At 33.7% G+C, this 108,399-nt stretch overlaps 6 protein-coding genes across 10 annotated transcripts; 3 read left to right on the forward strand and 3 right to left on the reverse strand.

Annotated features, from left to right (window-relative positions):
• Positions 1–904: 904 nt before the first annotated feature.
• On the reverse strand, positions 905–15,633 carry LOC123670964 (heterogeneous nuclear ribonucleoprotein 87F-like). 4 transcript variants are annotated; one of them, XM_045604570.1, is made up of 7 exons: positions 15,473–15,633; positions 14,867–15,131; positions 11,204–11,413; positions 10,724–10,915; positions 10,282–10,488; positions 7,856–7,938; positions 905–1,079 (listed from the first exon to the last, which is right to left on the reverse strand). In XM_045604570.1, the coding sequence occupies exons 1-6, from the start codon at positions 15,500–15,502 to the stop codon at positions 7,859–7,861; spliced, it is 984 nt and encodes a 327-aa protein (XP_045460526.1). In that variant the 5' UTR covers positions 15,503–15,633; the 3' UTR covers positions 905–1,079; positions 7,856–7,858. The 4 variants fall into 4 exon arrangements, with proteins under 4 accessions (XP_045460526.1, XP_045460524.1, XP_045460525.1 ...); XM_045604568.1 differs by having other exon boundaries at positions 10,703–10,915; XM_045604569.1 differs by lacking the exon at positions 905–1,079 and adding an exon at positions 4,244–4,556 and having other exon boundaries at positions 10,703–10,915.
• Positions 15,634–15,811: 178 nt separating this feature from the next.
• On the forward strand, positions 15,812–22,232 carry LOC123670963 (disks large-associated protein 5-like). Its single transcript, XM_045604566.1, has 9 exons — positions 15,812–16,009; positions 16,076–16,519; positions 16,696–17,050; positions 17,246–17,912; positions 18,068–18,195; positions 20,088–20,445; positions 20,502–20,596; positions 21,907–22,042; positions 22,096–22,232. Exons 2-9 carry the CDS (start codon positions 16,077–16,079, stop codon positions 22,161–22,163), a joined length of 2,250 nt encoding a protein of 749 aa, XP_045460522.1. The 5' UTR covers positions 15,812–16,009; position 16,076; the 3' UTR covers positions 22,164–22,232.
• A 530-nt stretch (positions 22,233–22,762) lies between these two features.
• Positions 22,763–46,038, reverse strand: LOC123670961 (protein toll). Of its 2 annotated transcripts, none has more exons than XM_045604563.1 (5): positions 45,733–46,038; positions 34,663–36,158; positions 30,456–31,088; positions 27,491–27,652; positions 22,763–24,163 (listed from the first exon to the last, which is right to left on the reverse strand). In XM_045604563.1, the coding sequence occupies exons 2-5, from the start codon at positions 36,148–36,150 to the stop codon at positions 23,315–23,317; spliced, it is 3,132 nt and encodes a 1,043-aa protein (XP_045460519.1). In that variant the 5' UTR covers positions 36,151–36,158; positions 45,733–46,038; the 3' UTR covers positions 22,763–23,314. The 2 variants fall into 2 exon arrangements, with proteins under 2 accessions (XP_045460519.1, XP_045460520.1); XM_045604564.1 differs by lacking the exon at positions 45,733–46,038 and adding an exon at positions 39,597–39,729.
• Positions 46,039–53,913: 7,875 nt separating this feature from the next.
• Positions 53,914–84,555, reverse strand: LOC123670962 (protein toll-like). The gene is made up of 5 exons (XM_045604565.1): positions 84,139–84,555; positions 62,317–63,824; positions 60,595–61,173; positions 58,241–58,402; positions 53,914–55,259 (listed from the first exon to the last, which is right to left on the reverse strand). The coding sequence occupies exons 2-5, from the start codon at positions 63,805–63,807 to the stop codon at positions 54,441–54,443; spliced, it is 3,051 nt and encodes a 1,016-aa protein (XP_045460521.1). The 5' UTR covers positions 63,808–63,824; positions 84,139–84,555; the 3' UTR covers positions 53,914–54,440.
• A 9,700-nt stretch (positions 84,556–94,255) lies between these two features.
• Positions 94,256–97,283, forward strand: LOC123673758 (zinc finger protein 596-like). The gene is made up of 3 exons (XM_045608414.1): positions 94,256–94,541; positions 95,572–95,982; positions 97,175–97,283. The coding sequence occupies exons 1-3, from the start codon at positions 94,321–94,323 to the stop codon at positions 97,281–97,283; spliced, it is 741 nt and encodes a 246-aa protein (XP_045464370.1). The 5' UTR covers positions 94,256–94,320.
• Positions 97,284–101,229: 3,946 nt separating this feature from the next.
• On the forward strand, positions 101,230–105,540 carry LOC123673762 (zinc finger protein 64-like). The gene is made up of 3 exons (XM_045608429.1): positions 101,230–101,636; positions 104,043–104,329; positions 105,473–105,540. The coding sequence occupies exons 1-3, from the start codon at positions 101,527–101,529 to the stop codon at positions 105,538–105,540; spliced, it is 465 nt and encodes a 154-aa protein (XP_045464385.1). The 5' UTR covers positions 101,230–101,526.
• Positions 105,541–108,399: the final 2,859 nt, after the last annotated feature.

Here is a 108,399-nt window from a genome sequence, read left to right on the forward strand (position 1 = left end):
GCAATGATGCGGATTTTAAAAAGCGAATGAATAGAATCAACCACTGGCAAACCAAGAGTATTAAGTAATCTAATATTTGTGGTTATCAGAGCAATTTTTTTAAAACTTTTATTGTTGAAAGCTGTCTTGAGATGTTATAGTCTCTGAACTGAACTGTAGTCATCGACTACACTTTTGATTGACTTGAAATGATAATATTGCCTAAAATAAGTACGACTCCATCGAAAATATAGCATTTTGGTTACCATTTCAATATTTGGAACATCCTATTCCCAGATGATGATCATAAAAAAAGAATGTTTGATGGTTGGCTTCTTTTAAAGAAAAGAAAATTTCATAAATGTTCTGGTCAGACGAATTGTTTCTATTTTAAAGTGTTTTTTTTTCACAAATAAATAAATAAATTTATTCGCATGTGAAAACACCAGCCCTTAAATTAAATATTACAAACCGTGAACTGAAAATTTCAAGGATGTTAAATTTTTTTTTTAGTAAATTTGAAATTTCAAGATAGGATTATGAAACTAGACACTGCTCCAACCATAACAGAAGAATTAAATATTTCTTAATGTAATTATGGGCAGAGTCAAATCTGAAAATGAAATATGAATAGGTCTCAAACAATTTTAAAGTATAAGTATTTGATTAGATCAATTAATTATAAAATCAAAGAGATGAATTAGCTATTGGGACAATAAAACACAAATTGTGATTTGAGAAATTTAATTTATTAAATAAAAAAAATAGCAAAAAACATGTGATCATGTAATATATGAAAGGTGGACAAAAAATTCAAAAAAAGGATTGAAGATATGAAGAATTCTGAAATAAAATGAAATTTTGAAACTCAAGGATTTCTATAGAATCTCAAATTCCAGGCAAATATAAGAATAAAATTAACTTCTAAACAATACAATAACAATATATTATATAAAAAATTTGAGTATATAAAAGTATAAAAATAGGTACAACAATAATACTGACTAGTCCACTTTCCATAAAATAGTATAAAAATCCAATCGTTCTTACTTACACGTTCCCAGCTCTTCTATACTCACCAGAGAAGAGTAGTTGAGGCTCTGGACCAATAAAACAGAAAAAGAATATTAGTATGGAACGATTTGTACAATACTTTACATAGACAAAAATATTTATACAGTTAAATGAATTTGCATTCAGAAAGATAATGGTCAATTTATTTTCTTAAATGGATAATTTCGAATTTGTGTAACATAAATATATTTGAAGGGAATGAGCAAGAACGTTCACAGGAAGTATTCAAACCAGTGCATTACACGATAACACAGAAAGTTGCAAAAGTGTACATTTACAGATTCGAAATTTTCCTCTTAATTTTATACAATACACTGAAATAATTTCAAAAATTGGTGAGTTGATATGTCCTTCAAAATTAAGTATTTTGGAATTTTGCATTTCAATATATGTATAAACCAATCAACCAAAAACAGAATAAAAGCATTAATTACACCATTCGCATCTGGACTGACAAAGCATAGATATCATAGTCGTAGAATGTCGATGGAGCTCTGAATGCAAATCCTTCACCAAACGCCCAACACACTACCTAACCCAGGTTATTTTCGATATTTCATTATAAATAACCCGTTCGAAAGGCCTATCTAACCTCAAATAACTAGCGTTGTTTCGGTATTAAATAAACCTGAGCTAAATAGACTGTTTCAGTGTTTCATGTGTTGTGTTATTTTATGTGAACCTACATCAGTATAAAAACTATACATACCTAAAAACCTGTCTGTCATAGAATAACTGCAAATCAGCCTATCACTTAATTAACCTCTCCTCGACTGATAAAAGAAACACTATTCTTTTTCTGTTCAAACTAACAACACCTAACACTTCCTTCAATTTTAAGCCTGTTCAAGAAAATCTGACATCTATCTACTCTGAAGTATTCTGGAGCTAGTCAAAACATCTTCTTGATAGAATCATATAAACATCTTATCAATACCTCCTTTTAGGCTTCTTCAATAATTCAAATTGATATATTTATATTATATATCTGTTTTTTTTATGATATAATTGATAATAAAATAGTGTTCACTCATAATATATTAATCAATAGATACCACCTCACCTAAATTTAAATTGTATGTTTGTAACAAACATTTCAATATTGATACAATTCATTTCGAACAAAATTGTAATAATATTCCAGAGAATATGTTCAAAAAGAAACATGTAGAATATTCAACAGATAATGCAACATCTTGAGATAATTACGTACCTATTTTTGGGAGAATTTTTGGAAAGCTTCGTATGATCACTATCTGAATATTTGGAAACTTTGAATGTTCTTTTTTTTTTAATTTTTGTTCGAGTTCAGTGAAACCAATCAGCGTTGCCCAAGCTGAGCTTAATCTAGCTGTAAAAGGGTTTTGACGTGTTCAGAAAAAAAAGCTATATTGTGTAATAATACTCTTTTTATCGCCCTCTGAAATTATTTAACATACAGACATACGGATGTTTTTCTTTACTATAAGGATTTATCAATAAATAACTTTTTTCAAATAAAATATTAAATTAAGAGGACTAAATAAACCATGTAAAATTCATGTACTTGTTGCAAATTTCATAGTCTCATGTTTTGTATTAGATTTTATACAAAACAAATAAGTAAAGTTATTTTTCTTTGAACAATTCCAAAATAATGTCATTCATTGTTGAAAATGAAACAATAAGGATAAATAGTAAAATTACCTCAACTAGTTGACCTCAACTATTGAATTATAGTAATGTTTAGCGTATATTCTATATTCATCATCCAATAACTATAATTCTTAAAATTCTTTATGAATTGAACTAATAAAGACTACTCCTTAGTAAATGTTCAAGTTTCATTTTATTTCGAACTAATAGATTCTCAAGTAACTTCAAATGTACTTCCATTTATTTTTATTAAGGTCACTGAGTAAATAACTATTTAGATTTAAATATCAAAACTAAAAATTATAAACTATGTGAACTCTACACAATGCGAAATATTATTTCTCAACTTCAGTTCTGAGACGGTCCTGCAGACAATCCTTCAAGTATACCAAATAATAATACTGAAAAATCCTTGGATAAGAGTTAGTCGAATTAGAATGTACTTCACGAACCAATAATAGTGACACAATCAGAAATTAAACATACAAGTAAAAGAAAACTATTAGAAGAATGCAATAAAGTTGACAAGACAAAAAAAAAAAAACAATGGTGATTGACGAAAAAGATATAATTGTGGATAGAGAATACAGAAGAAATTTGCTGAAATATGATGGTTCAAACTAACTCACATAGAAAAGTGAAAGAATTAATCATTAACTTTTCTAAAAGAACAAGACTCAAAGTCCCTAAACAAACTGAAATTAACACATCTGGCAAGAATATCAGGATAACCTTTCAGATGAAAGTTATACCAAACCTAGAATCTCGTCAAAAGAAATACCAATAGCCATTATACAATCAAAAAATAGAATAGCGCTTAGCTTGTACCATTTCACTAACATTTGTTGGAATACTTTGAATCTGAGAAGAATATGGTATAAGCTAAGCGCTACTCACACTCACAGAAAATAAACTCTAATTTCTCCACAGCACTTTTGAACACGAATTTTAATGAACGCTCGTTATTTGATAAGATAGCAAAAGATAGTAAACACATAAAAAGTGTAATGAGCCCCATGAGCTATCTCTTAAAACTATTTCGCTTTTGTTAAAGCAAAAAACAATGCCGATTTGTAAGATTCAAATAAAGTGAGGAATCAGACAGTACTGTCTCTCAACTTCAATATGTACATCTTGAAGGAAACTCTGAAAAACATGTTATAAATAGACTACTACTAGTCAGATAATACCAGATATGCCAATGACACCAAAGTGTTTTTTTCAATAATGACATGTCATCAGTGTAAAGAAAACCAAACTGATAATTATCAACAAAGAGAAACTAACAGAGCCTTCTATCAAGAGTATTGATCACTGCAAATGATAAGTATCATCATTGATATAGACTGGAATAATGTACAAAAATAAAATGAAAAAATTGGAAGAGCCACAGCATCATCCTTGACATCAAAGGCACTATGATCTTTTTTTTATAGTTTCTGCTTCTCAAGGAGACCACTATCAAAAGATTCAATCCTCTGAGATACGGGAATGAAAAATACCTCGAACTTATCCACACAATTTAAACATATAGGCGAAAATCATCATAATGATCTTGGGAGGTAATCAACTATATTCCATTGGCAATGTGATTCTACCACAATCATAATTAAAATAGTCTACAGTATTATTGAAATCGAGTCTACAAATATCGAAATCATACCAATTTTTCTATAATCATACCTTATTCACACTACCTACTCCACTAAGATTGGGAATGCAGAGGTAACTAACAAAAGCCTATCTTCCTAATGGGATTGTGCGGGGCTGCCAAAACATTAAATTATGTTTATTCCTGAAAAATGCTGTTTGATCTGAATAATGCATCTTCAAATCATATATGGTTTCATTCCTTGAAACCTGTTGTCCTAGAACCGAGAAAACCATTTGAATGTTATGGAATAGTTATTTTACATAAATGGATGTTAAAAATAGATTCGTAAGTTAATTCTACTGAATTATAGAAGAAATGACCGAAATTGATATCTGATTATGAGAATAGAGAAGAAGAGCTTGATCCCATTGGAAAATTCCACATCTCAAACAATTATTTTGCTAAATTATTTTATTACAATAGACCATATTAGGGAACTCGGATCAGGATTTCTGAAGTATGATCCATCCTACCTTTAATTACACATGTATTTTTATGAGTTATTATTTTATTAAAACACATTTTCAAAGTTTGACAAGACTTTTTGTATAATATTTTAAGGTGAAAATTCATAAAAAAATAAATCTTTGTTAGAAAACTATTCATATACAGGGTGAGCGTAGATGGTACCCTAGACTTCTATGGGGAACAGACGGTACCATTTCAATGAAAATTTAATTTCTTAGGTAGCAACCACTGCTCTATCGATTTAATATGTTTTCAGCGATGCAGTGTTGCCGCTTATATCAAAGTACTAACAATTTCGATATTTCAAATAGAATACCCTGTATATTATTACTTTTCTCGGTTTTCCGTAGCCTCTTGATTATTTATGTATTAACTTCCTTGTTCATATCTCTAGCGGTTTTCGATTATTTCTTTTTTGTGCAAAACATAGCTTCAATAAAAATCCATGACTTAGGTATTTGGAATCCTAGAAAGCTGAAATTTCGTGTATGGATTACCAATATTCCATGCATCATTTAGGTGTAATAAATTACGTCCCTACCTAATCATACAGGGTTGTTCGAAATCACAGGCTTCAACAGGACATATTAAAATGAGAAAAAGTTCGTTTTTTCAAATGCAATGACCTGCATATCATAAGATGTAATGAAAAAAATGAAACTTCCTTTCAAATGATATGTAACATGTTCCTATACCTTAATAATTGTAACGTTTCCCAATTAAAAGCAAGTTTTCATTCCAACAGCAATATTGAGCTACATTTGTTTTAGATATCGATGAATTGACATAGAACTTTTGAATTATGATGATTTGTCCAATGCCGATAGTCAAATTATCATAATTCACAAGTTCACGGATATCTGAAACAAATGTAGCTTACTTAATATTGCCATTGGAATGAAAACTTGCTTAAAAAAGCTTACAATTTAGGTATAGGAGCATGTTATATTGTCTAAAAGGAAATTTCATTTTCTTTCAATACATTTTATATTATAGAGGTGTCATTTCATTTGAAAAAATGCACTTTTTATCAATTTAATATGTCTTGTTGAAGCCTGTGATTTTGAACAACCCTGTATGATTAGGGACGTATTTTATTACACTTAAATGAAACAGGGGATATTGGTAATCCATACCCGAAATTTCAGTACCAAAGTGATGAACGTTTAATCGACAGAAAATTCAATGGAAGTTTGTATTAGCTTTATCACAAATGACTCTCAAATAGGAAGCTAACTTCCATTAGCCATGTAATTATAAAGGACAATTGAAATAATGACTTTTGAACAATATTAATTCCCAATATTTGATATCTCTCTGTGCAATATTAACTTTTCAATGGCGTCATCCCATCTTTACAAGACTACCATTTATAAAATTGGAATATTCGACAAGTGACTGACTCTAACCTAACCTAACTAATATGGTCTACAGCAATTTTTTCTAACTACACAATCGCATTTGCTTTTTGAAATGTTTCAAATAGTTTGAGATGGAAAATTTTGTTGTAGGTATGGGTAGTGCAGCTTACAACAATTGAGTCTTTTCTGACAACTGAAATGAATATTTCCATGGTTCACTTGTGCTGGCAAAAAAAGAAAAAATCTAAAAACCTATCGTCCCTAAATAAGATAGAAAGTGTTACTACCTCAGAGGAAAGAAAAGATAGAGGTGTCTTATAGCATTTGTTGACATCGCTATAACATTTTTGTTTACAAACACTTATAATGTACTGCGTTGCCATTCTGAGGAAGAAGTAATCTTTTCTCCGTTCTGTGGCATAGATGTTTTGCGAATATTCTGAGGATTTGGCAACACGGTTCTGTTGTTGTTATTGCACGTGTCAACTAGAGGTGCGTTAAGGGTTAACTGTTCATTTTAATTTCACGTTTGTAATCGGCGTTATTTCATACAAGTTTGTGAATTTTAAGTTACACATTGTTAATTTTAATCATGGTAAATACTCGAAAAACATGTATAGTGTGTAAAACATCGGAAATGAAAACCTAACCTATCATAGGTAAGTTCACGTTTTGAGTCCATAGGCGTAGAATATATCTCGTCTATGGCGTAGTATTTGTGAGATATCGAAAACTTAATTCAATGCTAACATTTGTAGGTTTCCTTGAAATAGAGAATTTAGCAAAATATGGTGCCACGTATTAATATTGCAAATGAACAATTTGCCGAAATATGCATATGTTTGTTCCGCACCGAAAACTTAATAAGAGGCAGTAAGAGAACCATTGACTACGCCACTGAAATGTTTACCGCCCCTCTAGTTGTCAATTTTGCAGATTTGTTGTTGTCCTATCTCACTTTATCATCATATTGTTGCAATTGATTACAATACAACGCTATTTACTTCTAAGGGCACCTCTATATTTTCTTTCCTCTGAGGTTACAACTCTTTGAAAACTCAGATGCCACAACATGAGACAATACGATATTTTAAAGTTATCGAAGCAGAGATGTATTTGATGAAAACAGTTCACCAATCTAGCATTGAAAAACATTTCAATTAATGACATTCACATTAATTTTTATTATACCTATAAAAAAAAATGCCGAAATTCCTAGAGAAACCATATAAAGCCCTACAACTATTTACGCTATGAAGTGTTTCCAATTCAAAGATGAAGTTTCGTGAAATCTATCTATTTCTGCAGAATATCTTATGCGACTTGTGTTTATTTGACCAACTCCAGAGTAACTTCGTTAACCTAACCTAAAATAAACATTATTTCTCCTTTAAAATTTAAATTTCTTTATTCATCATTCAATAAATTAAATACAAACTGTGTGATAATAAACCTAGATCTAGCACAATTACGATTCGGTGACAAAAAACATCCATCTAACACATTAAGTGTAACTCAAATCTTGATGAGTGAACCTGAATAGACGATTCTTGGAGATACTTAATTGTAGACATTCAGTGATAATATCAGCTCATAAATACATGGAAGTTATGAGTTGCCCCGGGGCAATTGTAATATTTGAATTATATTAATTTAAAATTCGCATCAGAAGTCTAAAACTTACGTTTTAGAATCTCCTGTTAGCTCCCATGTTGGCACTGTTCATATTACTGCCTTGATTGTAACCGCCACCATAGCCAGGATTACCTGAAAAAAAAATAATTGTTTTCTTTTTTTGCTTGACCTCATTCATTAATTTTTTTGGTTATGTTACTTCAAACAGAAGGCAGTCCACGTGACTTTGTAATGGTGGTTGGCACTGAAACTTTTCATCGTAATAAGGTCTATATGCTGTGACAGCTTGTAAGTTTACAGCGGAATATTGAATTTTTCTGTTGGTTTTGAGCTGTTTAAATCCCATAAAAGTGGGGAGTGAACAAGATAAAACCCGACATTACCACTGCCATGAAAACATTTAAGTAATAGGCACTTTTGTTTAGTTTAAGCTCAAATTTTATTGTCCTTGATTAAACATACAACCCGAATATGCAGATAATAATAATAATAATAATAATAATAATATTTATTTGCCAAAAATTTGAAATTAAGTATACAATATATATAATATACAATCAGAATACAAACAATAATACCACCATGTACTTTTAAGCAAAGAACAACATGCCAACTGCGCCTATATTAAATTTTATTTTTGCCTAATTCGAATAATTTTGATGAACCTGACATTTCACTTAGAAATCTTTGTCTAAGGTAGTAAAAACCAAACTATTATACATAGATTATTTATTTATGTTCAAAGTCAGAAACTAATCAGAGTAACCTTTAGTTTTCGATGATGACATCATAGTTTAAATGGCGTTAAATGTAAATAAAGTTTGTGTTGAAAATAGTTAGTTCAACCTTAACGTACTGAATCCACTGTAAACTCTGAATATTTTATAAAGAAAACCTTAAAAATTACATATACAGACTTCTTCATCGCACATTTATGGAAAACTAATCATAATTTTGTGCTGAAAACTTGCATATTGGGGTTTGAGACAATGATCTTTCTCCCTAAAATATTTTCAGATCTTTACAACTTCCAACTTCCGGTTATACCGGAAACAGACAACTACTTCATTATTTCAAATTCTACACCCAGTATATTTTTTCGTCTTTAGATAGCTTTTTTGATGACAATTTCCTCAATATTCCATACCTTGGGTATAAACTCAAAGGTTAATGGGATTCTTCAAATGGTTGTGATGAGGACTCACATTTTTTTGAATATTTCTGCAGAAAAAGTTTTTTTTCGGAAAAACCTTTTTCATTTTCGATTCTGCTAATATGTAGTTCAAAAGACTGTTTGCGGTTTGGACCAAAAATGTACAAGGTGTTTATCAGAAGATCATGAACTTGGACAACACGAACAATTTGAATGTTTCGATAACCGAATTTGACATTTCTTGAATTTTAATCATGTATTCATAATCGAAAATTTTTTTGTTTTATGGATTTCTCAACAATCCCAACGGACAATTAATTTAATTATCGAAACATCGAATTTTAGTTTCTTTCTGTATTTTCCGGAAGTCACAGACTACTCCACACAGAATTTGCGGGATTTCCTCATTTACTTTCAAAGTATTCATTTTAGGTATAGGGTTTGTTTAAGTAATCCCCTCTTTTTATACATAGAACTGACTGAAATAATAAAAAATATAGGTTCTGATTTTCATTTTTGATGAATTTGAATTGTCCAAGTTCAAGATCTTCTGATGAACACCCTGTACATTTTTGGTAGAAACTGCAAACAGTCTTATAATTCTACGTATTTTCCGAATCGAAAATGAAAAAGGGTTTTTTCGAAAAAAACTTTTTCTGCAGAAAAAAATGAGAGTCCTCATCACCACCATTTTTTTTAATAAGAATCCCATTAACTCAGCCATACCCAAGGTGTGGCATATTGCTGCAATTACCATCAAAGAAGCTATCTAATGATGCAATAATATACTGGGTGTGTCATTTGAAATTATTAGTAAGTAGTAGTAGTAAGAAATAAGTAGTGTTTTCTGTATAACCGGAAGTTGTAGAGATTTTTAGAAAGAAAGATCAAGCCCCAACCTAAAAATTTTCAGCCCAAAATTATGCTTTTTTTTCCATAAACGTCTAATAGGCTATCGCGGTGAATCACCCTGTATATAATAACATGACTTCATGAGTCAGAGCCTACCACCCACCTCCAACCCATTATAATAATAATAATCTTCATTTTGAAAGAAAAGCCACATACATAGATCTGTAAGCAGAATAACGTCAGAAGTTCCTATCAAATGTTAATATCATTTAGTGATTCAATCAATCATCTATTTTGTATAGTTCTATTCTCAGTTTTTTTTTAGTTCTTCAACATTATTAGGTCTCTTGTGGATCTGCTTCAAAATTTCCTCCTCGATCATTTAAAAATTTTTAATTTTTTTCGAAATCGAAAGTATTTAAATTTACTTCGCTTTCATCATACTGATAATATTAATCCAATGTACTCACCATATGGTGCAGATCTGTTTTGGTGGTAATTGTTTCTAACAGCCCCGCCAGTATAACCTTGTTGGTAGTTTCCAAATCCACCCCCTCCCTGATTCCAATCTTGGGGTCCTGTGCTGTAACCACCGGCAGGGGCACCGGAACCCCCCCAACTGTTTTGTTGTTGGCTATCCCATGGACTGCTGCTCCATGTTGCCCCATTGTATCCTCCTGCAATAATGTTAAGTCGTTCCATGAATGAACCGAGACAAAAAAAAAAAAAAAGAATTGAAAAGCCTCTAACGATGTTGGTATTGCCAAAGCGAAATTAACGAAATTGTTTTGGAACAAGCAGTGTTGATATATTTTTAAATACACACATATTGCTATTATGAAAAAGGAAAAGTAAGAAAAAAAAGCAAAGCAAACAAAAAGTAGCTCCTACCTTGCGATTGTTGTCTACTACCTGACCAATCTCCACCGGGGCCTCTGTTCCAGTTTCCGCCTCCTCCTTGGTTCCCCCTGGGGCCGCCCCTACCGACTCTAGGGCCACCAGCACCCCCACCTGGTCCACCAGAAGTAGCTCTGTCCATTTCAGCTTTACTGAGAGCTTTCTTGACATCAATGTGTTTTCCCTTTATGGCATGGTGCCGTTGCACTAAAATAAACAATATGAAATTCTAGTTCAAATGAAAAGATATACAATGATATAAAGAATGAAGTAATAAATATCTATAAAATATTAATATTATCAGTGTCTTCATTCATACGGGGTAAGGCATATAGCTCAAAATTTCACATGAAAGAACAAAGTTTGTTTGAACAGTAATGAAATATAAGAATCTCCATTCCGTACCAAGATGAATGAATCACCTTTTGACTAAAAGCCTAATGTGATTGACAATTATAAATTATGAAGATTCAGGAAGTATATAGCAGTACTTACAACAAATTTTATCCACCGAATCATAATCTTCAAATTCGATAAATCCAAACCCTCTTTTCTTGCCAGTATCTTTATCAGTTACAATTGTTACAGACAAAATAGTACCAAATGTTTTGAAGTGTTCCCTCAAGTCTTCATCTTCAACATCATCCTTCAAGCCACCAACAAAAAGTTTTTTCACTGTTGCACCAGCTTCAGGACGTCCGATATCTAAGTAGAATTTAAACAATAAAATCAAGATAAAAAGATGATTCTATTTATAAATTCGAACACATATGACTGACAGATAGTCATTGACTTATGTGTCGGTGTATAACATACGGTCGACCATCCACCAAAAAATAGATGAATAATGCACATGCTCTTCTCTGAATTATTATCTGCATATATGTGTATCTTTGATACACATTCATGCTTCAAATGTCACCAGATTTTTAGTAAATAAAAAAAAAACAACACATATTGTGAATGTTTTTTTTTAATGATTAGCTGCACTTATGCATACTTTATTGTATTTTTAATTTTAATTCCTAAAACAATTTTCTGAACAATGTTGACTTTCCCTAGTTATGGGGAAAAATTCCCAAACCGACATCGTTGTATCAACAGGATACAGTGGTGCCAGAAATTTTTCCCCAGACCTAGGGAAAGTCAACATTATTTGAAAAATTTGTTATAGGTGTGTCGATCGTGTGCTCTGCAAAAAGCAAACTCTACCTATCCATTAGTCTACGGACTTTTACAGGCATATTTTGCATTTCAACCTACAAATCAGTTGTTTGCTGTCAGCCATGTTCATTCGACCTAAACATCTTCATCTAAAATGATTATTTTACATTTTCAGTAATGAGCTATTTATGCAGTTCATCATCTCCACCATGTAGTGCAAAATATTTTCGCGGTACGTGTTCTCGACCATTCTACCCTTCCAAGATAGTTTCCATAGTAGGGGTATAGGTCAAAGTTTTCGCGCTAAAAATTAGTTTATAATCGTCTATCATAGAAAAGGGTTCTTTCTCGTCCTCTCTTAGAAAAGTGCTTTGTGATATATGAGCAGAAAATAGTAATTATTTCTTATTTTGAATGAATTATGTGTGTATATTTTGTTCCATATCAACTATAAGATATATTTTTGAGTGTATTTCAATCAAGAATCAAAAAAATGTATATTTTTTTGTTCAATATTCGGCGGTCGCGAACTGGTATTGGAAAATTTGTATCTTTTATTTCTTGACCAAAGTGGTCGAGAACCAATATGTTACTTGAATAATTATTTATTTCAACCGGTATAGGGTAAATGCACTGGTTAGCCGACCGGCACTGGTTCTCGACCATTCCGTGATTTGAGATGAAATAATAATAAAAATATATCATGTAGTGCAAAATATTTTCGCGGTACGTGTTCTCGACCATTCTACCTTTCCAAGATAGTTTGCATAGTAGTGGTATAGGTCAGAGTTTTCGCGCTAAAAATTAGTTTATAATCGTCTATCATAGAAAAGGGTTCTTTCTCGTCCTCTCTTAGAAAAGTGCTTTGTGATATATGACCAGAAAATAGTAATTATTTCTTATTTCAAATGAATTATGTGTGTATATTTTGTTCCATATCAACTATAAGATATATTTTCGAGTGTATTTCAATCAAAAAGCAAATAAATGTATATTTTTTTGTTTAATATTCGGCGGTCGCGAACTGGTATTGGAAAATTTGTATCTTTTATTTCTCGACCAAAGTGGTCGAGAACCAATATGTTTCTTCAATAATTGTTCATTTCAACTGATATATTTCTGTTGGATCATTTTTGTTTTTTTTCGATACCTTGATTCATTCATATATCTACTTTGTGAATATTAGTTTGCGACCACCGAATTAACGTTGAAACACTTATTTCTACCCTTTATTTATTCGCGGTCGAGAACCAATTTGATTGTACTTAATTCTCGACCACTGGTGGTCGGTGTTTTATATTTTATTTACTCATTAGTTTCTAAATAGATATTAGGAGCAAAATAACCAAATAATGTTGTATGAGTTGTTATTTTGAAATATTTATAGAAAGTGGAAACTTTTGCAAAATAATTTTTTTTACGTTCCGAGTGTTTCTTACTTGATTACCTCATCTGAGTGATAGGTAGTGATGTCGATGGTACGGTACGTAAGTAAGAACTAATCACTCATCTCGCTCTAAAGTTTTTTATAAAATTTTTAAGTGGAGCGGCCACTATTCTTAGTGGTCGAAAACTAACACAAAAATGGTCGAGAACTCTGCGGCGTGGTCGAGAACCGAGGTTATTGAGATTTTCTATATGTTTTCACATTTCAAAGGTTAAATGCGGAAAGAACGCTTAAAATTAGATGACAAATCATTTAAAACTCGCCAAAGAATCGATGAACACCAACACCATTAAAATTTGATAAGTTTATGTGTGAAAAAATCGTGCTCGAAATCGATGTTTCTGTTAACTGGTCGAGAACCAGTGCATCTACCCTATTTCTGTTGGATCAATTTCGTTTTTTTTTCGATACCCTGATTCATTTATATATCTACTTTCTGAATATTAGTTTGCGACCACCGAATTAACGTTGAAACACTTATTTCTACCCTTTATTTATTCGCGATCGAGAACCAATTTGATTGTACTTAATTCTCGACCACTGGTGGTCGGTGTTTTATATTTTATTTACTCATTAGTTTTTAAATAGATAATAAGAGCAAAATAACCAAATAATGTTGTATGAGTTGCTATTTTGAAATGTTTATAGAAAGTGGAAACTTTTGCAAATAATTTTTTTTACGTTCCGAGTGTTTCTTACTTGATTACATCATCTGAAACCCATCTGAGTGATAGGTAGTGATGTCGATGGTACGGTACGAAAGTAAGTACTAATCACTCATCTTGCTCTAAAGTTTTTTATAAAATTTTTAAGTGGAGCGGCCACTATTATTAGTGGTCAAAAACTAACACAAAAATGGTCGAGAACCGAAGGTTATTGAGATTTTCTATATGTTTTCACATTTCAAAGGTTTAATGCGGAAAGAACGCTTAAAATGATATGACAAATCATTTAAAACTCGCCAAAGAATCGATGAACACCAACACCATTAAAATTTGATAAGTTTATGTGTGAAAAAATCGTGCTCGAAATCGATGTTTCTGTTAACTGGTCGAGAACCAGTGCATTTACCCTAGTATAGTCAATTTTGCTCAACTTGTTGGATCTCAGAGTTTTTAACAGTGTCATTGTTAAATTTTGTCACATTCAAAATATCATTCATTCATGGTACAAGTCCTGGAGAAGAATGATTTGAAACATTGGCATTCTGTCAAATTGAGTTCGTCTTCAATTATTGAAATTTTTTTATTGAACATAATAAAGAAATTGATGTTCAATTAAAAAATTTTAGTAATTTTTCCCATACACCGAAAGGTAACAAATGGGATACAGAGTATATATATATATATATATATAAAGTATATATATATATATATATATATATAATATATAAGTAATTTTTCATTTGTACTTTAGTCTGCAGTACAAATATGTTAATGAGATTCACATTATAAAGTTTATAAAAGGTCTTTGTTATTTTCAAATACGAATAAATTCTTATTCGTCTGAAATTTTTTAATTCACTTATATAAGGAAATCATTCCAACCTTGTCTTGGTACTGCTCTTTTAGGTTCAACAACTCTTCCATCAACTCTGTGGGGGCGGGCATTTTGAGCATCATCAACCATATGAGCTCTAGAATATGTAATGAATCCAAAACCCCTTGATCTTTTAGTCGTAGGGTCTTTCATAACCACAACATCTACAATATCTCCCCATTGTTCAAAATGTTTTTTGAGAGAATCGTCAGTAGTGCGGTAATCTAAGCCTCCAATGAAAAGTTTTCTGTATTGTTCTGGCTCTTTTCCATCCTGAAATGAATACATTGTTCCAAATTAATAGATTCAAAATAATTTATTACTTTTATGTGTCATAATTGTTTGGTATTTGAAATGGCGACGCCGATGCATGTTTTGAAAAATTTATTATATTAGTATGAGACCTCATAGACATAGTAATCCACAACAAATTTGAGGAATGGTTAGGAGAGTACTTTATTAAATTACCAACCAGAAAAATATGTAAGACTCTAAATATTTGTCATTTCAATTCAGTATCAAGATGTCGATGAGCATTCAAAATGACAATTTCTGATAAGAAAATGAACGTCTGATAACACTGGAAAGTATATTATGCGAAAATTTATACTTACGTCTTCTCCTTGTTCTCTTTTCATTTTCATTTAAAAGAAAATCAAATGATGAATAATTTGAAAAATTATGCTCTTAATAAATTACTCTACTAAATCTTTAATCGAAATGGACAGAAACGAATGATCGGATATGGTTTGTTTAAAAGAAATGGCGCACGCCTACTCGACTACGTCATAACATAGGTAATGCTACCAACTTAAGGACAATAATGTTTTGTTTCACAATTCTATGTATAACACGGAATAATAAATATTATCTGGATTCGAAACATAGATGAAAAATCGAAATATATTAGTGTTCTGTGTTCAAAGCTATTTGAAACTAAAATGTTCTATGTTATTTTTGACCGTTTTATTTTTTCTGAACGGATGTGCAATCACACATTATTTTTTCGTTATATTTTGACGGTTTTTGTTCTTTAACTGTACATATCTGAAATAAAATTGAAATATATTTGAAAGTTCCTCATTCATCTTTTGAGTTTTCGTTTTGAATTTACATTCTCTTTAGTGAAGTTGATTTTTAAATTCATCAAGGTATGATTTGAATTCAAAAAATTCATTATTTCAATTGTAATCATTCGTTTATATTGTCAATATCAGCATGGACCAATGGATTCGTGAACAACAGTACAAAAATAAAGGTATATGCGGAATGAAGTTGTTAGAAACAAGGAGAAGTGCTTCTCAAATCAACAGAAAACAACAACGAAATATTTTATTGGAAAAATTTCGAAATATACCCGAAAATATGTCTCCAATAAACTCTCCTTTAGTATCTAAAACTAAAGAAGTACAAGAGGAAAAGCCAAATACTAAAAAAACAGTTGGTAATAGTAAACGATTAGAAATGTTGAAGAAGTGGAAGGAAGAAAGGGAGAAAAAAAAAATAGAAGCCAAAAGACAAACTAAACCGGTTTTCAAAGTTTATCATGTTGAACACAAAGATACTTTGGATAAAAATTATGAAAATATTAAAGGAAAAAAATCAATTAAAACAAAAGAAAACGCCCCGATCAAATCGTTCGTCAAAAATGAAATTTCAGAGTAAGTTAAAATATTATATTGAAAATTTCATTGTTAGATTGACTTGTTACTTGGTGGAAATTCATTCTAATTTCCACTATTTTGTTTTGTAAACAACAATTGTTTCACTATACAGTAGTTTTTTCAGATTTCATACATTTGAATAACAATTCTTAAAAAAAATTTACTTTTTTAAGGAATGGTACTGGTAGAAAAGTTCCCTCTGGTCGTTCTGAGAATACTAAAATATCAAGAAGTACTTCAAAAAAGCCAAATGCTGAAAGTTTTAGTAGTTCTACAAACCAAAAAAGTAAAACTAATCTAGGAAAGAAACAAGAAAATAAGACTAAGGTTCAAATTGGACAAAAATCACTTAATAATAAAATAATCTCTAACAATCAACAAAAAAGCCCCAAAAAAAAATCTGATTCTAAATTACCAGATCAAGTAAGTGTTGATGATAAAAAATTAATCAAGAGAGAACAATTGAGTGCTCTGAAAAAATCTAAAATAAAGAATAAGAAACTGAACAGTCCACAAAGTAAACCAATGGTAAGTTTCTTTGTTGAATTTGTATTTTTCAAATTATGCAATAAAAATTATTTAATAACTATTATTTTTCTTTTGATAATAAATTGGCAGATTCTACAGCTTTTTCTTGTCAGATATTTCAATAGTATTAATTGAATTATATAGGACATTTTATAATAGAAGGTGATTCTAACATAACTAAAAATGTAATTGTAGGTTGAGAATAAAGATCAAGTCAGTGATGACTTGAACTCTTCATCATCTGAGCAAAAAAAATTATACCAAGAGAATTCTTCAGATATGAATGGCCAAGAAGAAAAAGACAAGTCAATAATAAAAAGAAGATCTTGCAGAAAAAGTAAAGTTGAACCCCTTCAAGATGAGGAAACTAATATTCCTGAGGGTAATTATGATTTAACCACTGTAGGCCAAGTTAAAACTAATTGTGAAAGTTGGAAAGTGGAAACCGATTCTGAAGGAGAAGAAAAAACTATGAAGGTTCAAGAATTGAAAAAGAATATTAATAAGACTGAGTTAATACAGGAAGACTCGAGTGAATTATCCTTCTCAATTGACAGATCAACTAGGCAACAAGATGAAAAGAAAACACCACGTAAAAGTACAAGATTTGCAAATAACGATGATAATCAAAAAGAATTAATGTCTTCAAATACATCACAGAGAAAAAAAAAGCATCCTGAAACACCTTTTCGAAAATCTTCAAAAAAATCCATGGGCGATAATAGTGCTGACACAAATGTTGATGCTTTTTCAACGCCGCAAAAGGAGCCTGAGGAAATCTGTTATATCAGTCCATTTGTTACAGTAAGTCGGGGAAAAACCGCTGCCCGAAAAGAGTTTCAACAGAGGAAATCTCTCAATGGTAATAATGCACTTTATTAGAATTTTCATTTTTATTTAACATGGATTGAAATTTGATATCATAACCCAAAATCCAGATCCACTTATGGTTAAGAGTAGATTGAAAAGTGAAAAAACTTCATACGAATCAAAATCTATTGTTTGTTTTTTTTTTAGGCTCAATGTTTAATACATCTGTATCAGAACTAAGAAGCCCAAAAGCGGCAGCCGGTTATTTCACACATAAGCTAAACAAAGAAATTGCAAGAATTCAGGATTTATGCAATACATGGCAGAAATATAAGGTACATGTACATTTTTGATCTATATTTTTTTGAATAGATTTCTTACACGATACTTCGTGAAACATCATTATTAACAAGGAAAATTAAACCCTATGCACTTGACAATTCTCACAATTTTTGATATAAAAACGAATATCTAGTTTACATCTATATTTCTGGGACTAACCCATTAACTGAAAATAAATTTACAAGATAGTACAAATACAGGGTGATTCATCGGAATGGCCTATTTGACGTTTTTGGAAAACTAATCATAATTTTGAGCTGAAAATTTGCATATTGGGGTTTGAGACAATGATCTTTCTTCCTAAAATATTTTCATATCTCTACAATTTCCGGTTATACCGGAAACAGACTACTACTCCCTTATTTCAAATGGCATACCCAGTATATTATTGCCTCATTAGATAGCTTTTTTGTTGACAATTTCAGCAATATGCCATACCTAACGATTCATGAGTTAATGAGATTCTGATAAAAAAAATGGTGGCGACAAGGATTCACACTTTTTGAATATTTCTGGTGAAAAAATTTTTTCGAAAAAACCTTTTTTATTTTCGATTCATCAAATACGTAGTAATATAAGACCGTTTGCTGTTTGGAACAAAAATGTACAGGGTGTTTACCAGAAGATCATGAACTTGGACAACTCAAATTCATCAAAACTCAAGATTTTCAAATTAGAACATATATTTTTTATTATTTCTATCGATTCTACTCACAAAAAAGTGGGGGTTACTTAAGCAAACCCTTTATGTACAATGAAAACTTCAAGAGTTATCGAGGAAGAACTTTAAATGAGGAAAAACCCCAATTCCTTACTGTGTGAAGTAGTCTGTGACTTCTTGACAACACAGAAAAAGACTAAAATTCGATTTTTGGATAACTAAATCTAACATTTCATGGATAACCTTTTTTAAAAGAATCTCATTAACTCATGAACTGTTGAGTTTTTACCAAGGTATGGCATATTGCTGAAATTGTCATCAAAAAATCTATATATATAATGATGCAATAATATACTGAGTGTGCCATTTGAAATAAGGAAGTAGTACTCTGTTTCCGGTATAACTGGAAGTTGTAGACATCTGAAAAAATTTTAGGGAAAAAGATCAAACCCCAATATTCGAATTTTCAGCTCAAAATTAGTTTTCCATAAACGAATCACCCTGTATGCATCAAATAACAGATTTTAAAACTGGAGATAAGCAGAATTTCAAAAGATCGTTAACAGTTGGAAGTTTTTCTTTCTGTGCTGAAGATATTTCTAAACAATCTGAATGTTCTGATCGTTTACTTTTCTCACCTTCAAGAAAAATTTTAGTTTCATTAAAATCTATAAAATGATCACAAGAGGCTGAAGGACCTTAGGTCGATGGACATTTGTTTGTTTACGGGCAATAAAGAACTGTTACTATTACTACTGATATAGAATGGACAGAGAAGCCAGTTGTGCATTTGTTTAGAAGAATGGATTTTTTATTTTCATCACGAAATTCATGGCACGAAATTGTGGAGGAAAAACTACTCTTATCAATTAATCTTCAAATTAATTTGAATGAGATAGGATTACTTCAAACTTAATAAATCAATCCTAACTTTAGGAGAATGGCCAGTCTGCATATACAAAAGGCAGGGTATTTATCACCGTATAGTTTATAGACATCACAACTATTAGAGAAAATATGAACGGCCACAGTGGTGTTAAAATAATTTACATAGACTGTTGGACACGAAAACATGTATTTTGCTAACGCTTTTTTCTGCCTTCGGTAGACTCAAATTTAAAAATTCACTAGCCTTGATCCTTGTCATCATACACTTACTAGGTACCTTTATCCAGATTATGTTTACTCTAAAGACTTTTCAATAATTCGTTTATTTTCTTCAAGGATGATGGTAATCTATCTGAAGATGCCTGCGGTGTTATTGATATGACCATTGGCCAGTCCAACTTACTGATCTCGAAAAAGTTCAATCAATTTCGTAGTTTGATTGAGAGATGCCTAGCAAATGATGAACTGGATATGAAGATTGAATGCGAGGACCTCCATGGATTTTGGGATATGATGTATAAACAAGTATCTGATGTGGACAAAAGATTTGAAAATTTAGAATATATGAAACAAAATAACTGGCTGGAAGAGGCACCTAAAATAAAAACACCCAAAGTAGCTGTCAAGGGAAAAAAGAAGGGTAAAGCTAAAACGAATTCTAAGGCCTCTTCAATGTTGAAGGAGACAATATTAGGTGAGTATTATACATTATTTCGAGTGATTAAATCTTATGATATCATTTATCATCAGCTGCAAGAAGAAATCGGGAAAAACAAGCAAAATCGGAAGGTGACATAGAAATATTAATCGTTGGAAAAGAGAGAACTCCTAGGAGAAAGTCCACGGTAAGTATTGATTGAAAATGATATATACAAAAATTAGAGAAACTTGAATACTAATGAGTTCAAATTCTATGTTTAATGACACCAGTTAGGGAAAAGCGGGTATGGATATGAATGAACCCTGGAATTTTTGGATTGGATAGTTTGATGAAAATGGAAAAATCCCATTTTCGTTCATATCTCGAAAATGATAGGAAATATCAATGTGCTATCCTTTTTTCTCTAACTGCTGCAGTTCCAGAGATTGCATCATTAAACATCGAAAAATTCTTAGAAATGATTTTCAGCCTATTTGATGCTATTATTTTCGGAATTTGGCCATAACCCTTGTTCAATCTGTTCTACACTATACACAATATATTTCTATCAGGAATCAATTATTACTTCTTTCTTCTCTTGTCGGTTAACCAACTTCGTCAAAAGACGTAGAAGTAGAATATCCTAAGCATTAGTTGCGGTGTCTTTCCTTCTGATTGTTAGTTCTCTATGACAATCATCTGGTCTAGACTGCTACAATAAAGCACAGCCTGTTTCAATGACGTATGTCAATAAGAACTGTCTTACAAAGCGTCAGATGTTCAGTTGAAGTTTAACCATTTAAAAATAAGGATCATTTATCTACTGTTGAACGTGTGAAAATTGTGAAAACATACTACAAATATAATGATTCTGTAGTAAATACGTTTTGTGGATTGTGTTCAACATAATCATTCATCTGAGTGTACAATCGACAAGGCAGTGAAAAAATTCGAAAAGACTGGATCCTTCACTGATGTCTTAAAGTCCATCGAATAACACGCTCAACCGAAATTATTGTTGCTGTAAGTATTGAAGAAGATCCAAATTTACCCATTCCTTGGCGCGCATATATTTGGGCCTCTTCTACGGCGCGCTATGACATATTTTGGATCTGGACTTGAATCTCAATCCTCATAAGGTTCAGTGGACACAATATTCAAAGCCTATTGACTATGGAATGTGTAGAACATATGCCAACTGAGTGTTTGAACAACAACGATTGGATGACGATTTTTCGCATCGAATTTTCTTCAGCGACGAAGCACATTTTTCACTCGTTTGCTCGGTCAGTAAGAAAGATATGGAAGACCGCCTTGAAATGGCATAACGCTTTTCCTTACGTGACGATTTCCGCATGTTTATTCATACCGAAAGCCGCGTTAAAGAACAAAAATATCTGTCTTGATAAGTTTGAGTGCTGTGCAATATTCGTTTTGTTTAAAAAGTTTAAAAAAATATCATCTTTTACTATTTAATTTCATTTACAACTTCTCAAGTACTAACTTTTATTTCAGGTATCATCCACCCCAGGTAAAGGAATTTTGAAATCAAGTAATGTCAAATCAGAAAAGAGAAAAACCGTTGTTTTCCATAATCTAAGAGAAAGTTTAGGCAGTGCTACAAAATCTCCTGTTTCACCTCAAATAAATAGTAAGGTATTCAATTTTCTTATGCTTTTTTTTACTAATTAATATTTTTTCCAGGAACTCCAGTTCAAACAAGAAGATCTGCAAGGTTATCTTTAAATAGGAGCAAGTTAGTTTTTGAATAATTTATTATGTTTATTGTGTATATTTGATCTTTAATCAGTTTTTGAATAGATTTTAATTCACAAAATATACTTATTTTTTTCAATAATGACTAGAATTAGAATCATAAAATTTCAACCATCCTCCAAATTTTCGCGACTCATATTTAGAAATGTGCAAAATTCGAAAATCAAAATAAGCGACATTCAAGATTCGAACCTACCCTGAAAATGTCGAATTTCTAAGTTTTTCAGTTATAGAGTTGTATAGAGGTAAAGTATTGTTTTGATAAATTCCACCGCTCAACTTTTTGGAAATCACTGAAGAACTTGAAATCTTTGGACTCATCCTGATTATCTTCTGTGCGTGGAGGAATCATTCTTCTCTACAGTTGATTTTAATCAGCTGTATGAAAAATGAAAAAGTTTCTTCACAATGGCCATTTGAAATTTTATAAAAGTTATTTTTAGTACTATATGTATAATAATATAACGGTGCTGCAATAAAGACATTTGATCAGCTTAACCTTTTTCGATAACTCTTTTTATTGATGTTCTGGAAACAAAATTTCGGGTAAACAGTTTGGGTCTTGTTTGGTTGGTTATTTTTAGAAAAAAAAGTATTTTCCATAAAATATATAATATAATAAAATATAATATAATCTGATGGACAGTAAGACTTGCCAGAATACAAGACAAAAACTCTGTACTTATAAATGAAATTTCGAAACGTATCTTTCTGTAGGAAACATTCCTCCTACTGCCAGATTAATAAAGAATATCTCTTTACATCATAGAACATGCTTTCGTTAAGCTTTGTTTTATTTATCTGCTGAATTCGGATCCCTTTTCTTATCCTATAACAAAACTTGTGAATGTCGCCTTGATCTTATATGAATTCAGTTATATTGTCTGGAAATATGTTACAAGTTTTCTAAATTCTTTCTTGAATATAATTTTGATATTGGGTGTAGCAGGAACGTTCTGATATCACAATGTTTCTGGAGTAGTGTTCTGCAACTAGCTTTCCATTTAGCAGTGTATGGGCAGTCTGAATGCTCAATTTTTTCGTTTTCCAGAGATCCTCGATCAAATCGAAAAACAACTGCAAGAATTATCACAGTTCAGCATTATTCAAAAATAAAAAAATCGAATACCACAATTTTAAGACCAGCTCAAGCGATTTCATTCCTCAGGATGACATTCTCTTCGTCTATTTTTTTTACGTTCTCTCTGGATAGAGATAAAGTGCCATCACTTTCATCAGTCTTTGAAGCACTCCTGTCGTCAACTAGAACGAATTTATCTTCGATATACTTCATCATGTTAGCATGCTTTTGTGATTTGTTGTTGAATCCTTTGATCCTGGAGTGGGGAAGGGCGTACTTGAGCTTATCCCAGAACCAAGGGTCTCCCCACTTTATGTAGGTGTTGGTCTTCATATAGGCCTTCAGTTCGTCATCGAGGGAATCCATGTTTACGTCACCATAAAGGACGATAATGACTCTAGCTCGACCTTCTCTCATTGCTTCGGTGTGGGCAGTTCTGAACTCCATCTTGCCCCAAACGCTTTCGAGAAAGTTCGGTGATAGGACAACCAGAGTCCTCCTTGAATCATGGACGGAGGACGTTACTTGCTTCGCTATAAATTCTCCAGGAACCCAGTTCCTGAAGTGCAAGCAGAGTTTGTATGGTTTCGGACCACCCTCTAGTATTGAGATCAAGTTTTCTATCACGAAGTCCTCGTCCTTGTGGGAGTAACTGACGAAGGCGTCGTATATTTTATCCTTGTCCAATTCTTCTTCTTCTATGAGGAAAAGGCATATGTTGTGGGCGTACATCCAGACTTTGATCTCTCGTTGGAATCTGTAATAGATAGCTGCCATTGAACTGAGGACACACAGACAGAGGATGAGAACAACCGCTGAGGCCAGAAGGAGGGGATTGGTGGGACATAAGTCCTTTTCGTTGAGATTTATCAGCTGATTGGAGGTTCCTACGCAGTATATGTGGTTGGTATCGATCTGAAAAAGGAAAAAGTAATTTTTATGATTTTTTATTGAATTATTAATAAAAAAAAATTAGAGGAACAATTAAGCTTTACTCGTTCAGTGAATTAATTCATTATCACAAGTATTGAACAAGAGTTACAGGCAATGACGACTCGTTAGAGCACAGAAGTCTGGATAGAGGTGAAGGGACGCTACATTTATTGTTGTTTGAATGATGGATGAAAACGACTTTAGTGATAAAGTACTGTTTTTTGATGAGAAAAAAAAAACTGTGCAAGTAAAGCAATGGCTCAATGGATAAGTCTTATTCAGACTCGGCTCCATCGACAATGAAGGCTTAAAGTTTAAAAATGCTCCAGGGAAAGGAATTTGGCTCTAATGACGAGGTTGAAGCCTATTTGGAGAGCAAACACGAATATCTTTCAATAGAAAAGATATTGAAAATTTAGAGGAACGTTGGAATACATGCATCTCTTTTTAAGGAGACTGTTGACGAATAAAGTAGAATTTAAAAGAAAAAATGTATCATCAGGAGCACGGTCGATGATACCCTAGACTTTCACGGAGAACGGAAGGTACGCATTTATTGAAAATTTATTTTCTTGGGTAAGAATCAGAGGGAACTCAAAAATGAAATTTTCGAGGTCAAATTTGATTTTGTCCAACCTCAAACAGAATGTGTTAAATAATTCAAAATTTAAATAATTGGTGAAATTCATTAATAAGCATAATCCGTTACAAGCAGAATTTTGTGAGGATCGTATATTTGTGGGATAAAAAGAGAAATTTTGAGTAAATTTTGTTATCTCAGAATTTACCTGTAAAATTTTACTGAAACAATGAAAGGTGATTCAAAATACTAAGACAAACTCCAAATGAAAATATGTCCGGAAACGCTTCGTTTCCAAGATACAGAAGGTGTTTGATTTTTATTTTCTGAACCATAGAGTTTTTTCGGGAATACCGAAATGCCAGAAGATACAATATAAATTTGAAATTGTCCGAGCGAGGAAAAAAAATTACACCTAGTGAAATTGAACGCTGATGAAAATTTCCATTGAACACTTATGTTAATTGCATGCAATTCGTGATGTAGTGATTATCGGTAAATGTTAGATTGAAACCGCTTGTTGATTGATATACTCTACTGACCACAATCATCCTGTGATTAACCACAAAACTAACGACCGTTTTTCATTATGTTTCAACATTTATCCATCAATTCCTATATCGTTGTCGAGTTGTCCTTTCACCTTTCTAGTTCCCTAGATTTCACTGACAAAGTGAACTCAGTTACCAGCTGCGCGATTATTTGAAAACATGCTTCAAGAAGAGAACTGGTAATTATAGAGCCTTTTCAAAGACAAACAATTTGTTGTCTTGTGATATGCAATGCAAAATAAGTATACTATTTATTTGATATAGCATGATTCAACGCGATGGCCTATGAGACATTTATGGAACGTAATCATAATTTTGTGCTGAAAATTTGCATACTCTACTAGTCTACTGGGTTTGAGAAAATGATCTTTCTCCCTGAAATATTTTCAGACCTCAACAATTATACCGGAAACATCAAATTTTAGTTTTCAGTTTCATTCTGTTTTCCGGAAGTCACAGGCTACTCCACACAGTTAAAAATTGCGGTTTTTCTTCATTTAAAGTTCTTCCTCGATAACTCTTGAAGTATTCATTTTAGGTATAGGGTTCGCTTGAAAAACCCTCCTCTTTTTGTACGTAGAATTGACTGAAATAATAAAAAATATAGGTTCAAATTTGAAAATCTTCAGTTCTGATGAATTTGAGTTGTTCAAGTTCACGATCTCCTGATAAATACCCTGTTCATTTTTGGTCCAAATCGCAAACAGTTTTATTATACTACATATTTGCAGAATCGAAAATGAAAAACGTTTTAAAAAAAATTTTTTCTGCAGAATTATTGAAAAAAATTCCTCGTCGCCTCCATTTTTTTTGCATAAAAATTCCATTAACTCATGAGCCATTGAGTTTTTACTCAAGGTATGGTATATTGCTGCAATTGCCATCAAAAGAGCTATCTAATGATGAATGATATTCTGGGTGTGCCATTTGAAATAAGTAATCACTTATTTCAAAGTACTTACTTATTTCAAGACGCTCTATTAGTGATGACGTCACACTCCGCCATTTTTGGTTCTCCTGTCAGTGTTCGGAATCCAAACAAACAAATTGTCATTCAAATTAGTACGTTGTCGTTGAAGAAATTGGCTTATTTTGGTAAATAAGATTATTTAAGCAAAGATTTTACTATTAATTGATAGACAGAATGCACGAGATTAATGCCAGTAAGTTCGAATTTGAAGTTCAACTAATAAACACGGCTTTATACAAAATCTGGGGAATAATACAGGATTCAAACTTACTGGTATTAACCTCGTTTCTTCTGTCTATCAATTAATACTGAAATCGTTCCTTAAATACTCCTATTTATGAAAATAAGCCAATTCCTTCAACGACACCGTACTAATTTGAATGACAATTTATTTGTTTGGATTCCGAACATTGATAGGAGAACCAAAAATGGCGGTGTGTGACGTCGCACTAATAGAGCGTAGTGACACACCCAAAATATCATTGCAGAATCATCCAGAATATCATCTCTACAATTTCCGGTAAACAGACTACTATTAAGTAGTCTGTTTCCGGTAAAACCGGAAGTTGTAGAGATCTGAAAATATTTAAGGGAGAAAGATCATCGCCTCGAACCCCAACATGCAAGATTTCAGCACAAAATTATGATTAGTTTTCCATAATCGTCTAATAGGCCATCGCGGTGAATCACTCTGTATACTACACCAGGGTATCTGTTGACCAATGGGACAACGCTCAGGTGAAATTATAAAGGACATTTGTGATTTGAATTATATTTAAAGTCACCTCAGGACTATCGTCATTGAGATACAGGGGGTTTTCGAGAGTTTGGAGAAACTTCAAACGGCTCTAACTCTAGACGCAGTTAACCGATTTTGAGGATTTCTTGTAAGAATGGAGACATTTCTGACAAATTTATTTCCGAAATTCCACATCCTCAATCAGGAATAGTTTCAATACCTGTTATTTTCGTATTTGTAGGTGAAAATGTTCTCACAATTGGGTAAGAATTAGGTACTGTTGAAGAATTTTGGTTCAAATTCAATGCTGTTCGTACGGTGAGAAGACAACGGAGTCTCGAGAACATGGTTTCGAATTATACATCCTAGTTCTTTAATCGCAAACACATGAGTAAAGCTTATTAAATTGAAAACACGCATATAAGGAGAAAGAAGCGGCCAATAATTTTACACGAATAATTTTTGTTACCTGATGTACATGCTGCCTCAAGAAGCTTGTCAGATTAGCTGCCGAACAATCACATATCCATGGATTTCCACGGAGGAATATTTTTTTCAAAGATGTTTTGTTCATGAGATCCAAAATTGCATAATCGATATTTTCTATTCGATTATTATGTAAATCCAGAATCTGAAATGAAAAAAAACAGGTTTTAGTGAGATTTTTTCAACCATCAACCAATTTAAACTTTAGTGGGACATAAATGGTCCTTTTCATTCCTAGGAATTAAAAATTATTGACATCCCGTTACTAGGGTAACAATAACCCCCCCTCCCCTAGTGACGCCACTATTCTGGAGGAAAAAAGGATATAAAAATATAAATATATGCTCAAAAGTTTTGACTTCCCCTCTTTCGAAATAAGTATGTCTTTCATAATACAGGGTGTTCTACAAGCTCTATGAAGGTCGGAAATAAGTTTAAACTTGACGTTAATGGTACCTTCCTCTTTAAAATTAACATCCATTGCTTCCCCATAAAATAGGTACTATTTTTTTTCCAATTTCGAAATGAAACCTATTATTGAAAAACCCCAAAACCCGGTATTAATTTTGTTGACGTAGGATCAGTTTTACCAATTTTATTGATGCCTGTATAGCAATATTGAATTGAATACATAATTGAACAATAAAATAGTGTTCGACGCGGTGATCGTTCCAATGTCTAATGAGTCATTAATGATGATTCAGAGTTAATCAAGAAATAAATCACTGTAATAATTTTACTTCAATCGACATTCGCATAAATTGAAATATATTGCTTTTTTTTAAAGAGTTTTGTGCTAATATTTGATATACGAAAAAATATTTAATTTTTTATAATCACCCCAGGCTCAATTCGACAAAGAATTTGCTATATCTAACAGTGGCGTAGCTAGATAACAAGGGGCCTCAATGCGTGTTAATAAAATTGGCCCCTATCTCAACTTCTAGTTGGTCTTTTCAGTTATATAATTTCTAAGAAAAGCCCCAGACGGCAGAATGAATGGAAGGATTATACCGCTGAAAATTTCACAGTTTAAGTTCTTAAATGTGTAGAAGCCAAAAATACAATGAAAAATCCTTCCAACCTTCATCTGAAAATAAAGGGTTTTCCAATAAGAGGTTTTATTTCGAATAGCCCGCTATGTGACAGCTGTCACTTTTGATGCTGTCATCTTTTGAAATGTGATAAGTAAAAACTACGTCATTACTGAAAAGGGAACGATACATGATTCAATAAAACGCGTTGAAATTGTTAAAATTCACTACAAAAATGATGAAAATTTTACAGTCACTGTTCGAAATATTAAAACACTTTTGGGATGACGTAAAGCACCTTCCCGGTCGGTAATATCGAAACAGGTGAAATAGAGGTGATAACAATTGGCCATCGAGATCTTGTGATTAAACTCCTTTAGACTTTTTCTTTGGGGCCACGGGAAATATAAGGTCTATGCCAATGTTCCACAATCGATTCAAGACCATAAAGATGGAATTCGTGAAGTTGTCGAGGACATAAAGCCACAAATGTGCGAATTGGTCATGAAGAGGATATGGTATAGTGCTGCAACCGTAGCCGTGGTGGCCATTTGGCTGATATCGTTTTCCATGAAATTAAAATCCATTGATTTCTCTCAAAGTAATTAATTTCGAACCCTTTATAACTTAGGGATCACTATGTTGACGAATAAAGTCGAATGTTTGAAAAAATGGGTTTTCACTGTTTAAGCCCGGAACTTATTAAGTGAGGTGTTATATTAGGTGCAGTAAAAATAAATCTATTATTTTTGCAATAGGTGACTTTAGTTATTTGTATCTCTCATTGTATAAGCCCGATGGGATTCCATAAGATGACGTTGGAATGATGAGATTTCGTACTACAATTTTTTTTTGACAGTTTTGTGATTGGTTCACTTTGTTTTGTTCGATCGTGCGTCAAAGATGGATACTAGCAACTAGAAAATATGCTATATTTTGCAGGTTTTCTTCGATAAATGCAAGCATGGCAGCTTAAAATGTAAATAGTGTTTATGGTCATGATAATGTAATAGCCAATCACGCACAATTTTGGTTTTATCGATTCTGTTCCCGCAATTTCGATGTCAAAGGTGCACCACGCACTGAAAGACCAATTGTCGAAAACGTCGATGAAATCATGGACACTATCGAGTCCAATCGTCATATAAACACTGTTTCGATTGCCCAAAAGCTAAAGATTGCATAAACCTCATGGACCGAATTTCCATCTTTGAATCGCTGCTGAATCGCAACAAAATCGACCCATTTTTTATAGTCCGGACCTGGCATCAACTTGATGCCAGGTCCGGACTATAAAATGGATGTATAAGAGCTCCCAACCAAGCTCCCGGAACTTCTGGCGAGTCACTAACGATATGTGGGGCCTGGCGTTGCCTTAATGGAACACAATTCCCCGCCCATTGGCCAAAACTGGATAATTAACAGTTGTGCCATTGGGGAGCAGCTCATAGTAGATAATTCCCTGTGCCAATCCCACCAAACACACAGCAAAACCTTCCTGGCCGTCAATCCTAGCTTGGCCACCGTTTCCGCCGGCTTGATGCCATCAAGTGATTACCATCTGTTCCTGTCCATGGCGAAAAATTTTGCTGGTGAAAATTTCGCTTCAACTGAGGCTTCTGACAATCGATTGTCTCAATTTTTTGCCAATAGGGACGAAGGCTTCTGTGAGAGAGGTATAATAATATTTTCTTCAAAATGGCAAAAAGTTATCGAACAAAACGGCGCATATTTGACCTAAATCGTATCATTCCGACTATGGCAATTAAAGACTTGTTTTTCATGCGAAAATAATGGATTTCTTTTTGCTTCACCTTATATGTTGGCACATGAATGACGAGTGCTCAAAAGTGCTTTCCTCATTTTTGATTTAAGACCTGTAAATTTCCAAATACCAGTAAAAAATCAACTCACCTCTAGTCTTGGGGGAACCCATCCTATGGATTTTATACTGTTATTTCCCAAGAATAACCTGGAAACATTCCAGAAACCGATGTCGTCTGCAGTAGGTCCATTCATCAACAAATTGTTCTCCATGTGCACTTCTGTTTGTTTGAAATACAGCTCACTAGGATGCATTATTTCGGGCAATGACGTCAAGTTTTTTCCTTGACAATTTATCACTAAGGCATAATCGAAGGGCCTCCAGATGCAGCCGCATTCCTCAACATTTGTACAATTGAAATCTCCAACAACGTCTTCTATCGGACAGCTCAACATATCCGGAGTGATATTTTCTACAGAAATTCCTTTGAACACTTCTGGAGATTCGCATACGAGTTCGTCGTACACAAAATATATGGAAGCTTTGACGCCTGGATACAGCTCATTCCGTAAGTACTTCACGAAATCGATGGAAAAACAATCACAAACTATAGGATTTCTGGATATTCTTATCGTAGACGGCGAGTCGGTGTTGTGATATGCGTCTAGATCGGGCTGTTTGTAGGCTGTTATTTCGACATGGTCGAATTTCAAATATGATATCTGATTGGATTCCAAGTCGATGGTGAGGTCGTTGGGGCTTATTTTCCAAAGGGCATTGACCTGCAACAAAAATAAACTTGGATAATCGAACAACAAACAAAATGGAAAAACCTACAACTACCCACTCAAAATACTAACTGAAAACTCAAATAGAATAACGAAAAAAAAAGACTAATATAGGAACTAACTGATAAAGAAACTGCAACACCCAGAAGGTGCTGTTTAAATTTTAATTTTTTTTTGGTAAAACATAGATAATATAGCAAGGAGTAAATGATTGAATTTGGATAAAAATTCGTGAAGGTTTCTTCATGTAAACAATTTTTGTTACTTAAATATTGTAGTCGGTTTTTGCAAATTTTTTGAATTTTACAACAACCCAGCTGTTCGAGGAGATCCAAAGTCGATGTTTAGTTGTTATTAAAATGCCTAGAGTAAGTGTACTTGTACGCCAGCTAATTGAATTTGAAAGAGGTCGAATTATTTCCCTACGGGAGGCGGGGTTGTCATTTCGAGAAATCGCTAACCTTACAAACAGAAATCCAGCTACTGTTATGCGATGTTGTCGAGCGTTGTTTCGATAATGCCGAAATCGAAGAAGAGTAGGCACCGGACGTCGAAGGGACACAAATGAAGTTCAACATCGTCGTCTAAGACTTATGGCCATATGGAGATCGATTTGCGACAACATGATCTTTGGATGATGAGTGGGGAGAACAAGGCCAACCTGTAATTGTGCGAACGGTTTACCGCCGGATAAGGCCTTTTGGATTGCAGAATTATAAACCCCATCTTGTGTTACCTCTGACGGTTGAGCATCGCCGGCAATGATTATAGTGTTGCAGAGAACGTCAACATTGGAATGTGGAATGGCATCAGGTCGTCTTTTCCGACGAATCTCGATTCTCCTTAGGTGCACATGATGGTCGAAGAAGGGTTAGGCGACGTCGGGGAGAAAGGCGTGAACCTCAGTTTGATGTTGACCTTCATGTACACCGGGCAGTAGGCGTTATGGTATGGGGTGCTATTGCACATGCACATGCAAGTAGATCACCTTTAGTCTTTATTTGAGGTAACACGACAGCACTGCGTTACCTTCAAGAAATAGTGGAGCCATACGCTCTCCCTTACCTTAACCGGCTCGAGAATCCAAATTTCAGCAAGATGATGCCCAACCTCATGTTGCCAGAGTTAGTTTAAACTTTTTCGAAGCGACCCAGCGAATCTTTTGCCATGGCCGCCCAGATCCCCCGATCTTTCGCCCATAGAGCATGTTTGGGTCATCATGGGTAGAACCCTTGGAAATTTACCCCAGCCCCCACAGACTTTGGCGGCTCTGAGAAATGAAGTACAAGTAGCTTGGGATAGTATCCCTCAAGAAGAAATAGACCATCTTATTGCATCAATGCCGAGACGTGTTGAGGAGTGCATAGATAGTCGCGATGGATAAACACATTATTAACAAATTTATTAAAAGAAAATTGTAAAGAATATTCGTTTTTTCTCCAAATTTCAATCATTTACTTCTTGCTATACTATCTATAGTTTACCAAAAAAAAAATTAAATTTAAACAGCTCCTTCTGGGTGTTTCAGTTTCTTATATATATTTGTATATTTGTCTTTTTTTCGATATTTTGTTTGAATTTTCAATGCTTCCAATGAAGTGATCTGCCTAGAATTTCGCACGGAGCATGGAATTGTTATTTTATACACCATATAATGTTTTTTCGATATTTTCCTTGAATTTTCTCTGCTTCTGGTGACGCGATCTAAGATGGTATTGGAGAAAACTCAATGAAATAGTGAAGAATAACAAGGTCTTTTTAGTCTGGGTTCCTGGTCACTCGGGTATTGAAAATGAAGAGGCCAGCATACTTGCGAGAATAGGAGCACAAACCTTTGTCATTGGCCTGGAACATTTCTGTGGTATATGAGCAAACGCATCTGCAAGAAAGAGTTTCAGGAGAAGGAAGAAACCGAAAGAGAAACACTCTGACGTAATCTTCCTGGATTGGATCATTCTAAAAAGTTTCTTCGAAAATTTAACCCTTCGAGATCCAAGGGAGTATCTGGATCTTAGCAAGAATATACTACACCTCCTCACTGGATTCCTCACAGGGCATTGTAGCCTTAGGAAAAACCAAGAGAATGTGTCTAGCAGAAAATGATGAGTGCAGATTCTATGGATAGAAGGAAGAATCTCCGGGTCACCTGGTGACGGAATGCCTCGCCATCACTAGTGCACACAAAATCGGCTTCGTACATGAAACTTGAAGAAGTCAGAAAGTAGCTCCCTTGAAGCGATCCCAGATACTAGAGTTCATTAGAACTCTAGAACTGGAACGCGAGCTGTAGATCACGCTATGATGAGAATAGCTCTGATGGGGGCACAATAGACCATTAGGTCACAGTGCAAAGAAATCCCCTTAATTGAATTTTAAATCTGGTGACGCCATCAACATAAAATTTTTCCTGGAGGTTGAATAATTGAAGATCCTATTTCACATCTGAATGCAACATATTTTTCCTCATTCGAATTGTATTTCGCCATTCAATGGATTTAATCGTGACATTTGAGATCCGAAACTATACTGAAAATTTCAAAAACTATAAGTCTTTTCGTTCAAGAGATATCATAAAGGACCCCGCACGTTTAGTATGGGAAATGGCTTTCCGTGAATTTGGCTGAATTTGAATTTGATATGTTGTAGTTCTTGATAAACTGATCAGAAAAGACCTTAGCCACAAAGCTCAAAAATGGACAGTTTTCGAGATATGGAGCTTTGAAAATGGATTTTTTGCAATTTTCGGGGTTTTTGCTCATCAATCGGGGAGCTCTCATTTCTGGTTTTGATGGAATTTGGATGTTAGACGGCCAGAACCCGACTGAGAAATGATCTTCCTTGGTTATATTAGGCACCGCCATCGATAATTTTTCATACACTGCTCCACATTGGCTATGAAATGAGATACAAAATCCAAGATCTTCCATCAATCTTTTCATGCCACAAGATGACGCCAGAATAACTCACATGACCTAGAAACGACATATTGTGAGATTTTTTTAAGAGAGACCATAATAACTGAATCCTCATATATCTGATGTCCAATAATATCAAATATGTTAGCCGAAATGTTCATAACCAGGCATCGCGAGCTGTAATGGGGAAAAATGAGAAAATCATAATCATATATCCTCAGGGATAACAATTGTGATCACTATTGATGTCATTTACATATGATATGTGATTTTTTGCTCACAAATCTCGATAATCTGACAATGGGATGCCGAGACATTTTCCTCAGAATGTCTCGAAATTGATGATAGCATCTCACAGACAAACGAATCCGTGAAAATGTCTGCAGTTTTGATGCAATATATACAGTACTATACGGGTAGAATATAGAAGTCCAAGTGTTGGCAGCTAACTATGAATGGAACTTTCGATATTAACCCACGAATTCTTGAAAATAATTTTTTTTTCTATGAACTTTTTGAACTTCACACATACGAATGAATACAATCTAATAATATGATCGTTGGCAAAATGAATGAGTAGATCAATCAAAAACAATATAATAATGAGAGTAACATTCATAATAATAATAACAATAATGATTCAAAGTACTCACCCTCAAAGAACTTATATTGTTGTGACTGATATTAACCGATTTCACAGATACCAACAGCATCAAATCTTCAGGAAAATCTATCACCTCATTATAACTCAAATCGATTTCCTCCAAATCTCCACATTTATTGAAAGGACTGATAGGATAAATACCCATTCTTTCGTATCTGTACAGGTTATGTTGCAAGTAAATTTTTCTGAGTTTATTCCTTCCAAAGGCATCTAGGTGTATGTTTCTGATTTTGTTGTAACTCAAATCTAATTCTTTCAGTTTCGTTAATGACTTTAAAAGTTCTGCATTCATTTCTTTGAGTTCATTTCCTTGAATAAACAGAGTTTCCAATTTAGTCAGAGATTTAAATGTGTTATCATCCAAACTTTTGATTTTGTTATTTGCTAAAGAGAGCGTCTTCAAATTAATCAAATTCTTGAAGAGATTTTTCGGGATCAATTCGATGTTATTATTACCCAAGGAAATATGTGCTAGAGAAGTACAGTTCTCGAATAAATCTTCAGGTATAATGTCCAATTTTGACCCTTCCAAATCTACGCTGTTCAAAAATGTTAAATCGGCAAAAACTCCATTTTCTAAGTGTAATCCAGAATTTCCACTGACTATCACCTGTTCTAACAAATTATTCGATTTGAAAGCACTTCTGGAAAGAGTCTTGAGCGAATTGTATCTGAAACTTATATTCACCAAACTGGGTGTGAAGTCCAAGGCTCCTTCTTCTATTTCTTCTATCTTGTTGAAAGCCAGTTCCAGTACTTTTAGGTTATGAAGACCTTCGAACGTGTGACGCTCGATGACTTTCAAATCATTTTTCCAAACGTTGAGCTTTTCCAAGTTATTTAAGTTTTGGAAAATCTTACTTGGAAGTTTCTCAAGATGATTGTCCGATATGCTCAAAAACTTTAGTTTTGATAGAGCCGAGAAAGAATTTTCCTTCAATTCAAGATGGTTTCTATCCAACTCGAGGGAGACCAATTCTGGGAAATTCTCGAAAAAACCATCTTCCAAAGAGTTCAAGTCATTGGCACGCAGTTTGAGGACAGTAACGTTGTTAATGCCTTGGACTTTTTCTTTTGGTAGAGTAAAATTATCGAAGATGCCATACTCGAAGCTCAAAACGTCCAAATTCTGCAGACCAAAATGGTCCACTATTTCCCTCAAACCATTATCTGGCAAGGGGCAGTAATTTATCTTGAGCTTATCGATATTCTTGAAAACTACTTGGGGTAGTTTTTGAGAGTTGAGACTAATGACATTGTTGCAATCGATTTGAATTGAAGAGTTCGGGTAGATGTGGAGGATTATTTCTTCGTTATTCTTGAAGTCGAAACATTGGTATTCATAGTGGTCGGAGTTGTTGAGGCAGTGACAATTTCCTGTCCTTTTGCAGAGATCGTTACTTGAATATGTTTTCGTAAGAGAAAGGATCAGGATTAATGATATTATCCATTGGCCTTTCGAATATCTGCAGAACATCTAGGTTTCTGCAAAAAAAAGTTCAATTAGTTCCGTTCATATCACATTAATAAATTTTTGATTTTCATGGTTTATTTTTTCACTGATATATCAGAAATATTCAACTTTTATAAAAGCGCAAAATATATCAGAACTCATTAGAATTCATTCATATACCAAATCGAATACCTACACGAATTTTCATTAAAATCTGACTAGTAGAATGCAAAAAATTGAGATTCTGGGAACTCTATATTTGCGAATACGGAATATACATATACCCGGAAGAGCTGAAATTCCCTATATGAATATCCATTAGAAATGTCATTAAAATCGAATAAGAAAATTTTAGGGTATGGCAAAAATTTGCCGAAAGGCATACCGACAGTCCAAAAGTACATAGAACGATCTGAAATGCATTTCGCGAGCAGAAATTTTCAAATAATAATCCAAAATCATAATATTTTGAACTATTTTGAAATGGATTTTGAAAAACAATTCGAGAAAAGTACTAACTGTATATAAATACTTCCTTCGAAGTGTCAAATTATACTCTATGATTGTTCGCTCGGTCGGAGGAAAAAGGAAAGTAAGGATAAAATAATTTGGAGATAATATGAATAAAAAAAATAACAAGAACCTAAAGAACCATATTGGTTAAATAATTCGAAGTATCAAATTTCATCATGAAGATCACAGACCAGAAAGAACGTTTTAGAGAGAGAGGTAGGTAGAGAGAAAGGTAATATATTGGTAATATGTAATTAGTAATTATACATGGTGTCTCGTAAACCGACACCAACCTGGCGCATACCTACTGATAGCCAAGGCATGCCCAACCAGAATACCCAAATTTGATCTTACTGAAAGTGTCTTAGTTTTCGAGATATCGACAATTTTATGAAAATTTACACCTTAATCATTTTTCTGAGTACCACAGCTACAAATGTTGGTGTTTTGTGATTCTCCTTTCGATCGATAATTGAAGACCGATCAGCTTACCCAATATGACCAAAGATTTTCCCAAGATTCCTATGGTATGCTCAAAAAAATGGTTACCCCATTTTTATTTTTTCAAATTTCGTAATCCAACTTTGATCGTTTATGTCATAAAACAAATATATCTGACTAACTTGGCATGTTACGCCAAAAGTTAGCCTTTTACTTAAGTAAAATTTTCGATAAAATATGCTTTTCATCTTGACACAATGAAAAAAAAAAGATATTGACGTTTTAATGAAAAGTGAGCTCATTCTGGGATTTTCATTTCTAGTCTTTTATTCGAAGAATTTATTGTAATTGTGTTAATATTGTTAAATTAAATGTTAAAATTGCTTGCCACTGGCTTGAGTAGAAGGACGACATCTTTTCAAAAATGATGGCTTCATTAGTCTTGCGCATCCGGTGGCATTCAATTCTTCAACAGCAGCATTAATTCTTTCTGTGATGTCCATTTGAGTATTAACTGGTTTGTTATACACCTTTCCTTTATGCAACTCCCAAAGAAAAAATCTAATGGATTCAAATCTGGCGATCTAGAAGAGCATAAAATGGGTATAAGGCGTCTAATTCATCCTTGGGGTTAATGTTAGTCCAAATAACTTCTAACTTGACGTGCCTAGATTTAAACGGCAGCACTTATCTGAATTTTGTAGAAAATCAACTACTGTATTTCGTAGAAGAAATACCTTTGGCTACACGTGGTTGTGACTGAAAAATGATGTCCAAAAATCGATTAGACACCTTGGTCCCATTTTATGGCCTCCTAGTTCGCCAGATTGGATTCCATTAGTTTTTTTTTCTTCTGGAGTTGCATAAAGGAGAAGGTGTATTACAAACCAATTAATACTGAAATGGAACTCTGAGAAAGAATTCATGATGATTGTCAATATTTTTTTTTCATTGTGTCAAGCCGGAAATGATATTTTTCCGGAAATTTTACTTGAAATGCTAACTTTCGGCGTAGCATACCGAGTAAGTCTGATATAATTTTTTTGAAGCAGAAACGATCAAAATAGAATGAAGAAATTTGGGAAAATAAAAAAGTGGGACCCATTCCATTTTTCTGATCTTACCATTAGGTACCTTGGGAAAATCTTTGGTCATATTGAGTAGGCTGATCGGTCTTTAATTTTCGATCGACAGGAGAATCACAAAACATTTGTAGCTGTGGCACACAAAACTATGACTAAGGTGTAGATTTTTACGATTTTCATATAAATGTCGATACCTCGAAAACTAATACACTTTTAATAAAATCAAATTTGGATATTCAGGTCGCTCATGATAAGCCATCAGCATACACCCTGTATATGTAGTTCTAGAAGATGAGACGAATATATGTCAACGAATAATTCCAACTAAAATTTATAGATTATTGACACTGGACTTCCCGATGTAGAAATAATTATGCGACAATGATAAAATAATGTGTATAGCTGGAAAGTGAAGAAATTAGCAGAAATGGAATTTTATCAGTGGCGTCACAAAGGCGATTCAACCTATTTGAGATTTCATTCATATAACAGAATGTCGATAAAAACATTATAAAAGTTTACTATCACCTCTATTTTATTCTAGAGATCATCAAGATAAAATAACCGATAACAATTAAATTTAAATAAATCACATTTCATATATTACAATAGTTCTGAGGTCTTGAATAGTAGCTTGAATGATCGAACGCTCAAAATTTAAGCTCATTTTTAAGCAGTCGTTCCCCTAATAGATTTTTTTATCATTTCTTACACAAACTCTAGAACTGCACAACTTAGCACCTTGAAATTTTCAGAGTAGATTCGATACAAGAATGTCGTGGTTAAGTTTATAAATGGGTGAAATTTTAAAAATTTTAAGACTATGAATTCGATTCGTTAGAGATTTTGTTTATAAATGTAAAAATGTGATATAAAGCCTGGTGCAAAATTTCATGTTGAAAGCATAACCAGAAGTCAGAACCATAGAAAGTTGAAGACAAATATAAAAAAAAAATACCCAATATTCTTGTGATTGCCCAACCGACGGAGTTTAGATTATGGGTGATTATAAGAAATAAAAAATTCAAGAAGAATATTGAAAAAAATATTCAATATTTCTGTAACAAGAGATTGGATAGGTATTAGATTCTAGAATTAGAGAGAATTCAAGCAAAATATAGAATTAAAATACGAATATTTTCATAATAAGTAGGTTGAAAGTCAATTTGCGCATATGTATGTAAAATTATCAATCATGATTAATTAACCGACAATAATGTGGTATCTAAGGTTGTAATACGCGCTTGAATGAGCGCTCAGAAGCTCCCGAACGCCAAGTCAGTGATTTTCTTGAATTTTTTTTTACCAAACTGCTTAAATTCTCTTGGCAACACCATAGTGTTGTAGATTCTTAGTAATGCACCTTGATGAGTTTGTCGAAAACAATCAAGAAATAGTTCATGAGAAAGTTAATAATAATTGGGTACTCACATTTCAAAAGTATCTTCTCTATCCCTATCTATAACTAGGTTAATACGTGTTATGAGTACGACAACTAGAAAAGAAATGATACCTTTCGCATAATATCTGCAAGAAACTAATTATTGACGAATATTGGTTTCAGATGAGTCTCCAAGTATATTTATGTTAATCATCACTGCTCTATATAAATGTCACAATATTCCTGATTATGAACACTGTCACAACAAAACTTTACATCGATTTTTTCCAATAACCATTCTTAGAATTCATCCGGCAAATCCACCAGTTGAAAGAAAATAATATAAAAGTTCTTCGAAATTAAACTAATATTGAATTCGATAGTACCTTCAATAAATTCAAAAACATTGATTTGGGTTTACTGATGATTCCAACATCAAGTTCAAATTATAGTCGACTCTTTCCATGAAACGAATGTTAACAATAGAACTCTTGATAATTTATATTGATGTCGTAAGAATCGGAAAAAAATATTTTTTTATCGCTAGTTTGTTAAGTTACAATGACGATGTTTGATACGGTTGTCCGTAAACACGTTAAATCTTGAACGGAAAACCAAAGAGTAATAAACATAGATAGAGGAAGTATATGCAATTTTTACATGTCCCCAACATGGTTAGATTACGTTGTCGGATTGTGACATATTTTCAAATCCACAGTTTACTATATCATTATGAATGTATATTATATTGAATGAAATATATTTATTTGAGTGATTCTCAATCAAATATGCAAATTTGAATATTTGGAATCCGATATTTTTGCTAATTGTCGAATTCATAGTATGCGGAATATTTATTATTTTCTGTATCTTGCTGAAATCCAAGATTTGGCAAGTATTGCTCTCTTAGTGTCATCTGTTGTTTCATGTCGTTTGGCGCGCTTGAAATTTGTTTTCTGAATTTCTGATATATTTAGGTATTCATCTTGCTCTCAAAACTATTGAAAATTGGTGCGGGGAAGAGGGGCTTACTGTCAACCCCTCGAAAACATCAATAATCCCGTTCACTAGAAGAAGGAATCTCGACCTCAGAGCTCTGGTCTTAAATGGTCAGACTCTGCACTTCTCTAGTGAGTGTAAATATCTAGGTGTTACCCTGGACAGTAAACTGAACTGGGGGAAACATATAGATAAGACTCTTTCCAGAGCCACGGCGGCTATGTGGGCATGCAAAAGACTCTTTGGAAAGACATGGGGAGTGAAACCGAAAATGGTACTGTGGTTATACACAGCGGTGGTACGCCCTATTGTCACCTATGCATCTCTAGCATGGTGGACAAAAACCGAGGAGGTCACCACACGCATCAGGTTGCAGAAAATGCAAAGGTTGGCGTGCATTGGTGTCACAGGAGCTATGCGCACAGCTCCTACGGCAGCGCTGGAGGTCATACTAGACTTGCCTCCCTTACACCTACATGTAAGGAAATGTAGCCTGCTCGAAGCAATAAGGATTTCCCATAATGGAAAGCTCCTTCCTGGGAACTGGGTTGGACATATGAGGATACTGAATCAACTAGATTCAAACCTCCTCGCAAAACCATCAGATATTATGCCAACCACCTACGATTTTGAAACGCCCTTTGAAACGGTTATAAATGACCGTCATAGTGCAATAAGTTTCATAAATCGTCTAGACAAAAAGTCATCCATATGGTTTACAGATGGATCAAAAACAGAGAAGGGCACCGGCATTGGGATATATGGACCTAGACTGAGGATCTCTAAAGCCCTGGGAAGTGAGCCCTCGATTCTACAAGCCGAGATAATGGCTGTTTATGTATGCGCCCAGGAGTGTCTCAAAATGAACCTCAAAGGGGCGCATATCTACATCACCACGGACAACCAAGCCACGCTGAGATCCCTGGAATCGTGTTGTCAGGGGTCTCTGCTGACTTGGGAGTGCCGTAACACCATAAAGCAACTGGCCAGAGGAAACAAGGTGACTCTACTATGGGTACCAGGGCACTGTGGTGTTGAAGGAAATGAGAGAGCGGACGAGCTTGCAAAAAGTGCATCTAGGCTAAGACCTGCTGGACCTGAGCCTTTCTGTGGGATAGGAAAAGACCAATACAAAGCTGCGGTCCAGCTATGGGAGTTGAACAGTAGGACAATCCACTGGACTAACACTCCTAGACTTGCTCAGGCAAAGAAATTCGTGAAGATTTCACCTACTTACACCAGAAAACTCCTGAAGCTGTCACGAGCGGAGCTTCGGGTGATGGTGGGACTGCTGACGGGGCACTGTCGGTACAAACATCATTTGTACCGTATGGGTAAGTCAGCAGACGAGATTTGCAGGCTCTGTGGATCGGAAGTAGAAACTTCTGAACACTTGATATGCAAGTGTCCAGATCTGGCTGGCCTAAGAACCATTCACATGGGCAAGCCGGTCCTGGATACCAGAGAGGTAATGGCCAAGGCCCCTAGGGAGGTTGTCAATTTTATTAACGTCGTTGACGACCTCCCTGGGTTTCTATGAATGAGTAGGGTAGTGAACAAAAGATCTGCATGGTCGCAGTTCCCGGAAGGCTCACCGAAGCAAAACGACCCCAGTTCAAATAATAATAATAATAATAGGTATTCATCTCAATATATTTTGAGTTGATATGAAACGTTGATTCACTATGGGACATGAGAAATGCGTTCTTTGTGGAAAAACTCATGCTTTATGTCAAATTTGATAGTTCATGTTGGGGACAAAATTTGCTTACTGAAAATGACATATGCTCCCTCTTCCTATGTTTATTACTCTGAGGGAAAAACCTACAAACTTGAATTTTCCAGGGTAAGTTTAGATTTCGAATGTCACAGTTCGTTATTGTTCGAAATCTGACTAAGGGTTCCGTAAATAAAGAGTTTTCATTTAGATATTAAAAAGAAGAGAATTTTAAGAGAAATCAATGGATGTTTATTTCATTGTTATGAGGAAGGTATATCATTAACAATGGAAGACGATATCAGCTAAAAGGCCGCTATGGCTACGGTGGTAGCACCATCCTTTTCATTAAATTTTTCATGACCAATTTGGCTGTATGTCCTCGATAACTCCACGAAATACATCTTTAAGGTCTTGAACCGGCTGTGGAGAATTGGCATAGACCTTATCTTTCACGTGACTCCAAAAAAGTGTTAAAATACAAGATCTCTGTGATCACCACCAGGAGGTTCAGAGGTGAAAATGGCCTTATCACTGAAGATGTTTTTCGATGAATTTGATGCATTTCAAGGACTCAATAAGCGAAGCCTTGCTGGTGATCGATCGGCTTTGAGTTCTTGTGTTAACTGAACTTTAGGATCCTTAAGACCTAAGTATTTATGCAACATACGGTGTAATGTCGTTTGTAGATTACCTAATTCTCAAGATCGACGCTGAATGGTCAAATCTGGGTTTTCGTTAACAATTCAATTACATTTTCAGTTGTTCTTCTCAAAATTTTCCACCAGATTTACTATTGCCAACCGAGGAGGTGCTTCAGGACGACCCAAAAGTACTTTATTTTGCACAAAAATATAATTTCAATGAACCACACTTGAAAGCGAATTCCATTCGTCAGGACTGATAATGATGAACAAAAGATAATGTCATTATAAGTTGTATAGTTTTCCTCGAATAAGCAGTTTCAGAGAAAACTAGTACATTTCTCCTAATGGAAATTTGTAGAATCTTTGTGTGTACATTTCATGATTCGATAATATACATATGAATTTGAAATGAAGAAATTTCTACAACTTTTCATTTACAAAATTTGACAAGTTCTTGTTATACTCTGTACATCTATTCCAGATATACCGTTCAAGAGAGTCTTGTATAATATTTGACAAGAAATAAATTCTAACAGGAGCAACTTAACTTTGTATATAATATCATATATTCCTATAACTATTATTGAAAAAAGCTGTTATGCTGAATATCTCGAAATCAATATTATTGGTATGAAGAATCTTTTATTTTTCATGTGGAAACCGAAAAAAAAAGTTTCTCATTGAAAAACAAAATTGAGACCTGTCTAGGAAAAACTTATACCTTATGTGACAGAAAATATTTTCATTATATAGTAAAGCAACAAGGTAACTCTATGCTGGCGCGGATCCAGGCCCCACTTTTGGGGGGGGGGAACTTTCAGATACTCAAAATACTGAAAATGTGGACCCCAGACACCTCCGCCATGGTTCATGGTTTTCCACAAAATGTATTGGAAGTGAAATTTTTGCTGATCTTGTAATTATTCGAGCCTTAGTATGTCAAATTCTAAGAGGGCCGGAAAAATTCAAGAGGTGCCCGGGCCATTTGGGGGGGGAAAATCAACGGACGGACGGATTTAAAAAATTCAGACATTTTGACAAAATTATAGAGCAATCTGTTCTGGGAATGATTGGTCCCTCTACTCTACTTATTTATTGGATCAGTTCAGGGCTGTCGCTAGGGGAAAGTAGGGTAAGGGGTCACCTAGGACCCCAATAATCTCATGTGTAGAAATTCAAAGTACCGAATGAGAATTTAATTCAGTCAGAATCAACAGGAAGAAATATTATACAGACAAATTTAACATAAAAAACCATAAAACCATCATTATGCATTAAACTCATAAATATTTCAGATGTTTAGTACTTTTTTACGAGTTATTGGTTCTAAACCTCATGCACTCATCAGACTTGTCGGCGTTCTCTTTGATATAAACTTTTCCGACTTTCATTCAGTTTTTCAGGCAGCTCATCCTTGATGTTTTAGGAATTATTTTCATTTTCAATTCTCCAATCAGAGTATTGATTCCTAAGAGGAATGCAAAATATTCCCATATTTATTTCCATCTCTTCATTCTAAAGAAATATAAGAAGTGTTTTCATTTTAGAACACAGTCATTATAATATTTTTCAATCGTTTTATGTTTTATGAATATGCAAAGTGAGGGTTATCATATTGTTACTTTTTCATTCACTTTTGGATTTGAGGAATTCAAATTGAGTATGTAGATAAATGAAAGTAAGCTCTAAATTTTTGATTTTTCAAGCATTTTCTGGGAACTGAGTAATACCTACTATGTAAAGATGAGAATCAGGAGTATTGTTAGGATTTGTATTTTTGGAAAAAACGGCTGGAGGTGATTTTGAAGAAGTTATAGTCAACGAACTAGAAAAAAATTCTCTACCATTCAAAATATGGGAGTACAGGGACACGATAAGTGTAATATAAAGGGAAAGGACGAAGGTTTAGTTTTTTTTAGCAATCCTAAAATGAATTTAATTTTTTGTACAGGTTTCAAATTTTAATGATTATTTCACCCTTGTCATTATCAAAATTTTTCAGAGAGATGCCTTGAATTTTTTCTCTTGGTAGAAGACCCCGATTTCTCAATAATAATATTTTGCACTCTTCAGAGTTGACTTCTGTTAGTGATGTAAATTAGGTCTCTGCCTAGGGCGCCAGATAGGCTAGCGACGTCTCAACTCAGTAAACGACTTCGTCTACTTTTGATATTAACCAAGCTCTTGAGTGATAAGTTTTTTCATCATACTCAATTAATCACATTTTCAAACTAATTCACATGTTTCAGTCTTTCTTTTAGGAAAATTCATATTGCTTAGATGTCGAATTCAGAGAAAAGTTTGAGTTTCGGGAAACAATAATAACTGTTTAGAACTAAGATCCAGGATGACGTCATTCTTATTTAAAAGACAATTGTACGATCTGCTAAATGTTTTATTGCATCTTTCATGAGAAGTTATAGCCCGAAGTTTCAGGATGTAGGTATATCGTAACGTTTAACACACGATATTCAAGTTATACAACAATATCTGCCTGTATAGCTTTCACTTTCGCTATCAACAAATGATATTTTATGTATCAATAAAGATACCCAGATAAGGGAACAGTCCTACTATACATTTCTACATTGATATTTGAATCAATAAAAAATATGACGATATGATGATCAGATTGGGGTTACCAAATCTATAAACTTCCACAAAATTAATGACTTATTGGTTTTTTTGTTAAGAAAATGTCAAATTTGCTTACAAGTTCCTGATTTTTTAAGTCCTATAATTTCAGATATCGTCAAATTCGATCTGACCAATGCCTCAAGAATTTATTGTCGAAACAGGCGACAAGAACTGAGAAGAACTCACCTTGAATTACAAGTGCCCGAAAGTCAATCCTTGAGGTAGCTACCAATCTGATGATGTTGATGATGATTTTTCACATTCTCATACTTTCACACGGGACAAATCACTAGAAATGTTATAAACATCCATTTTACTAAACTTGACGTGAATTTGCGCACTTTTACGAGAAAACATAAACATGAAAATCTGGATACAAAGCTAAGTCGCGTATGCCTAAGTAAACACTTGTTAGCATTACATCTGCGCAATGAACGGGCGAACGAATAGGTTTAGTCAATAATTACATTATAGAGACCTCGAATTCAGTGGCGGACATGTGAAGGTATCGGTGTATTGGGAAATTTTGACAATCGAAAACTGGGTAAATCCGATAATACCTATACACTGGTAGTGGTACCTCGAGTGGTACCTGTTATACAGGGTGATTCCGGAGGAGATCGCTTGATTTTAGGAGAAGTTTACAGTAGTCAAGAAAGTTTCGAAATGATATTTGGTTTGTGGTTGAGGGCCTCAATTTATAATCTACAGAGAGATTTCTCCGATTCGACCAATTATCTACTTTAATTAACAACTACGGTATGGTTCATTCAATTTTGATGAAATTTTCAGTGTAGTACAAGGTGTCCTGAACTCGAAGCTCCCTGAAAGCATCTCGAGAACTAATAAGATATCAGAAAAAAAAATCGTTTTCGTTCTCGAGTTACAGGGCGTTTCTGAAACATTACTGTTTCAAATATTTCGCGATATCTTGGTTTCTGTTCGAGATCTTCAGAAAATTCTAAAATGTTTTTTCAGTAATTTTTATGGTTTATATGATACTCATAACAGATCATAGAAATCTTTACAGTTTTGGAGATATAGAAGAGAGTTGGGGCTTTTCAAATAGGACACCTATATTTAACAGGCCAATTGAAAAGTCCCCGGTCTACCATAGTAAAGCACATTTTTTGGCAAAATTCGATTTTATTATTCAACATAGTTGCCTTCTAGGACGATACAGCGATTATAGCGATCTTGCAACTTTTCGATACCATTTCTGTAGTACGATTTGTCTTTCGCTTCAAAATAGGCCTCAGTTTCGGCGATTGCTTCTTCATTGGCGCTAAATTTCTTTCCAGCGAGCATTCTTTTGAGATCTGAGAACAGGAAAAAGTCGCTGGGGGCCAGATCTGGCGAATACGGTGGATGCAGAAGAAATTCGAAGCCTATTTCATGCAATATTGCCATTGTTTTTATTGATTTGTGACACAGCGCATTGTCTTGATGAAACAGCACCCTTTTTTCTTCAAATGGGACCGTTTTTTAAAGATTCCATCCTTTAAACGATCCAATAACGCTATATAATAATCGCTGTTAATGCTGTGGCCCCTTTGGGGCCAATGAATATTATACCTTGCGCATCCCAGAATACTGATGCCAGAACCTTGTCAGCTGACTGTTGTCTTTGTCCTCGCTTTGGATTCGGTTCATCGTCTGCAGTCCACTCAGCTGACTGTCGAATGGACTCCGGAGTGAAATGACGTAACCATGTTTCATCCATTGTCACATATCGACGGGGCTTTTCTTAGAAATTATAAAACTGAAAAGACAAAGATCAACCAAAATGATTTTCTTCACAATATCTGTTAATTTTATAATTTTTAGATCCAACCAATGGAGTTTGACTCACTGATGCCGAATCCTTTCTCATATTCAATTCTGTTCGGTGGCAAATACGATATTTCTTGAACATAATTGAATTTTTCAGATTTAGATTTGGGAATAGAACACCGCGGCTAAGTTCGTTGAATTTAACGAATTAATTGTGCAGATTTTATAGAATATCGAGTTCTATAAATTCTAATAGGTAAACTCTGAAAATAGAGTTAAAAAAAATCCCCTCGTCCATTTTCTTTAGAATTAATAACCAAAAAAAGAGACGTTTTTCAATTTATTCTTCCAAGTGTTTTTGGTTTTTTGGTTCCAGAAAGAGAAAAATGTTACATTTTCATTTGGTAGAAATGGTAAAACATATTCACATATATCTATATTCTATTTTCTACTTCGGAACCATCCTGCAATTGATGCTAAACGTGGATTGGATCTCTAGTTTGGTCATGTCATCTGACCTGAAAACGTGTTAGGAATAAAATGAGTATTTCTTAGAATATACTTCATGTGGCGAGTTCTCCTTACATATTTTGTGTTGGACTGATTTCCTGGGTGGCACTATTGAGCTCTTTTTCTCCGAATACATCGTTCTATCATTTCGTCACGATGTTATTTCTCCTTAACAAAAAGACCTAGAAACTTGAAATTTCAGGGTAGGTTCGAATCTCGATGCCGCGAGTAAATTCGGCAAAATCCGAATAGGAGTTACGTGAATATTGTTTTCCTGTTTATTTCAAAACTCCTGTTTCGATTTACTTGAAAATTTGCATTTGGATGTTGAATGACAATTTCAAGCGACTGGAATGACTCAATATTGCTGTGACCACAAAACCGACGGAGTTTAGATTTTGAGAGTCCAGATGAAATGATAATTTGAAGCACTGTGATTTTCAAGGTGATCATATCATCGGAACCATATAAAATTCAAGAACGTTTTTTTTTTTAAATACCCAATATTTCTGTGATCTTATCAGGTTGAAATAAAATAAAAGTAAATCTTGAAGGATCGAGATGTAAGTCGATTGAGCCATATTTATTGATAACCGAAAATCAACAGTTTCCGAAATATTTGAGTTTTTTAAAAAATTTCTCACTCTACTTTATTTTTCGTCAATTTTTTCTACGTTAACCAAGTTATTTAGGTATATTTTGGATTATTTTAAACAGAAAAGGATATGATATATTTAAAAGAGCAAAACTATGCTGTAATAGATGTTGAATAAGAATTAGTATGATTTGAAAGTTGGTATATGAAGAAAATAAAATTCAATTTCAAATATAAATTTGCCTACAACTTTGGAATTCCATAATTTATGTTTGACGAAATTATTTTATAAACTTCCAAATATCTTCTTCAGTTCCTAAAAAAGTTTTCATTAGAATGCAGGCACAATTTTTTTTCGAGCAGATTTTGATTTGAAAGGGGAAAGAAGCAAATAAAGGAAAATAATGAATTAAATATGTATATTTTACTGCAATTAAACTCAATATTTCAGTGGAAAGTGTATTCATAAATTATGTTTGAAATGACCTCCAACATTCCTTATACAAGCAAGTGCCCTCTTTCTTATTTTTGTTTTTCAGTTGTTACTTTCCGCCTGAAATTTACTCTCAATCTTCTCACTGCTTCGTCTATTCTAACGGTGTTAGATCCGGACTTCTCGCTGACCACGAATATAATCCGAAATTATAATCAAATTTGATCAACAATTCGACGAAAAATGAATTAAGGTGATAAAACTTTCAAAAATCACAAGAACTCAAATATCTCGTAAACTGTTGATTTTTGGTAATCATTAAATATGGCTCAAACGACAGCATATGAGTCATTAGCACTCACGTCTGATTTGTAAACACCCTGTATATGTAATAATTTCAAGCTTCTTCCAAGATTTCGTGTCTATAGCGTTATCAGAACTTTTGAGATTCAGGCTGTTGAAGTTTCCAGAAAAAAAGTCTTTTTTTTTTATTATCACAATTATGCTATTGCAGATATTTCTATGAAATTCGGTACGCGTTTTCACTGCTTCAATATACATTTTCTAATGTACAAACAATTTTATTATTTTTACCAGTGGCGTCTGTATATGGGTTTTGCATGGAATATTTTTAGAGAAAAGTGGTACGACACTGCTTTTGATCAAAATGAAAAAATTATTTTTGAAATTCCTATTCATTTCTTTACCCGGCGCATGATTTCCGATTAAAAATTGTTTCAATTCAGGGGCAAATTTCTAAAAGTGTCATAGGGCGACCATGACACGAGAATGAGAATTCTAAAAATACATTTTCGTCGTTAGATTTTTCAATTGAAAAAAATGAAACTGCTACCACAAAAAATCATATCATAATACGTAATTTATCCCTGAAGTAAAGCGATTTTTATTTTTTCAAGCGGCCATGCGTCGAACAAAGCAAAATCAAGATATCAAATTTGTTCAGAAGTGAATGAGAATTTGAAAAATAATTTTTAATTTGAGATAAAGCAGTGTCGCACAATTTTTTTCTCCAAAAATATTCAATGCGAAACTAATAGAGACGGCACTGGTAAAAATAATAAAATTGTTCGAACATCAGATAATAATTTATATTAATGCAGTGCAAACGCGTACCAAATTTCATAGAAATATCTGCAATAGCATAATTGTGATTAAGAAAAAAAAAATACTGGAAACTTCTTCTTTATAAAATCTGGAATAGAATCATAGTGGTTATAAAAAAAAACACACTGTACCTCAAAAAATAGCACGTTTACGACATACGTTCTTATGAAGTTTTTTTTTAAATGGCTCCAATAATCGTCCCCTTAAATGTTAGCATATCTTCAAGGAACACTCTGCATTATTATGCAGAGTGTTCCTTGAAGATATGAACGTTTAGAATTCTAAACTTCAAGCAAAATTTCGTGTTGATACTTAGAGGCATCAAAGCCATGGGAAATTCAACAGAAATATCGAAAAATAATGAGGAAAGCTCTTTAGCTCCTGATTTCACGTGCTTTCTTCATTTTTTACCCATATTTTAAGATTCTCTACCTATATACGCATATTCAGTATCACGAAAGAAAATGTATCAAGTCGATTTCAACAAGTTATCGAGTGTAACAACATCAATAATAAAATTCTTGATCGATCAAGAATGATGAGAATGATGATTTTTGATGCGATTCGTATCTGGATATAAAGTAAACGCATTTTATATTATAATGACAGGTTTCCCAAAAATATAAATGAATGCCATTCCGAAAATACTACTAAATGTACACCCACTACATTATTTGTCGATTGATACCACATTCCGTTCACCGATCAACATGGTCACTAACATTTCCCACTCTGTTTCTCCGATACTGTTATGTGAACACAGTGTTGGCTCGTCAATAAGGGACTTTAATACTGATTTAAATCATCCGTTCACGTCACGTGCTTTTCTAATTTTTTTTTTATATTCTGCTTGAATTTTCTATGACGCTATCCAGAGGAAATGTTGTACAAATATTGGTTATTGTCCTACATTCATTCCTTAAGATTTTCATGAAAACCTATGAAAACGTTCATGAGTTATGCCGGTTAAAAGTTTCTGGTAATACATAAAACTCTGCATCTCATAAAAAAGAATGAGAAAAGACCTGGAAATCATTTATACAGTTAAGAGAGGAAAGCTCGAATACCTGGGGGGAAATAAAGAGAGATACTCACTACTGAAGAATATTCTAGGGGAAGTAATAGGTAAAAGAGGACCCTGAAGAAGAATATTATGGCTGCGAAACCTGAGGACCTGGTTTGGGAAAACCAGCAGAATTAATTCGAGCTGCTACCAACAAATGTGATTGTGATTTCGCTATGTCAGGTTGGTCACCAGCCATATTAATTGGTGGATAAATATGGCTGGTGACCAGCCTGGCATAGCAAAATCACAATCCAAATAGAATTTACCGGTCTGTTGACAGGTGAACCTGTGACCTTGGTAGAGTTGTAGAGTGAGGTCGCATTTTGGCACCCAACGTGGGGCCTTATTATTGTTCTCAACTCATGAGATGTGGGGTCAATAACCTCAACTAATCCTCGTAAAAGTGCGATTTGGGGTTCAGATCCAAAACCTTCTCAACAAAGACACAATACCGCCGTCTTCCAAGTTTGGAACTACAAAGCGTATTTACAACGTAACAGAATGCTGAACGATGCGATTGCGAACAATAGTCAAGAAATCTTTATAGACGCACCCAGTAAGCCAACTCACTAAGGACTGTAGGTCGTGTTGGACATTGCTATGATGACAAATATTCTGCTATTTCATCAGATAACATACCTATCTGTGCATAGTTCTGGCCACATTCCCTATTTCATTAATCTTGACGACGAATATGAAGACGATATAAAAAAGGCAAAGTCATGAACCAATTGGCCGGTTTTTAAGAACTATCTGACGACTACTATGGGTCTGATCACGATTAGATCTAACTCCAGACAACTGGACTCGGCCTTTGGGTTGCTATAAGGTTAAAACATCATTAGAAGTTTTGACGCGAGTTTCTTCTTCCCCATTTGATCGCAGAAAACATCGAGAAGCCTATAAGGGAGAAGCACAGAGCAAGGCGTAAAACTCAGAACAAACTCAGCCCTAAGGACCACTGTATGTCCAATCAGCTCAGCGCAAGCGTCAATGAGGTTCTCAATGAAGACAACAGTGTTTGTCCGAATGCAAAAGCACAGCGCTCAGATAGGAAACCAACCCCATCGATTCACGGTCCACAAGGAATGGAAAATAGTCGAAATGAAAAGAGGAAGCTTTCGTAAATAATCTCGAAAGTAAATTCAGCCAGAATTATAACAATACAGATTTGGACCATATCGAGAGCAAAGTTGAAAGAAACTTGTAAAAGGACATGACTGAATCTATAGGTTTTGTAACCATTAAGAACACCCTAAAAACATGTGGATGATGTCATCCAACAGACGGCAACATTGAAATGGACTTGGCTAGGACACATAGCCAGACAAGATGAGATAAAATGGACATATGGCGCATATTAAAAACATAGCAGAAGTTAACCTTGAGGAGGTTTCTGTCAAGGAGTGGAAAGCGGATGGCGGATGAAGAAGAAGAGAGAAACAGGTAAAGTGAAGACGGTACCAGAACCGAGAGGCATAATGAACTTGACGTTGCAAAACCTCTCACGGAATGCCTTAGGAGAATTGAATGCTATGATATGACTAAGGCACTTCTCTGAGGAATAGAAGGCAAGCCACGTGGTTTCCAATGCATAAGGTCTTTATGGACGCCAAATTACCACCCAATTATACTTATCTCGTGTATGATAACTGCAGAGGTGTTTCTGAAAATATTGAGGGCAATAACGGAAGAATAGAAGAGCATACAGTAAAACATTTCCGTTTTCAAAGTCAACACTTTCCACTTTGTAACAAGTTTTCCTAGTAGTGGAACAAATCATGGATTCAACCGCAAACAAGTCATAGAGTCTGTAGGTAGGTATTCTTGGACGTGACCAAAGCATTTGTTGAAGTATAACACAAAAGATTGCTTGTCTGCGTCTGTTCAACTTATAGCCTCTTACCTGTGTTTTAATCTAGCGAGGATCCCTGCTGTCACCTGTTTCACGTTATCTGTATTCAAAATGCCAAAACGGAGAAAACCTCAATGACCCCTTAAGCTGATGACATCGCCATTCTTTCCAATTCGTGTTGTTCCTAAAATAAAACGAAGTACCTGCAAGATGCCATCTCAAGCATCGAAGTTAACCCTGAGAAAAGCAAGCCTCACTTCCAGATGAGTGTGATACTCGACAAGAAGTTTACCTTTACATGAGCTGTGTCGAACGAAAAGGTAAGATCAGTGTAGTTTTAAGAGCTGATCTGCAGAAGCAGCAAAATTCCTCTTTCTCAAAAGCTTCTTCTCTACAAATCTACCATTCGGCTGGTCATAGTATATGTCTGCTCGGCCTGGGGATGCACCACTGCCATCAGTGGTGCAGAACACAACCCTGAGACCAGCTGTAAATGCACATTGCTTGTCCAATTTTGATGAAATTTATTGAGTATTGAACGTACTCATCAAATTTCATCGAAATTGGGCAAGCAGAACATGAGGTATGAAAATACCACGAATTTGACGTTTGCGCATGCTCAACGAGTACGATATAACTGGAAAGGCTGAAATCTTACAGACCATCTACATATAACCGAAACTGAATGCCCACAACAAATTTCATCAAAATTGGATAAGAATTGTAAAAGTTGAGGCAGTTATAAGGGTTGCGGTCACACGAACCGACAGGCAGATACTTGACCACTTAATTAGAATTGTCTGAAATGTAAGTGAAACTTTTGAAATCGGAGACCAAACATTTTTTTTATCTCGAAAGTGATTGCAAATTTTCCTCGGAAACGAATCATCCACCATTTACCTTTACTAAATATGAATTTAAAAAGAAAAAAGTTCAGGGGTTTAGATTTCCAGCCAGGAGTTGTGCTAGAGATTAGAAAGGGAAATGAATATGAAATTGTAAGCAATATGATTGGACAGATTAACGAATCTATTTAATGTTGATAATTAATATAAAATACAGGTATATAAAATATACAAAATACATTTTTACAACATATTTATAAGGATCTATTTGATATCACAGCTTCTTCATACAATTTTTTTACGATTTGTTTTAAATCATATTACTCAATTGAATTCTATACAAAGGATTCCTTGATGTGGAAAATAGAAAGATAGATACATTGTTCCATTCAAGTTTTGATTACAATCATCCAATATCATGGTCTAGACGAGGAAATATACCATAACGATCAATCAATAAAATAACAATTGAAGATTATATTCATATTATGCAATACTTGTCCATAGGAGTGAACAAATCAATATTTCTCAATATTGTTTTTCAGCTCCACTGTCGAAGTACTGGAAAATTTTCTTTTTATCTTTCCAATATCCTTGGCTTTGAAAAAATCATAAGTAACCAAGTGTAAGTAAGTTTTCAATCGATGCGATGTGTACAAGCCCAACAAGGATTCTATGTTCGACGAAATTGACTAGGCGATACATGTCAAAGATTTTCCTTCCAGTTCTTTAGGACTTAATATAACAGGCGTCGAAACACTATGTGTCGGTTGCTTATCTACGAGAATGAACTTATCATCGATAAACTGCATCATATTGGAATGTTTCTTCGACAAAACTTGTCTACCAGTCCTTTTCGGCAAGGCATACTTGAGTTTATCCCAAAACCATGGATCGCCCCATTTTATGTAAGTATTGGTCTTCAAATACGCCTTTAAATCGTCATCAAGCGCCTCTATATCAATGTCACCACAGATGATTATGACAACTCTTGCTCTTCCTTCTCTCATAGCCTCATTGTGGGCCGTTTTGAATTCTACAATACCCCAAACACTCTCCAAGAAATTAGCAGATAGGACGACAATAGTCCTCCGAGAGTCTCTCACCGAATTAATTATTTGGGTTTGGATCAGTTCCCCAGGTATCCAGTCCCTGAAATGGATATTCAATCTGTAGGGTTCCTGGCCAGATTCCAACACCGAGACCAGATTGTCTATGACGAAATCCTCGTCTTTGTTGGAGAAACTGATGAAGGCGTCGTAAATTTTATCTTTGTCCAATTCTTCTTCTTTAACAAGCCATAAGCAATATCCGCGCCCATAGAGCCAAATGAGTATTTCTTTCTGGTAGAAGAAATAAAGCGAGATGGCGGATGTAATGATGAATAAACAGAATAAAACGACAACTGTGATGTTGAGAATGATGGCTGCTTCTTCAGGGCAGATGTCTTTGTCGTTTAGGTCCCCAAGGCGCCTGCTTGTGCTGTAGCATCGTATGTTTGACAAATCGATCTGAAAAGAATTGAATATGAATAATTTTGGAAAATAATCACGAGAAGTTAATGCAAAAGTAGATTTTAAGAGTAGGTATGTCTTACATAATAAAAGCCATGGGCAACGCAAAAGCCAAAAGTATTCATTGTATTTTAATGAGAACCTACAATGTATATGACGGATAGCTCTTACATATTTGAAAAAATCAAAGGGAGCGATCTCAAAGTGCTGGGCATTCGTATCATTCGGGGGAGTGAATAGTTTTTAGACTTGTCATACCGTGATTGGGAGAACAACGTGCTGTTGTGACTTTTTACCCTATTACTATTCTAGGTGAGAACAAAATAACGCATTTTATGTTGCAGAAGATGCCCAGGAATGGAATAACCCATATGGCTAATGAAGTGATGAGAACATAGCACTATCCAAAACGATAGAAAACTGCAAAAGTTATTGTTCTCAATAAGCCTGGAAAATATTCCCACAAAACAACAGGTCAATAAGTCTACTGTAGGGGGGGAGCCTTCGACTGAGTTTGGCACGAAGGACTAGCCAACAAAATGGGAATGGCAGGTTAAAGTATCAAAACCTCCAAAATAATGAGAAACCTGAAAGATGAAAATTTCTACTTCAAAAGAGATGACGCAGTATCTACTAGTGTAAGAACCTCTACTCTACAACATATTTACATATCATCTCTAAAAACCCAACATGGTAGAGTAGTTCAGGGAGCTACCCTTGGAGTTGCTCATCTGGACTCCGCCATTTTTGCATCTTGCATGATGATTCTTTTTGTATTTTTTTTTTGTTGTAATACTTTCAACCTTTGGTGTAAAATAAAGACATTATTATTATTATTAAATCCCTTATCCCTATATCATATACAGAAGACTGCAAAAACCACTAGAATGTATAGATGAATAATGCTTTCAATGGGAAATTCAAATCAGTGGCAAACAGAGCCAACCCATTCTCCTGCATAAAAGAAGACAAGAAATCAATTCAAATCTAAGAATAGACGAAGAACAGATAAAATGAGAAAATGACGTCATGTGTTCAAGTCAAAGTGTAACACTAGATAATGGACTTGCATGGAAAAACTTTATAAAATACGCAGTGATTAAAAAAACTCAGCTAAGAGCAGACTATACACACTTATGGAAAGAAAGATTCAAACGAACCACAATATGAAACTGAGAATGATCATGTCAATTTCTAGACCTTAACTAACATTTGGATCGGCAGCATGGTGATTGCAGCCAAAAGCCATATCAAGAAGATACAATTCACAGGAAATATTGTCAATGCTTTGGTTCGTAAGAAACCAACAACTCCACAGAGACTTAAAATGGGAAATTCGCAAATTTCTTGAAGAGAAAGATATAGAAGATTTTTGAAAAAGAAAGTCAACATCAAAGGAGAAGCTAAAAGACTAGTTGACTACAACCTATCACGAAAGTTCCAAAGATCAACTACGAAGGAAAAGATATTGAGTAGAACTCAATTTCAACAATAAGAGACTCTCCTATGAAAGATATAGGTGAACAAGAAAACCTCATGACAATGATAGAGATACAAACAATAAGTGTCAGAAGGTAAATAGACAAATTATATGCCCGAAACCTTAAAAATAGCAGGTTAGATTTAGCGAGGTAGGTTGTGTTCTTCAAACCCGAAGTATCACACTCTAGGACCTTTTATAAGGTAGTTCGTCCATGGGTATTTCCCCTTCTTAACCAAAAAAAGATAGGAGAGTGTGTCAATAAATGAAATTGCCACTACTGGGTGACTGACTATTCTCGACTGCTTCACCGATGACCCATCCACAGCTCAACAGACATAGTTTAGATTTATGTTTTGTTTATATTTAATAGGCATCATTGATCCTCACTTTTTGAACATGTTGGCTTCCCATTGCAAAAGTTTTTGCACCCAAAATTAGAGGAAAACGGTCCAGAGAACTTCTAGTTCCAGCAAGACGGTGATTCAACAAACATAGACCTCTGCACACGCGGTGTTATCCAGTAGATGATTTGCGCGAGCAGCTTCAGTGGTCCTCACGCGCTTCAGATTTCAAACCTTCTGCTTTTTTCTGTGAGTTTCACTCAAAGCCGAGGTTTTCAACTATCATCCTAAAACCCTGGACAATCTGAAGAGTGAAATTGCTCACATAATACTCTGCACTGTTGAAGTGATACACAACTTCTACGAAAGGCTAAATATGTGGCCATCATATGGACCAGTGTTCTCAAACTTTTGCTTTTCGCACCCCCTCCCTGTTTGCTTTTGAGAAATTGAGCGTCTTAAAACAAGCTCATGTTAGCCATTAGTTAGTACTTAAATGGTTTTTTTGTCATTGTTTGAAAAAATCCAATGAATATTTTTTTAAATCTCTCCTTAGAATTTCATTTTTATCTTTTTATTTTCAATATCCCCGTGATCATGAGAATGCGTTTTCCTTAGTGAGCGCTCCTCACAGTTTGAGAAACGCTGATTTGGACAATTTAATTTTCGAAGCATGGATTTAAAAAAAACTACATCATTTAACACTTGAGGCAAATTTTTCTTTCAATATCTCATATATTGAAATATGGAAGCTAGCCATGATGCAACCTGTATGTTTACTGTGTTTCTCCTCATTATCTTTAAAAAATAGTCTTCTTGGCTAAAATTGTTCGATAACTTGAAGGCATTATAATTTTGCCTAAAAGTGTTAACTACCTGTATATCGGAAACGACAACATTTTGACAATTATTGTTTGGAGTACCTATTCTACGCGAGACATATTGTATATTATGCATTAATGAAGCGCTATAATTAAACATATGATCACCTAATCGCATCGTTCTCGAATTCGTAGAACAGTTAAAATAAAAATTAAAGTGAAGCATACGTGTGGCTGGCATTTTGCGTGTTCTAGAATGGCATTTTATCAAAACTGTTAAAATTGCATCGTTGGCTACAAAATATCCAGTTTTAAATATAAGTTATTACCAACCTGGTCAATGTGATCTTTCAAATATACCAGGAAGTCCTTCTGATCACAATCACATTTCCAAGGATTGCTTCCAAGGTAGAATTTTTCGAGTTTCGATTCATTTATCATCTTCAATGCTTGAGAGTCAATTGTTTCCAACTTATTTTCTCTGATATCCAACACCTGAAAACGATTCAATTCTTAGAATATTTTATGACATGCACAAGATCTTTTGGGGTTAAATTTTTTTAAGAACTCCCTGAAATTTTCACTGCCTTAGAAATACAAGGTGTCTCAAAAGGAAGTTTATATGTAGAAGAATTAGCCGTTTGTCGAAAAAATTATGAAAATCCACTATTTGGAATCTTATTCCTTGAGAATAATGTTGTCCAAATGTCTACCCTCGAGTTCAATCTTAACACTTAAATTCCTGATAACTGCAAAAATGCTTAGTGATGGCTTTCAGTTCATTGCAAATATTTCATTTTAACTGGCAAGAAAGTTGATTCACAAACGTAAACTTTAGATTCGAGGAAACATGGCCGTTAAGGTGGAAATGAACTTCATACGAAAACAAGATGTTGGTAAACTTTTGCCTGGTTTTCGATTTCTAACCTCTGAATGGCATCTTGGGGTTTCAATTCTTGCACTAATTATATTTATAGGGGTGCACTTCCAGATATTTGTGCGAAATGCAGTATAGCCAGCGATGAGCTAGGCACTTGCAACTCTTCTGAATGGGAATGTTGGGATCATCACGAACAACCTATTAATCAATAATATTGGTTTATCTAGTTTTGAACTGGACTCATAAAATTTTTTTACCCATTTTCGACTGAGAGGAATGCTTGGCACATCATATTTTAATGACGAAACCCTCGAATATTGGATAAATTACTTGGCGCTATGGTCATAGCGACTAAATTAAATTTCCAAGTGGCAGGCTACCGATTGATATGTCCCCCACCCCTCCCAATTGTTGCGTTCACGCTATAAGCTAAACATCTCTTTTGAGCCACCTTGTATTTCTAACTTATATATGAGAGTATGAAACATACCAAACCATACTGAATCCACCACTGAATTCGATGAGAGAGAATTATGCGAGTTCGACACAATAATTCAGTGAATTTAGTGTTACTTCGAAGCAACTATGCAAAAAATCATAGACGTATAGCTGTAGCTTGCATTAGGGAGGTCCAAACTTAGAAATCGATACGAATATAAGATGTATCAAAAAGAAATCCATTAATTTTCCAATATACTCGTATGGCTTTAGTTATTTGAATCTCGCGTTGTAAGAGTCCTATCGGGTTCCACTAGATAGCGTTAGAAAGATGAGACTTTGTACTACAAAAACTTTTCTGACAGTTTTGTGATTAGTTGACTCAGTTTATTTTGGGGGTGGGTCAAAGATGGACACTAGCAAAGAGAAAATAAGGTGCATTTAAGCTAAATATTACACAAAAAACCGTTTTGAAACATTTGCATAAGGCTAATCTCAAGAATCTCATGAATGGGTACCACACGAGTTAACGCAAAAAAACCTCATGGACCGAATTTTCATTTGCGAACCACTGCTGAATTGCAACAAAATCGACCCATTTCTGAAGCGGTTGATGTCTGGTGTTGAAAATTGGATCACTTACGACAACGTCAAGTGAAAACGGTCGTGGTTCGAAACGCGGCGAGCCAGCGGAAACGGTGGGCAAGCTAAGATTGACGGCCAGGAAGGTTTTGCTGTGTGTTTGGTGGAATTGGCAGGGAATTATCGACTATGAGCTGTTTCCCAACGGTACAACTGTTAACTTGGAACTGTACTGTCAACAATTGGACCGTCTGTAGGAAGCAATCGTCCAGAAGCGGCCAGCTTTGGCCAAAAGCAGAGGAATTGTGTTCAATCAGGACAACACCAGGCTACACACATTTATAGTGACTCGCCAGAAGCTCCATGAGCTTGATTGGGAGGATTTTATGCATCTACCTTACATCCGAACCTGACACCAAGTGTTCATTTTCATTGCGAATAATTTTGTTGGTAAAAAATTAGCTTCAACAGAGGCTCGTGAAAATCGACTCTGTCAATTTTTTGCCAATAGGGACGAGAGCTTTTATAGAAGGGGCATAATGCTATTACTTTCAAAATGGCAACTAGTTATCGAACGAAACGGCGCATATTTGTACTGAAACGGATCATTCTAACTATGGTAATTAGAGCCTTGTTCATGCAAAAATAATGGATTTTTTTCCTACTACACCTTATATTACAAGATACACTAGAGAAGCTAAGACTAAAGAAATTATCTCCAGATACAAAATCGTTATTCTTCAATACTCTTGGACCATAATTATATGTTCAAGTTTGTCTCACTAACCTTAAGAGATGAAGGAATCCAAGTGATATTCCTTATTGCGTTGCCTCTCAAATACCATTTGAAAGTATCTTGATAACCATCAAATTCTCCAGGACCTTGCTCCAATCGATTATCCTCCAGATGGATCTCCGTCTGCATCGAATTGGGATAGTTGTACTTCTCGAATTTTGGTACCTCAGTCAACATCCTGCCAGAGCAATTGAAAACAAGGACGTCGTCAAGAGGTCGATACAGATAATCACATGGTGTAGTGTTGTTTAGGACCAGTTTGCAAACGAGTTCTTCCAGGTTGACTGTATCAAGGGGTTGGTTGAACAGCTTCTGAGGTCCGGCGCATATCAGTTGTTCCTTTTGCATGACCAGATTTTTCTCTATGAGAGTGTTCTCTCGGGCATATCTGGCCAAGTTCAAAGCTTGGCAGTCGCACAATATAGGATTATTGGATATTTCGATGTATGTTCTTATACGATCATTGTACGGCTGACTAAAATTGAGATCCCATATGTGTATAGAGGATATGTCGTTGCTACTAAGGTCCACATTTAAAGATTCAGCATTGATGGTTGTGAGTTCGTCCAACTGAAAAAAAAGAACGATAAAATCCCTGCTCTGCAAAGTTTACACAAGGCTTTATAATTACTTCCGACTCAAATGGTATGTCTCAAAAGATTTGGAACAAATTTCAACTGTATGACAAAAATTTAAAAACTCAAAATGTCGAGTCGGCTTTGAAAAGCACATTTCATTTTCATTGACAAAATCAATGAAATAGGTACTGTATTTTGATTATGAAAAGAGATAGACCCTCCAAATATAGGCTATTCTGACTAAGTGTCCTATGTCTACCCTTAGGTTCCGCCCATTTACCAATGAATCACAATTTTTATTCAGAACAGTTAAAATTTGGAAGTTGAATTAATTTACAACTTTCTCATCAAAGAAAACAGTAGATCGATGCCATATCCTTAAAATAAAGTTAAAGTTAACTTATTTCTAAAAAAAAGTGGAATCTTTTCCAATTCAATAAATATTATCTTTAGTAAATATAGAAATGGAAAACACTATAGGATTAAATTCATAACGATTCACAACGATTCATTTTATGGCAAAAACAAAAAAGACAAATGTTGCTAGTCTTTCACGTGGAATGAGATTCTTCAAAGAAAAATATATATATTCTCTATTCATCTATTCAATGGGTCAGCCTCAATAGTTGGCAGATGTCTAAAGTTCAAATAGTTGGACTTTTTGAATATTAAAATATTTTGTTGGGAACGATATATAACGCAATAGCAGAATGATGGTAAAGTTTACCATGCCTAAATCTTCTGAAAAGAGGAAGACCTAGACTGTTAACTTAATAAAAATAATCAGTTAATGAAAATGTAAAAGAATTCTAAAAGAAACTATCACGGAGTTTCCAAGGGTACAATTTTAGATAACTGAAGAGATCTCAGAGATCTCTTGAGTATAATGCAATCAATTAAGTGAACCACTACGATCGATTAATATGGGGATTCTGCAAGGAACTGTTTTAGGGCCGATATTATTTTTTCTCGTTCGATCCAGGGGATCACAGCAGACCATTTTGGGGTGTTTAAGTAGGTAAAAAACGAAAATTATCTTGAACTTTGTGGTCTGAAGTACATTACTTATCTGGGAGGAAATAAGACGTAAAATAAGCTATGATTTTATATCCGGTGGCACCGAACATATACTTACAAAGATCTCCTTTATGTGGTTATGCTTCAGGTTGATGACATTGACTGTAGCTATTTTATTCAAATTGGATGGATACCTTGTGATTTTATTGAAACTCAGATCCACCTCTTTCATGTTAGTGCTGGACATACTAGAAAATGGCGTAGTATCACCGAAAGCAGTAGGTTCCTCGAAATTGAATTGATTATGACTCATCAAAAATTTCAATAAGTTTTTATTTCCAGATAGACACTGTACTGGCAATTTAATAATCTTGTTATAGCTCAAGTTGATCTCCTTTAACATTTTCAAATTCTCAAGAAGTCGTTCGTGGATGGTTTCCAAATTGTTATGATATAGATTGAGATATTCGAGTTTTTCCAATGATTCAAACACTTCTGGATCTATATTCTCGATTTTATTGTAATGCAGATGGAGGGATTTGAGATTTTTCTGGTATTCGAATATTTTATGTGGCAAAGTCTTCAACTGATTATTGTTCAGTGATATTGTAACGAGGTTGGTTGAACCTTTGAATAGATTTTCTGAAAGATTCTGTAATCTATTGTATGATAAATCTATATTTCTCAATTTCGTAAAATTCGAGAAGACATCATCTATGAGATTTATGTTTGGGTTTCCATTCATCCTTATCACTGCTAGTTGTCCTAAATTTTGGAAAATCCTTCTCGAGATTTGTTTCAATCTATTCTTATACAAATTCAGACTTGTCAGGTTAGTCAACTGGTCGAAAGCTCCATCCTCGATCTCTTCAATCTCATTGAGATTCAATTCCAACATCTTCAAATTCCACATAGTGTCAAAATCTCCGTTTGCGAGTAGATTCATTTTGTTTCCCCACATAATTAATTTATTCAATTGGAGATATCTCAGAGCATTTTTCGGTATACGATAAATGTTGTTATTACTCACTTCCAGAATCGACAGTTTTGGGATGTACTTAAACAATTCATCATCGAAGTTGAGTTTAATTCTATCGATCCTCAACTGGGATAATTCTGGAGTATATTTGAAAATCTTGCCGTCTATAACTGATTCGTTAATTCCCTTCAACTCTAGGACTTGGAGGTTCCTCATGTCCTGGAGATCTTCGCTGGTGAGATTTTCCTTCAAATCAAGAATTGTGAAGAACAACTTCTCCAGATTCAGCAAGGAAAATTTTCGAACCAAATATGTGAATCCGTTTTTGGGCAGTGGACATCCACCTATTTCTAGACGTCTTGTCATACTGAAGTTGGTATCTGGCAAGAAAGTGTCGTTCAAAACATCGAGACCAACACAATCCAGCGTCATCTTTTTGGAAGATGGATAAAAGTGTATTATTGTTTGGTCATCGGATGATGGAGGACAATGAAATTCAAGATTTCCGGATGAAACGATCTTGTAACATTCGCAATTCTCTGTGCTATTGCAGATGATCTCTTCGCCGCCCTGTACGACATTGAAGGTCGCTAGTATCACCATCATAATGTAAATCCTCATAGAATGCATGGTTCATTTGTGTGTACCTGGAAAACGATTTAATAAATAAAAAATAAAAAGATGGAACTAGAAATGGAAAAAGAAAATTGAAGAACACAGAAATATATACAGGGGGAGTATTTGACTTGTATTTATATATTTCAACGGTAGATTCTTGAGGTCAAAAGGAACTTTTTTTACCATTTTTACAATTCGCGCTAGATGAAAAGATTTAGCTATTTTGATTTTTTATAATGAGCTATGCCACCCCTTGGAAACCTCCACACTGAAGTTTCTCCGCAAGTATAAGTTATGCCATTTCAACCTTGGAAATGAGATACCATAAATCAAAAAACTAGCATAATCTCACCGTGTCCATTCCATTTGATGAACGAAGTACTTAGTATCTATAATACGATGAATAAATTACCGAAATTTCGTTGGCGATAAATATTGAATAATCTTCTCTCGATATCTATTTCATTTTAGATTATAATTACGAATTCAGCTTGCCACCACCCATATTAGATCTGATATTCAACACCAATAATTTATTATCGTTGTTTATTTCATTTCGTACAAGAGTTACTCATTCAACTTTTCATTTTCATATAAATAAATGATATTCATCTTAATTTTTAGACGTGATCACGTAGAATATATTTTTTTGAGAACAAATTAATCGAAAAGACACATTTTACGAGAAGATATAAGGAACTATCTTTATTTTTCGAAGTACATTAATGATCGTTCAATTTACTTTTGACAGTTGGGTTTTTCGAATATCTAATATTTTAATGGAATGTAATGTTCAAAATTAGGTACTTAAATAGTTATCCCTTGAGTAGAATACAATCAATCAAATGAACTACTATCAATTATGATGGGGATCCCACAAGGTTCTGTATTGGGACCGATAATATTTTTGTGCACTTATTGCAGGAGAACTCAATAATTTTTCCCAGATCTGTAATTTTTGAATTTCGAGTTGAGACTTGTCTTGAATGATGGAGTTTGACTCACTGAAGAAGAATCCGAGCTCAAAATGTATTGTCTATTTCCGGTAGATCGCAATGTATCGGGTGTCCCGAATTCGTTGTCTAGTGACTTGTGAGGGGATCTCAGAACCCCTTTGAACTAGAAAAAAATGAATGGCATATTTTCGGGCTAGATTTTTGAGATATTCAATTTGATGAAAAGCATAACCTTATAATAATTCAACTGTTCAAGCTATAAGAGAAAATTGAAAAATGGCGTGAAAAGAAAAGTTCTCATAACTTCTTTATTACTGGTGCTATCAACATGAAACAAAAACATTCTACAGGCACTTTTTTCAGTAGAAATCCTAAAAAAAAATTGTTTTTTCTATTAGCGCTCAGCATATTACTTCACGAAATAAATATAAAGAAAGTAAATAGAGATGAAATAAGAATACTCAACAATTCCAGAAATTTTAGATAACTTGGTGTTACTTAGAGTTAGAATTATCATGCTTTGTGATCGTTCTGTTTTTGGCCTATCGCTATCCTTTACACTTTGTCATATCTTATAGGATCTTTGAAGAAGATTACGTTATATTATCTTTCTTGTCCATCGTTTCGTAAATTTAAGATAATTGGTGTTACTTAGAGTTAGAATTATCATTTACCCATCCTTTACACTTTTTCAAATTTTTTAGGAGTTATTGGATCTATACATATAGTAAGTTATGTTATACTCGTATTCTTCTTCTTTGTCCATTTTCACTCAAGGAATGGGTAATGAAAAAGTCACTTGGTAAGATGTGAATGTTCAAGTCGAATTCAATTTGCAAAATATGTTTACTTAAAATCAAGTATGAAATCTACTCCCCATAAGATCGAATAAAATAAAACGTGGTATAATTTTCACACTGTTTTAATGAAATAGAACCATATCGTTTCTTCGTCGTTAGCAGGAAGTGTTTGTTATATTTTTATCAGTTTGAATAGTGAGCCAATCCCATTCCTCTTTACTTTTTGCGTCCTAAAAGTATCATCTATATCTAACAAATAGCAACCACAAAGATAACGAAATGGTCATTTTATCTCAGTCTTTTAACACTTCCTTGAGTTTTAATCTAAACAACAATTTAATTTTGCAAGAATTCTTTTTCGCTTCTATTATTATCAATGTTTGTACTGATTTGGCGTCAGAAGCTTTTGTGCGTTTGTTCATTTTTGCGTCTATTGCGTCTTCGAATCTTTTGGTCGATTTCAGCAATTATTTTTTCGAATTTTGAATATTGTGATGTTATCCCCCAGTGGGTGATTTTTGGACACTCGGGCGAAATTGGGGAATAATATTTCTTGGTGTATTTTTGGGGATTTCAGTTTTTTCATATATTAACCTATAAATTTCATTGTTTTCAGTGTCTAACATCCATTTTTCATGAAAAGGGACATTTTTTGAATTAAGAGTAATTAAACATTTATTTCATTATATTCTGTGTATATGCATTAAGACCTTAATTAATTAGTCTAAAATTAATTATCATCATAATTATTGACGTTCAGTAATGTTACAAATCAACATATGAAAATATCATGATTTTAGGGGAATTTTCCATCATTTGGGGTATTTTCAATGATGCAAGATGACAACCATGCAGGAGTGCCCCAAGTGTCAATTCTAGGACATCTACTGTATAACATATTATGTACATACGATATCCCAGAAAACTGAAAAAATCTATTAGCTCTACATGCAGAAGATAGCAACCAGATATCGACGAACAAAAGTCATTTACAAAAAACTGCAAGAAAAACCAAAAGATATAAATGAATGATTTGAATTTTCTATTTATAAATAGAAAATTCAAATTTAGGGGAAAAGGAGCCAGGCTTCATCTCTTATAGAAAAAGAGACTTAAGGTAAACTCAATTTTAAATATGGATAAAAAAAAAGATAAAAGGTGGTAAAAAGGAAAATGAAGTCACTGTACATGTCACTGTGAGTGTAACACTAGATAATATACATATTCACATGGAAAAAGCATATAAAATATGCAGTGAATAAAATAAACTCTGCGATGTGGAGGTTCTTTTTTTAACAAGGAAGAAAGGGCAAAATGAACCAAAATACGAAACTGAGAATAACAGATCAATTGCAAGACTTCAAATAACATATGAATCTGTAGCATGGAGCTATGCAGCCAAAAAGCCATATCAAGAAAATAAAAGTAGCAGAAAATAAACTGTTAAGAGCAATGAATATGCAATGTTTCGTAAGAATAAGAAACCAACAAATCTACAGAGACAGAGAATGGAAGTAGTAACAATTTTTCTGAAGAAAAAGACCGGGAAGATTTTTGAAAAAGCAAGTCAGCATTCGAATAACCAGCGAAATTGAGTAATACTCAATTTCAAATATCAAGAACAAGAGACTCTCCTATGAAAAACATCGGTTAACAACATAACCTCATGACTGAGATTGTGATAGAGTTACAAACAAAAAGAGTCAAAAGCTCAAGACTGTCAAGAGGCAAACCTTAAAACTGCAGGTTAGGTTTAGTGAGGTAGGTTAGGATGGATTCTTCAAACGCAAATTACCACACTGCTCGACCTCTTATAAAGTAGTTCGTCCATGAGGATTTCCACTTTTTAATAAAAAAAGCAGTATGATTCCGCAACCTTTTTTCTATAATGGTGGCGTACATTTCTTATAGCTGCCAAATTAGACTTGTTTGAATTTAAATAACGGAGTTTCCCCAAGATCCGCAAAAGGCATTTTTAAGTGTCATCCATTATAAATGTTCGTTTCAGACAATTTTATAGTACTATAATAATCAGGTTTTTCCACACACACATCATCAATCAATTGAATTATTGGCGATTCTAATTATGCAGGGTCCTGCAACAGTGGCGCAGTGTTAATATAGGAGGCTAATTTTATTATAAAATTACGTTATTGCTTTAACACTACGTAATGAAAATATTTTCAAACAGGGTGTTTAGTGTTTGCTGGGCGGGTCGCAACTTTGTTTTTTCAATAGAAAACTCATTTTCTTCACTTATTCGGTTTATACCTACACGAAAAGTAAGAAATGATTCTTGATTGTTTTGGTCATTTTCTAAAATCCACTCGTTTTACAAAGAGCTCTCTTTTAAAAAAATAATAACAATTTATATTTCTTCCCTATAATTTCAATGAAAGCGATTTCTATTTGAGACAACGAGGTATTGATAATGATCAGAAGATATGTTTTTCAGATAATGTCAGTATAAGTTGTATAGTTCTCCTTGAATAAGCATTTTTCATAAAAACTGTTATGAATTTCACCATAGTATGATGAAATTTGTAGAGTCTGGGCATTTTATGAACCGATAATATGCAGTGTATTCAAATGAGAATTTTCACAATTTTACTTATTTAAAAAAATTTCAGAAAATTGTGCAAATTCGTCTACAAAATTGGCAAGCTGTTCTTCATACCCTTTACATTACTCGTGCATCTCAGATATACCGTTCTTGTATAATATTTGACTCACCATAACTTTGTAATATCTAATATTCCGAGTTACTGATATCGAAAAAAACCTGTCGTATCTACTAAATATCTCGAAATCAATCAATATTTTGGAAGTGAGGGTTGGAACAAAGTATCTTTATATTTTTCATTTAGGAATCAAAAAAGTAAAAAAAAAGGTTTCCCATTGAAAAACAGAGTTGAAACATGTCCAGAAAAAACTAACCTTGCGTGACCAAAAATATTTGTATTGCTTTGTGCTAAAGAGCTAACGCAATAAGATAGTACCCATATTAAAAAAAGCACCGCGCCACTGTTACGGGAGCCTATATAACTGCGGTCCTATTTTATTGAACTTGGTGGTAAATGACCTTGATTTCTTTGACAACAAAACTGGTCGTTTATTTTCTAATTTCAAATCTGTTCATTCAAATTGAATGTAAATTCAAGAAAAGCACTGATTTGGCAACAGGCTTTTTAGAACTCTCGTAGAACTGTTATAATAAGTCTAGGGTCTAGCCCATATATGGCAACGTTAGAGCCATACCTTTTTTTTCTCGTAAGTACCAAGCACCAAAAGATGCGGGTCGAAATTTTGGAACATGTAGCTAATTCTGGACGAGATATTGCAGGTTGGATGACGCTACATTTGTTGTTGTTTGAAATTTTAATGGAAAAAATACTTTGCAATAAGTGTTACTCAGATGACCGTTGGAGTACATCTATTACTTTCGAAGATAACTAAGTTGATGAATGTAGTCGAATTTTTAAGAAAAGATGTGTTTTTGCTTTTTAAGTGTTATAGGTATACATCTTTTTGGCGTGAAGGGAAAAGAAATAGCTGAAAATTCAAGACGAAAGACAGTTTTTTGTGAATAACTCAGAAAATATTCACTTTAGGGCAAGGGTGTGATGCATACACTCACATTATTTTTTAACGTAGATTCAATATCTGCCATAAAAAAATGGGGTTCTAATTTGAAAAAATTGATTTTTCACGATTTTGTCATCCCTAACTTTGAAAGCGATTTTTTCACCCCCTGTATCATGAATCGCGATTTCGATTTTCAAAGTGGATACATCAATCTTACATCTTGAAAAATCTCAAAAATGAAAATTTTCCATCCAAAAACCTCGAAGTTATTCTTGTTTCAGCGGAGCTCTATTTTCGATTTTTTTTTCGAATTTTCCCGCTCAGAGAGAATTTTCCAACCAAAACTGAAAAATGTTACATCAAAATAACTTGAAATTTTCTAAGGAATCTATTTCTGCAATAAAAAAATGGTGTTCTAATTTGAAAAACGGAAGTTGACGTCATTTCCGGAAAAACCGGAGCTGCTCATGCCTCGAAAATATTTTAGATTTCATCAGCATCGTGAAATACTTATAAGTGCTGAATTTCATGAAAATACTTTCAGTAGTTTCCCGTATAAATATGGGTGAGGTTCCTTGTGAAAGACCCTGTATATGATATTTTATTTATCATGAAGACATTGTGTTTATTATATTTAGGGAATCCAATCACATAATTGCGGGTTCCCTCTGAAATTCTGCGGGATCAAAATTACCGGATGTTCCACGCGAGTTCTGCGGAATTCAATATTGAAATTGCATACACAAAAAAAGCGCAAATGTCTTTTGAAACGTCCCATCAAAAAGCAATAAACCAATTATAAGTTACGGACGAAGGTGTAACACTAGTTACTTCTGAAAGTACACTACGATTCATGATCAGCAAATTGGAAAGTCATTATAACTCGACATTGAATAAATAAATGGTTAAAGCTTTATGTTCTAGGATAGAAGAAAGCCGTACATTAATGACAAGTATATATGGTACCGTATTTGGAAAACCCAGACAAATATCTGGAATTTCTGGGATAACAGTCAATGTCTACAAATGGCCAAGAAGATACATTTGTACTTCACAGCAAATCAACATTACGAAATGAAATTAAGAGTTTGACTGACAGGCTGTAAATAAAAACGTCTTTAGAAGACAAAACGCAATCCCAAATCGAATACCATTTCACTTATGCTGATGAGGACAAAGTATTTTTATCTAATCTAGCAACGGGACATGAACCATAGCCTTTAAATTTAGAAAAGGAATCGAATCATAGTATTCGTACTGCTTGGGTACCAAAATCAAAGGCTTCTTCTATGGAACGAGCACGAGTACGAACAACACTTGACCACTTATTAAAACATGAAATGACCCTTTTAAAATGCAGACGGAATAGGGGTACGGGTACATACTTGGAACTCTTGGAAGCTGTTTACAACTCCGACCCTCGTCTTAATTTAAACCTATCACAAACGCTCAATATTGAATAATAAATGGTTTCTAGTTGGAAAAACGGTGAGACAGCACTTGTCGGCAGATTTACCCGCGGCCAAACTTGACAGCTGTTGCCATGAAATAAACACTTTTTTCTACATTCATGCAAAAAGCAAAACTTTATTGAACTATATTTAGTGGAAAAAGAAGTTCTTTATTGCACTCATCTGTCATTCTACTTCAACGTGCTGTCATCATGACAAACATAAACGTCATTTTCCTACACCTAGTGCCGCACCTCAATAAATCATTTTTTGCTTTTTGCATGAACGTAGAAAAAATGTTGTATGCAACTCGTGCAAAAATTGTTTATTGCACTCGACGTGTTGTCCAACTCGGCCTAACGGCCTCGTCGGACAATTTCACGTCGAATACAATAAACATTCACTTTTTGCACTTGTTGCATAAATAACTATTATACTATAGTATGTTTTTAATAGCTTAGGACCTTTTTATGAGCATGTTTAACAGGTTGAGTACAAAGAGTATATATATATTGTTAACAATCCCACATTTTTGCAGATCCGCGGATTGATCATTTTTATCCCGCGGATTTGCGGGATTGATATTTTGGTGCGGGATTGGATTCCCTAATTATATTATTTATATGGTGTTTTATGAAAATACTATCATCCCGAAATACGGCATGAAAATTCGAAAGTCTAATCTCTCATTACGGAAATATTGGGAATTTTTTTATGATTCTGGTGGGTCGGATCTTTTGCCACTAAACAATAAGGTGTTTTCGATATTCCGTATGAATATAGGTTAGGACTGCCATTCGTCCCGGTACGGCGGGACACGTCCCGGTTTGGACCATCGAGTCCCAGTGTCTCGGTTAGTTATTCAATTGTCCGGGCCTCAAAAGCTGTAACCGATTTTTTTTTCGACTATTTATCAGAACTTTATACTCTATTTCTACACAGTCAAGCATTTCTGACTGACAAACCGATTGAAAGGATTGAAAAATCATTAATTACTGTTATTAAAGTAAAAATTAATAGAGAAGATAGGTACTAAGAAAGGGTTGAATGGAAGATTACTAAATAAATATTTTGGGAACCAAACAAGACAAGTCTATAATAAACTAAAGAATGCTACCACGATGAATACAATGCAATAAGTTAAATTTGACAGTGAAGTCAGAGATTTTTCACAACACCCGATATCTCGAATATAATGGACTTGGCCAATGACTAAATTCGATATATTTGTATGAATGTTTTGAATGCTTTTCCTTAATAAAAGCTAGTAGAAGAAACTGTAGTATATTGAATCGGAAAGGTTTCACGCTTGAAGATTCCTTCTATGAAAAATTTATGTACCTATTTGAATTCTTTCATTTTCGCAGAAATGTCAGATGAGTGGAAAGCTAAAAACATACACGATAAATATATGTCATTTCTCAATAAAACAAGAGGACATGAGATAAAGACGAATCTCATCAAAATGTGCCAATATATTCTCGCAATTCTGGAACACAATGTTTATGTGGAACGGGTGTTTTCTTTTCTGAGATCTTGACAGTGGTTTAAGAACGAAATGCATCAAGCGCAGTAAGCACAGTGGAGAGCATAATTCAAATTATTTTTAATTATAAAATTACATACGTAGAATTTTATAATTATGTGAGAAAAAATAACTTGAAAAGGTCAAAGCTTTGAAATATATAAATGGGCTAAAAAAATGACACCGAGGATAAAGCCTAAAAAAAAGGGTACCATACCTACTTGTTTATTGTTGCGACTTCAGGTTGTTTTTGTTGCGAGTTGATATTATTTTTGTTCTTTATAAATTATGTCAGTGGATATGTCCGAATGAATCTTATTTTATTGAGGAATGGGTTATAATTCAACTACCAAGTGCAAAAAAGTCAATAATCCTAGAATAGAAACCATGGATTTTATTATTGAATGAATACCTCTCAGATGAGGTTTTGATTTGTGTGTGGTATTTTAACCTATTTCTGTGCCTCTTGTCCCGGTCGATGTTCCAACATTTATGGCAGCCCTAATATAGGTAAGTACATAGTTCGGTTTATACATATAATATTTTCCTTTAACATCTCAATTCGGTCGTAGCTGTTATCAATGAAATACTGTTTTTTTTTCGACATTCTTGAATTTTCTGCGGTTCTGGTGACGCGAACTATATGAAATTTCGGATGCAACTTGAAATTGTTATTTCACATCTAAATACGCAATTTTTTATTGGTTTCTTATCTTCGTTTAATGTTTGTATTATCAGCAGTAGATAATGTTCGGTTTAATGCTTTTGGTTGGCGCTTTTGTTATTTTTGGAATTCCTTTCACATGAATCTTTCACGAAAGTGTGTTTAATTTAATTTTTTCAAATGAAATATCAATGGATAATATATACTGCTATTCAAAAATTGGGCAACACACGTATATAATGTTCTGAAATGTGTGTAACTAAGTACGTAAAAACACATTCGAGGCAGCTTTTGTGATTTTTTTTAATTTACTATGCTACTCAAAACAATGATTTCAAAAGAGTAAATATATATCAATTTTGTCATTAGTTTTCTAACTTTTGAAGAGCAGTACCTATATTATTTAATTGTCTCATAAAGGGACGATACATTTGAAGATAATAAATAATGATCGATCTCAATTTTCTAATTTCTCCTAATTAACTCGTTTCATCCAACAGATTGCTTATCATATCGTCTATCGTCTGTATTTTTCGACTTTTGAGACTTGAATGGTCCTAAATGATAAGGCTCGAATCACTGATTACGAACGAAAAGAGTTAGAAACTTGGAATTTTCAGGATAAGTTCGGATCTCGAATCCCGCAGTTGAGTTTATGAGTACGCAATTTCTGAAAAGGAGTTTCGTAAATGTGGCAGTTCGAAATTTTAGTTTTTTCGGCATTACAGAATATATACATGGTGTAAACTTCAGGAAGGGGTTCTGCATAAAAAATAAGTTTTGCTATATAACTTTTGTTCGAAAATGCTTCGTATTCCAAGATGCAGGGTGTTGAAGTTTTTATTGAAAAAAGAACAGTATTTATTACCTGCTCTCAATTTTTTTTTGAAGAAAAAATGATACGCAATTGAGATATTTCAAAATGGAAATCATTACTGAATAATGTATCAAAGAAATGCAAAATACGCGTTAATATGTTTTATTTTTTGCATGAAAACGGCGCTCCATACGAAAAAAAGGCAGGAGAGATTTTTTGTCACGAATTGAACGAAGAATTCGAAAATCATTGTAAGTTTGAAATATTTTTTTTTCTAAAAAAAATTGAGTTCATTGTATGCGCGGCAATGATAAACATAAAAAATGCGTAATAACTACCTCTTGAAACTAGCCAAATCTAATTCGCATATTTCGATCAGTTTCAGAGCAATAAATGAATAGTCAGTTTTTAAGTAAAACTTTAACACCCCGTATCTCTGAAAACGATACATTTGCGGACAAACATTATATAGCTTAATATCATTATTTTTCCATGCAGAATCACCTCCTGAAGCTCCTTGTAGGTATATAAAAAAGATTGCATTTGCATTGTATACGGACAATTGAAATTATATTCATTACTTAACCACAACCATAGTTAATTCAAGAAGAATATCGAAAAAATTATCCAATATTTCCGTGACCATAGAACTAAGGGAATTGAGATTTTGTATGTTAATATGAAATAAAAATTTCAAACTCCGGCAAAATTTCGAGCTGATCACATAGTTAGAGCCATAAAAATTCAAGAAGAATATTGAAAAAGAAATACCCAATATTTCGATGATTACAGATTTAACCGGGTTGAAATTTTCGCATGTACCTATATATAAAACAATTTCAAGCTCTGTACAAATTTTTCCATTGTCGCATTGTTGAAACCATAATAAATTCAAGGAGAATATCAGAAAAAATACCCAATATTTCGATGATAACATATGCAATTAGGTTGAAATTTTGCGTGCGTGGGTTTAGATAAGATTTTGAGTAATGAATAAATTTCGATTTGATTATATTTTCGAATAAATTGGGTCTTGAATTTTGATGTAAATATGTAGAATAACCTTGACAAGCTTCGTGCAAAATTTTGTATTGATAACTTCATCACAATAGAAAATTTGAGAAGGATATCGAAAGAAATGAAAGAAAATACAGATATAAAGTCGAGAGCTTTTGAGAATTCGTTAATGTATGCGTTAATTGCGTCTTTGGAGAACACAGAACTGTTTTTGGGTTTCTGATTTTTAATTTAGTTGAAGGGTTTATTCGGATAGAATAACTTTGGATTCAAATCCGGTGCCTGAAATTGACCAAATCGTTTTCAAAACAGTTTTAAAAACAAATAAATTCCATGGATAAGCAAGAAGAGTGTGGTTCTTTCAATCTTGAGAATTCCGAACTTTAAATAGAAAAATTTCAGAAAACTTTAAAAAAATGAACGAAATAGCAAACTCAAAGGCTATACATTATACTAAACTCACCAGAAGCGAAAACTGAAACACAATACTTGATGGTTAACTATAAAGCCTGTACGAATAAGAACTGCTCTCTGAAAAGAAGTTAAGACAATTATATGAAGATAATTGAACCCCATCTCCCCAATACGAAGATAAGTTCTAATGGCAGGAAAGTTTAAGATTCTGAGAAATTCATATAGGAATTAACCGACAATACAACAACAATAATTTGGCGGTAGCAATAGCAAACGTGACAATGGTCAGATCGTAGTATTCTTTACATTCGTAGAAACTTGGTTAAAACTGCGATTGGTGTGGTTTCAACAATTCTTATCAAGTTCATTTTTATGGATTTATGTCGACCTTATTCCGACAAAAGCTGTTTTTTTTCAGTTTCAAACGTGGGAATGACACTTCACTCCGAAATAGGCTTCAACATCGGCTATTACTTCTTATCAAAGCCAAATTTCTTTCCCTAGAGCACCTTTTAACCGCTGTTGTCGGTGGAGCAGTGTCTGAATAACACTCCTCAAGCAATTACTTCGTTTGCGCAGTATTTTTTCCATCAAAAATCACGAAACTCGTATTTATCCATTTTTCAATAGCCACCTCCTACTGGAGGTTCAAAATTTTAATGACACTCACTATAGCGGACATTTTGGAGTTGACCGGACTTTGATGAATTTTTATGTTCGCAAAAGAAAATCATTTCACTCGATTCCATTCCATTTGCGAGATCTAACTAAAAATTACAATTTTTATGGATTTTCAACAGCCTGTATTATTTCAACCGAGCTGAATCGGAAAAAATGCTAAAGAAACAAAGTGTCTCCTTTGACCTCAGAAATATTCGGTTTGAATATATGTACAAGTGAAAGACTCACCCTGTTTAATTATTTTTTCATGCAGAACCAGCTCCTGAAGTTTGTCGCACTGATTCCCTAACACGCTGTTTATTACTATTATTATTCTTAATCTAAATTAACATTGTTGCCCTAGGTGGAATACCTCTGTCTTGCAGACAGAAATCTGGTTGTATGTGCACTCAAAAGTGTCTTGAAAGGAACCTCAAAGCAACACATTAAATTGACAGCCAGTCTTTATGAGGAACTTGGAATCACATGATCAAAGCTCTTTACAGATCTGAAAGTGAAGTAATGCCATGAAACATCTTGCTATAGAGGCAACGAAGTAATTCAACTTTGCGTGGCAGGCCAAAACATGGCAATGAACTGGCATCAGGTGTTACAACCACTAGCTGGACATGAAGATTTCTGTGGGCTTGTAGAAAACAACTACAGAGCAGTTTTCAGCGAGTGGAGCTCATGAATAAGAGGAAAAGACTCAGACTTGGCAGGATCTGCAAATTGAAAACAGCGGAACACATACTGAGCAAATGTTTAGAATAGGCTAACCTGAGAAGCATTCTTTTGGGGGTCTTGGCTATCAGTTTGTAAGGTTTTAGAACCAGGTTGCCCTGGACGTCGCCAGTATGTTGAATGATAACAGGATAACAGTTCTGAAATAATCCTTTCTATCACATCGGTCCCTACATCTTAACTCAAATCCAAACTTGTGTCTTCGCATTCTCTCTCAATTTTTTTTTTAAATGACTTTTCCAGGCGATCAGTTCAGAAATGTAGCCTGATGAAGCCACAGTGTGGCGAAACAATTGTTGCTAACAATTAAATAACATAGTGGAAATTACTTCGTTTTATTTTATTGATATTGTTTTGTTATTATTTTGGAATGTCACTGATTCGAAGAAGTCTGTTTCAACAGATGGAATCTGGTAAATCCCCTAGGCTTATCATTAGTTATGATTGTAAAAAGTATTTGTTGTAGATAATTCACAATTATGCATATCAAGTTTGTAATCATTTTCGCACAATGAAAGTTTGACCGCGGATATACTAATGATTTTATCTCGAAAAGTTAATTTTATTTTTTTAATATTGAAATAAATTATAAAAGTATTACAATTTTTCTACGCATCTATGCGTATAGTCGAACACACGTGCACAATTTTTCTTGCAGCGACAATCTCTATGTGCAGAAGCCCTTTGTTCTAAGCAATCTGATTGAATTCTTCATTATAATTATAGTGTGAGAAGTCGAACAAATTTCAATCAACATCATTTTCATTACCCCATGCACTATGGCTTCACCAGCATTAGGTACATTATTATCAACTGATTCTAGTATAGTCAAGTCTTAACTGAGTACCTACATAGGGAAACGAAAAGGGACATTTAAAACAAAAAAGAGAACAGGTATTACGTGAAGTCACAAACTTTTGCGAGATATTTTCTTCTTGGATGTTGACATATTTGTTTCTATTCAAGGTATCAGAAAAATTCTAAAACATTGCGTCAATAATTTTTATGATTTATATGATACCATTGTATAAGAATAGGTACTTTATCCTATGATAATACTCATAACAGGCAGGGCCGCCGCCAGGACCTGCAAACCGGACATTTTGCCGGGGCGCCAAATTTTAGGGGCACAGTCAGTTAATAAAGCAAGACATATTTTTTTACACATAAATGTTTTCATAGTGTAAATACTACTCTTTGTAGTAAAATAATAAAATTACCAAGAGCCAATTTTTTTCAAATCGAATAGGTACCCTCAAATAGAGTTATGAAAATACAAATAGGTAGTAAAATACACCTTTTAACAAAGTCGCCTTTTCTTATAAACTCCTAAAGCGCCGTATTTTTAAACAATGCAGGACGTTTTTAATGAAATCGATAAAACGTCCTTACGATTTCATATGAAATTGAAAAGATGCCTGAGGGGAATAACAGATAACCTAGAAAAGTAGGGCAGCGAAATTTTATTTTGCTGGGGCGCCAAAATATCTAGCGGCGGCCCTGACAACAGGTCATAGAAATCAATTACCGTTTCAGAGATATAGAGGTAAGTTGATGTTTTTAAATGGGACACCCTATATTTTTCAACGTAGGTTTTTAGCTGCAGATTTGTCGAAAAGCATCCCGTTACTGGTTTTTCAAATACATATATCATCCGTTTCAAATATATTGAGATTTTCGACTTTCTTTTGATTCTATTGTATAATTGTATTCAATTCATCTAGAGATTCAAAAAACACCAACTCTCCTCCATATCGCTAAAACTATAATTGACTTCTATGATCTACTATGAGTTTCATATAAACCATGAAAATTACTAAAAAAAAAGTTTTTGAATTTCTCGAATATCTCGAACAGAAACCAAAATATGGCGAAATATTTAAAACAGTAAGTTTTCAGAAAGACCCTTACGGATACCATAACCTTGCTTGTTTGAGATTTTGGAGATTGTTTTTATTAATAGACGAAACTCGTTTTTGTACATTTTTCAAGAAACAACAAATGTAACGTCACTTGCCTTTCAATATTGAGATCAAGGCGATGTTATCTCTGAGTCGTAGCTTTTATATTTCGGAGTTACGAATTATTTAAATGTTCATTCAGATTTCGGAACGAATGACCACGGGTTCGAATCCTGCTTCTGCTATTCATTAATAATTTTATGTGTTGGGATATTTTGCGTTGAAGTAAAAAATTTGTTTTTTCTTGGAGCTTATGATATAAATTCAACTTTGGCTAGGAGATATTTCTATAAATCAACTTTATATGAATATATTTTTCTCATATACTTCGTAGTTAAGTCAAAGCCAAAAATATTATTTATTTTGGAAGCAGTGGAAAATAATGAAACGCGAATCCACTGTGAGACCGGATAAAATAATGTTATTATTTTGCAGACGGCGCTCCAGATCCACTAATTTCCTTGAAAACCCAAATCATACTTCTAATTATGGTGGCCTATAAAATATAAAATAATAAATAATAACTTTATTCAAAAGCTTACATTTATATTTTAACTTAAATTAAAATGGGCGATATGCAGTTCACTAATAAAAAGTAATTCAGAATTCGAGAAAAGAATTAGACGCCTATATAAAACGACAGCTGTCGATTATTTTGTCTTGATATGATTTTCTGATGATGGGATCCTATTGAATTTGAATTGAATTGATTATGATAGGTTATATGGAATTAACTGAAGAACTCGTAGAAAATATACGGGGTGAATGTATTTTACTGTAAATATACTATGCGAAAACTCGATTCACTTTTTCAAAGTAGAATGATGTAAAAATATCGTGCATCTCTTGAATTTGTAGAATATCATTACAAAGTGTTTCAAATAGTATGCCAAAAAATGTGAAATTTTCTCTTTTTTTCGTTTTATTGAATATTTAGTAGTATTTGCGATTGTTTCTAAACATACTTTTTTGTTATAAATGAATCATATCAATAGAATTATTATTATTATTATTATTAAACAAAATTACAGAGTTGAGGTACATTAAACCTATGAATGAAACTTTTAAGCCATTCATTTCTTTAAATACTTGAAATCGATATAGGTATATCATATTTTTGTCAAAATTACATACATTTATATGGCGAAATTTTTCGTTAAGCTAATGAATCACCCTGTATATACACTTTGAAATGTTAATATGACAACTGTTTTGTTATTAAAAAACTCGATTATCATTCAACTCCAAACATACATATGTATCAGTTTGCGGAAAATTCAACTAACATTTTACGTAAAAACTTGCTACAAGAATGTTCTTACAGAAATTAGAAATTTTGAACAGAAGAAAAATTTCAGTAATATTTCGAAAGTGAACATTTCCGAAAAACACCCGGTAACTATATAAGGGTGATAGCTATGGAGTTGCGGTTTTCGCCAATGAGTTTTTCAAGAAAATTAACTATCCCCAAACACCAACATCAGTTTGTCAGTCTATTTAGTACAGAAATTCAAGTTCAATTCAGCCCAACCTGTACATATATACATATAGAATAACCCAGAGCAGTTACCAGACATTTTGGCGCCCTGGCAAAATAAAATTTCGCTGCCCTGCTTTGTCAGCATCTTTTAAATTCTATCTGAAATCGTCTTTTTCAACTTGAAATCACCTTGTCAAATTTATCAAAGAACGTTTTGTCGATCTCATCAAAAAACTACCTGAATTGTTTAAAAGTATGATGCTTTATAAATCTATAGTAAAAAGACAAGGTTCTCAAAGGTGCATTTTGGTAACTATTTGTAGTTTCATAACTATAGTTGAGAGTACCGGGTTTTTCACCATAATGTGACCCCCTCTTTAACTTTGTCACTAAAAGAGGTACAAAAAAATGTTTTCTACAAAAGTTTCACGAAATCGACTAGTGTTTTTTGAAATGATTTCACAAAACGAAATATGTATATACAGAGTGGGCAACATATTGATTGCAACTTCATTTTTTTAAATGGAACACCCTTTATATTTTTCTATATTTGACTAGCTCTTTATCCCCTGATTTCGAATATTTAACATATGTTTGGTCTATCTCTCTTATTCTGAGTACCACAGAGTTTCAAATTTTAAGAACAACCTGGCATACTCGGTAATCAGTTTTCAAGTCGTAGGAGCTGCGATTACTCAAAATGCCCTTTTAGAGTTATCTCGTTGGCAACGATATGACATACGTTTTTCACTATAAATTGGAATTGGATGATTTGGATGCAACTCCTTGTAGCTTTCTTATTTTTATTATTCTTCACATAAAGTGAAACTATTTCAAATTTTCCCGCTTCTGTGTAGAGCATATTCGATAAATAGTTTCATTCATTCAATGGCAAACGTATTTCATATATCGTTGCCAACGAGATAACTCTAAAAAGAGGCATTTTGAATTATCGCAGCCTTCCACTTGAAAACTGATTACTTAGCTTGTCAGGTGGTTCTTAAAATTTGAAACTCTGTGGTACTCAGAATAAAAAATATGGCTAAACATATGTTATATATTCGAAATCAGGGGAAAAAGAGCTAGTCGAATATAGAAAAATATAATATTAATAACAATAATAATAAATAATCTTTATTTCAAAACAATTCAAGTTACAAACAAGAAGAGAAATGAAACAGTGTCAAAAAAGAAATGTGGTTCTTAATCATCCAAAAAATTCTTCCATACTATATGGTTCCATGTTCAATAATAAATTAAAAACTTTTTTTTTGAAAGGTTTAAGTTGATCAATCTTTTGTATGTCTTTTGGTAATTTATTAAAAAACTTTAAACAGCGGTACTCTGCTTGCTTTTGAGTTGTTGAAAGGCTATGTTTTGGTAAATTGTATGCTAGTGTTCTTGTATCATAATTTTTCTTGAGATTCAGATATGGAGAAAACAGATCTTTATGTTTATGACAAAATATTAAACATTCTTGAATATACAATGCATAAAGTGTTAAAATGCCGTTCTTTTTGAAATATCCTTTACATGATTCTCTGAATGATAATTTTTCTATAATTCTTATAGCTTTTTTCTGCAGTATAAACAAAGGCTGAATGTTTCCCGAACCATAGAAAACAACACCAAATCTCAATTTTGACTCTATAGTAGCATGATAGACAGTCTTTATAATTTTTGTACTCAGATATTTGGCAACTACTCTCAAAGCATAAATGGATGGACCTATTTTATTACTTAGATGTTCTATGTGTTGTTTCCAGTTCAGTTCCTCATCGATGTGGACGCCCAAGAATCTAGTGGCCTCCGAAACCTTATACTTGCAGCAATTCAGAGTTACATGTTGGGGGACTTCTAAGTTTGAATTTGGAGGATGGAATACTATCAAGTTGGTTTTGTCCTTGTTCATGACCATGTTGTTTTGAGCAAACAAAGTTTCGGTATATTTCAGTACCTCTTCAACCAATTTCTTGAGATCTGGCCACAGAGACTCTATAACCAGCAGATTCTTATCATCAACATAGTCCTCAAAGTTCACTCTATCCTCACTCCAATTAAGGTTCAATGGGTAATTATTAACATACACTATGAATAGGAGGGGACCCGCTATGCTTCCTTGTGGCACTCCAAGCTTCAGTTCTTCTGTTTCTGATCTTATTCTACATCCATCTGCATATATCTCTACTAACTGAGTCCGTTTAGTGAAGTACGATCTTATCCAATCCAGGGCAGGTCCTGCAATTCCATAACCTTCTAATTTTTCTATAAGATTTCCTATATCTAGGCAATCATAAGCTTTCGATAGATCCAGAAACAGTCCCATAGATAGATCTCTATTCTCAAAAGCACTTGTTATCTTTTTCACAAAGTTGAATATGGCCGTTTGAATCGATCTTCCTTTCAAATAACCGTGTTGATTTTTGGTGAATATTCTGTTTTTCAAGAGAAATGTCATGACTTGTCCACAAAAAGCCAGCTCAAAGATCTTAGAAAAGGATGGTAAAATACTGATGGGCCTGTAATTTCCAAAATCATTTTCATCTCCCTTCTTGAATATAGGTCTTACTATCGCATTCTTCAATCTGTCTGGAAACATTTTTATACATGGTGTTCCATTTAAAAAAATGAAGTTGCAATCAATATGTTGCCCACATGCCCACTCTGTATATATTTCGTTTTTTGAAATCATTTTAAAAAACACTAGTCGATTTCGTGAAACTTTTGTAGGAAACATTTTTTTGTACCTCTTTCAGTAACAAAGTTAAAGGGGGGGTCAAATTATAGTGAAAAACCCGGTACCTATTTGATTTTTAAGAAAATGACTCTTTGAAATTTTATTATTTTTCTACCAAGAAAACATTTTTGTGTCAAAAGGTATGTCTTGTTTCATTAACTGACTATCCTAGTCCTACAATTTGGCGACCCAGCAAAATAACCGGTTTGCTGGTCCTGGCGGCAACCCTTCGAGCACAATTTCTTGATGATAGCGTCGCCAGGAACCACAGAAATTTCAAGCAGAAACATCGAGAAAATTGTAGAAAGCACTTAGTCGAAGTGAGAAGCTTTTGAGCGCTCGTACTTTTATTCGCCAATTGCACCCTTGAAGACCACATATACATAGGTATATGTGTATATAGATACAGATCTGTGATTCAATGGAAGCATTTGGCGCATTAATGAACGAGCGCTCAAAAGCTCCGGAATTAGCGCCAGTGCTTTTCCCATTTCTTTATCAATCTGGAATTCTGAATATCCATTTCCTCACCTATCACCTCGCCTATCACTCACCAGAATATTCCGCTACTGGGTGTTCTCATTTTATGTCACTCTAAAAGCCTTTATGAATTTTAATTGAGCTAAGGAAGTTTATACAACGTGACTTTCTCGTGATCTCCAAAAATTCAACTACTCTTGTCTCCTCAGCGTTTTTGAGATCTCACTACTTTTCAGGTTGAGTAGAGCAATCTCATACGTTCCTTTGATTTACAGCCTTTTCTACCACATGCAAGAATTCAAAATACATTTTTACGTCTTTATAATTAATTTTAGAAAAAACGCATTTTCAGCCTTCGACAAGACTTTTTGTATAATATTGTTATGTGGGGTTGGAAAAGTTGTCATGCATATATTTATTTCTCAAAAAAAATCATATATTTCTTTTATTTTTTCATTCCAAAAAAATTTATAAGAAATGACTTTCCGCAATGACTAATTTTTGAAAATGAATAATAGTGAAAACCTCGTCTTCGGCGTAAAATAAAGCGTACTGATTTTTGAACTGATTATTGAAACGCTTAAGACTTTTTCTCGAACGTAGGTATTCAAATGTTTGTGCTTGGAATAACAGAACACAAAGCATATAATAATGATGAAAATAAAATTCAGCGAAATGCCAATATTATCTTGGCCTTGTGCCCCAACATTTCTTATCATTTTATATTGCTGTTCATCAGAAATTTCGAAAAAAAAAATTTCATTCGTCATATATAATGGATGGAAATATAGTGAATTGATGGATTAGCCAAAATTTTTCTTTCGAAGCTTTTCCTGACGAAAATTTCGTTCAATCTACGGGCTACCAATAACTTTCAACTTTATTTATTAATTCATTCAGACTAATTAGATTCGAATATGATAAGCTAATTCTTTGTTTTCTTGTAAAATACCATTCAAATTCGTTGTTGTTACTCTTATGAACCTGCTTCCAGCTGCTCTTTTAGTAGTCAAATCATTTCAAATCATACCTTATGTAGTTACAATACCTACCTTGACTGTCCTTGACTGGCTATGTACAGTGTACACCATAGAATCCAATAATTAGAAATTCTCAGAAAACATAAGATGACGCGCAAAGAATATTTGGACAAAATACGTCACTTCACTTGTCATTACGGAATATGGGAACTTGGACCGTTTTCACTGTAAACTTTAAAAACATGTCACTGAATTGATCGAGTAATAATTCGAGCAATGAAAAATAACATTTCCCAATTGCACACACGGGTAAACACGCTGGTTCAAACGAACATGAACCTATGATATGAAGTCAACAACACATCACAGTGATCCAACTAAAAAGATAGTGGGGAATTTCAAAGTCGTAATCTTTAAAACTGGTAGAATCAGTTTATCGCCATTCTGCAGATAGCGGACTATGGTGTGGACGATGCATTGGTTGGGACTAACAGTTAATATAGTTAATGAATTGAAACTGATGAACCGAAGCTGCAAAATCAACGCAGATTGCGAAGGTCATCTCCTGCTCATTTCCGAGAAATATCGAGCCCTCTGAAAAATAGATACATACAGAGTGTTTCATTATAAACCGGACAAGCATATACTAATAGGCCAATTGAAAAGTCCCCGGTCTGATGCACAGATGGCGGTGCTAGTATTAAATTCATATGATTTTTAGTTAGTACCAACCTTCAAACGATATACGTGTCAAAATTTGACAGCAGTCCGACCAGTAGTTTGTGAGATACTTTTGTTATTTGAAAAAAGATGGAAAAAAAGAATTTCGTGTGCTAATAAAATATTGCTTTTCGAAGGGAAAAAATACAGTGGAAGCAAAATCTTGGCTAGATGAAGAGTTTATGGGGTCTGCACCGACGACGGCGAACGCAGTGGACGCCCAGAAGAGGGTGTCACCGACGAAAAAAATCAATAAAGTTCACAAAATAATTTTGAATTACTGTAAGGTGAAGTTGATCGAGATAGCAGACATTGTGCAGATATCATCTGAACGTGTAGTTCATATCATTCACGAATATTTGTACATGAGAAAGCTGTGTGCAAAATGGATGCCGCGCGAGCTCACAATCGATCAAAGGCAACAACGTATTAATGATTCTGAACAGTGTTTGAAGCTGTTTCAGTGCAATAAACCTGAATTTTTGCTTCGACATGTGACAATGAATGAAACATGGCTCCATCATTTCACTCCAATCGTCAGTCAGCTGAGTGGACTGCACACGATGAACCGAATCCAAAGCGAGGAAAAACACAACAGTCAGCTGGCAAGGTTATGGCATCAGTTTTCAGGGATGCACAAGGTATAATATTCATTGATTGCCTCCAAAAAGGCCAGACCATCATCAGCGATTATTATATAGCGTTATTGGATCGTTTAAAGAACATCGTTGAAAAACGGCTCCATTTGAAGAAAAAAAGATTGCTGTTTCATCAAGACAATGCGCCGTGTCACAAATCAATAAAAACAATGGCAAAATTGCATAAATTGGGCTTCTAATTGTTTCTGCATCCACCGTATTCGCCAGATCTGGCCCTCAGCGACTTTTTCCTGTTCTCAGACCTCAAAAGAATGCTCGCTGGAAAGAAATTTAGCGCCAATGAAGAAGTAATCGCCGAAACTGAGGCCTATTTTGAAGCGAAAGACAAATCGTTCTACAAAAATGGTATCGAAAAGTTGGAGGATTGCTATAATCGCTGTATCGTCCTCGAAGGCAACTATGTTGAATAATAAAATCGAATTTTGCCAAAAAAAAAATGTGTTTTACTATGGTAGACCGAGGACTTTTCAATTGGCATGTTAAAACTTTGATTGGCCGATCAATTCGTTGATTTTATTTTTTCGAATCTATATGACACCCAATTGCTGTAACGTTCATTAAAATTTAATGTTGCATTAAAATTTTAATACTCCATTAAATGGTGCAGGTAGCCGACAGGATCCTTCTACTGGAGGATTAAAGTTTCAATGACGGCATTAAATTTTAATTGAACATTCCTGCAACTTGGTGTGAAAGTGTCAAAAATGGACTGAAATTGAATGCAGAAATGATTTGAACGTGTAAAGCACCACAATAAAAGTCTTATGGAACCTGCCAATAGTCATGTAGATGTTGGAGAATCATTTTTGGCGTATGACATATATCTCGTTGTCAAAGCATAGGAGATACAGGATGTTCAACGTCATTTCTAAATAATATACTATTGAATGAGGTCAGTTATGTATTATGTGTAACTCTTGAACTTACGATTAAAATTAAGTATTTGTTATGGAATATCGTTAAAATGATTGATACATCCTTCAACCTTTCATTTAAAAAATATCAGGTAGGGACTCTGTCCGGTAATAATAACAATAATAATTAACAAACAGTCACATGAAATGAAACAGTGTCCAAAAAAAAAAAGATAGAAAAGTTGCTACAAGTTCATCTCAATTTCTTCCATCGAATATGATTCCAAATCCAGTAGTTCCTTATATACATATATGTGCGTTTCAAAAATTCCCGTGGATGTGATGTTCTTAATTCTTTGGGGGAGGTTATTTAAAAACTTCATGCATCTGTAGGTACTCTATAGTCCAAGAAAATGATCAATGAAATACGAATTTTGAGGTTAAAACTTGAATTTTCGATATAAGTTACTTTGAAGCATCTAAAAACGAACTGTGAAAGGTTTTTTTGAATTCACCCCCGGGAAGGGGTGAAAAAAAATAAAAAAAGTGGTTTTTTTGAAATTTTGGGGAAATGGTAAGGGTTAGAAAAAAAAGTTTCGAATAAAAGTTGTAGAGCGTAAAATTTTACATAAAAATGTTCTCATAACTGTTTTTCCTAAAATTGAAATTAACTGAGATAGGATAGCTAGAAGCTAGGGGATGATAACAGGAACTTTAAAAAATCATAAGTTGTTGAAAAATTGAAAAAACTCATAATTTTTTTTTTTAAATTACTTATATGATTATAAACTTTAATTCTAGAGAAAATTTTTTTTTTTAATTGTTTATAAAAAAGTTATAACAATTTAAAATTTTTATTTTCAAATTAAATCAACTTTAACTGATGAAAATATATATATTTTTTTTTAATAGATTAATATTTTAAGAAATTGACCATACGCGTTGAAATTTAATTCTTACCTGTTCTTTTCAAGCAGGTATAAAATAATTTACCTGGTGAAAGATATTGTGTGGCGGCGACTTTGCTTTTACTACCGACTTCGGTACCTCATGCATGGAAAATACTGTATTACATCAAATTTTGGAGTCGATCTGAATCAAAAATTTTTTTTGGCGAAAAAATATCCAAAGTTATAGTCTTGTTCTTTTCGAAAAATACGACCGATCGAATTTGAACTTTTTATGGTGTATTTAGATAGTTTCGAGGATGTACATTCCGAATCAGGCATCGATTTCGATCAGAAAAATTTGTATACACATTTAAAGCACTATTTTTCTACAAAATTAGCCATATCTCACCTCTGGGAAGTGCTAGGAAGAAACCGATGGAAGATGTATATTCAGAATCGAAAATTCTGCATGTAACCAAATTTTGAACGTGATCCGCCGCCAATTTTTTTTTCAAGAAAACACCCACAAAAAAAGTCTGATATAGTACTCAAATGAAAGGTCTCGTTGGGAGGAACTCAAAAATGGTCTAACTTTCGATCTGGGATCAACGGTTCTCGAGTTATAGCAGTTTTTTGGGATTTCAAAAAAAAATTTAAAGTTTGACATGGTACTCAAATGAAAAGTCTCGTTGGGAGGAACTCAAAAATGGTCTAACTTTCGATCTGGGATCAACGGTTCTCGAGTTATAGCAGTTTTTTTGGATTTCAAAAAAAAATTAAAAAGTCTGACATGGTACTCAAATGAAAGGTCTCCTTGGGAGGAACTCAAAAATGGTCTCACTTTCGATCTGGGATCAACGGTTTTCGAGTCATAGCTGTTTCTTAGAATTTTCAAAAAAAATTAAAAAGTCTGATATGGTACTCAAATGAAAAGTCTCGTTGGGAGGAACTCAAAAATGGTTGTGGGGCAAACATATCCATATTAAAAATCTCAGATTTATACCACCAGACTAAACCCCCTTGATAATGTTACCACAAAATTCGAAATAACTCAATTTTGGGGGCGTCTAGGGAGGAACTAATTGCAAATAGAAATTCTGCATGGAAAATACTGTATTACTTCAAATTTTGGAATCGATCTAAATCAAAAACTTTTTTTGGCGAAAAAATATCCAAGGTTTATAGTCTTGATTTTTTCGAAAAATACGACCGATCGAATTTGAACTTTTTATGGTGTATTCAGATAGTTTCGAGGATGTACATTCCGAATCAGGCATCGATTTCGATCAGAAAAATTACACACATTTAAAGCACTATTTTTTTACAAAATTAGCCATATCTCACCTCTGGGAAGTGCTAGGAAGAAACCGATGGTAGATGTATATTCAGAATCAAAAATTCTGCATATAACCAAATTTTGAATGTGATCCGCAGCCAATTTTTTTTTCAAGAAAACACCCACAAAAAAAGTCTGATATAGTACTCAAATGAAAGGTCTCGTTGGGAGGAACTCAAAAATGGTCTAACTTTCGATCTGGGATTAACGGTTTCCGAGTTATAGCAGTTTTTAAGAATTTTCAAAAAAAATTAAAAAGTCTGATATGGTACTCAAATGAAAGGTCTGGTTGGGAGGAACTCAAAAATGGTCCAACTTTCGATCTGGGATTAACGGTTCTCGAGTTATAGCAGTTTTTTGGGATTTCAAAAAAAAATTAAAGAGTCTGCTATGGTACTCAAATGAAAGGTCTCGTTGGGAGAACCGTTGATCCCAGATCGAAAGTTAGACCATTTTTGAGTTCCTCCCAACGAGACCTTTCATTTGAGTACCATATCAGACTTTTTAATTTTTTTTTGAAATCCCAAAAAACTGCTATAACTCGAGAACCGTTGATCCTAGATCGAAAGTTGGACCATTTTTGAGTTCCTCCCAACGAGACCTTTCATTTGAGTACCATATCAGACTCTTTAATTCATTTTTGGTGGTATAAATCTGAAATTTTTAATATGGATATGCTTGCCCCAAAACCATTTTTGAGTTCCTCCCAACGAGACCTTTCATTCGAGTACCATATCAGACTCTTAAATTTTTTTTTGAAATCCCAAAAAACTGCTATAACTCGAGAACCGTTGATCCCAGATCGAAAGTTAGACCATTTTTGAGTTCCTTCCAACGAGACCTTTCATTTGAGTACCATGTCAAACTTTAAATTTTTTTTTGAAATCCCAAAAAACTGCTATAACTCAAGAACCGTTGATCCCAGATCGAAAGTTAGACCATTTTTGAGTTCCTCCCAACGAGTACCATATCAGACTTTTTTTGTGGGTGTTTTCTTGAAAAAAAAATTGGCGGCGGATCACGTTCAAAATTTGGTTACATGCAGAATTTTCGATTCTGAATATACATCTACCATCGGTTTCTTCCTAGCACTTCCCAGAGGTGAGATATGGCTAATTTTGTAGAAAAATAGTGCTTTAAATGTGTATACAAATTTTTCTGATCGAAATCGATGCCTGATTCGGAATGTACATCCTCGAAACTATCTGAATACACCATAAAAAGTTCAAATTCGATCGGTCGTATTTTTCGAAAAAACCAAGACTATAAACCTTGGATATTTTTTCGCCAAAAAAAGTTTTTGATTTAGATCGACTCCAAAATTTGAAGTAATACAGTATTTTCCATGCAGAATTTCTATTTGCAATTAGTTCCTCCCTAGACGCCCCCAAAATTGAGTTATTTCGAATTTTGTGGTAACATTATCAAGGGGGTTTAGTCTGCCATCTGGTGGTATAAATCTGAGATTTTTAATATGGATATGCTTGCCCCACAACCATTTTTGAGTTCCTCCCAACGAGACTTTTCATTTGAGTACCATATCAGACTTTTTAATTTTTTTTGAAAATTCTAAGAAACAGCTATGACTCGAAAACCGTTGATCCCATATCGAAAGTGAGACCATTTTTGAGTTCCTCCCAAGGAGACCTTTCATTTGAGTACCATGTCAGACTTTTTAATTTTTTTTTGAAATCCAAAAAAACTGCTATAACTCGAGAACCGTTGATCCCAGATCGAAAGTTAGACCATTTTTGAGTTCCTCCCAACGAGACTTTTCATTTGAGTACCATGTCAAACTTTAAATTTTTTTTTGAAATCCCAAAAAACTGCTATAACTCGAGAACCGTTGATCCCAGATCGAAAGTTAGACCATTTTTGAGTTCCTCCCAACGAGACCTTTCATTTGAGTACTATATCAGACTTTTTTTGTGGATGTTTTCTTGAAAAAAAAATTGGCGGCGGATCACGTTCAAAATTTGGTTACATGCAGAATTTTCGATTCTGAATATACATCTTCCATCGGTTTCTTCCTAGCACTTCCCAGAGGTGAGATATGGCTAATTTTGTAGAAAAATAGTGCTTTAAATGTGTATACAAATTTTTCTGATCGAAATCGATGCCTGATTCGGAATGTACATCCTCGAAACTATCTGAATACACCATAAAAAGTTCAAATTCGATCGGTCGTATTTTTCGAAAAAACCAAGACTATAAACCTTGGATATTTTTTCGCCAAAAAAAGTTTTTGATTTAGATCGACTCCAAAATTTGAAGTAATACAGTATTTTCCATGCAGAATTTCTATTTGCAATTAGTTCCTCCCTAGACGCCCCCAAAATTGAGTTATTTCGAATTTTGTGGTAACATTATCAAGGGGGTTTAGTCTGCCATCTGGTGGTATAAATCTGAGATTTTTAATATGGATATGCTTGCCCCACAACCATTTTTGAGTTCCTCCCAACGAGACTTTTCATTTGAGTACCATATCAGACTTTTTAATTTTTTTTGAAAATTCTAAGAAACAGCTATGACTCGAAAACCGTTGATCCCATATCGAAAGTGAGACCATTTTTGAGTTCCTCCCAAGGAGACCTTTCATTTGAGTACCATGTCAGACTTTTTAATTTTTTTTTGAAATCCAAAAAAACTGCTATAACTCGAGAACCGTTGATCCCAGATCGAAAGTTAGACCATTTTTGAGTTCCTCCCAACGAGACTTTTCATTTGAGTACCATGTCAAACTTTAAATTTTTTTTTGAAATCCCAAAAAACTGCTATAACTCGAGAACCGTTGATCCCAGATCGAAAGTTAGACCATTTTTGAGTTCCTCCCAACGAGACCTTTCATTTGAGTACTATATCAGACTTTTTTTGTGGATGTTTTCTTGAAAAAAAAATTGGCGGCGGATCACGTTCAAAATTTGGTTACATGCAGAATTTTCGATTCTGAATATACATCTTCCATCGGTTTCTTCCTAGCACTTCCCAGAGGTGAGATATGGCTAATTTTGTAGAAAAATAGTGCTTTAAATGTGTATACAAATTTTTCTGATCGAAATCGATGCCTGATTCGGAATGTACATCCTCGAAACTATCTAAATACACCATAAAAAGTTCAAATTCGATCGGTCGTATTTTTCGAAAAGAACAAGACTATAACTTTGGATATTTTTTCGCCAAAAAAAATTTTTGATTCAGATCGACTCCAAAATTTGATGTAATACAGTATTTTCCATGCATGAGGTACCGAAGTCGGTAGTAAAAGCAAAGTCGCCGCCACACAATATCTTTCACCAGGTAAATTATTTTATACCTGCTTGAAAAGAACAGGTAAGAATTAAATTTCAACGCGTATGGTCAATTTCTTAAAATATTAATCTATTAAAAAAAAATATATATATTTTCATCAGTTAAAGTTGATTTAATTTGAAAATAAAAATTTTAAATTGTTATAACTTTTTTATAAACAATTAAAAAAAAAAATTTTCTCTAGAATTAAAGTTTATAATCATATAAGTAATTTAAAAAAAAAAATTATGAGTTTTTTCAATTTTTCAACAACTTATGATTTTTTAAAGTTCCTGTTATCATCCCCTAGCTTCTAGCTATCCTATCTCAGTTAATTTCAATTTTAGGAAAAACAGTTATGAGAACATTTTTATGTAAAATTTTACGCTCTACAACTTTTATTCGAAACTTTTTTTTCTAACCCTTACCATTTCCCCAAAATTTCAAAAAAACCACTTTTTTTATTTTTTTTCACCCCTTCCCGGGGGTGAATTCAAAAAAACCTTTCACAGTTCGTTTTTAGATGCTTCAAAGTAACTTATATCGAAAATTCAAGTTTTAACCTCAAAATTCGTATTTCATTGATCATTTTCTTGGACTATCTAGCTATTGTTGAGTTGTTGTAAGGTTGCATCTAGGATAATTATAGTTTTGATTTCTTGTAGTATACGAATGACAACTTTTGAATTGATCAAACATATGTTTGTTTTTATGAAGGAAAAGCAAACATTCCTGCACATATATGACATAGACTTTTAAAATGCCATTTCTTCTGAAAAACCCTGTCCGTATTTCAGGTGGTTGAAAATTCGAATTGCTTTATTCTGTAAGATGAATACTGATGTTATGTTCCCTGATCCATAAAATGTTATGCCAAATCTTATTTTTGACTCAATGCTGTGGTATATGGTTTTTAAAATTTTTGGACTCGGATATTTTGACAATACTGAAAGTGCATAAATTGAAGTTTTCTATATGTGCCTTCCAGTTGAGTTTTTGGTCTATTACAATTCCAAGCAACTTGGTATCTTCAGATATTGCAAAATAGCTGCCATTTGAGGTTACATATTTGGAGCTGTCAATATAGTTGGATGGCGCTATGGGTGTTTGCGCCAGACTACTTCTGCCCCGGCGTATTTGAAGGGGTCGATGCGTTGCAACAGCGTCACCTCTCACACCTGATAGGGTGTGTCTTAGGCAGAGCTCGCTAGATAGCCCAACTGAAGTCCATCGGCAATCTCGGAACGAAACACCAAACCCCTGAGAGAAGGCGCACATTAAGGCATCATCGACTGCAGATTACATGGATAGAAAAGCACATCAAATCAGTTGTGTTGATATATGGTATTAATGTATTTTGATATGATTAGAGTAGAAACCAACGACCAAAGAATAAAAAAAGATGACTTCATATATGTCATAATGTAGTTTGTATTGGATTGGTTTTACACAATGATCTAATAACACATAGATGCGCCCTTGAGAGGTCGAACAGTGCAGAGTATTAACTTTGACTCTCATATTAGAGAGAGAAAGATTGTATGTGATGTCACGTGACCCCCAAAGGATAAAGATGTTGTCATTTTTTTTCTGCATCAGAAAAAGTCTGTTCAGGACAAGAATTCCAATATTTCAATATCTTTTCGAATATTGCGCCTTCGCATTTGATCTTCTAGATTCAAAATCCTGTAACTCACAATGTATTGCAGGAACCTATACGCAAATCATTTCGTTAAATAATAACGCAAGATGGCAGCACCAGAGAAATCATATTGCAAATATTGTTAAATATAATATTGGGCTTATATATTCGTTGTAAATCAGAAAAAGCCAGTCGAATGTTTTCTTCAACATGAGCGTGTGAAAAATATCCAATTTTTTTTAGTTTTTTCAAATAATTTAAGGTTCTATGAACTAGCGGATTTTTTTCGGATTTATTTTCAGATGGTGCGGATTTTTTGACATAGAATTCGATTTTTTTAGTGGAGTCGCATTGGCAACACTGACTTTTAGTCTTCAATTTTATCTGCCTATGGGCCAGTTGCACCATTTGCCTAAACATTGACTAAAATTTAAACATTGATCAATTTCTGATTTTCCTTGAGAAATCATAGAGTAATCAACGTTTAAATTTTTAATCAATGTTTAGGCAAATGGTACAACTGGCCCTAAATATTTCAAAAAGAGCTCTTTTTCAATGTCATCGAATTTGAACATTTTATAGAATTAATTATTAGTTCAATGGAACATTTCATATGGCTCGACCTAGACCTAGACGCCAATAAATTCAGCTTGTAGTACTACGAAAAAATATTCATTCTATGGTTGAGATCACAAAATATTAGTAAAAGTGCTAACCACAGAACACTAACCATCATATGCTCTAGTTATCTATGGTGCTAACCAAAGAATATTCACCACAGTATAGACTATAGACCTAGTATCATGTTTCTTATGCGGCATGCCAGAATTTCTCTCTAAGGGCCTGTCCATTTGATATAACGTTTATGGTACTCACACAGTGCACAGTAGAGATAATACAAAACAAACATTTCTCGATTTGTACTTGTACATATTTATTTTCACAATTAAGAATTTACGAAGTGTTGAAGCCAGAAATGGAAACATACTCAAAAATTTTCCTAGATGAAAGTAATCATCACAGAGTAAAGATGGAAATGGGAGTAGATGATGGAAGCTATGAAAAAAGGAATTCATTTGACTTGGGGTAAGCATTCATTATTTTTCTTGATACTCTAGGCCAAATTTTAACTTTTTTCACTTTAATTTTTTTCATTATGAAAAAAATAATTCTTGAAAGGACATGGCTTATTGTCTCTTCAGTTGAGCAGATGCGTTTTGGCCATTTTGAAAGTTCTAACTATTTCTACACTTAACTGTTTTGGTATTTGTTCTGTTTGTAGTTTTCATTCTGTAATATTCTCTTGTAAGTTTTTTAGCCTGAGGAGTCCATAGTAAGCTCGAAACTGTAGCAATATAGATCTTCAAAAAAAATCTGTTGTTTGCCTTTAATCCGATCAAATTCTATCGGTCCATTTTTTCGGAAAACCCAAGGCTATAACCTTGGAAATTTTTTGCCTAAAACAGTTTTGGTTTCGGATGGGCTTGAGAATTTGATATTATGAAGAATTTTTATGCTCAATCCCTAATTGCAATCAGTTCCTCACTAGATGACCCCAAAACTTAGATATTTCGAATTTTTTGAGACAAATTAACCATAATTTGTCGGATTAGCTTCATAATTTGATATCTTGAAGAATTTTCAATGTTGTTTGCCTTTAATCCGATTGATTTCACATATCATGTTTACAAGGCAACTCCCTATTAGTCTTAATCTCTTGATTTTAATGGAAAATGTCAGAATATGTTGACTATCTCTTTTGTGTTGAATAATATAAAATATTCAGTTACAATTCAATAATAATTTTCTTTATTTTGAAATTGTGAAGATTTGATCAATAATTTCTATGAAATAAAATCTTATTGATTATTGTATTATGTGATATTGAAATTTCTCTTTAAAATTCTCCCACTAGGAAAATTAATGTAATCAAGCAACAATACTTTTTACAAAGATGTCACACTTTGTGAAATATTCCTTTGAAATATCTTTTTGAAAATTTGATTTTGTAGAAGAACACTTTTGAATGAACATTTTCATTGTTGGTTGAAATTGTTTTCACTTCAAACCTCTTATAATTGAAAATCAAAATGTTACAATTATTTTTTGGTTCTAGTTTTCAGTACACGACTGATGGGGGGCATATTGATGAAAAGACTAAAATCATGGATATTGCTCATCATTACACTGATGAGAATGGAATAAGACCGTCTATTAAATATGAAATAGGCGAGTTTGCTTCAAACCAGAAAAACAATCTCGAAGGGTATATAGATGCTGTCCATTTAAATGAAAAAGAACATAATTGTCACTTATGTGATTATGCAGCCAACCAGAAAATTCAACTCAAAATGCATATAGATTCTGTCCATTTGAATAAAAAAGAACATAAATGTCACTTATGTGAGTTTGCAGCCAATCAGAAAAATAACCTCAAAATGCATATTGATTCAGTCCATTTGAATGAGAAAGAATATAAATGTCACTTATGTGAGTTTGCAGCCAATCGGAAACATGTCCTCAGAAGGCATATAGATTCTGTCCATTTGAATAAAAAAGAACATAAATGTCACTTATGTGAGTTTGCAGCCAATCAGAAAAATAACCTCAAAATGCATATTGATTCTGTCCATTTGAATGAGAAAGAATATAAATGTCACTTATGTGAGTTTGCAGCCAATCAGAAATTTAAACTCAAACAGCATTTGGATTCTGTCCATTTGAATAAAAAAGAATTTCAATGTCCATTATGTGAGTATGCTGCAAGCATGAAAGAAACCATCCAACATCATATAGATGCTGTCCATTTGAATAAAAGAGAACATAAATGTCACTTATGTGATTATGCATCCAACCGGAAAGTTCATCTCAAAATTCATATTGATTCTATCCATTTGAATAAAAAAGAACATAAATGTCACTTATGTGATTATGCATCCAACCAGAAAGGTCACCTCAAAATTCATATTGATTCTATCCATTTGAATAAAAAAGAACATAAATGTCACTTATGTGATTATGCAGCCAACCAGAAAGCTACCCTCAAAAAGCATTTGGATTCTGTCCATTTGAATAAAAAAGAACATAAATGTCACTTATGTGATTATGCAGCCAACCAGAAAGCTACCCTCAAAAAGCATTTGGATTCTGTCCATTTGAATAAAAAAAAACATAAATGTCACTTATGTGATTATGCATCCAACCGGAGTGTTAACCTCAAAATTCATATGGATTCTGTTCATTTTAATAAAAGAGAACATAAATGTCACTTATGTGATTATGCAGCCAACCAGAAAGGTCAACTCAAAAAGCATTTGGATTCTGTCCATTTGAACATAAAATAATTACCTGTGTGATTATGTAGCCAACTGGAAAGATTACCTCAAAATTAATATGGATTTGTCCATCTGAATAAAAAAAAAATATAAATATTATTTATGTGATTATGCAGCCAACCAGAAAGTTCAACTCAAAAAGCATTTGGATTCTGTTCATTTGAACAAAAAAGAACATAAATGTCATTTATGTGATTATGCAGCCAACCAGAAAGTTTACCTCAAAATTAATATGGATTCTGTCCATTTGAATAAAAAAAAATATAAATGTTATTTATGTGATTATGCAGCCAACCAGGAAGTTCAACTCAAAAAGCATTTTTTGGATTCTGTTCATTTGAACAAAAATGAACATAAATGTCACTTATGTGGGTATGTTTCAAGCGTGAAAGAAACCCTTAAAAGATATATAAAACGTATCCATTTGAATGAAAAATCTCAGAGTAAAGGAAACATAGGTGTGGCCTTAGACATAAATAGCATTATATTGTAATCAATTGTAACAGTATTATGGTAAAGTGAGGTAGGAAAACAACAAACCTGCAAAATTGACAACTAGAGGTGCAGTGAACATTTCAGTGGCGTGGTTAATTGTTCCTTAGTAAGGATTAATATTACCAAAATCGATATTTGACTTGAATACAGAATATAAGTGAATTATTATATTTCAAAATGAAAACTATCAACTGAGCGAAGACCAGAGCCGAAACGTCTATAACAAAGAGGATATTGCGAACCACTGAAATGAAGACCCTAGAAACAATAACCGGATACAAACTGGCAGACAGAATGGTAAAGATCGCCAGGGACTACAAACCCCTCAGAAGAAGATCCATCTGACGACCACCAAAGCAATGGTGAGATAGCTGGCAATCCACGTCACACAAAACATAGTCCAGAGAAAACATGCGATACACCCTTCTCAAGGAGAAGATGAAATTGAAAACTTGCTAGTTTTATAATCTTTTTGAGAAATAATATCCATTTTATGAGTTATTTTAGTAGGTTTCTTATGAAAACAATATACAGAAAATGAACTCTCGTATAATACAATGTTTTGTATTAATTAGTAATAAATAAATATGGCATTGCATACCCTTACCTTATTTCATACGTAGTTTCAATTTAATGAAGAATTTTCCAAAATGAATATTAACCCACGTTAAGATTCTTTCTAACACAACCCAAATTTGAGATATTTCGAATTTCGTGAAAATAAAGTGCTTTAAATGGTTTTAAAAATTTTTCTTAGCGAAATCGATGCCTAATTTGGAGTTTATGACCGCGAAACCCCTAAAAAAACATAAAAATATGTTCAAATTTTATCGGTTGATTTTTTCGGATATTTTTTGCCTAAAACAGTTTTCGTTTCGGATGGGCTTGAGAATTTGATATTATGAAGAATTTTTTATGCTCAATCCCTAATTGCAATCAGTTCCTCACTAGATGACCCCAAAACTGAGATATTTCGAATTTTTTGAGACAAATTATGGTTCAAATCTTTATTGTCGGATTAGCTTCATAATTTGATATCTTGAAGAATTTTCGATGCTGAATACTAATCTGCTATCAGTTTCTTCCTAACACACCCCAAAATTGAGATATTCCTCTATTGATTCACAAAATGAAAGCGGCTAGCGGAATGGCTTTAAGATGGAAATTATCGTTTTGTCTATTAATATCAAATAGCTTAGTGGTGTCGATTGAGTGGTGCTACATGATGATCACGAGTTCACATCCCAGCGCACTTTTTTCCTTTTACTGTCTTATTTTGCTATTACCAACAAAATATTGTCATTCGTATAAATACAAAAAATGGTTGTTTGGACAATCAAAAATAAATAAATTTTTTGTACTAGTGAAAGAAATAAATATTTCAAAATAAGTCGCTCATTTTCCACTTTAGGAAGAAAGGTGATATGAGCCTTGTTGTTGAGAATGTTATTACGAATCGAAATACATGAAAAAATATAGGGTGTTCCATTAAAAAAAATATCATTTTATGAAATATTTTGACAACGCGACTGTCAATTTTTGTTTTGTTTTCGGCATCGAGAAGGCCACTAAAAATGCTACTAGTTTGCCCCTTTAACCGACATCGTAGCATCAATAATAACGGAGTTAGCAATGGTGCCGACTTAATTTGAAACACCCTGTAATCGGTTGAATATTCATAGGTACTAAAGGACCTGCTTAGCTAAAATAATTAAGTGACTTCAGCAGTTTTAGGTCTGCACAGCAATGTTTTTCAATAGATGATAATAATAATGATCTTTATTCATGGTAAAAAGAAAATATCATTACAGTTATAAAAACATATTGTTCACAAAGGACTTTTTTGTATTAGAATATTAATTGAATGCATTTCAGGAATAAATCACATAATTTGTGGATTAAATAATAACAATGCCTTCATTGAACTGGCAATTGGTCATAAGCTTGACTCTCTTCAGTCTATAGGTGAATTATTTACATAGATGACACTTATTGGAAATCAATTTTTGGTGATATTATTATTATTTTTAGAATGCAGATGAATAGCTTGAAGCCAAATTATCTGCCGATTTTAATTTCAGATTTTTTCTGAAAAAATAGCATATTCAGAGTGTCGCCAGTTCTGTATTAGGCCTTGATTATATTTTATGAGTAATTCGAGGGATTTTTGGGTCGTAGATGCTGAATTAGACTTGGATTCTCAGCAGTAAGCGTTTCTAAATATTTAAAACACAATTTGTCTGCGAAATTGGAAATATCTCACATTTGAAATGTGTTAGGAAGAAACTGATTTCAAATTAGTATTCAGCATGGAAAATTCTTAAAGACATCAATTTTTGAAGACGATCGGGCAAAATTTTCAAACGAAAATTCATCCCGCAAAATTCGAAATACATATCTCGGTTTTTGGATCTTCTAGAGAGGAACTTATTGAGAATAGGGTTTAGCATAAGAAATTCTTCATGACATCAAATTTTGAAGCCGATCGAAAACCAAAATATCCAAGGTTATATTCCTTTTATTTTAGTTTATATTTTTTCCGAAAATATCGGCCGATCGAATTATAGTTTTTTATGATGTATTTAATTCCGATTCCTATCAGAAAAACTTTTCTACAGGTTTAAAGCACTTTTTTCCTACAAAATTTGCAACTTCTCAGTCTTGAGGTGTGTTTGGAAGAATCTGATCGCAGGTTAATATTCATCTTCGAAAATTCTTAATGATATCAAAACTTGAAGATGATCTGAGGCAAATTTTTTTTTGCAAAGCACAAGACATTCTTGTTTGAGTTCTCTCAGGAAAATACTGACCGCAGACTGGTATTTAGCATGGAGAATGCACTATGGTGTAGCGCATCCACCAGAATTTATATATTGATTTCTATAGTGACTTAATAATAATAATAAGCCTTTATTTGCAACAGGTAATGGTACCCAATAATAGCAAATCAAAAACAACAATCAATAATAATATATCAAGAAAAAAAATAGAAGAAAAAATAGAGCTATGAACTTCAAAACAATTTCCAGAGTGTTTTCTTGTACACTTTATTGGTAAAAATTTTTACCGCAAGTCTCTACGATGAGTTGATCCTGAGATATAGCCGCTTACCTCGCTTATTTGCCAACCCTGTACATGTGTATTTAATCTCATATTGCTTTCAGGGGCTTATGCATTCTATTGAGATTAAATATGTTGTGATATTCATTCGTTATTACGTGCATTAACATTTCCATCTCAACTCTTCAAGAGTGCAATCCTAAAAATATTCGATTTTATTGCAATAAACTATTAGAATTATATGTCTTGTAATTTTTTTCCTGCATCAGAAAAAGTCTGTTCAGGACAAGAATTTCAATATTTCATTATATTTTCGAATATTGCGCCTTCGCATTTGATCTTCTAGATTCAAAATCCTGTAACTTACAATGTATTGCAGGAACCTATACGCAAATCATTTCGTTAAATAATAACGCAAGATGGCAGCACCAGAGAAATCATATAGAAAATATTGTTAAATATAATATTGGGCTTATATATTCGTTGTAAATCAGAAAAAACCAGTCGAATGTTTCCTTTAACATGAGCGTGTGAAAAATATCCAATTTTTTTAGTTTTTTTAAATAATTAAATCTATGAACTAGTGATTTTTTTTCGGATTTTTTTTCAGATGTCGCGGATTTTTTGACATAGAATTCGGTTTTTTTAGTGGAGTCGCATTGGCAACACTAACTTTTAGTCTTCAATTTTATCTGCCTATATATTTCAAAAAGAGCGCTTTTTCAATGTCATCGAATTTGAAGATTTCATATGGCTCGACCTAGACCTAGACGCCAATCAATAAATTTAGCTTGTAGTACTACGACAAAATATAACTATTATACATTCTATGGTTGAGATCACAAAATATTAGTAAAAGTGCTAACCACAGAACACTAACATTCATGAGCCCGACATATCTATGGTACTAACCAAAGAGTATTCACCACAGTATAGACACAGATTACTAGTCTGTGGCACAGATTACGGTTATCCGTAATGTGTTTTCTGTGGTATAGACCTAGTATCATGTTTCATATGCGGCATGCTAGAATTTCTCTCTAAAGGCCTGTCCATTTGATATAAGGTTTATGGTACTCATATAGTGCACAGTAGAGATAATACAAAACAAACATTTCTCGATTTGTACTTGTACATATTTATTTTCACAATTAAAAATTTACGAAGTGTTGAAGTCAGAAATGGAAACATACTCAAAAATTTTCCTAGATGAAAGTAATCATCACAGAGTAAAGATGGAAATGGGAGAAGATGATGAAAGCTATGAAAAAGGAAATTCATTTGACTTGGGGTAAGCATTCATTATTTTTCTTGATACTCTAGGCCAAATTTTAACTTTTTTCACTTTAATTTTTTTCATTATGAAAAAAATAATTCTAGAAAGGACATGGCTTATTGTCTCTTCAGTTGAGCAGATGTGTTTTTGCGATTTTGAAAATTCTAATTATTTCTACACTAAACTGTTTTGTTATTTGTTCTGTTTGTAGTTTTCATTCTGTAATTTTCTCTTGTAAGTTTTTTAGCCTGAGGAGGAGTACCTAGTAAGTTCGAAACTGAAGCAATATAGATCTTCAAAAAAGAGTCTGTTGTTTACCTTTAATCCGATTATTTCACATATCATGTTTACAAGGCAACTCCCTATTAGTCTTAATCTCTTGATTTCAATGAAAAATGTCAGAATATGTTGACTATCTCTGGTGTGTTGAATCTTCTTCTTCTTTTGGTGCCTATCCATTCCGTATGTTGGCTAACATGATGACGACAGGGACCTTATCAATTGCTGCCCTAAATAGCCCTGTGGTTGAACCAAACTCTCAAATTCTTCAACCACGATATTCTTCGTCGTCCAATGCTTCTCTTTCCCTGAATTTTTCCTTGTAGTATCAGTTGTAGAAGTGGATACCTCTCCGGATTTCTCATAACGGGACCCACAAGATCTCCTTCTCCTTGTTTAATCTGCGGAGAACTTCTGTATTCGTGATGTGGTCAACCCATGAGATCTTCAGAATACGACGGTACAACCACATCTCAAACACCTCTAATTTCTTGCAGAACTTCTGTTAATGTCCATGCTTCGACACCATACAAAAGCACTGGAAGGACATAGCACCTCAGTAGTCTTATTTTGGTCTTCATAGCTAAAGTACTCGTAAAAAGCTTTTTCATTTTGAGGAAGGCACTTCAGGCTTTCTCGATTCTACATTTCACCTCAATGGAGTGATCCCAATCTTCATTAACGTTCGTTCCTAAGTAAGTAAAGCTGGTGACTCTTTGTACAAACATGTTGTGGATCTTCAATTGAGCGGTTAGTTCTTTATTCTTTGAAATGATCATGAATTTCGTCTTTTTCACGTTTAGATGTAGTCCATATTTTTCACTCACATTTACTACCCTATCCATCAATCTCTGCAACCCATGTATATCATTCGCCATAATAACGGTGTCGTCTGCATATCTAATGTTGTTAATAATTTCTCCATTCACAACAATGCCATCTCCACTCTCCTCAAGGGCTTCCTTAAATATGTATTCTGAATAAATATTGAATAGCAGTGGGGATAACACGCATCCCTGTCGAACACCTCTCCTTATCGAAACTTCATCAGACTCCTCATTTTCCACTCTAACAGATGAAGTAGAGATTGGCAATGATTCTCAAATCCTGTCCTTCCAACCCGGCCGATTCCAGAACTTTCATCATTTCATTGTGCTGCACTTGATCGAACGCCTTCAGATAATCAACGAAGCAGGCATAAACATCGTGGTTAACGTCTCTGGCACGTTGAATTAAAACCTGTATACTGAACAGTGCCTCTCGAGTGCCCAAGGCATTTCGAAAGCCGAACTGAGTTTGTCCTATTTGATCTTCACAAGTTTTATATATTCTTCTATGGATGATTTTCAGAAAGTGTTTGAGAGCATGACTAACAAGACTGATGGTGCGGAATTCTTCACAACTTTTGGCGTTTGACTTCTTTGGAATTGTCACAAAAGTGGCTTTCAGCCATGCATCTGGCATTAATCCAGAGGAATAAATCTCATTGAAAACATCGGTGAGCCATTTCACATCCTCTTCTTCTTCAATAAGTTTTAAGAAGTCCCCTCTGATGTTATCGGGACCTGGAGCTTTCCTATTTTTCAGGTTTTTTATGGTTCGTCTAACTTCATCCACTGTTATCGGAAGGAAATTCCCCATAGTGTAAATGGGTGGGTTGTTTGATCGACTTGGGTCACTGAAAAGTCCTGTTATGTATTCTTGCCAAACCTTTATTTTTCCTGAACGATCCAGTATGATGTTACCATTTTTATCCTGTATTTTTCCGCTAGTATTCGCTGTCATCTTTCCTGTCATATCTCTTATCCTTTTGTGCATATTGAAAGAGTCGTATTTTCTGTTGAATAATATTCAGTTACAATTTAATGATAATTTTCTCTATTTTGAAATTGTGAAGATTTGATCCTTAAGATTTCAATAATTTCTATGTAATAAAATCTTATTGATGATTGTATTATGTGATATTGAAATTTCTCTTTCAAATTCTCTAACTAGGAAAATTAATGTGAGCCATTTCACAATACTTTTCACAAAAATGTCACACTTTGTGAAATGAACATTATCAGTGTTTGTTGAAATTGTTTTCACTTCAAACCTCTTATAATTGAAAATCTAAATATTACAATTATTTTTTGGTTCTAGATTTCAGTACACAACTGATGGGGGGCATATTGATGAAAAGACTGAAATCATGGATATTGTTCAGCATTACACTGATGAGAATGGAATAAGGTCATCTATTAAATATGAAAGAGGGGAGTTTGCTTTAAACCAGAAAAACAATCTCGAAGGCCATATAGATGCTGTCCATTTGAATAAAAAAGGACATAAATGTCACTTATGTGATTATGCAGTCAGCCTGAAAATTACCCTCAAAAGGCATATAGATTCTGTCCATTTGAATAAAAGAGAACATAAATGTCACTTATGTGATTATGCATCCAACTGGAAAGTTGACCTCAAAAAGCATATAGATTATGTCCATTTGAATAAAAAAGAACATAAATGTCACTTATGTGATTATGCAGTCAGCCTGAAAATTACCCTCAAAAGGCATATAGATTCTGTCCATTTGAATAAAAGAGAACATAAATGTCACTTATGTGATTATGCATCCAACTGGAAAGTTGACCTCAAAAAGCATATAGATTATGTCCATTTGAATAAAAAAAAACATAAATGTCACTTATGTGATTATGCAGTCAGCCTGAAAATTACCCTCAAAAGGCATATAGATTCTGTCCATTTGAATAAAAGAGAACATAAATGTCACTTATGTGATTATGCATCCAACTGGAAAGTTGACCTCAAAAAGCATATAGATTCTGTACATTTGAATAAAAAAGAACATAAATGTCACTTATGTGATTATGCAGCCAGCCTGAAAATTACCCTCAAAAGGCATATAGATTCTGTCCATTTGAATAAAAGAGAACATAAATGTCACTTATGTGATTATGCATCCAACTGGAAAGTTTACCTCAAAAAGCATATAGATTCTGTACATTTGAATAAAAAAGAACATAAATGTCACTTATGTGATTTTGCAGCCCACCAGAAAGATAACCTCAAAATTCATATAGATTCTGTCCATTTGAATAAAAGAGAACATAAATGTTTTTTACGTGATTATGCAGCCAACCAGGAAGTTCAACTCAAAAAGCATTTGGATTATGTCCATTTGAATAAAAAAGAACATAAATGTCACTTATGTGATTATGCATCCAACTGGAAAGTTGACCTCAAAAAGCATATAGATTCTGTACATTTGAATAAAAAAGAACATAAATGTCACTTATGTGATTATGCAGCCAGCCTGAAAATTACCCTCAAAAGGCATATAGATTCTGTCCATTTGAATAAAAGAGAACATAAATGTCACTTATGTGATTATGCAGCCAGCCTGAAAATTAACCTCAAAAGGCATATAGATTCTGTCCATTTGAATAAAAGAGAACATAAATGTCACTTATGTGATTATGCATCCAACTGGAAAGTTGACCTCAAAAAGCATATAGATTATGTACATTTGAATAAAAAAGAACATAAATGTCACTTATGTGATTATGCAGCCTACCAGAAAGTTCAACTCATAAAGCATTTGGATTCTGTTCATTTGAACAAAAAAGAACATAAATAGCGTTATATTGTAATCGATTGTAACAGTATTATGATAAAGTGAGGTAGGAAAACAACAAACCTGCAAAATTGACAACTAGAGGTGCAGTTAACATTCCAGTGGCGTGGTTAGTTGTTCCTTAGTAAGGATTAATATTAAAAAAATCGATATTTGACTTGAATACAGGATATAAGTGAATTATTATATTTCAAAATGAAAACTATCAACAAAGCGAAGACCAGAGCCGAAACGTCTATAACAAAGAGGATATTGCGAACCACTGAAATGAAGACCCTGGAAACAATAACAGGATACAAACTGGCAGACAGAATGGTAAAGGTCACCAGGGACTACAAACCCCTCAGAAGAAGATCCATCTGACGACCACCAAAGCAATGGTGAGATAACTGGCAATACACGTCACACAAAACATAGTCCAGAGAAAACATGCGATTCGCCCTTCTCAAGAAGAAGATCAAATTGAAAACTTGCTAGTTTTATAATCTTTTTGAGAAATATTATTCATTTTAAGAGTTATTTTAGTAGGTTTCTTATGAAAACAATATACAGAAAATAAACTCTCGTATAATACAATGTTTTGTTTTAATTAGTAATAAATAAATATGGCATTGCATACCCTTACTTTATTTCATATGTAGTTTCAATTTAATGAAGAATTTTCCAAAATGAATATTAACCCACGTTAAGATTCTTTCTAACACAACCCAAATTTGAGATATTTCGAATTTCGTGAAAATAAAGTGCTTTAAATGGTTTTAAAAATTTTTCTCAGAGAAATCGATGCCTAATTTGGAGTTTACGACCGCGAAACCCCCAAAAAACATAAGAATATGTTCAAATTCTATGAGTTCATTTTTCGGCCCAAGGCTATAACCTTGGACCTAACCTAACCATGGTTTGAGCCATAGACCTATAATAACATGTTATTATAGGTCTATGGGTTTGAGCTACTGTTCTTAGATAAAAATTCAGGTGGATGCGCTACATTAAGATGCATAGAATACCTGGTGTGTTTACTGATTCGATTTTGTTTCAGACTTTTCGAGAGACCCACCTGTTGCTTTGGTGGTGTGCTTCACCAGAGTGCTGTAAGGTGGCGCTCTTTAAAATTTTTCGAATTCCCGCATCTGCCTGGTGCCGTTTAAAAAGGAAATACTGATTTCAGACACTGCAAACATTCACAATAAATTACAATTCAGTTAATATCGAATTTTTACTCAAATGAATGGAATATAATGACAGACCATAGAATATAAAATATTATTGTTCTATACTCAAAGTTCACGACAAGAGCGTAGAAATAGGGGGATACTAGGGGTAATTACGCGGTGCTCCTGAATTGGAGATACAAATGAAAATGACAGATTTCCGGATCATTTTAAGAAAAAAAGTCCTATAGCATGAGTCCCCAAACATTTTGTTTTGAGATACATGTGTTGAAGTTCAAGTTATTTTCTCGTATAACCTTCCCTTCACAAGATATTTAATATGAATTGGCCATAGATATTCCAGTTTAAAGTTTTCACTATGTGATATGCTAATTTTGAATGCAAATCTACAGGGTGATATATTTTCTGGAAGGATGCCTGCTTCCTTCCTCCAAAACAATATTTTGGTGAATGGCTGTTAGTTTAGAAAAATGTAGAAAAAAAACTCTGGTCCAGTACTATACTTTTTGGTTTGTTATAGTTTTGTCGTATCTGATGCTATCGATTTCGAGAAAAATCTCTAGTAATCCTCAGGAAAATCCAAATTATTATGAAGATCCAGCTAGTAAGCTCTAATGAATGCATTAATTATAAGTTTTGGTATTTATTTACCTAATTTGTAGCGAAGATTAATAAATATTTGATAAACTGTACGACACACTAGAAACAACCTGTATATTGAAAGCAAAGCCTTTGTGGGCTCATATTCATGAAACTTTTTTTTCTCAAAATTATCCAAGTAATTTCTCATTTTCCTTCGTATCTCTTATTTGAGAACAAGGTAAGCACAACTGAATTAGTAACAACAAAAATTATTTCGAGTAATTTGGTTCAAACTTCATTATCAAACTTCTTTTTCTAATATTACAGATATGAATAAAAGTTGTCGTCAAAAATTTTTTTTCGATTATCCCTCCCCAAGAAAAAAAGATCTACGCCCTTGTTTCACAAGAGTCGAGAAATGTCAAATGTAAACGATGTAGGCGCCATCTGAAAAGCCCGCGATCCCTCGAAATCAAGTAGGTATAAATCCGAAAAATCTCCCGTTTTGTCTGAAAGTTTTACAGCTATAAGTAGACACACCAGGTATTCTATGCATCTTACGCTACATCAAAACGCATCCACCCAGTAAGTACATGGATGATTAGATAAAGTCTATGACATAACATCGAGATAGAATAGGATACGCTATGAGCTCTTATCGTGCTAGAAAAAATGTGTCAGGAAGGCGGGGCTATTTCTATTACTAAAATTGGAGAAAAATCGGGTCGGATTAAGTAAACTTTCACGAAGGAATAGGAAGAGAAATGATCTATGCTTACCATACCACAGAAAAAAACAAGCACAAAAGGCCACAAACTATTTGGCGATCAAATTGTACAACCATCTCCCAGACGAGATCAAATTCTGCAGATGTTATGGAAAACGCCTGAAGTACTTTCTGATCTCCAAGTGTTATTATTCGGTTGATGAATATCTGTCAGACGAATTCAAGTAAAATAATTATTACATTTTTTTTATACTATTCTGTTAGTTTCACTATTTTTGCTTTTCATTGACTATTAATTGTTACCTATTGTTTTGTAATGATTTGTTAAATAAATTTGATTTGAAAAATAAACCGTATTCATCACTTTGTAAACAGTCTAAG

The sequence above is a fragment of the Harmonia axyridis genome, chromosome 1, assembly GCF_914767665.1.
Source record: "Harmonia axyridis chromosome 1, icHarAxyr1.1, whole genome shotgun sequence".
Classification (NCBI taxonomy): Eukaryota; Metazoa; Arthropoda; class Insecta; order Coleoptera; family Coccinellidae; genus Harmonia; species Harmonia axyridis.

Excerpts from the sequence above, each read along its gene's own strand:
- LOC123670964 (XM_045604568.1), bottom strand. The coding sequence starts at position 15,502 with ATGAAAATGAAAAGAGAACAAGGAGAAGAC. Across the intron at positions 11,414-14,866 it reads AAGAGCAGTACCAAGACAAG|ATATCGGACGTCCTGAAGCT; the intron begins GTTGGAATGATT and ends AATTCTACTTAG. Across the intron at positions 10,489-10,702 it reads TAGTAGACAACAATCGCAAG|GAGGATACAATGGGGCAACA; the intron begins GTAGGAGCTACT and ends ACATTATTGCAG.
- LOC123670963 (XM_045604566.1), top strand. The coding sequence starts at position 16,077 with ATGGACCAATGGATTCGTGAACAACAGTACAAAAATAAAGGTATATGC. Across the intron at positions 20,446-20,501 it reads GTTGAAGGAGACAATATTAG|CTGCAAGAAGAAATCGGGAA; the intron begins GTGAGTATTATA and ends ATTTATCATCAG. Across the intron at positions 22,043-22,095 it reads TGTTTCACCTCAAATAAATA|GAACTCCAGTTCAAACAAGA; the intron begins GTAAGGTATTCA and ends TATTTTTTCCAG.
- LOC123670961 (XM_045604563.1), bottom strand. The coding sequence starts at position 36,150 with ATGTTCTGCAGATATTCGAAAGGCCAATGGATAATATCATTAATCCTG. Across the intron at positions 31,089-34,662 it reads ACAATATAAGTTCTTTGAGG|GTCAATGCCCTTTGGAAAAT; the intron begins GTGAGTACTTTG and ends TTTTTGTTGCAG. Across the intron at positions 27,653-30,455 it reads GGGTTCCCCCAAGACTAGAG|ATTCTGGATTTACATAATAA; the intron begins GTGAGTTGATTT and ends TTTTCATTTCAG.
- LOC123670962 (XM_045604565.1), bottom strand. The coding sequence starts at position 63,807 with ATGCATTCTATGAGGATTTACATTATGATGGTGATACTAGCGACCTTC. Across the intron at positions 58,403-60,594 it reads GGATTCCTTCATCTCTTAAG|GTGTTGGATATCAGAGAAAA; the intron begins GTTAGTGAGACA and ends AATCGTTTTCAG. Across the intron at positions 55,260-58,240 it reads TGAAAGATCACATTGACCAG|ATCGATTTGTCAAACATACG; the intron begins GTTGGTAATAAC and ends AATTCTTTTCAG.
- LOC123673758 (XM_045608414.1), top strand. The coding sequence starts at position 94,321 with ATGGTACTCACACAGTGCACAGTAGAGATAATACAAAACAAACATTTC. Across the intron at positions 94,542-95,571 it reads AGGAATTCATTTGACTTGGG|TTTTCAGTACACGACTGATG; the intron begins GTAAGCATTCAT and ends TTTTGGTTCTAG. Across the intron at positions 95,983-97,174 it reads CGGAAACATGTCCTCAGAAG|CGTGAAAGAAACCCTTAAAA; the intron begins GCATATAGATTC and ends GTATGTTTCAAG.
- LOC123673762 (XM_045608429.1), top strand. The coding sequence starts at position 101,527 with ATGGAAACATACTCAAAAATTTTCCTAGATGAAAGTAATCATCACAGA. Across the intron at positions 101,637-104,042 it reads GGAAATTCATTTGACTTGGG|ATTTCAGTACACAACTGATG; the intron begins GTAAGCATTCAT and ends TTTTGGTTCTAG. Across the intron at positions 104,330-105,472 it reads AGAACATAAATGTCACTTAT|CCTACCAGAAAGTTCAACTC; the intron begins GTGATTATGCAT and ends GTGATTATGCAG.